Consider the following 121,896-nt stretch of genomic DNA (forward strand, 5'->3'; position numbering starts at 1 on the left):
GGCTACTCTTCATTAACTATAGATCAGCTTTCATCACCATCATACCCTCAGTGCCCAAGCTCCAAAACCCTTGGGCCTCTGTACCACCCTCTGCAACTGGACCCTTGACTTTCTCATCAGAAAACCACAGTCAGAATGAATTGGAAACAGCGTCTCCTCTTCATTGACGACCAACACAGGTGTACCTCAAGGATGCCTGCTTCGCCCACTGTTCTACTTGTGATTCACCCATGACTGTGTGGCCGGGCATAATTCCAGTGCTATCTACAAATTGGCTGATGACACCACAGTTGTCATCAGAATCACAGGCAGCAATGAGGAAGCATACAGGAGGAAGATAGATCAGCTCGTTGAGTGGTTGAATTAATGCTAATTCAACATTAGCAATATCAAGGAGCTGACTGTGGTCTTTAGAAAGGGGAAATCAAGAGAAAACAAACCAGTCTTAATCGACGGGTCAGCAGTGGAAAGGGTTAAGAACTACAAATTTCTGTGTGTCAACAGGGGAAGGACCTTCTCCAAGGTGGACCTTGTGCAGGGATATCATCAGGGTCTGATGATATCCCCAAGACCACCATCATCACCCCGTTAAGCCTCTTCAAATTCCTCTAAATGGCATTCAGGCTAAAGAACGCTGCACAGACCTTCCAGCGACTCATGGATGCAGTGGGCCGAGAGCTGCATGGCACCTTCATGTACCTGGATGACATCCTGGTGGGGAGCAGAACCAACTGGAGCATATGGGGCACCCCCGCAACCTCTATACCCAACTGAACGAGTTTGGCCTGACGATCAACTCAGCCAAATTCCAGATCGGATTGGAGGCCATCGATTTCCTGGGCCACAGGATAACCAGGGAAGGAGCCACACTGCTACCCAGTAAAGTGGAGGCCATCTGGAAGTTTCCCAGACCCATCATGACCAAGGGACTACAGGAGTTTGTGGGGATGATCAATTTCTATTGCAGGTTCATCCCCTCAGCTGCCCAGATCAGACGGCCCTTGTTCACCTGAATGGCAGGCAAGGCGAAGGACATGGGACGAGGAGTCAGCGGAAGCCTTCGTGAAGCCCAAGGAAGCTCTGGTGGAAGCCGCTCTCCTGCACACCCCAGGGCAGATGCTCTAATAGGTCTGATGGTAGATGTCTCGGGAACAGTGATCAGTGGAGTTCTGGAGCAGCAGGTCAAAGGAAGTTGACGGCCGCTGGCTTTCTTCAGCAAACATCTGTGGCCTCCAGAACTGAAGTACAACACTTTCAACAGAGATCTACTGGCGCTGTACTTAGCCAACTGCCACTTCAGGTACTTCTTAGAGGGCAGGTCCCTCACAGCTTTCACAGATCACAAGCCCCTGACCTTTGCCTTGGCTAAGATCTCGGACCCCTCTAACGTCAAGAGGGGCAAAAAATCAAAAATGACAAAATTGCTAGGTGGAGGATCGAGCTCTCCACCTACAATTATGACATTGTCTATCAGCCAGGAGCTCTTAATGACCCTCCAGATGCCTTATCCAGAGGAAGCTATGCCTCTGCATTTACTGGCCAACTCTGGTCTCTGCATAATGAGCTCTGCCATCCAGGGGTTACCTGCATAGCTCATTTTGTCAAGGCGCGCAATCTGCCCTACTCCACAAAAGATGTCCGGGAAATTACCAGGTCTTGCCAGGTCTTTGTGGAGTGCAAAGGCGCACCTGATCAAGTCATCCAGGCCCTTTGAGCGGCTCAGCGTCGACTTTAAGGGACCTCTCCTCTCCACGAACATGAACACTTTCTTTCTCTCCATCATTGATGAGTACTCCTGCTTCCCGTTTGCCATCCCATGTCCAGACACCTCAACCTCCTGAGTTATCAAGGCTCTAGATTCTATTTTCGACCTGTTCAGGTATCCCAGCTATATCCATAGTGATCTGGGCTCATCCTTTATGAGGGGCATCACATCCAGCAGGACTACTAGCTACAACCCCCAGGGAGTTTGAAAAAGAAAACGCCAGGGTCTGGAAGGCTGTCAAGTTGTCCCTGAAGTCAAGAGGCCTTCCAGATTCACACTGGCGGCAGGATGTCCTTCCCATGGCGCTCCATTCCATTTGGTCGCTACTCTGTACAGCGACCAATGTGACTCCTCACTAGCTTTTATTCAATTTTGAATGGAGATCAGCATTGGGAACTACACTCCCAACCTGGCTCACCACACCAGGTCCGGTCGCCCTAACAAAGCATGCGAGGAGAAGGAAGACCGATGCCCTGGTGGAGAGGATGAGTCTAGTCCATTCCAACCCCACATACGTCTAGGTGGATGGCAGGGGAAAACACTGTCTTTATCAGGGACCTGGCGCCCACCGGAACAGAGGGTCCATTGCCACAGGTGATCCACGAGTTCCAAAACCCTTTCTTATCACCTCCAAACAGGGCCTCAGGAGATTCAGTTCAGGAGGAAGAATCAACCCACTCCATTGTACCTCCCCTACAAGGGCACCAGGATACCCAAGGAGCCAAAGGCCCACTGGTGCTGAGGCGCTCCTCCAGGATTTCCAGACTTCCAGATCATTTAAATTTAATGCTGATAAGTGTGAGGTGCTTCATTTTGGTAAGAAGAATCAAAACAGGACATACGTAGTAAATATAACATAACATATAACATATATAACAATTACAGCACGGAAACAGGCCATTAGGCCCTTCTAGTCCGCACCGAACCAAACACCCCTTTCTAGTCCCACCTCCCTGCACAATGCCCATAACCCTCCATCTTCTTCTCATCCATATACCTGTCCAACCTTTTCTTAAATAATACAATTGACTCCGCCGCCACTATTTCTCCCGGAAGATCATTCCACACGGCTACCACTCTCTGAGTAAAGAAGTTCCCCCTCATGTTACCTCTAAACCTCTGCCCCTTAATTCTTAACTCATGTCCTCTTGTTTTAATCTTTCCTCCTCTTAACGGAAATAGTCTATCCACATCCATTCTGTCTATCCCTTTCATAATCTTAAATACTTCTATCAAATCCCCTCTCAACCTTCTACGCTCCAAAGAATAAAGACCCAATCTGTCCAATCTCTCCCCATACTCCAGATGCTTAAACCCAGGCAACATTCTGGTAAACCTTCTCTGCACTCTCTCCACTCTGTTTATATCCTTCCTATAATTAGGTGACCAGAACTGCACATAGAACTCCAAATTAGGCCGCACCAACTTCTTATACAATCTCAACATTACCTCCCAACTCCTATATTCCATGCAATGATTGATAAAGGCCAGCATACTAAAACCTTCTTCACCACCCTATTCACGTGAGTTTCTACCTTCAGAGAACGATGTACCGTTACTCCTAAATCTTTCTGCTCTTCTGTATTCCTCAATGCTCTCCCATTTACCACGTATGTCCTATTCTGATTCTTCTTACCAAAATAAAGCACCTCACACTTATCAGCATTAAATTCCATCTGCCATTTTTCAGCCCACTTTTCTAAGCAGCCCAAATCCCTCTGCAATCCTTGAAAACCTTCTTCATTATCCACTATTCCACCTATCTTAGTATCGTCTGCATATTTACTAATCCAATTCACCACCCCATCATCTAGATCATTAATGTATATAACGAACAACAATGGGCCCAATACAGATCCTTGAGGCACACCACTGGTCTCCGGCCTCCAACCTGACAGACAATTATCCACTACCACCCTTTGGCCTCTCCCTTCAATCCATTTGACTATCTTAAAAGTTATACCTAAAGACTGCACCTTCCTAACTAACCTTCCATGTGGTACCTTATCGAAGGCCTTACTGAAGTCCATATAGACAACATCCACAGCGCCACCCTCATCCACATTCCTAGTAACCTCTTCAAAAAATTCAATCAGATTGGTCAAACATGACCTTCCTCCCACAAATCCATGTTGAGTGCTCCTGATCAGACCCTGTCTATCCAGATGTTTATAAGTACAATCTCTAAGAATTTTCTCCATTAATTTACCTACCACAGACGTCAAACTTACAGGCCGATAGTTGCCAGGCTTCCTCCTTGAACCCTTTTTAAATAACGGAACCACATGCGCAATGCGCCAATCCTCCGGCACTATCCCCATATCTAATGACATTTGGAAAATTACCGCCAGAGCCTCTGCTATGGGAGAGCATTGATGAATACAGAAGAGCAGAAGGATTTAGGAGTAATGGTACATCGTTCCCTGAAGGTAGAAACTCATGTGAATAGGGTGGTGAAGAAGGCTTTTAGTATGCTGGCCTTTATCAATCATTGCATGGAATATAGGAGTTGGGAAGTGATGTTGAGATTGTATAAGGCGTTGGTGCGGCCTAATTTAGAGTTCTGTGTGCGGTTCTGGTCGCCTAATTATAGGAAGGATATAAACAGAGTGGAGAGAGTGCAGAGAAGGTTTACCAGAATGTTACCTGGGTTTAAGCATCTAGAGTACAGGGAGAGATTGGGCAGATTAGGTCTTTATTCTTTGGAGCGTAGAAGGTTGAGAGGGGATTTGATAGAGGTATTTAAGATTATGAAAGGGATAGACAGAGTGGATGTGGATAGACTATTTCCGTTAAGAGTAGGAGAGATTGAAACAAGAGGACATAAGTTAAGAGTTAAGGGGCAGAGGTTTAGAGGTAACATGAGGGGGAACTTCTTTACTCAGAGAGTGGTAGCGGTGTGGAACGAGCTTCCGGGAGAAATAGTGGCGGCAGAGTCAATTTTATTATTTAAGAAAAAGCTGCACAGGTATATGGATGAGAAGAAGGTGGAGGGTTATGGTCATTGTGCAGGTAGGTGGGACTAGAGAGGAGTGTTTGGTTCGGTGCGGACTAGAAGGGCCTAATGGCCTGTTTCCGTGCTGTAATTGTTATGTTATTATTATGTTATGTAAATAATTGTATATATTCTGATTTTATTTTTTTGCTGAGTCTATATTCTCTGTCCTCATCCACAGGCCCTAATTCTTCAGGAAGGGGTGAATGCAGTGAACTGGAATTTACTGGTGATGGGTGGTGCTATGGCTGGCTGCTCCCCCAGGCTCTGCCCCCATCTACCCATATATAACTCAGGATTTCTGCCTAATCCAGAGCCCCACTGAAGACCCTTGTATGACTCTACCCCTTGTTGCAAGCTAATAAAAGTGGGTGTTCTCCCTCCAGTCGTGCAAGCTTTTATTCGTGCTACACCACCCACAATCCAATGGGTTGGTGGAGTGCTTCCACAGGCACCTCAAAACCGCACTCATGACCAGACTCCAAGGACCCAATTGGGTAGACGAGCTACCACGGGTGCTGTTAGGCATCCACACAGCACCCAAGGAGGACCTCAACACCTCTTCGGCCAAGCTCGTCTACTGAGCTCCACTGGTGGTCCCAGGAGAATTTGTACCATCCCCAGGTGGACAGCAGGATGACTCTGCAGCATTCATCTGCAGCCTAAGGGATGACCTTGCCCTGATTCCACCTTCCAGGCATGCGAGGACCAACATACCCAAAGACCTGCAGGACTGTGAGTACATTTTCATTCGCAGGGGTCCAGGTCATCCATTGCTTCAGAGGCCATACGAGGGTCTGTTCTGGGTCATCCACAACAACGGGGCTATGTTCGAGCTGGAGGTTGGAGACAAGATGGAGGTCTTCACCACAGACAAGCTGAAGCTGACACACCTGGACCCGAGGTGCCTGATCGAAACACCAGCACCATGACGAAAAGGCAGGCTACCAAAGGCTGTAGAGACATTGCCTTCGGGCACCAAAAACATTAACAAGGACAATACCACCAGTTCTGGGAGGGGGTTGGTCATGTGACGGCCCACCACGGCAGCAATTGAGATGGCACTCCAGGCGGCGAGCGCAACCAAAGGCCAGCAACCTGCACAGCGGCTTTGGCCCCAACAAGCGAAATGGTGGGTGAACAGCAAGGGCACTGGCCTTGCTGCATGACAGGGACAGTGTGTAGGGAAGAAGGGCATTGTTATGCAGGAAAGCACCCTCACACAGAAAACCCACTTTTGTTATGCAGGTTGTGATGTCAGCCTAGTGGGGGCCACAGCAGGAACAGTGCAAGTATAAAAGTTGTGTGCAAGCCGCTAATAAAGCTCAGAGCTTAACCTGACTACACTACGTGTGTGTCTTCTTTCGAGTAGTGCACAACTACAGTGTCTCTATAAGAACTGTCTGAAAGGATAGTATCTCCATATCACATAACAGCACCTGTGAAAACATGCAATACATTGATTGGGAACCCTGAACAAAATGTAACTATATAATTTCAGCATGGCTTAATTTTTCTGTTTGTCTGCCTTTTGAAGTTCTCATATTTTATGAAATTTTGACAACTAGGATAAATAAAACCATTAATATAATGACAAAAATAGCATGGAGATAATCACTGAGTTGATTTCTCATCTATGAATATTGATAGTTGTTCTGCTATTACAAACCAACAAGTCGGGACTCGCAGTCAGGCATTGGGAGCTCCTGGCTCCGGTGACCAGACCTCCTGATGCCCGACTCCAAACCCTCCTCTCGGCAGTCAGCCTACAAGTACACACTGGAGCTCCTGGTGCTGACTCTAAACACTCCCCTCAGCCTACTACCACACACTGGACTTTGGTGTGCATGTGCAGTAGGCCGAGGGAACAGGGGAGGGTTCGTAGTTGGGATTCAGGTATCATGAGCTTCAGTGTGGGCCGAGAGGAGGATTTGAAGTCAGGCGTCAGGAGCTTCCAGCTCCGGTGACCAGAGCTCCTGACACCTAACTCTGAACCCTCCCCTTGGCAGTCAGCCTACAGACGTACATCGGAGCTCCCGACGCCGAATCTGAACCCTGAGGCCCTTGGTCTACCTAAACTATGGGGCACAATTTGAGGTCTTCACCCTAGGTGGCTGCCTAGTTTGCCTAATGGTAGTGGTGGCCCTGTTTATACCCACTCTCTGTTTCCTGCCGATCAGCCACTGCTCCACCCCCCATTCTAGCATCTGTAATTCCATGGGCTCACATTTTGTTAAACAGTCTCGTGCGGCAGTTTGTCAAAAGCCTTTTCAAAATTCAAATATGCAATAGCCACTGCATGTCCTTTGTCCAGCCTGCTTGTGGCTTGCTCAAAAAATGGCATTAAGTTTGTCAGGCAAGATTTTCCCTTAAGGAAACCATGCTGACTTCATGTACCTCCAAGTACTCTGTAACTTTACAGACTCAGTATCTTTGTTTGTGGTCCTGGCATCCTGCTCGCTCTGCACAATTGGCTCCAACAACTAACCCCCCCACCGATAGGCTAACAGGGCTATAATTCCTCCCTTTTTAAATAGAGAAGTGACATTTGCAATCTTCCAGCCTTCCAGAACCATGCCAAAATCTATTGATTTCTTGGAGGATCATCACTATCTCCATAGATGCTTCTTTTAGAACCTGAGGGTGGATTCCATCTGGTCCAGGAGACTTATTTACTCTCAGATCTTTCAGCTTTACAAGCTCCTTCTCTCTAATGATTGGAACTGCACTCTCCTCTCTTCCCTGACACCCTTGAAAGTCCAGTATTCTGCTGATGTTACATGGATCGTTACATGGATAGGAGGGGACTAGAGGGGTATGGACCGGGTGCTGGTCATGTGGGACTAGGAGGGTGGGGATTTGCTACGGCATGGACTAGTAGGGCCGAACTGGCCTGTTCTGTGCTGTAAATGGTTATATGGTTATATGATGTGTTTCACAGTGAAGACTGATGCAAAATACTCATTCAGTTCCTCTGCCATCTCCTCACTTCCCGTTACAATCCCTTCAGCATCTCTTTTTTTTTACCCTTAATATACTTTAAAAACGTTTAGTATCTTTTCTGCTATTTTTTGGTATCTTCCTTTCAAAGTTCATCTTTTCCTTCTTTATGACCTTTCCACTAATTTTGGCTTCCTTGGAAGCCCTTTTACTTGTACTTTGCCTTTGACTTCTCTTGTCAGCCATAATTATGTTATTTTACTAGTCACATATTTCTTCTTTGGAATATACCTGTCCAGCATCTTCCTTATTTCTCGCAGAAACTGTCATCCTCCCTGCTAGCATGTCTTACCAATCAACCTTTTGTTTTAGACATATAGCACGGTAACAGGCTCTTCTGGCCCATGAATCCGTGCCTCTCAAATACCCCAATTGACCTATATCCCCTGTACATTTTGAAATGTGGGAGGAAACTGGAAAACCCACACAGACATGGGGAGAATGTACAAACTCCTTACAGAGAGTGCGGGATTAGAACCTGGGTCGCTGGCACTGTAACAGCATTGCACTAACTGCTACGTTTGGCCAGTTCCTCTCTTATATTTCTGTCATCCCCTTTGTTTCACTGGTGTACCAACACATTTGATTTTAGTTTCTCTCTCTCAAACTCCAGGGCGAGTTCTATTATATTCTGATCACTGCCTCCTAGGGGGTTTTTCTTTAATCAACTCTGGTTCATTACACAATCCACAATCCAGAGTTGTTATTTCCCTGGTTGGTTCAGCAATGTTCTAAGAAGTATTCGATAAATTCCTTCTCTTGCGATCTAGTTTTCCCACTCAACCTGCATATTGAAATCCCCCATGACTATTGCAACATTGCTCTTTTTGCACGCCTTCTCTATCGCTCTCTGTAGTTTGCATACCACATCCCAGCTGTTGTTTAGAGGCCTGTATCCAACTCCCATCTGGTCTTTTCACCCTTACAATTTCTTAATTCTATCCACAGAGATTCCTTTTCTTCACCTCTTTCCAAAGATTTAATACAATTTTTAACCAGCAGAACCATGCCCTCTGCCAACCTTCCTGTCCTTCTGATGCACTGTATATCCATGGGTATTTAGTCCTCCTGACTGTTCAACTTCTGCACCAATTGAATGGAGAGAGCATCTGAAAGTAGGGGATCTGATAATGTTTGTAACTCATTTGTTCTTGAATTAGGATCGCTCTTTACGATATCTGCTGACTCGGCAGCATGTGAAATGTTGGGGATCCTGGTGGGGGGAAGTCACCATTTGCAGTCAGACCTTTGGCAAACATTGCAGATTATAAAGGTTCTACATCCCGGCAGAAAGACTGATGCTGTCGAGGCTTCTTCCTGATCGTCCTGTTGTATCTTCAGCCCCTCTCAAGTTGGAAGGAACATTGGAAAAATGTCCCTGCTCATTCCTGCTGTGGCTTTGGGAAGGGAAATAGGATCCGTGTTTAAAACTTCATTAGGACTGTGTCCATTGACTCCAACTAAATTACCCAATGTGCGATAAAAGCAGGAAACATCCTGAATCACTCATCCCAACAAGTCAGTCTCTTCTCCCTTCTTTAATCAGGAAGGAGATTCAAAAGTGTACAAGTGCACACCACCAGCATCGAGAACAGTTTCTTTCCTTCTATTGTCAGTCTCCTTAATGAAGCACACAAGCAAAATAAATTTGCCTTTTCTCTGATCTAATCGATCTTTCTCTGTAACTCTTGCACTTTGCACAATTATATGTGCCTCACTGAACTGCTCACAAATGAACTTTCTCACAGTATTTCAGAGCGCAATGATAAACTTAAGCTTTTGTTAAACTGTCTAGGGAAGCTTAAAAGACCTGGTTCTATGTTTGATGAATCTGTGAACTGGAGAATGATCATTCATCAGAGTTGACCAGGACAATATTAAAAACCTACCTGAAAATAAGTGCATGATAGAAAACATTGGAGTTCCTGCAAATAGTCCCTGTGTGGAACTTCAGAATGGAAAGCTGAACCAGAGTGCAGGTTCTACTTTCCTGCATAGCCCACAAGGAGACAACACCAAAACGGGGAAAGTACATATGGTCACAGCAAAACAATTAGAGTGAGCGCAGCTGGGAGCCATCAGTCAGTCAACAAATCACAGCTTGAAATACTGTCTACCCTTAGATTAGTGCTGGGATAAAATTACCACCTTCTGGAGGCTTTCCTTCATCAAAGGAAAAGTGGATAAATCGTGGTGACTTGTTTCTCTCCCATCAGATTTTCTTCTCCCTTCAAAACAGGACCATATGCAACCAAAGTCATTTGAGTGATTGAGAAACAGTATAATTTGTCCAACAGAACATCCTTCTGCTATCTGCAAATAAGATCATTTTTGAGGGAAAAATTGGGACCAGCAATGACATGCCTGAATGTAGTGACGTGGAGATTCTAATTCAAAATTTATGTCTAAGATGTATTACATATTCCAAAGCGAGGGCCCGAAACTGGGCCTACAGAGGTCGAGGGGGAGATGGGAGTCGGACTTGGATACAACAATTAACGAAGAGTGGTGGCAGGACCTGTGTCTGGTCAATGTGACGGGTCTGTCAACGCCAGGTACAGGATGGTGCCGTATAACTTCCTGCACCAGTTGTACCCTACACCTCAGAAACTACCCAGATCAAAGTCGGAGATTTCAGAAATGTGTTTTAGATGTGGTGTGGAGGTGAGAACTTTCATCCCCTCTACTTGGCTGTGCTCAAAGGTGAGACCTTTTTGGGAAGACCCAAGGGATATTCTTAAAAATAATGAGTGGATTTTCCACAGGACTGCTCCCCTTGGGGATATTGGAGAAGTGCAGTTTAGACTGACAAAATTCCAAATTTTGTTTGTGAAGGTTGCTTTGGTGATAGCCAGGTGTGTAGCAGTTTTGTGGAAGTCCAACTGCCAGCTGAATACCACATGATGGAATATGAAAATGCAGAGTTGTATTCCCCTGGGGAAAATCACATATAACCTCCGGAGGAAACATGACACATTCTGTAGAGTGTGGTAACTTTACTTGTAGTACGTTGATTCTCAGATAGATTGATACTCCCCTTTTAAATAGGGATGAGGTTAAACTATTCCAGTACGGCCAGAGGTCTGAATACTGAAAAAGGACTTGGTGCGGACAACGCACCTGCCCTTTTCTTTTCATGTCCTTAGTTTTCTTTTTCTTTTGAGTTTATTTCTTTTCTTTTTAATGTTTTCTTTGAATGACATTGCCATGGTGATTTCTTTTCATTACAGTTTTTGATAGGGGTTGTGCGCCCCATGTTGAGTGGGATCGAGATAAGTTTTTGGAATGTATTCGCTGTGGCAGGTGGGGAGTTGGGACAAATATAGACTTTGCATCTGCATTTTTACACGGATGGCTTTGTTTATTGGATTTTGTAAGTCTGTGAAAACTATTAAAAAACACCTTTCATTTCACAATCGGGAGTTGAGATTGCTTAGTAGTCATTCACTTTCACCCGATTCGTAATTATTTGCATATTATTGCTGTATATGTGAGTATATGCCCTTTTGTAAATTCCCCTACAATATTCTAGTTGAATACTAACAAGTGTCCAGCCTTGATATTGTTTGAACCCATCAAACCTATTCTGAACACATTTGGTGCTGCAAACCAGACCCATGTGGTTGTGATGTTTTTGCACAATACAAACCATTAAGTGTGTGTGGGTGTGTCCTGTGGCCATCCTTGCTGAGAGGTTTGTAGCATGCAGACCAAACCAGGAGATGGAAAGCAGGAATGCCTTGGCCCCCCCACCCCCCACCCCCACACACTCTCTAACCCAGAAAAAGTGAGTTTCCTTCATTCATAGGATGACCCATCTGCGGGCAGATGTTAGCGGCACTGAGATGTGGTCGGAAGAGACAACACGTGGCTGAGAACGATCAACTTGAATGCTGCCAAAGGACTGCCGCGAACACTGATCCCTACTAACATTGGAAACAGAGAGTCGAGGGGAATTGTTCAGCTCCGCGGGTTTTGATATTCCTGTGTTGGGGGAGGCCTGGAGGTAATGGTCGCCAACCAACTTCACCCCACACCAGTGACAACCACACGTCCAGTGACACTTGGGGTAAAAGCACGATGATGGAGAAACTCTGCAGGTCAAACAGTGTACTTTATATAGCAAAGATAAAGATACAGAACGCACATTTCAGGCGTGAGTCTTTCACCAAAGTATGGAAAAACGTGGGCAGGCATCCAAACAAAGAAGGAGGTAAGGGGACGCAAAGGCAGGAAGTAGTAGGTGGAGGTGAGGGAGGGCACACCAGCAAGCAAGGGGAGCAGGGATGGCTAGGTGAATAGAGAGGGAAGGGGTGGAGAGCTGAGGGAAAGAAGACAAGGGGAAGGGAAGGGAGGAGAAAAGGAGAGCAGGGCTGGAAACCATGAGAGACAAGATAGTGGAGGCAAGTAGCAAGGAAGGCAATATGGCTGTGGAAATGAATCTGGTGAGTACATGGTTGTAAAGGTCTGCTCTTCGGGAAACCAGGTTCCTGAGTATGTACTTCATTATGTGGTATACTGTGGCTGTGGGTGGTGGGCACTATAAGTTTAACCCTTGTTTATTTGCGTACTCAGTACCGGTTTGGCCTGCGGGTGAACACTGTAGGTTTAATCCTTGTGTAGTTGTTTGTGTTATTGCTGTGTATGTGTGTGCACCCTTTGTGAATTCCCCTGTGTAAATAGACTGTAATTGAACACGTGTCCAGCCTTCATTCTTTTGAACTCATTAAACCTATACTGAACACAGCAGTGGCTGGAGGAAATCCAAGCAGACGCGGGAAGAACATAAACTCCTTACAGAGTTCAGACACTCAGGATATGTGACCACTTAGCTAACTGGATAAAAGTACAGTTTCAGTGATAGGAGTCAGAGCGTGTTTGTGGAGGGCAGTTTTTCAAATTGGCTGACTGTAACCTTGAGGATGCTTTAGGTTCAGTACTTGCACCGTTGCTTTTTGTAACACACATTAATGATATGGACAAGGGTATTTGTGGCAAGTAAGTTTGCTCCTGACACTAAAAGTTGTGCAATGGTGGACCATGAAGAAGGTGACTTGGGTTTCAATGGGATCACAATGAGATGGGGAATTGAGCTAAGGAACGGCAAATTGCAGTTCAACTTAGAGAAGAGTGAGGTGCATCATTTGCATATATCGAGCCAGAGCAGGTCTTGCTTGGTTAATGGCCTGAAGAATATTCTAGAACCGAGGAACTGAGTGTTGCAGGTCACATCACATACTATTTATTGTCATGTAATAAAACAGAAATGTAACATTACACAAAATTGTCTTTAGTCTACCTTATAGCAGATAAAGATTCACCATTAGGCCTTGCATTGTCTGGCACTCCTTTCAGTTGGAGAAAGAGAAGCAAGAGAGATCCCTTGGAGTCACTGAGTGTCTGTGGTTTTGCCACCAGTGCTCTCACAGCCACACAGGACACCAGTTCAATTCATTGGCATCCTGATCCCAGATCGAAACCTCTATCAAGATGAGGAAGCTTTCAGCACCAAGAGCCTTTGGGAGCCCTCCTTTCCTTCAGCATCCTCTCTAATCCCAATTTCGATACCTGGCACTCCTCCCTACCCTCTTCCCCAGCACTCCCCTTCTCCTCCATTTCCACTCCTTCCCCACTCTTTGTTCTCCTCCCATTCCCCTTCTTCCTGCCCAGGTGACTTGAGGCACAATAAGGAGCTGAAGCCCTGGACCCTTTCTGATGTGCTGGGGAGAACAGCCTGTTCAATTCTCCCATTTGCTGCTTTCCATGATGAACTATGTGCCTGAGAGACGGGTCAGCCCCCTGACTCACCTTATAACCTCAGGAAAGAGGGAGCGAGAGGAAAAACTGCCCATCCAGGATCTCACTTCAGCCTTTGGTGCTCCCCCTTTAACCATACAGTTTCACAGGAAGAATGCCATCTACTTCTTTTTCCTGGAAGTTGATGATGAAATTCACTATCATCTTTCAATACAGTCTTTGATCATATAAATTTAGACACATAGCACAGATGCAGGCCCTTCTGGCCTATGAACCCAAACACCCAAATTAACCGTATGTTTCGAGTAAATTGGTATTTGAAAATCAAAATCAATGCTGCAAGGAGCCTGAACATAAGACAAACAAAATAAGCAAGCTTACAAAATACAGGTCGAGGACCCCTTATCCGAAATGCTTGGGACCAGATGTTCAGGTTTTTTTTTCTGGTTTTCAGAACAATGGAACGAAGCAGCACAGTAGCATCAGAATAAAACCTCTCATCAGTGGTAAAACAGCAACAACAAACAACGGCAGGCTTTTTGAGTGACGACATGATGCCGCAAGTGGAAATTCCTATGAAATAATGTTTAGTATTTACCAAAAAAAGTTGATTTCTGTTTATGGAAGAAGACCACCTCCCCAAACACCTCTGGTCCCCGACACCTCCCCGCTGCTGCCAGTCCCTGACCACCTCCACTGTCGCCCTGGTCCCTGCCACCTCTCCACCACTGCTGCTGGTCCCGACACCTCCCCACTGTTGGCGCCAGTCCCTAACTATGATCCCTGCTCCTGCCCAAGGTCTCTGCCCCTGCTTGGGAGCCCAAGGTGATTTCTTTGATGCGGATGGCGCCGCACCCGACGTTGAGAATGGAGTCGCCGTAGCCAACTCCGCTGCAGCCGATACTGAAGACTTGGACCCAGCTCCGTTTGGTATCTTGCCGGCCAGAAGAAAAGATTTTGGTTGATTTTTTACTGTTATGGTAAATGAAACCGGTACAGCCCCAAATGGTCAAGAGTCCCACATGGTCAAGTCAAGTGTTCAATTATTTTCCCGCTTGTGACGTCATGTTGGCGCAAAAAAAAGTTTGGTTTTTAGATCGTTTCACTTTTCGGATAAGGGGTACTAAAGCAACCAAGCTCTTGGTGGAGGGAATCTTTGATCCACTCAGTGCAAGCTCAGCACATTTCTGCATATCAGTACAACAGATCATCAAGTCACAAAGGCATAATCTTAAGGGGTCATTCTCTTGCCTGAAGTCTCAGCAAGATCAATTATACTAAAGAGTCCAAGAAATTATTACTTTATGTGGAGTTGTATAGAGAATTAAGGATATTACTTTTCATGTTTAAACAAAATGTTAAATATCCCAAAACAGGTTTGTTTTTGGAAATAAATGAGATATTAATGAACAAGTCAAAACTACATACCCAATGAAAACTTCTATGGTTCTCCAAAAAAGACAGAAGTTTTGAAATGGTCTTATGGAATTTATTTAATTTAAAGAATCACAGTCAAAGGGGCAGACATTGTTCTGAGAATGTTGTACGGCTCCATTGGACCCATGACAAGCTTCTATCTATCTGTGCACTGCAAGCAAAACTTCTGCAGTTATTACCATAACGATTCAGATGAACCACTGACATTTAAAAAAGATTCTTTTTGAAGAGGAGAGAACATTAAAATCCTCTCTGATGATTGGTTTTATTACTGCCACATGAATATAGGAAACCTGTAACTTTTTCATAAAGAACAAATAATATTTGAACATTAATGAACATTCTAGAGCTGAGTTTTTATGTGTCCATTCATAAAATTGGATTTGCCATATTTCATTCTGAAAATCACCATCATCCTTATTTTTATGCTACTTATCAAAGCAGAACACAGATTTCTTGTTTTTGGACACACCATTTTGACTTTACATTAAATATTTATAAGATGGCATACCAATTTATAAGCAGAATTACTAAATAATTTTTATCATATACAATCAACAGGAAATCATTTTAAAACAATATCACTACAACAAATATGAGAAAATATTTTGGATTTCAGGAGATCAAGGTATGAAATATAAAAACAAAAGTCAGTTCTGGTTGCTGGGCAGTGATCACAAAGAACGTAATAATATGCAGTATACCAACATAATGGTTCCAATGAGCAGAACTTGCTCCTGTAAAAACAACAAAATTGTTTTGAATCCACCAAGAATGATCCCAACTAAATAAAAGCTTTTCTCCTAGGAATACAAGAAACAGAGGTCCATTTGGCCCACTGTTTCCTGCTCTGGCATTCAATAAGATCATAACTGATCTTTTACCTCAGTGCCACATTCTTCGACTAACCCCATATCCCTTTAACACCAAAAAAAATTGATTTTTTAAAAATTGAATTATATATTGAATTATTCTGTGACTGAGCATTAATGATTTACTAGGAAAATAAATTTCTTCTCATTTCGTATTTTGAGAATGTAACCCCATCAATTTATTTTAACTTCTCAAGTCCCTATGTCACATAATAGTTTGCTGCATGTCTTAAAACAGATAAGCCTGTTATTGCTAATCTACTTAGCTTGGTTTGGAGCAAGAGAGGTCATATAACCTGAGGAGAGGCGATAGATGGGAGTTACAGGGACACTATCACACTGAGGAGACAGTAGGAGGGTAGATGGGTGACAGTCAGGAGAAGGAAAGGAACAGGTAGGAAGTGCAGGGCACCACTGTGGCCATTCCCCTCAATAACAAGTATATAATTTTGGATACTGTTGGGGGGGGGGGGTGGGGAATATCTACTAAGGACAAGCTGCGGCGATCAAATCTCTAGCGTGGACCCTGGTCCTGTGGCCAAGAAAGGAAGGGAGAAGAAAAAGCGAGCTGAAGTGATAGGGGATCCCATAGTTAGGAGGACAGATAAGAGGTTCTATGCAAGATATCGAATATCCCGGGTGGTATGTTGTCTCCCTGGTGCCGGGGTCTGACATATCTCAAATCGAATTCACGGCATTCTCAGGAGGATGAGCAGCTAGATGTCATGGTCCTTGTAGGGACCAATGATGTGGCTAGGAAAGGTGAGGATGTTCTGCAGAGTAAGTTCATAGAGTTAGGCACCAGGTTGGTCAGGACCTCCAGGGTTGAGATCTCAGGATTGCTACCCATGCCATGAGCTAGTGAAGTTAGAAATAGGAGGATATTGCAGCTTAACATGTGGCTAAAGACATGGAGGGTTTCAGGTTTCTGGATCCTTGGGCTCTCTTCCAAGGAAGGTGGGACCTGTTCCAATGGGATGGTTTGCATCTGAACTGGAGGGTTTCTAATACTCTTGTGGGAAGGATTTCTTGTGCTGCTCCAGTGGGTTTAAACTAGGTTTGCAAGAGGATGGGACTCAGGGTGCCAGAGCAGATAGAGGAGTGGAGGAGGGAAAAGATGATGTGAAAATTACATGCAATGTTGGAAGTCAATGGGTTGTACATGGTGAAACTTTTCTAAACTGTAAGAAAGGCAGATGATCTTAGATGATCATGGATTTGCACATGAAATTATGACATTGTGGCCATTCATGAAACTTGGCTGCAGGAGGAGCAGGAGTGGCAGCTCAATGCTCCAGGCTTCTGTTGCTTTAGATGTGCTAGAACAGAGGGTGGGTGGGGAATGAAAGTGGGAGGAATGGCATTGGTCATCATGGAAAATATCACAGCTGTCCTCAAGCATGACAGTCGAGAGGGCTTATCTACTGAGAGGACATGGGTTTAGGGTGAAAGGTTTAGGGGAACATCTTCATTCAGAAAGTGGTGGGAGTTTGGAATGAGTTGCCATCTGACGTGGTAAATGCAGGTTCTCTCTTAAGTTTTAAGAATAAATTGGACAGATACATGGATGGGAGTGATCTGGAATGGGTGCAGGTCAGTGGGACTAGAGGAATGATGTTTCAGCACAGACTAGAAGGGCCAAATGGCCTGTTTTTTGTGCTGTAGTTTTCTATGGTTCTATATGGGTTGAGTTGAGGAACAGGAAAGGTATGACCACACTCATGGGGTTGTATTATAGACCGCCTAATATTCAATGAGAATTGGAGGAGCAAATCTGTTGAGTTATACCAGACAGTTGCAGGAAACATGAGGTTGTGATAGTAGGGGATTTAAATTTTCCACATACTGACTGGGACTCCCATACTGTAAAATGGCTAGATGTAACCCCATCAATTTATTTCGTCAAATATGTTCAGGAAAGTTTTCTAAATCAATATGCTGTATAGAGGTACCAACTAGTGTGAATGCAATACTGGATCTCCTTTTAGGGAAGGAGACAAGACAGGTGATAGAAGTATGTGAAGGGGAACATTTTGGGTCCAGTGATCATAATGCCATTAGTTTCACGTTAATTATGGAGAAGGCTAAGACTAGGCCTTGGGTTGAGATTCTTAAGTTGGAGAAAGGTTCATTTTATTGAAATTGAGAAAGGATCTAGAATATGTGGATTGGGATGTTGTTTTTTGGCAAGAATGTGCGAGGTTAGTGGAGGACCTTCAAAAGTAATATTTTAAGAGTATAGAGTTTGTATACTCCTGTCAGGATTAAAGGCAAGGTTAGCAGGCATAGGGATATTAAGGGTCTGGTTCAGAAGAAGAGAGGTGTACAGCAGGTACAGGTAATACAGAACAAATGAGGAACTTGAGGAGTATAAAAATACAAGAAAAACCTCAAGAAAGAAATCAGGAGGGCAAAAAAAGACACGGGGTTGCTTTGGCAGACAATGTGAAGGAAAATCCTGAGGTTTCTACAGGTATATATGGAGCAAAAGGATATTAAGGGACAAGATCAGAGTGGTCAGCTTTGTATGAAGCCAAAAGAGATGGGGAAGATCTCAAATAGATTTTTTTTTCATCAGTATTCACTCAGGAAGCAGGCACAGAGTCTAGGGAAGTAAGGAAAACAAGCAGTGAGATCATAGAACCTATGCAGATTAAAGAGGAAGTTCTTGCTGTTTTAAACCATATAAGGGTAGCTAAATCCCCAGAGCCTGACAAGATATTCCCTAGGACCGAAGGGAGACTAATGTAGAAATTGCAGGGACTCTGTCAGAAGTATTTAAAATATCCTTAGCCAAGGGTGTTGAGGGTAGCTCATGTCGTTCCATTGTTTAAAAAAGGGTCCAAAAGTAACCCTGAAAATTATAGACTGGTGAGCCTGATGTTAGTAATAGGTAAGTTAATGGAAGGTGTTCTAAGAGGTTGGATATACAATTATTTGGATAGCCAGAAACTGATTAGGGATAGTGAACATGGCTTTGTGCATGGTAGGCCGTGTTTAACCGATCTTTTAGAGTTTTTCGAGGAGGTTACCAGGAAAATTGATGAAAGAAATGGATGTTGTCTATATGGACTTCAGTAATGCCTTTGACAAGGTCCCACATGGAGGTTAGTAAGGAAGGTTCAGATGTTAGTTATTCATGAAGTAGTGAACTGGATTAGATAATGAGTGGACAGGAAAAGCCAAAGAGCAGTGGTGGAAGATTACTTCTCAGACTGGAGGCCTGTAACTAGTGGTAGGTCTCAGGGGTTATTGCTGGAATCATTGTTGTTTGTCATCTCTCTAAATGATCTGGATGATAATGTGAAAAATTGCAGATGACACTAAACTTGGAGGCATTGTGGAGAACGAATAAAGGGTTTCAAAACTTGCAGAGGGATATGGATTAACTGGAAAAATGGCAGATGGAATTTAATGCAGACAAGTGTGAGGTGTTGCATTTTGGAAGGACAAACCAATAAAGGATGTACAAGATGAATGGCAGGGCACTGAGGAGTGTGGAAGAACAAAGAGATGTGGGAATGCAAATATATATTTCCCTGAAAGTGGCATCGTAGGTGGATAGGGTTGTAAAGAGAGCTTTTGGCATATTGACCTTCATAAATCAAAGTGTGCAGTACAGGAGCTGGGATGTTATGGTAAAGTTGTATAAGACATTGGTGAGGCCAAATTTGGAGGATTGTGTGCAGTTTTGGTCATGTAACTACAGGAATGATATCAATAAGATAGAAAAAGTGCAGAGAAGCTTTACTAGATTGTTGCCCAGACTTCAGGAACTGAGTTACAGAGAAAGGTTAAACAGATTAGGACTTTATTCCCTGGAACGTAGAAGAATGAAGGTGGATTTGATATTTAAAATTATAAGGGGATAAACAGAGTAAATGTAGACTTTTTCCACTGAGGTTGGGTAAGATAAAAACCAGAGAACGGGTTAAGAGTGAAAGGGCAAAAGTTTAGGGGGAACGTGAGGGGGAACTTCTTCACACAGAGAGTGGTGAGAGCGTGGAACGAGCTACCAGCTGAGGTGGTGAATGCAGGCTCAATTTTAATATTTAAGAAGAATTTATACAGGCACACAGATGTGAAAGGTATGGAGGGTTATGATCTGGGTGCATGTCAGTGGGACTAGGCAAATAAAAAATGGTTCAGCAGACTAGAAGGGCTGAAGGGGCCTGTTTCTGTGCTGTAATGTTCTATGGTTTGCTCACTTAAGTCTTTCAGATCTTATTTAATTACAGCATGTGAAATATCCACTGAAGCTCTGTAGTACCAATTTATAACATGACGCTTATAACATGAATTATCATCCATCAGGTTTCCAGTCTCGAAAGCAGAACGTTCTCAAGGGGGTTGTAAATAGTTAGAGGCCCATCATGACACAAGTTGGAAGAGAGATAAGGTCCTGTGGAGTGAATTTTGGAAGTTATCAGGACACTGAGGGTAATAATCTATGGATTAGTTCTCGAGCCACTACTAGTGAGATTAGAAATAGAAAGATAGGCCAGATAAGTGCGTGGCTGAAGAGGTGGTGTGACAGCGATTCAGAACTTGGACCATTGGCATCCCTTTTGGGAAAGAGGACCTGTACAAGAAATATAGGTTACATCTGACCTGGAGGGGGTCCAAAATTCTTGCAGGGTGATTTACTAGTGGTTTTAAGGAAGGTTTAACTGGATTGGCAGGGGACTGGGATTCAGAGCAGAACCGAGGAAGATGAGCAGTTGGGAGCTTTTATGTATTGTACTGTAATCACAGCATCTACAGACTTTCTTATAATCTACAGAAATTATAAGTCTGTTTACTTTAAGTTGAATAGAATAAACAAAATTATAAGGAGAATGGAATTTTGTTGGTGAGTTTTAGGGTCAAAGGTGGAGAATAATTTCTTTTGCTGTATTTTCTTACTTCGTCTTATAAATGGTGGAATGACACATTTATAATCGACTCTCAGTCCAGGCTGCATTTGTGCTCCAGGATGATAGAATTCTAGCAAGAGGGCAGTGCCCTCAATTATCGACACTGGTGCTGGTCCACAAAATTTTCCTTGACTAACTGGAGGTGCTTGAGAAACATCATAAATTTTCAGGTAGGCATTTGTACAATTGTCAGATATTAGGAAGTTATATGTTAAATAAGTCAAATCTATCATAGGTAATCCAAAAATTGCAGTAATGGGATGTGGTTGTAAATCAATATTCAAAACAGTAGATATAATGGAAAAAATTTCCTTCCAATAATTCTGTAAAGAGGGACAGGACCAAAACATATGTGTAAGGGAAGCTATTTCCAATTGACATTTATCACATATAGGATCGATATGAGAATAAAAGCGATGGAGTTTATCTTTAGACATATGAGCTCTATGAACAACTTTAAACTGTATTAGTGAATGTTTTGCACATAGAGAAGAAGAGTTTACCAGTCGCAGAATTTTATTCCAATTTTCATTAGAAATATGAAGGTTGAGTTCTCTTTCCCAATCATTTTTAAACTTTTCAAAAGTCCCAGAATTTATTTTTGTAATTATATTATATAATTTAGATATAACACCTTTTGGAGGGAATTTTGAATATAATATATCCTCTAAAACAGTCGTAGTCTCCCGATTGGGAAAAGAGGGTAAAGTCGAAACTAAGAAACTTCTAATCTGCAAATATCGAAAGAAATGAGATCGAGGTAAATCATATTTCATGGATAATTGTTCAAATGACATGAAAGAGTTATCCAAGAATAAATCCGAAAAGCATGTTATACCTTTAACTTCCCAGATCCTGCGGATCGTATGATTGCTTTTCTTACACTAATGGCTAGAAGATCTATACTATTAAATTGGAAAGAGGTAAATCCTCCCACTGTTTTCCAATGGTTTATCCAAACCATACTATGTTTAAATTTAGAGAAAATTAGAAACTCTGTCTATGATTCCCCTTCTAAGTTTGAGTTAACCTGGCGACCATTTATTCAATATTTTCATTTGTGGTGAGTTGATCTGGCTCTGTTTTCTTTCTATGATTATGTATGATAATTGGGCTGTAAGATGAGATTGGAGTGATCGGCGTGGTTTAGCTATATCTGTAGGTTTTTTTTAAAGTTTTTTTTAAATTCAGATTTGTTTTTTCTTATTTTTTGGGGTTTTTTTTTTCTCTTTTTTTCATATATTGTTATTAATTATATCTTTTTTTTAAGAGATAGTTCACACCCTAAACTGATCAAAATTTTTTTTTTATGATATATTTTTATTCTGTAATATTATTGGTAAATATCTCTGTATTAATTCATTACTTACTATGTATTTTTTTATATCTCTTTGAACTGTATGTGTTTATAAATTATAATAATAATAAAAAGATTGAAAAAGAAAAGAAGTTATATGTTGTAATTTCAAAAATTATCTGTTGAGGAACAGGAATAGAAGTACTTATTTCAATGAATTTCAAAACATACTGTATATGTAAAATTCTTTGGCAACAATTTAAAGGTATAGTTAGCTAAGTGCCATATATTTTTGCATATAAGTCAACCATCTTTTTCAGCTTCATTTAAAAGGTTTTATTAAATATTGGGCATATAAGTCAACCCCCAATTTTTGGGCTTCCCAGGCCTCCCAGCAACAACTCGGACAGGAGCAGGGACCTCAGACTACCATGCAGGAGCATCAATCTCATTCTCCTGGCAGGAGCAGGAACCTTGGCTGACCAGGCAGGAGGAATGGCAACCTCATTCTTCTGAGGAGCGGCGACATTGTTCTCCCAGTGGAAGCAGGAACCTTGGCCTACTGAGCAGGAGTGGCGACAGCCTACCGAGCAGGAGCGATGCCTAAGGCTCCCGGGTAGGAGTGGTAACTTTGGGCTCTACAATTGTAGAATGTCTGGGTGGGTTATGGCAGCTCCTGTGGTGGGGAGATGTTGGGAAGCAGTGGCGCTGGTGGTGGGGAGGTGCTTCCAGGGTCAACATATATGCTGAATCGGCATCCAGCAGTTTTCTGAGCTGAATTTAAGGTCTCAAAAGTATATTTGGTGTATGTCAACCCCCATTTTTTGAGATATTTTTGAGGGTTTCAAGACTCAACTTGTATGCTGAAATATACGGTAGGTGTCCTTTAGCATTTCCACAATGTTTTCCCTCTTTTGTAAGTCTTTTCCATTCGATATTTCAATAAGGAGAAAAAATACTAGATCATCACTATTCTTATCTGCTGGTATGCTGAGGCACAAAGCAAAGTCCAAGATGGTCAGCTTGTCCAATTTTAACCATATAGAAGACCCTTTACCACATAAAGTTAGATAATTACCATTAAATATGATAAAATGATTTTTCATTGAATGGAATATGAAAATTAATACCTTGGGATGCATTGGAATTTGAATTTAGATACATCATGGTAGCAGGCCCTTCTGGCCCATGCTCCTATGCCGCTCAAATACCCCAATTAACCTACGACCCCAGTTGATTTTGAAGGCTGGGAGGAAATGGGAGCATCCGGAGGAAACCAATGCAGACATGGGAAGAATGTACAAATTCCTTATGGACAACACTAGATTCGAACCAGGGTCACTGGCACTGTAATAGCATTGTGCTAACCGCAACAAAAATTGTGCCACCCATCTCAATGTCTCAAAGACATTGTTGAGACATCATGTTAAGGATATAAAGATGGAACAATAAAAGGAGTTGATGTTAAAAGTTCAGCCACAATTTTATCGAGAGTTGGCTTCATTCTTGTTATTTTCCTTTATGGTCTAGGATTTCAAATCTTGTTTTCATGGAAGGTGCTTTTTTTCTTAAAAAAAGGGAACATGCTTTGAAAATTAAGTATGAATAAGTGTAAAAAGGTCTGATGTGTTGCAAGATACCTTCATACCACTTAAGGAGCTGGCAATAATTATTACCACAAGTGAAAACCAAACCTTCTACCCCAAAATTACTATTGTCAAATCTTCCACCATGAATATCTTGACCTGCAGTTCACCACTGTCAAACTCATCTGGACCAGCCACATAAATAACATGGCTACAACTGCAAATTTGAGCTGAATATCCTGTGCTGAGTAATCCACTTCCTAATATCCCAATTTAATACTGTAAATCCTCCATTTACTTAGCAACTCAGAAGTGCGATTGAATACTGACCGTCTGAGTGAAGCTCCAATCAAAAAGCTTGAAACCCTTCAGGACAAAGCAGTCAACTTGACTGGCACCCATCTACCACCCTAAACGGTCACTGCCTCCATTGTTAGTGCACTATGGCTACAGTAAACGCCAGATAGAAATTGTATTCCACTTCAAACTCCAACAATCCTGCTAGCCTAAGAATCAATCTTGAAATTTCAATGCAGTCATTTTATCATTCGACATCTGTCCCTGAGGCAGATGACCAGATCTGCACAGGATATTCCAGATGCTGTATCACTAGGGCTCTTCCATGTGTGTTATATTGCTTTGTTTACTAAAATTCTTTACCACTATACTTCTCATTTGGTGACTACCACAAGAATTTGTCATCATTTTTCAGGAAATGGCACACCAGCAATCACATGGTGGCAGATTAAAGTGATTTATAGAAAGCTTTATCCTGCTTTTGACTCTAGCTACACACTATGTCACATAATTATCAATCCAGAAACGCAGTAATTCAAATGAAGTTCGGCATGCAAAATGGTGACATATTCAATTGATAGTATTATTTATCAGTGAGCATTCTAATAATGACCATTCTAATGTTGCTATTTGAAACAGTGGAACTTCCAGTTCCATAGAGCAATTCTTTTTTCAGTTTTCTACTCCTAAAATATAAAAGTTATCAGCACAAAATAAATCTCAATGATTTTCTGTACATAGCAATATCAGTAATACATATATACTCTAAACTGCAACTTAACACACTTACGTTCTGATATTATTACACTCATACCTTGTGACCTTTACGTGCTTGGACTAACCAAAAACAGTTTGACCTTTCATTTGGATTTATGGAACCTTTGTGCTCAAGTCGCCCAATGATTTTGAATGGTGAAACAAACAACATTTTCCCACAGTCAACTGCAAAATAAATAAAGAAAATAAAGCATCATGCTAAAAGCATGCAATTTTCAACTTTGTGGAAACAAATCAAGCGTAGCAGACAGATTATTATAACAAGTCGTTACCGAATCGATACTTAGCACTGAATCCCTCAGAGTGTTTGTAATGGCCTGAGAAAAATGCAATTAATAACTGATGATGGGAAGAAATCACTGCTGGAGCTGTTTTGCCACAAACTGGTCCTTTAAGGATGGGTGAACGAATAGTAGAACCATCATAAATTTTTAGATTATCTCGATAGCAGCCTAAAAATGGCTGGATATGAAAGAAATCAAATTCCAAGACAATCTGCAAAAGACAAAATTTAATATTTAAACCCTGAACTCTGTATAGGAAATCACAACAGGAAATAATGATCAGTACATCATTGCAATAAAAGTCTATCTCTTGCATAGCCTCCCTTACAGGCACATTGGTATTTAAAATGCACTTCAAGCAATGCTGTGGCTATCTGGAAAATGTCCTTTAAAGGTTGGAAGCTGTCAATTAGTGCAGCTATACAGTACTGAGCTGGTCATGATTGGGGCCTCCATACTCATAATATATTCACCAAGGTCAAGACTAATGAAAAATCTGGGCTGCCCTGGTGAGTGGGCTCTGAATGATATGTTCCAAAACATTCAGAAATATTCAATATTGCAAAATAATCACAAGTTAATTTTCAAAACTTTAAAAGCAAAAGCAATCAGAGATCAAAAATAGAAAGGAGTACTTTTTACATTTGTCTTTTTATTCTATTAAACATTTACCCAAGACTTGTGGAGTTATTCCCATCTATTCGAAAAAGATCAGACATGCCTCCTACTGCCCAACTCTTGATATTTCAGCAAATTCAGTTGATAGGTTTAGTGTGTTGCTCAAGTTCTGGCTTCCACATCAATTTTCATCAGATCAGCTTTAGAATGCAGTAATTAGCCAAAAATGAACTGCTCACAGCAACTTCAGGATTTCCTTATTCACGTGCATGTGCAGAAAACCCATTAATGTTCACAGTAAAGTGAGGTAATACCAGCACTTCCCTGCAAAATCTTGGCCATTATATCTGTGTTCTTTGGTTGCTTCATTAATGATCCAAATTTAGAAACTGTTGGTTGAAGTAACAAAATTTGCTGATCACACTAAAATAATACAGGGAATTGAAGACTAATAGTCTGTACAAGGACAAGTAGGCTGGAAAGATCGGTAGCTGAATTACCATCAGTTTAATTTGTAAAAATAATTTGATTTTTCTGTGATCAAGTAATACTTCAGGGATTAAAAGAAAACCCATTCATTGAAAATATTTGATTTTTTTTGTTTATGTATCCAATGCAGTTACTACACCTTATGTTGCCTGGGTGCCCTGATTTGCAGTTGGTGTAATCAGGATACAAGCCTGGATAGTTTGGAGAGGTGAAACTTCCATAATTTTCACTGAGTAGATATCCATATACATCTGAAAAATCAAGTCAATCCACATAATGTTACAAACAGAAAAATGTTTATATGTGTACAAAATAAGAAGGTACTATAGCATGGATGCTACAGCGAAGTGAGGAAAGGAGACACACGTGCAAGGAGTCGAAGTGGAACACTGATTTATTGCACTGGCAGCTCTGCTTATATTCTCTTTTTGGTGGCTGTTGGGAATGATGTCACTGCAGCACTCTGGTGGTGCACCACTGACCTATTGCAGAGGGCTACCTCTGTACCTGCAGAAGAGCATGGGGACAAGACAACATCTGGCCGGCTGTCAATCAGCTGACCGGAATAGACCAAGCCCCACCCGGTAGGGTGTCGATCACCCTCTGGGATATAAGCCTGAGTTTACAGCAACTCTCCTCACAGCTGGCTCTGTGAAAGTTTACTTCGAATTAAGCCTGACCACAATTTATTCGACATAAATTCTTAAAGTTGCTTTGGAAAAGCTCCTGAGCGCCAGGAGCCTCAAAATCGACCCACACCACCCGGAAGCACAAACACGCTTCAAGATCTGGAAGCACACGGTCAAAGAGATCATCAAGGCACACGCCGATGATATCCTGGACTCCGATTGAAAGAGGCTCATCTTACTCCGATCAAAGCTGGGTCCCCGAGCCTTCCAGGCACTCAAAGACTGCACTGGGTACTCGGAAGCGATGAACACCCTCAAGACCATGCACAAACCTCCCATGAATGTGGTCTTTGCAAGGTACCTCCTGAGTATCTGACCCAACTACCCAAGGAGGCGGCTGAGTCTTACCAGGAAGCCCTGCGTGAGTTGGCCCGATCTTGTCTGGCTGAACCTGGGGTAAATGAAAGGGAGGTTGGGAGGCTGATCAGAGATGCCTACGTCTAAGGGTTATGTGCGAGGGCCATCAGGCAGAAGCTGCTGGAGGACAATATCTACTACCTGGCCAAAACAGTGGAGGTCATCCAAACCCTGGAGGCAGCAGCCCTGCATACCAAAGCCTTTGACTCCAGGCTTTCTCAGGCCTCCATGTGGTCAGCACATTTGGGTGCTGTGGCCCTAGATCAGGCTGGGGAAGAAAACACCACTGCTGCGGGCACTCAGCACCCATTAAGTACTGTTGGTTCTGGTGTGGATCTGATCGTCGATTGCATCAAATCTGCCTGGCCCAAAAACCAGTACTGTTCGAGATGTGGCAAGAAAGGCCACTTCACCAAAGTATGCCTCTGAAAGCCAGCCGGCAGCTCAGTGGCCCTCTACGACCTACTCCCCCACCTCACAGTCCCCGCCACGCGCGATTGCTGGGTGACGCCATTGCTTCCACAGCCATTTCCAGCCTCCCAATCCCGGAGGCCCAACTTTCAGCATCACCGGCAATGATCGCGTTGTGTGTGCCATGCGCCCGTCCACTTCTCGCAGCTTCTTGAAGACGACAACATCACTTTCGGTCTACAGAATGATGTCACTTCTGCCAGCCGTGATGACCTTGCTCTCCCTGACAGCCAGCGGTGTGATGTCACTTCACCCAGCACAACGAGTGTAGCCGGGAAGAAGGCCAGCCATGCCTCACCCTCCCAAGCAGTGTCACCATCTTGGGCTGGACAGGCACGGGAGCACCCATCACCAAGGTCATCCCAGGCCTCCAACGATGACATGGTCAACACGGGCGCTGACCAGGCCACCCTACTGACACATCCCACGCCTCCGTACGCTGCTAACCACCGCACCCCACGACTACGGAGAGCACCACCGGTCGACACTCACCTCTCCCGATGCCGGCAGAGGACACCGACGACCACAACTTTCCTCCACCATTGGAGAACGACGACTCAGACCCCAAGATGGTCCTAACAGACACCACGCTGACCAGGAATGTTCTTCATGACCTCGGGCATTCCATGATGGACTTAAAAATCAATGGGCAGGTAACAAAGTGCCCTTGTTTTTGGGGGGCCCCTACCTCCACTCACGCTCCACAGTGTTCCTTCCAACCAGCCAACCTGTGGCCTCTCCACACTCTGCATCACCCTGCCCGCATTATTTTCACACCTCATGCCAGACTGCAAGCCTATAGCTGATAGACGTACGTGCTATTGCGTCGCAGACAGAGACTTCATCAGGGTGGAGGTGTGGTGGCTTCTGGCGGAAGGTGTCATAGAGCCCAGCAACAGCCCTTGGAGAGCCCAACTCCTAGTGGTCCAAGATGGAGGCAAGCCAAGGATGGTCATGGACTACAGCCAGACCATCAACCGGTACACCCAGCTCGATGCCTACCCCTGACCGAGGATAGCCGACATGGTCAACGAGATAGCCTGCTACCGGGTCTTCTCCGCAATTAACCTGAAGTCAGTTTATCACCAACTCCCCATCCACCTGCGGGACAAGCTCTATACTGCCTTTGAGGCAGACGGGTGTCTGCACCAGTTCCGCCGAGTTCCATTTGGGGGTCACAAATGGGTAATACTGGGGTCCCGTCTTTCAGCGGGAGAGGGATCGTTATGGTAGACTGGCACAAAGAGAACTGCGTGTTCAGCACCACCCGCCTTGTCATTCTGGGGTACATCATGGCACATGGTGTCATCAGCCCAGATCCAGAAAGGATGAGCCCGTTAATGGAGCTGCCCCTCCCCTCCATGTTCAAAGCCCTCCGCAGGTGCCTTGGCTTATTCTCTTACTACTCACAGCAGACAAGGTCCGCTCATTGGCCCAGGCCACAACTTTCCTGCTCCCACCTGAGGCGCAGGCAGCCTTCATGCACATCAGGCTGGACGTCGCAGATGCCACGATGCATGTCATGGATGAGGACTCCCCTTTCCAGGTGGAGAGTGATGCCTCCGATGTATCTCTCGGCGCTATCCTCAACCAAGGGAGGGGGGGGCCCAGTTGTCTTCTTCTCCAGGACCCTCCATGGCTCCGAGCTAGGGCACTCCGCCATTGAAAAGGAGGCCCAGGTGATCATGGAAGCGGTCTGCCACTGGCGCCACTACCTTGCTGGAAGGAGGTTCACCCTCCTCACCAACCAGCGGGCAGTGGCATTCATGTTCCACACCACCCACAGGGTCAAGATCAAGAAAGACAAGATCTTGCGCTGGAGAGTTGAGCTGGCAGCATACAGCTACGACATCCAGTATTGTCTGGGGTAGTTTAATGACTCCCCTGACTCCCTCTCCCAGACCTATGCATCGCTCCATGAAGACCAGCTGCAGGCACTGCACAAGTCCCTCTGCCACCTGGGCATCTCCTGCTTATACCATTTTATCAAGTCCCGGAAACTCCCGTACACCGTCAGGGACGTCAGGACCATGACCATGGTGTGCCGGGTCTGTGCGGAATCCAAACCTCGCTTTTTCCGCCCACCCCAGACTCATGTCATGAAGGTCACTTGGCCCTTCGAGCGCCTCAGCATGGACTTCAAGGGGCCCCTGCCTTCCACAAATTGGAATGTCTATTTCCTCGCGGTCATAGACGAGTACTCCCACTTCCCTTTTGCTATCCCTTGCCCAGACACCTCCACGGCCACCATTATCAGGGCCCTGACACAGATCTTCACCATGTTTGGCTACCCCGCATTTATCCACAGCGACCGGGGGTGTCTAGCTTCATGAATGAGGAACTACGCCAGTACCTGACATCCACAGCGACCGGGGGTCTAGCTTCATGAATGAGGAACTACACCAATACTTGACAGGTACTGTCGCACGGCTAGTTACAACCCAGGAGGTAATGGGCAAGTGGAACGTGAAAACGGGGTGATCTGGAAGGCAGTTCTCCTGGCCCTAGGGGTGATCTGTAGAATACTGGCAGGACGCTCTTCCGGAGGCGCTCCATGCCATTCGGTCACTCCTGGGCATGGCTACCAAGACCGCTCACGAACACCTATTTTCGTTCCCCAGGAGATTGGCGATGGAATTGTCCCTCCCAGCATGGCTCTCGTTCCCGGGACCGGTGCTCCTGCATAGATACGTGCAGGCATACGTGAACCACAACTACACCTACATTAGGTTCAGCAGCATCAGGGAGGACACTATCTCAACCAGGAACCTGGCACCAGCAGGAGAACCCACCACAGCGCAGCATCATCCACCCCAGGACCACGCCGGCCTGACATACACCCTAGACCCTGGACCGCTATGGGGCACTCAAGACCTCCTTGGGCACCAAGGACTTACTACAACCATGGGGGATGAACCCGCCCCCCCCGCCCATCCGATGTGACACACATGCCTTAACCGTGGCCCCTCCGGCCACTCCTCTGTGCTGCACCACGCCAGCCACTCTGGGCCCCACCCCCAGTCCCTGCAAACCCTCACTGACCAGTGACAAGGAGCCAGTCCTGCAATGGACCATATTGGTCTCAATCTGTAAATACTGTATATATGTTTTGGGGCTCTTTACTGCAACCTCCCCCACCCCCTCCCCCAGGACAATTTTAAAGAAGGGGGTGAATGTGGTGGTACACCACTGGCCTACTGCAGGGGGCAACCTCTGTACCTGCAGAAGAGCATGGGGACAAGACAACCTGGTCGGCTGTCAATCAGCCAACCTGAATAGACTGAGCCCCATCCGGGATATAAGCCCCATCTGGGATATAAGCCTGCGCCGGCCCCTTCGAAGACATTCTCAGAGTTTACAGCAGCTCTCCTCGCAGCTGGCTCTGTGGAAGTTTATGTTGAATAAAGCCTGTTGTACAGTCTTTTGGTTTTATGTGTTTGCTTCTGATCAACAGAGCACCACAAGCGCAAATCTCTGATTGGGAGGATTTCCCGCCATTGGTTGCTGTTTCCCCCCCATGCGGGTGGTTACCTGGGACTAAGGACATTGGCCCCCATGGGGTTTGCATTGTCGCTGTGTTCATCAGCCATTTTGTGTAGCGGGTCACATCCTGGTTAGCAGGGCATTACATGACCCCCATCCCCCCCACCCCAGAACCGGTGATCGGAGGGTAGTTCGTCCCTTTCAGTGGCCTTCCTCTGCAACGTGGGGACTGCAAGGAGACTGGTTGGCTAATGTCCAGGTGTGCTGGTTTGAGGCAGTCGATAATGAAAGTTTCTACCTTACTGCCAATATCCATCACACATGCCGACCCAGTGTGTCTGATTACTTGATACAGTGTGCGCCCCTCTGAATGAAAACATGCTCACAGGTTGTTTAGTCTTTGGGGACGTAGGTTTTTGCCTGGCTGTGCAGTGTAGGTTGCGGAGGTGCTAGAGTTCCCTCAGCTTATTCAATGAGGCCTTGGGTGTCCTCCAGTTCCTTGGCGGCAGCCAAGAACTCCCCCAATTGTGCGCCGTAAAAAAAAAATACCACCTCGGCTGCGTATGCGTTGAAGTTCTCTTTCGGCATGCTACAAATCCCCAGGAGGAAGCAGAGTAACTTGCTTGCCCAGTTCAGTCCTATCAAGGCCGCCTTTAGGTGCCTCATGAACTGCTCCACCAACCTGATGCCTGAGAGAGTTAAGCTGTGGTATGATGGAGCTGGGTTTTCAGCAACTTGGCCAGCACCGCCCAGAATCCCAAAATGAACTGTGTACCTCTATCAGAGGTCATATGCTCTGGGACTCCGAACCTCAACATCCAGGTGTTAATCAGTGCCCTGGCACAGGTCTTGGTGGTTGTATGGGCCAGCGGGATCACCTCCGACCATCTCATGGACAGATCATAGTGAGGAGATATTTTTCCCCACAGGAGATCAACAGCGACCCTACAATGTCAATATGGACGTGACTGAACTGAATGTTGGGGGAGAGGGGCACCTTGACGTGCATCTGCACTTTGGATGTCTGGCAGAACGTGCTGGTCGGCCTACTGACTGACCTGTTTCCAGAGGCCATGCCAGCTGAACCTACTGGCCATCATTTTAACAGAAGTCCTGATGGCTGGGTGTGCCTTCTGTGCCTTGGCTAGAGTGGAATAGTCTATTCCCTGGGTCATGGCCTGGACGGACTCGATTGCGGGATGGGACAGTGTGTTGGCCACCATATTGGTCTTACCCAGGATGTGTTGGATGTCTGTTGTGAATTCAGACAGGAATGAGGTGTCACTGCAGCCTGGTCGTCCATGGGTCAGACACTTTGTGGAAGGCAAAGATCAATGGTTTATGATCCGTGATGACCTTGAATTGTCTGCATTCCAGAAAATACCAGGAAGTGCCTGGCTGCCAGGTACAAAGTCAATAGCTCCCAGTCAAAGGCTGTATTTGAGTTCGGGTGGCCAGAGGTGCCTGCTAAAGAAGGCCAGGGGCTGCCATTCCCTTGAATGAATTATTCCAGTACGCCCCCTATTGCTGTGCTGGAGGTATCTACTGTGAGGAGGGTTGGTGCCTCTGGCCTGGGATGTACCAGGAGGGTGGCGTTGGCCAGACATCTTTGATCTTCTGGAATGCCTCTGAGGCCACATTGTCCCAGGTAATGTCCTTATCCTTTCCTGCCATGAGTGCGAAAAATGGGTGCATTTTGAGAGCTGCTGCTGGTATGATTTGGTGATAAAAGTTAATGATACTGGCAAATTCTTGCAATCCCTTCACTGTGCGTGGCTTGGCGACCTGCTCTACTGAGGCGCTGTTTTTATTCTTTGCCTCTAGAGCATGTTCGCCCGGGCAGCGACTCTTCTGGGGTCTCTGAAGTCCTAGTCAGCAAGCAAGAGCCAGATATCTTCGGTCAGCTGCTCTAGGAAAATTTGCTCGAATTGCAGGCAAGGCCTGTGTCCCTCAGAAAGGGTGAGTATTTTGCTCATGAGAGTAGATGGGGCCCTGTCTACCAAACCATTCATATACAACAATTGGGTGGTGCGTGAGAGCCTGAAGGTGCAGGTTAATAGCTCCTTGAGGGCATTGTATTTTCCTTGCTCTGGAGGTTGCCATAGGAAAGTTGTCTTCTGGTCTATTGAGCTCACGATGCAGCAGTAATGTGCATCATCAGCGTTGAGCTGTCGAAGGTGGAACTGGGCCTTGGCCTGTGTGAACCACGTGCGGCTGCGACACCCAGAAAGTTGACATGATAACTTCATGAAACTGCATGAAGAGCTGCTTGTTCCATCATATTCCGGTCCAATTGCCAGTTGGACCTGTCGAGGTCACTAATATAGCATGTGCGCTACTGCAAAGTGTGGAGACACACACACACACACACACACACACACACACACACACACACACACACACACACACACACACACACGAGGAGTTGAAGTTGAAGACTGATTCATTGGATATTCTTTCCTAGATGCCGACGTCGGGAACGATGTCATTGCAGCGCTGATCTCTGATTGGGTGGCGTTCCCACTGTTGCTCACTGTTTCCCGCTGTGTAGGTGGTCACCTGGGATGAAAGTCATTGGCCCCCACGGGGTCTGCACTGTTGCCGCGTTCGTCTCGTCCTGGTTAGCGGCTGTTACAGTTTGTTATTTTGTTAAGAAAACATTCTATCTATTCCATTTATATGAATCACCATGTTTGGATGAGAATACTTAGTTACTTGTTTATATTTTGTTTCTAAAATGGCAAGTAATGAGCCAATAATTCAATTTCTGGACAAAATTTGGAAATGTATTTTTTTTCCAGGAACTTGAAGCTAATTTACTGTCTTCATTGATGTGGGCATGGGTGTGAGCCATACTACCTATGGAGTATGAAGTATATGATAAGCTCCTTTGCTCACGTTGATTGAAGTTATCTTGGCACCATGCCACTAGACTCAATCTCCTTTCTGTATTCTATCTTATTGATTGATATTCAGTCAACAACTGTGGTGTGAAGATGGATATGAACCGATATAAAATAAAGTTCAAAGGTACAACATACAATCACAGTGGAATAATCTGGGCACAGTGACCTAGTTTGTTGCTTTTCTTCCAATTAAAGGGAAAACTGACAATCTAATTGGGCAGTTTCAGTACAGCCTGCAATTTCTTTAACTTTCTGCCAGATGTCTGAGCACGTTTTAACGAATAATAACTGCTTTCTCAAGCATTCAGCTGCTGCAAGTCATATATGGAAGCCTCAGCATTGGGACTGCTAGTGTCATTATGGGTATGACAGGCTCTCAGAGTCTTCACAAAAAGCCTCTTCTTAGAGGCATGACATCCTACTTGGACTTTCCTTATGGTCTATGAATTTACGAACTCAGGTTTTCCAAGGTTTCCTAACTGATCCCTGAATTGCTCTCAATTTCTTTGTCATGGGATCTTTTTCAAGCTGCCATTACAAATCTATGCTGTATCTCCTAATTTATCACCACTGCATCAGAGAAGGAAATCAGGGGGCACAGTACTCATGAAAAAAAAAAATTCATTACATTGATTTAATAAAAAGCATGTAGCATCCTGGGCACTGGAATTTGCTAAGGCAGCCGTTAACCTCATTCATGTGCTCAAAAGTGCTTACATTAATATCCAAAACCATCCAGTAACTGGAAGGGCTTCCATGCCTTGAATATTTAAATGATTATGGATCACCAGAAGAATTTCTCCATGGTCAATGCCATGAAAATATGTGTCATGATAATGAATATGTATGAGATGTGCCGGAAGTCACGTGGTATGAGAGAGAGATAAGAACACAAGCAAGAGAACAAAGGAAACGGGAGAATAAAAAGACCCAGAGAAGTTTACCTGATAAAACTTGTGTTTAATGTTTTATTAACTTCACACTTCGGGCCACAAATGTGACATTGGCGATGAGGATGAAAGAAGCTTGAAGAAAATTAAAGACTAAACAAGATTACAGAGGATTGCAGACAACTTCAAGGTGATAAGAATTTTCTCTGTGACTCAGTACTTTTGGGGCTGGAATATTTCCTCATGGCTGGTGCAGACAGTGACTTTCTAACACATAGTGGAATTGCTCATTTTGACCCAACTGGTGATGCAAGCACTGTAAGTGTGAAGTGGAAGGCATGGCTGGAAGAATTCGAATCCTACGCCGACAGTCGTGGCCTATTTCTAGATACCGGTACAGTTGAACAAAAAGCGCAGAGAAGGGCGTTACTTCTTTTCACTGCGGGACCCTCAGTTCGGGAAACATTTAAGACACTTTTGAATACTGGAAGAAAGGATGAGTACCGGAAAGCGGTAGATGCATTAAATGCACACTATGTAGTGACACTGAATGCTACATTTCAATGCCATTTGTTTCGGAGAACGAGACAAGAAGATGGCCAGACAATTGCTCAGTACGTGACGAGACTACGCCAGCTAGCTGTTGGATGCCAGCTGATTTGGACAACCAATTATTGGATCAAGTCGTACAGCACTGCAGATCAGATAAACTCAGAAGACGTCTACTGGAAAGAGGGAGTGAGTTGGAACTCACCGATGCTTTAACCATTGCTGCTGCATTAGAGGCTGTTGAAGGGCAATTTCATACCATGACTCTGAAAGACAACTCAAGCCAGCAAATTAGGAGGCTCTCACATCGCCATAACCAGCCAAGATATACGCCGACACAGGACGTGGAGTGTTATCGATGTGGAAACCGAGGTCACTTTGGAAAAGACCCATATTGCCCGGCCAAAGGCAAAGTTTGCAGAAAGTGTGGAGGTAAGGACCACTTTGCAAAGAAGTGCAAAAGCAAGTCCAATGCAGACCAGAAGAGGAAGAGTACAACTTCCAAAGGCAAAGCCTGGGGGAAAGGAAAGTATCCTGGAAAGAAAGATACCATTCGCCAGATAGACGGTGACGATGATGATACCCAGGAGGAACAGAGTTGTTACCAATTTACGTTGAATGAAGTACGTCATGAGAAAGTCCCAGTGATCATTGGTGGAGTGACAGTTCAGGTCATTGTAGACTCAGGCAGTGACAGTAATGTGATTGATCGACATTTATGGGAGAAATTGAAAAGGAAAAAGATCATCTGTACCTCAAAGAAGTGTTCCAAGAAACTGTATCCATACACAGCAACCAAGCCATTACAGACCATTGGATGTTTTACTGCAACTGTTGAAGCTGGAGATAAGTACACCGAAGCAGAGTTTATGGTCATAGAAGAGAGGGGAGAACCATTGCTGAGTAGAAGCACAGCACAAGACCTGGCAATACTTCATATTGGAGCTTGTGTCAGTTCAATTCAGTCACACGAGGATATGAAGCAAGAATTCCCCGCAGTCTTCCAAGGAGTAGGAAAGCTGAAAGGTCGACAATTGAAGCTAGCGGTAGATGAAACGGTCAAACCCAAGGCACAACCAATGCGCCGAACTCCGTTTGGACTTCGTGGGAAAGTCGAAGCCAAAATTAAAGAATTGATCGAACAAGACATTATTGAACCGGTGGAACATTCGACACAATGGGTCAGTCCCGTAGTAATTGTGCCCAAACCAAAGGGTGACATAAGACTATGTGTTGACATGAGAATGGTCCACAATTCATTTCAGAGACATTTGCAGAGTACATGAGGACCACAGGTATCCACCATCATAAAGTAACTCCGAAATGGCCGCAAGCCAATGGAGAAGTAGAGAGACAAAATCAATCCATTGAAAAACGATTGAGGATTGCACACGCAGAAGGACAAAATTGGCGAGAAGCATTGTTATCTTATGTGGCTGTCTATCGAGCAACGCCTCATGCAACCACTGGAAAAAGTCCTGCAGAAGCATTTTTTGGGAGAAAAATCCGCACAAAAATGCCAGAAATAAAGGAAATCCGAGACGACCAGGAGATGAGGGACCACAATGCTGAAAAGAAAGGTGCAGCAAAGCTGTACACAGATTCGAAACGTGGAGCCAAGTACTCAGACATCATGCCAGGAGATAATGTTCTAGTGAGGCATGAAACTGGTGGTAAGCTAGACACACCTTATTACCATCAACCCTATACTGTCGTATCCAGAAGTGGCAGTATGGTGACGGTCAAGTCTCCGACTGGAGTCCTGTATAAGAGAAATGTATCAGGTGATAAAACTTGTGTTTAATGTTTTATTAACTTCACATTTCGGGCCACAAATGTGACAATATGATTTTTTTTCATCCTCAGAGAAGCTACATTGCTAGTCTACGGCTCTTTTCAGAAAGATCCCTTGAAAACAAAGACCACATTCTCATCTCTGCCACAAGGATCAGGGCGGGGGCTCAACATTTTATTTTTACAAATTATTCAAATGAAGATACTAACAATGTGGCTGTAAAATTTGCTGCTGGTACACAAAGTTTGGTGGGAAACTAAGTTATAACATGGAGACAGGAGGCTACACAGGAATACAAGTAGATTGAATGGGGGAAGATCTGGAAAACAAAGAATAATATGGGAAAATATGACACTTCATTTTGACAGGAAAACTGAAAAACTATGAAGAATTAAATACAAAGGGAAGTAAGTTATATTTCAGCTACATTAGACACTAGTGAGACCACATGTGGAGTATGATGTTCAATATTAGTCTAATATTGTGTACTAGATTTTTGCAAAAATGTTTTCTTCTCCACTGTAATGTGAGTTGTTTTGAAAGTGAGGCTGTTTCTGGAGTAAGGGAAGGGTTTTACTGATGCACGATCAATTACACAAAGACTAAAGTTATTGGAACTGAAGGCTTTTATTAGCAAGAGATGGATGGTATCCCTTGTGTTGCTGGCTCACACTGACCTGGGCTTGAACTGGGGGCAGGCTTGTAGCATGACAGCCTTTATGGGGGAGAAAGGGGAGGAGTCACAAGCTGGCCAGTGAAAGCAGGTTCAAACATAAAAGGTTATGTCGTTTACATATACAACGGTGGTTTCATCACATTTATTTCCTGTTTTCTTTACTTCCGGTGTGCCTTGTATATAGCTTTGAGCCCATACCTCATTTAGGGGTGATATATGTAGATATTTTAGCTGAGGGTCAGAAGGTGGAAGCCAGGCTGGTGATAGCTAAAGGTAGCAGGCTCAGTCTTTTGGGGCACGATTGGCTTCACAAAATCTGGCTCAACTAGCATGACATTAAGTCTGCACACACAGAGGAGATTCTGCAGCAGTACAGTGATGTTTTCAGGGATGAGCTGGGCACATTGAAGGGCGTGACAGTGAAACTTAATATTGACCCTGCGGCCACACCATGTTTTTTTTAAACCCAGGGTGGTATGCTACACCATAAAGGACAAGGTCGAGGAGGAGCTGAAACGTTTACAGCAGATTGGGCATCATTGACTCTGTCCAGTTTTCAAGGTAGGTGGCTCTCATTGTTCCAGTTTTGAAGGCAACAAATTAGTGAGGATATGAGCGAACTATAAACTCACGGTGAATCAGGTCTCTAAGCCACAAGTGGATATCCTGTTTGCTACCCTGTCAGGGGATAAGCTATTCACAAAGCTGGATATGAGCCACACTTAACAACAGCAGCTGCTCGAGGAGGGTTCACAGGAGTACGTCACAATTAACACACCATTTTCCAAAGGACAATGGGCAACTTTACAGCCCACTCAACCATAGACAAACTTAGGCAAGTGTTTGCAGTCCAGGGGTTGCCTGACCCTCTGGTCACTGATAATGGCTCGATGTTTACCAATGAGCTGTTCAGTGAGTTCATGCAGCAGAATTGCATTCAGACGACCCCTTTCCACTCAGCCTCAAATAATTTGGCTGAGCGGGCTGTTCAGGCAGTAAAGAAAGGCCTGAAGAGGATGACGGGGGATTCTCTTTGCATCAAGCTTTCATGTTTCTTCTTTAAATACCACCTTATGCCACACACTATAACTGCGTGCAGTCCAGCAGAGATGCTGATGGACTGTAGGCCCAAGCCAAGTGTGGACCTGCTGCACCCGGCCATAAAGGCAAGAGTGGAGAGAAAGCAGGAAAAGCAAAAGGAGGGACATGATCAACATGCGAGAGAAAGAGAGTCTATGTGTGAAACAATCAACAATGGCTACCCGGGGTTATTCTTAAGCAGAGTGGGCCCGTCTCCTATATCGTTAAGCTGACTGACAGTAGTTGTGTTTTCCGCAGACATCAGGACCACGTGCGCTGTTCCAGGTAAAGTTGTTCTTTTGAACTTGAAGTTGTCGAGTGGTCAGATTTCAAAGTAGACAGAAGTTATCACATCCTCAGACAGTTTTATATGGATTCTATTCATGATAAAGAGGTGAGTAAGACATGTGCTGCTCTTATAGAGGAGAAACTAGTTTCTGTTTGCTGCATTTCTCCTCCTGAGGGATGCTGTTTTGCTCAAGTGTTGCACTTTCCTGTTGATGCAGGACTTAATTTGTCAACAGGCAACTAGCTGCTCACATCTTGTATCCCTGTGCACTGTAGTTGATGTTCATTAGTCCTATGCCTGCGTCCACTAAGAGCAGCAATCTGCCCAAGAACAAGAAGACTCAATCACCTCAAGAACAGCAATGGGAAGTGATCTGCCCTTGAGCTGATTGAGGAGATGTTGCATTTCTGCATTCAATAAGAATGTTAGGCTACTCCCTATTGGTATATTTCCATCTCTGAAGAGCTTCAAGCTGCTCCTGAGTGACAGAGAGCAAGTTGGATCAGATTAAGACTACATGTGATCATCATCCATATCTGATAGAAGGTGTTGCTGGCCAACAGGGATTCTCTTCAGGAAAGAACTGTGAATAACCTTCAGAGTTCCAGTTATGTTCTCCTGGCTCTGCACAATCTGACAAAACCTTGGAGGGGGATTCCATTCAGTGATAACTCGTGCACTCAGTTTGGTAGACCTGACAGCTCACAAAGCATGTCCAATTGTCTTGACCTGAAAACATTCCGATTATGGTTTTCCTCTAAATCTTCTGGGCAGTCTGATCACACTCGCAAATTATGGTAGCAAGTTCTCCCATAACATGAGTGCCTTCAAAGTAAAAGTGACTGGAGCTAAAGTATTTTATAGACTGGAAAACACTTTGGACATTCTGAAAATGATGTGCAAGGTGCTACATGCAAAAGTTCTGTAAATTTTCTTTTACAGAATACAACTGGTTAACAAAATTGATTAAAAAATCAATCTTTTAACAAAGTAGTCAAAGGAAGGATAGATTTCCAAAACTAAACAATAACTGATAATGCTATGCAAAAAGAGACATGATCACAACTTGTAGGAGTTAATGTCAGCACTAGTTACTGCAACAACAACAATGTATTTTAATCTCAGTATTTATAACAATCACAGATTAATAAACATTAATTAAAACAGAATTAAAATAAACACAAAATGTAATTTTCTTGTCAAGGAGATGATTTTCAGCAAGTAAATTCCTTACAGCAGCATTATACCAAGTTTTCATTGCACTTCCACAAATTAATACTGATGCAGAGGGAGCGCTTTTAAGAATTTCCTGTTTTGTCATCTCATACATCATTCTGCTGGTAGTTAATGTAAAATATGCAAGCTTTTCTCAGAACTCCTCTATTCCAAAAGAAATAGCTTTCCACACCTGTTCTGAGATTAGAAGTTTTCCATGTTTGGTCATGGGCTAATTGAGTTTGTGTCTCACAGTTAAGCAAAATATTATACTCAGTTCCAATTCCTATATTCAAAGAGTCAGAGAATTGTTACAGCATAGGAGAGGAGGCCATTCAACACAGAAATTCTACTCCACCTTCTAATACAGGAATCCTATCAGTATTATTCTCTTTTTCCCACAGACAGTAAATACTCTATTGATAACAGCGACTCAAATGCAATCCTAACTTTGCATGTTAACTGTGTAATTTGCATATTCTCTCTATGATCACATGGGGTTCCCTCTGGTGCTCTGGTTTCTTCCCATATCCCAATTGTACATAGGCTGGTGGCCAAAATGGCCATTGTAAACATGATTAAGGTAGAATTAATGTTAAAAGGTTAATGTTTGTCATTGACTTGATAGGCCAAAAGGCCCCCTTTTGTGTTGTATGACTCTAAAAGACAGTGTGCCTCAGCTAGTTTCTTTAGTTTAGGTTCCAGTTCATGTCTGCAGTCAATATGGGTTAAAGGAACAAAATTTCAAGAAGTCCATACATTATACTTACTGCACTGATAGAGCTTGTTTATCTTTAAAATATCTGTTTTGGAGAATCCCATCAATTGTCCAAGATATACATTTGGATCTGGTTTTGGCACAATGGTAGGTAGACTAGGACTTTTGGAAAATACATACCTAAAATAAACAAAAAGTTTAATTCTGATTTTTGAATGGAAATTACTGAGTCCCCATATTAGAAATTATATGGCAAGCTCTCCACTGGCCACCGAGACAGAGGTGCCCCAAAGAAGAGGTATAAGGACTGCTTAAAGAAATCTCTTGGTGCCTGCCCCATTGACCACCGCCAGTGGGCTGATCTCACCTCCAACCGTGCATCTTGGCGCCTCACAGTTCGGCGGGCAGCCACCTCCTTTGAAGAAGACCGCAGAGCCCACCTCACTGACAAAAGACAAAGGAGGAAAAACCCAACACCCAACCCCAACCCACCAATTTTCCCCTGCAACCGCTGCAACCGTGCCTGCCTGTCCCGCATCGGACTTGTCAGTCACCAACGAGCCTGCAGTAGACGTGGACATTACCCCTCCATAAATCTTCGACCGCGAAGCCAAGCCAAAGAAAGAAATATTAGAAATAGCTAACATTGTAGGGAAACATATCTCAGTCTTTCTATTTAATGGGGTTGATAATTCAAGAAGGATGTACATTTTTTCAACATTATTAACTTGTATTATAATGGAAGATCAATTTATTTGTAAGATATTTCAGCTTGGAAATAGAGCAATAACCATTCACAGCTGGTTACATTTAAAGCTGTTTTGCTAATGAATAATTAGTGCCACGGAAGATAAGTAAACAGAATGCTATCAGTTCAGATACAAATGTGCTGACATGCCAGAGGTTATTATTTCAGTAAATATAATAGTCAACTATAACACAGCTTCACCTCAATGCTTTTGCGTCAAAATGTTGAAGATTTCTTCCACCCAGATTAGTCAAAGTAGATGTTTAAAAAAGAAATTGCGTATGACAAATTTGTTGCAGTTATTTTGAGTTGTAATTAATCAGATAAATGACTTGTGGATACAGTAATATTTGAATGTTCAAATATTATTTAATAAGATTCCATACAGAAGGGTAATCCACAACAAAAGGGGTTATAGGTATGGAAACAACATACAAAGATTGATTAAGTGAAATGGGAAAACATGGATCAGTCCCTCACTAATATATTGTAATTAATGAGTTAATGAATTAATAAGGATCAGAATGTATCCTCAGCTAATTACAACCAAAAACTAATAAGAAAAGCCAGAACATATTTTAAAAGATGAGAGGATGTGAAATGTTTGTGGGCATTTTTCCTTGGATAGGAAACATAGCATGCTGGTACAAGTACACAATCCTTTATCCGGACTTCTAAAATCCGGAAAGCTCCAAAATCTGGCAAGTTAGGAGAGAGACTGGTAGCATGAGTCGGGCAGGCGAGAGACCGGTAGCATGAGTTGGGCAGGCGGGGGGGGTGGGGACGGGGGGACGGGACCGGTAGCACGAGTCAAGCAGGCAAGAGACTGGTAGCGTGAGTCGGGCAGGCAAGAGTCCGGTTGTGTGATGAGTCGGGTGGGGGGGGGTAGGAGACCGGCAACGTGAGTCAGGCGGGCAGGGTGGGGGGAGGGGGGAAGACGGCAGCGAGACTGGAAAGAGGTGGGAGTGGTTACGGCTGCACAATTCGTGTGGTCTTAGATCTGGCTTTCCAAAATCCAGAAAAATCTGAAATTCGGAACACACTGTCCCCCAAGGGTTCTGGATAAAGGATTATGTACCTGTACAGCAAAAATTTCATTATTGTGATATAGGCATTGTAGACAAGCATTCATTTATTACTCATCTTTACAGTGCTGGATTTAGGCATAAGCTAAACAAGCTACAGATTAGGGCCTCACAATCCGCAAAGGCCTCAAAAATGTATGTTAAAACTATTTAAAAAATTACATTCAAGTATTGTTTCCAGGCTATACTACATATCTCTATATATGATAGAGATCAAGCCAACCAAATAATAAATATGTAATCAGTAAATGCGTTCATTCGAAAATAATTTGTATTGTAATTTTTTAATAAGGGGCCTCCAAGCTTTATATAGCTTAGGTTCTCACCAAGTCTAAATCTGCACTGCATCTTTAAGTGCCCTCTAGAAGGGGTAGTGAGTTGCCACTTTGAATGACTGTGTTAATACTGTTTGGTTGATAGTTTGCTAAACAAACAATGATCAATTCCAAGTCAAAGAGATTAGTGAATCAGAAGCATGTTGTATTTTGTGCAACTAATGATACTATTTCAAACATATTTTATTGCTTATGAAGTATGGCCAAGCTCTGTATAGTCAGGCTACTGATGGGAATCATGGGTCATAGGATGTATCTGTTGTCAGATTTAGATGAATTATATCAGTGGTTCATGGATACTTGGAATGAAAGAGTTATCTCTTTCATGAATGAAAGATAGATGCTGATATGAATTAGGGTATGGGAGTTTAGAACTTGGATTTCCATTGTATGGGAGTTTAGTTTCAGTATTAGATGTGTTATCAAAGACTTGCAAAGAGGAGTTTATTTTTTCATAAATTTATGAATCTTTGGAATTCTCTGTCAGATATACAGTACCTAACAATTAGGTTATTAAGAATTTTCAAAACTGAAATGGATTGATTTTGGATTTAGGAAAATCAAGTGTGGACATCTGTACAAAGTAAAGGGAGGAAAGTTTGAGGGAGACATCAGGGGTAAGCATTTACACAGAGTTTTGAGTGCCTAAAATTAATTGCCAAGAGTGGTGGTGGAGGTTGAAACATTCGGGGCATTTAAGAGACTCTTAGACAGGCACATGGAGAAAATAAAATTAGGTTATGAAGGAGGGATTATACTTGTATTATTTTACCCATTATGATTTGTGTTTGGTTATCAGGCCTGTGGAAACTGTGATGTGTTTGAATCATAAATTACACCAAATTTTCAATAACACATAGAAAACAAAAAGGTTAGAAAAATGAATGCCTATTGAAGTTGACTACTTATGTTAACAACTGCAGGAAATCATGTTGCAGATTCAGTAATAATAACACTGACTCAAACAACACAACCATATTCAGAGAAGACTTGCTTTGTCATCTATCACATTCTGCCTCATCATCAAGTTCTCATGCACTTTTTACTGAAGGTCAGGGAAATAGAGCCTGACTGATTTGAAGATGATGATGGCAACAGAGAACAACAATGAAGTATCCAAATAGTCTCGGAGAGTACCTCAAGAGCAATGCACACCCCATTAGCATTCTCTAAGCTCTTCTTTACTGAGCAAACCACAATAATGATTTAGAAGCTATGCAATGATATTTCTTAACCCCAAGATTCAACCCTCCACATGTAGCCATAGTGAAATATCACAGACTTACAGAAAGATTACAAGAAGGATGGAAGCCATTTGGCCCATTGAAACACCAACTCTGTGCTCGAGCAATTGAACTAGTCCCATTTTCTCACCCTTACTCCTGTCCTGGTATTCTTTTCCTGTCAAGTACTTAATTCCATTCTCTTTCAGAAGACCCCACTGAATCTGTTTCAAGACGCCTGCTGTCAATGCATTCCAGATCCAAACCACTCATTGTATAAAAATATTTAAGACATAGTTAGATAGATTTTTGCATGGTAAAAGATATTAAGGGTTATGGGGAAAAAGCAAGTCAGTGGAGCCAAGTCCACTGCCAGATTATCATGATCTTATTAAATGGCAGAGAAAGCTTGGCGGGCTAGATGGCTGACTTCTGCTCCTATTTCTTATATTCTCATGATCGTATCTGTATAGAATTTTTATACTCTCTCTTACGCCATGGGTTTCTTCCAGATGCTCCAATTCCAATTCACATTCCAAAGTTAAACAGTTTGGAAGGATAATTGGCAACTGTATTTCTCCTCGCATGTAGGTGGGTGATAAAATCTGGGTTAAAGTTGATTAAATTATGGGGAAAATAAAACAGGTTCAGTGTAAGGATATATTGATTGTTGAAAAAGGGGCTGTTTCATGCTACATAACTCTATGACATTGAGGTAAACTATCTGACGTCATTGCTGGGTTTGTCCTTAGACTTTTTTTAAAGAGGGTTTCCCATCCCTCTGTATCTACAAATTTCTGGAAGATTATGATTAATACTGTTGCAATTTACATACATACTTTCCTCATCAAACCAGAATGCACCTGCATCTGATTTATTCACATAAAGCTCAACTAACCTCTATCAATTTTTAGGATATCCAATATATAACCATTTAACAATTACAGCACGGAAATAGGCCATTTTGGCCCTTCTAGTCCACACCGAACAAAATCCTCTCCTCTCGTCCCACCTACTTGCACCTTGCCTATAACCTTCCATTCCCCTCCCATCCATACAATTTTTCCTTAAATGACAAAAAGGACCCTGCTGACACTACTTCTCCCAGAAGCTCATTCCACACAGCTACCACTCTGAGTAAAGAAGTTCCCCCTCATGTTACTTCTAAACTTTTACCCCTTAACTCTTAACCTCTTGTTTCAACATCTCCTTCCCTCAAAGGAAAAAAGCCTATCCACATCAATTCTATCTTTCCCTGTCATAATCTTAAATACCTCTATCAAATCCACTCTCAACCTTCTATGCTCAAAGGAATAAAGACCTAATCTGCTCAATCTTTCTTTGTAATCTAGATTCTGAAACCCAGGTAACATTTTCCTACATCTTCTCTGTACTCTACCTTGTTGATATCCTTCCTATAATTTGGTGACTAGAACTGCACATATTATTCCAAATTTGGCCTCACCAATACCTTGAACAGTCTCAACATCAATTCCCAACTCTTGTATTCTATGCTTTGATTTATAAACGCCAGCATACTAAAAGCCTTCTTCACCACCCTAGACACATGAGATTCTACCTTCAGGGAATGATGCACCGTTATTCTTAGATCTTTCTGCTCCACTGCATTCCTCAATGCCCTCCCATTTACTACACATGTCCTATTTTGATTATTCCTTCCAAAATGAAGCACTTCACACTTATCCGTATTAAACTCCATCTGCCACCTTTCAGCCCACTCTTCTAATCAGTCCAAATCCTCTTGCAATCTTTGAAAACCATTTTCATTATCCACAATTCCACCTATTTTAGTATCATCTGCATATTTACTAATCCAATTTACCACCCCATTATCCAGATCACTAGTGTAAATGACAAACAGCAAGGGACCCAACACTGATCCCTGAGGCACATCGCTTGATACCAGCCTCCAGCCTATCAAACAGTTATCCACTACGTCTCTCTGGCATCTTCCTTTCAGCCACTGTTGAATCCATTCGACTATCTCAAAATTAATACTAAGCGACTGAACCTTCCTAACTAACCTTCCATGTGGAACCTTATCGAAGGCCTTACTGAAGTCCATATAGACAAAATCCACTGCTCTACTTTCATCAACTTTCCTAGTTGCCTCTTCAAAAAATTCAACAAGATTGGTCAAACATGACCTTCCACGTACAAATCCACATTGAGTGTTCCTGATCGGACCCTGTCTCTCCAGATACTTATATATATTATCTCTAAGAACGCTTTCAATTAACACCTATCACCGATGTCAAAACTTACAGGCCGATAATTGCTAGGCTTGCTCCTCAAACCCTTTTTAAACAAAGGAACCACATCTGCAACATGCCAATCCTCTGGCACGATACCCTTCTCTAGTGACATTTGAAAAATCACTGTCAAAGCCTCTGCTATTTCCTCACTAACCTCTCAAGATCCTTGGGAAAATTCTGTCGGGACCTGGAGACTTGTCCACCTTAAAATGCTTCAAAATCTCCATCCTTCCTCTTAATCACTACAGTTTCCATAATTACCCTCCTTGTTTCCTTTACCCTGCACAATTCAATATCCTTTTCCTTAGTGAATATCAAAGAACTTGTTCAAAATCTCCCCCATCTCATTTGGCTGCACACACAGTTGTCCACTCTGATTCTCTAAGGGACCAATTTTATCCCTCATTCTCCTTTTGCTATTAACATAATGAGTGGTGGACTAGCCTCGCCAAGCGAACCCAGCTCAGCGCGGACATTAGCGACTTCAGTGGTTTTTACGAGGCTCTAAAGGCTGTGTACGGCCCCTCACCCCAAGTCCAAAGCCCGCTGCGCAGCTCAGACGGCAAAGTCTTCCTCAGCGACAAGATCTCCATCCTCAACCAATGGTCAGAACACTTCCAATCTCTTGCCAACCGCTCAGTCCAAGATTCCGCCCTCCTCCAGCGCCCTCAACAGCCCCTAAGGCTAGAGCTGGATGAGGTCCTCACCCGGGAAGAGACATATAAGGCAATTGAACAACTGAAAAGTGGCAAAGCAGCAGGTATGGATGGAATCCCCCCAGAGGTCTGGAAGGCTGGCGGCAAAATTCTGGATGTCAAACTGCATGAATTTTTCAAGCTTTGTTGGGACCAAGGAAAACTGCCTCAGGACCTTCGTGATGCCATCATCATCACCCTGTTCAAAAACAAAGGCGAGAAATCAGACTGCTCAAACTACAGGGGAATCACGCTGCTCTCCATTGCAGGAAAAATCTTTGCTAGGATTCTCCTAAATAGAATAATACCTAGTGTCGCCGAGAATGTCCTCCCAAAATCACAGTGTGGCTTTCGCGCAAACAGAGGAACTACTGACATGGTCTTTGCCCTCAGACAGTTCCAAGAAAACTGCAGAGAACAAAACAAAGGACTCTACATCACCTTTGTTGACCTCACCAAAGCCTTTGACACCGTGAGCAGGAAAGGGCTTTGGCAAATACTAGAGCGCCTCGGATGCCCCCCAAAGTTCCTCAACATGCTTATCCAACTGCACAAAAACCAACAAGGTCGGGTCAGATACAGCAATGAGCTCTCTGAACCCTTCTCCATTAACAATGGCGTGAAGCAAGGCTGCGTTCTCGCACCAACCCTCTTTTCAATCTTCTTCAGCATGATGCTGAACCAAGCCATGAAAGACCTCAACAATGAAGACGCTGTTTACATCCGGTATGCACGGATGGCAGTCTCTTCAATCTGAGGCGCCTGCAAGCTCACACCAAGACACAAGAGCAACTTGTCCGTGAACTACTCTTTGCAGACAATGCCGCTTTAGTTGCCCATTCAGAGCCAGCTCTTCAGCGCTTGACGTCCTGTTTTGCGGAAACTGCCAAAATGTTTGGCCTGGAAGTCAGCCTGAAGAAAACTGAGGTCCTCCATCAGCCAGCTCCCCACCATGACTACCAGCCCCCCCACAACTCCATCGGGCACACAAAACTCAAAACGGACAACCAGTTTACCTATCTCGGCTGCACCAATTCATCAGATGCAAGGATCGACAACGAGATAGACAACAGACTCGCCAAGGCAAATAGCGCCTTTGGAAGACTACACAAAAGAGTCTGGAAAAACAACCAACTGAAAAACCTCACAAAGATAAGCGTATACAGAGCCATTGTGATACCCACACTCTTGTTCGGCTCCGAATCATGGGTCCTCTACCGGCATCACCTACAGCTCCTAGAACGCTTCCACCAGCGTTGTCTCCGCTCCATCCTCAACATTCATTGGAGCGACTTCATCCCTAGCATCGAAGTACTCGAGATGGCAGAGGCCGACAGCATCGAATCCATGCTGCTGAAGATCCAACTGCTCTGGGTAGGTCACGTCTCCAGAATGGAGGACCATCGCCTTCCCAAGATCGTGTTATATGGTGAGCTCTCCACTGGCCACCGTGACAGAGGTGCACCAAAGAAGAGGTACAAGGACTGCCTAAAGAAATCTCTTGATGCCTGCCACATTGACTACCGCCAGTGGGCTGATTTCGCCTCAAACCGTGCATCTTGGCGCCTCACAGTTCGGCAGGCAGCAACCTCCTTTGAAGAAGACCGCAGAGCCCATCTCACTGACAAAAGACAAAGGAGGAAAAACCCAACACCCAACCCTAACCAACCAATTTTCCCCTGCAACCGCTGCAACCGTGTCTGCCTGTCCTGCATCGGACTTGTCAGCCACAAACGAGCCTGCAGCTGACGTTGATATTTACCCCCTCCATAAATCTTCGTCCGCGAAGCCAAGCCAAAGAAGATTTGTAGAAACCTTTTTTTATTTATTTTCACCCTGCTTGCTATAGCCATCTCATACCTTCTTTTAGCTTTTCTAATTTTTTAAGATTCTTTTTACATTCAATGTATTCTCTAAACATCTCCTTCATTCCTTGTATCTTATATTTATTGTAGGACTCCCTCTTTTTTCGAACCAAATTTCCAATATCTCTTGAAAACCGTGGCTCTCTCAAAGTTTTGACTCTGCCGTTTAACCTAACAGGAACATAAAGATTTTGTATCCTCAAAATCTCACCTTTAAAAGACTTCAATTTCTCTATTACATCCTTCCCATAAAACAAATTGTCCCAATCCACTCCTCAAATCTAGCTTTTCCCCACTTGAAAACCTCAATCTTAGGTCCTGACCTATCCCTTTCCATAATTACATTGAAGCTAATGGCACTATGGTCACTGGACCTAAAGTGCTCCCCAACACATACCTCTGTCATCTGACCCATCTCATTCCCCAACAGTAGATCTAATACTGTCCCTTCTCTAGTCAGTACCTTTGCGTATTGCTGTAAAAAACTATCCTGCACACATTTTACAAACTAATCCATCCAGCCCTTTCACAGAATGGGTTTCCCAATCTAAATTTGGAAAATTAAAATCTCCCACTATCACAATTCTGTGCTTATTACAAATATTTGCTATCTCCCTACAAATTTGCTCCTCTAGTTCTCGTTCCCCATTAGATGGTCTATAATAGACCTCCCATAAGTGTAACTACCCCTTTCCTATTCCTCAATTCCACCCATACAGCCTTCCTGGATGAGCCCTCTAATCTATCCTGCCTAAGCACAGCTGTAATATTTTCTCTGTCAAGCAATGCTACACCACCTCCTCTTGCCTCTCCAATTCTATCACACCTAAAGCAACTAAATCCAGGAATATTTAACTGCCAATCACATCCCTCCTGCAACCATGTCTCACTAATCGCCACCACTGCCAAGTGTCTATCTACACCCTCAGCTCATCCACCTTCCTTACAATGCTCCTAGGATTAAAGTATATGCATTTAAGATATGTAAATATCTCAAATACTTAATGAGGTCATGGCTTCAGGCCTGTGGATGCATCTCCTTTTTGACTTCTAGTTTGTTACATCTCTCTTCTTATTGTCTGTTCATTGCGATTTGTTTCTATGTTTGCCACCAGTCTTTTCTCTTATGTCCTAACTGACTTCTGATGACTGAATTTATAATCAATCCAATTCAAGTTGACAATGTCACTTTATTCTGTTTTTAGTCTCTATCATCTTGGTCATTTAGGCACTGCCCAATTTTGACTGAGGCACCTTTAGTGTCAGATGGGGCAGAAATTGTTCAGTGGATTCAGGAGGGTTTCCTGAAGCAGCATGTAGATGCTCCAACCAGGGAAGGGGCCATACTAGACCTAGGGTAGGAAAATAAGCCTGGCCAGGTGATCAAAGTTTTAGTAGGCGAGCAGTTCGGGAATACTGATCATAATTCTTTAAATTTCAAGATAGTTATGAATAAGGACAAGCCTGAGCAATTAGTAAATTGAGAGAGGGCAAATAATAAAATTAACGGGCAAGAGGTAATTGGGAAAAGCTGGTATCAGGTAAGCCTACAACGCACATATGGGAGTTTTTTTAAGAACCAGCTAATTAGAGTCCAGGATAGGCATACTTTAGCAAGGGGGAAAGGACACAGATGACAAGGTAAGAGAGAGGTCTTGAATTGGTCAAAAAGAGAAAGGAAGCATATGTATGATTTAGAAAGGTAAAATCAGATAGAGCCCTGGAGGTATATTAAGATTGTAGGAAAGAGCTCAAGCAAGGCTTTAGGAAGACCAAAGGGTGCTATGGAATGTTCTTGGCAAGCAGGTTTTATAGCGGCCCGCTAATTGGGACGCAACCAGGTACAAAAAAATGACCGACGAATGCGATAACCATGCAGACCCTGTGGAGGTCAATGACCTTTGTCCCAGATGACCACCTGCACAGCGGGAAACAACAAGCAATGGCGGGAACATTTTGTGGTAGTGCAAAATTGGTGAGCCCGGCAGGTCCAATCAGCAGTTGGACCCAAAAATGACAGATCAAGCAGCTCTTCACACAGTTTTGTTGAAACTGCCAACTTTCTGGGCATCACATACACATGTTTGGTTCAAACAGGCCAAGGCCCAATTCCACCTATGACAGATCAACGCCGACAACGTTACTATAATGTGGTGAGCTCGCTTGACTAGGATATGCCAGCAAGTGTCATTGACTTCCTTGCAGCAGCCTCTGGAGCAAGGCAAATATGATGCCTCAAGGAGTTATTAACCTACACATTCGGGCTCTCATGGTGTGAGTGTGCCACCCAATTATTGCATATGGATTGTTTGGGGACAGGGCCCATTCGCTCTCATTCGCAAGATGCTCGCCCTTGCTGAGGGACACAGGCCTTGAGCAGATTTTCCTGGAGCAGCTGCCTGAGGATATCAGAGTCTTGCTTGCCATTGAGGACTTCAGTGACCCCAGGAAAGTTGCAGCCTGGGCAGATGTGCTCTGGAGAGCAAAGAAAGAAAACTGAGCCTCAGTGGATGGAGCAGATCGCTAGGCCCCGCACACAGCCGCCAACAAGGCCACAGAAAACAAAGAGGCAAGTGGACCCCCCGATCCAATAGTATTGCTACTATCACCAACAATGAGGTACGGGGACCCGTCGATGCTGCCCACCACGTTTCAGGACATAATCCACAAACAGCAACAGGATCATCCGAACGGTGCACACATAATTGCAGGCGACTTCAATCAAGCAAACCTGAAGTCTGTCCTGCCAAAGTTTTATCAACATGTTAAGTGCCCGACCAGGAAAGGAAACACATTAGACCATGTGTATACCAACATCAAGCATGCATACAGAGCCAAACAACTCCCTCACATAGGCCAGTCAGACCACCTCTCCCTGTTCCTTATCCCTGCTTACACCCCTCTGAGAAGAAGCTCAGCTCCTGTGAGAAAGACCATTACCACCTGGCCCACTGATGCTCTCTCCCAGCTCCAAGATTGCTTCGAACTCACTGACTGGAGTATATTTGAACACCATGACTTGTCAGCGTATACAGAGTCTGTGTTGGAGTACATCAAGTTCTGCATGGAGACTGTCACTGTCATCAAACACATCCGGGTGTTTCCAAACCAGAAACCCTGGATGACCAGGGAGGTTAAATCACTCCTCAGGAGCCGCAACACTGCCTTTAGATCCAGTGATAATAAATTGTATAGTGCTGCCAGAGCTGAACTAAAGAAGGGCATCAGGAAAGCCAAGCTAGATTATAAGGAAGTACTGGAATGCCATCTCACCGACAACAATCCCAGGCGAGTGTGGCAAGGGTTACAACAGCTGACCAACTTCAGGGGTCAGCCCAGCAAAATTGTGGACTCAAGCACTGCATTGGCGGAGGAGTTAAATACCTTCTTCGCACGCTCTGAGTCCACCGCCCGGCAGCCTACAGCTGCACCCCCTCTAACCCAGTCTGTCCTTAGCTACGAGCCACTGACTGTGCAGCCATTCGAGGTGGAACGAACCCTCGCCAGGGTAAACCCAAGAAAAGCGGCTGGTCCAGACGGCGTACCGGGGAAGGTACTTAGGGCCTGTGCAAATCAGCTGTCCCAGGTCTTCACCACAATCTTCAACCTTTCCTTGTCAAAAGCCATTATACCAGCTTGTTTGAAGACCTCCACCATCATACCCATACCAAAGAAACCACAAATAACCGGCCTAAATGACTACCGTCCAGTAGCACTCACACCTGTCATCACCAAGTGCCTGGAATGACTGGTCCTAGGCCACATCCTTCGACCCACACCAGTTTGCTTATAAAGCGAACAGATTGACGGAAGACACCATATCCATCATCCTCCACACTGTGCTGAGCCATCTGGAACACAGGAACACCTATGCAAGGGTACTTTTCGTGGACTTCAGCTCAGTCTTTAACACCATCATCCCCGATATCCTAGTCAGCAAACTGTCTGCTCTGGGCCTTCATCCTCTCACCTGTTCATGGATCAAAGATTTCCTTACAGATAGACCACAGACAGTCAAACTTGGAACCCACCTGTCTTCCACCCGTACATTGGGCACGGGCTCCCCACAAGGCTGTGTGCTGAGTCCTTTGCTCTTCACTCTTTACACCGCCGAATGCAGACCTGTCCACGCCAGTAACACCGTGGCGAAGTTTGCAGATGACACCACGGTGGTGGGGTTGATCACAGGGGGAGATGAGTCTGCCTACAGGAATGAAATCCTGAATCTGACTGAGTGGTGCCGGGCTCATAACCTGATCCTAAACACCACAAAAACAAAAGAAATCATTCTGGACTTCAGGAAGCACAGGTCTGACCCGCTCCCCCTCTACATAGATGGTGACTGTGTGACGAGGGTCCACAGCTTCACCCTCCTGGGCATCAATATCTGACGACCTCTCCTGGACTGTAAACACTTCAGCAGTCATCAAAAAGGCCCAGAGGCGCCTGTACTTCCTGAGAATGCTCAAAAAGAGCAAGGAGGGTCAGAAGCTGCTGATGACCTTCTACAGTTCCACCGTACAGAGCATCCTGCTGTACTGCAGCACAGTATGGTTCTCCCATTGCACTGAAGAAGAGCGGCAAAGACTTCAACGGGTGGTGAGGGCAGCAGAAAAGATAATTGGATGTCCCCTACCCTCCCTGAAGGATCTCAACACCTCTCGTTGCCTCAGTAGAGCACAAGCAATAATAAAGGATCCCACCCACCCTGCCCTGCATCTGTTTGACCTACTACCCTCTGGCAGACGCTACAGGTCAATCAAGACAAGAACAAACAAACTCAGAAACAGCTTTTTCCCCCAGGCTGTCACTACACTGAACACACATATCCACAAATTCCCCTCTCTGTCCTCCACATCTATTAAACATACAGCCGACACCCCCCCTCCATTCACATAAAGGACATATACGGCACTGTAAATTAAACTTTTTATTTAACTTCTGTGGCGCGTCGCTGCATTGGTAACCTTGTACTGCTGTCATAAATCTCGTTGTATAACTTGTACAATGACAATAAAAAGCTATTTGATCTATTTGATTTGATTTGATTTGTAATGGCTGTGTTGGTTGGCCAATCTAACAGCTTCCTCCACATGTGGGACTTTCTGTCCAGAAAGCGCCTCCTTGTTGATATCGGTGCAGAAATAAGTGTCCTCCCATCAGCTACGACACCTGGAACAGCAAACCAGGCCTAGCACTGAGGGCAGCAAGCAGCACTACCATATGAACGCTCAGCACCCACACTATCCCTCTCGCTTCACCATCAACCAGTTCATGAATGCAGCTGTGGTGCAACCACTCTTCGGAGCAAAATTCCTGCAATCCCATTGCCTGTTGGTGGATCTTAAAGGGCGACGATTGGTGCATGCCATAACTTTTCAAACCTGCCCCTGGGGGAAGCCAAGTTACCTGAACTCCCCACCCCCCACCATTACACTATCCAACAATACATTCACATGAATCCTAGCAGAGTTCCCTTAGATCATGGCGCAACAGTTTTCCACTGCCGAGCCGAAGCACGGGGTAAGGGACCCCACTCCACACCAGAGTGCGATGCCTTCCCCCCGAGAAACTCATTTTCGCCATGGGAGAGTAATAAAATGGAAGAGCTGAGGATAGTGTGATGTTCCGACAGCCCCTGGGCCTCTTCCCTGCACATAGTACTGAAGGCAGCAAGAGGATGGAGGCCATGTAGTGACTCCTGCCACCCCAACAAGGCCACCACACCAAACAGGTACCCCGTACCCCACATCCAAGACTTTACCGCTAACTTACAATGGGCACGGGTGTTTTCAAAAGTTAACCTCATCAGGGGCTATCATCAGATCCTGCTTCATCTCCATGACATCCATAAAACCGCCATCATAACCCCTTTTGGACTCTTGGAATTCCTAAGAATGCCCTTTGGACTTAAGAACGCAGCCCAGACCTTCCAGAAACTGATGGATGCAGTGGGCTGGGATCTCGCATTCTCGTTCATCCATTTGGGCGATATTCTCATTGCCAGCTGCAGCAACATGGAGCACACAGCCCACCTAAGGAAATTGTGTTACCAGATGCAGGAATTTGGACTAACTATAAACCCTTGTAATTGCCAGTTCAGGTTGGAAACAATCAACTTCCTGGGGCATCAAATCAACAGTCACAGAGCAAAACCTTTGTCCAAAAAGGTAGAGACCATTTGGCATTTTGCCAAGCCCCACACGATGAAGGGGTTGCAAGAGTTTGTTGGTATGATTAACTTTTATCACCAATTCATACCAGCAGCGGCTCACATAATGCGCCTCCTTTTCGCGCTCATGGCGGGTAAGGGTAAAGACATTACCTGGGATAATGAGGCCTCGGAGGCATTCCAGAAGGCCAAAGACACACTGGCCAATGCCACCCTTCTGATACACCCCAGAGCAGAGGCACCAACTGCTCTCACAGTAGTAGGGAGTCTACTGGAGAAATTAATCAAAGGGCAATGGCAGCCCATGACCTTCTTTGGCAGGCTCCTCCGGCCACCCGAACTGAAATACAGCGTCTTTGATCGAGAGCTATTGGCGTTGTACCTGGCAGTCAGGCATTTCAGGTATTTTTTTGGAAGGTAGGCAATTCAGGGTCTTCACAGACCATAAACCGTTAACCTTTGCCTTCCACAAAGTGTCTGACCCGTGGTCAGCCAGGCAGCAACGACACCTCTCATATGTGTCTGAGTTCACCATGGACATCAAATACATTGCAGGTACGACTAATGTGGTGGCTGATACACTGTCCCGCCCCGTGATTGAGTCTGCCCAGGCCCTGTTCCAGGGAATAGACTATTCCACCCTAGCCAGGCACAGCAGGAGGACCCTGAAATCCCGAGATACAGAACAGCAGTTTCCGGCTTCAGGCTGGAGGATGTCGCCATTGGTCCTGTCAACCAGATGCTTCTCTGTGGCAAACCCTGCCCCCGTGTGCTGGCAGTGTCTTCAACGTGGTGCACAACCTGGCGCACCCAGTCATCAGGACTTCTGTTAAAATGGTGGCCAGTAGGTTCATCTGGCGCAGCCTCCGGAAACAGGTCAGTCAGTGGGCCAAGACCTACATGCTCTTCCAGATGTCCAAAGTGCAAACGCACATCAAGGCATCACCCCACCCCCCGACTTTTGAGCCAGCGTGACGTTGGTTCAGCACGTCCATATTGACACTGTAGGGCCACTGCCGATCTCCTGTGGGGTGAAGTATCTCCTCACCACGATTGACCAGAGGTGGTCCCGCTGGCCGACACTGAGACATCCGGCAGGGCACTAATTAACACCTGGGTGTAGAAGTTCAGAGTCTCGGAGGATATGTCCTCCGATGGAGGTACACAATTCACTTCAGGGAACCCAGCTCCAGCACTTCATGGCTTATCACCCTCAAGCCAATGGGTTGGGTGAGCAGTTCCATAGGCACCTAAAGGAAGCCTTGATGGCTTGGTTCAAGGTGCCAAACTGGGCAAACAACTTACCCTGGGTCCTCCTGGGGATCCACACTATGCTGAAAGAGAACTTCAATGCCTCAGCAGCTGATTGACCCACGGCTCATTGACCAAGCTGAGGGAAAAACTGGGCACTCAAGCACCTCTGCAGCCTTCGCCGCACAACCAGGTCAAAGCCTACATCCCCAAAAACGGAGACCTGTGAGTATGTTCAGAGGGGGGCACACCGAACACCTCTGCAATGACTGTATGAAGGGCCGTATAAAGAAATCAGACACACCTGATCGACGTGTGCTGGATATTGGCAGTAAGGAAGACTTTCACTATCGACTGCCTCAAACCAGCACACCTGGACATTGGCCAAATGGTTTTCTTGCAGCCCCTCAACTCAGTGTAGGCCACTGAAAGCAGCAAACAGTGTTCCGATTGCCGGTTCTTTTTTTTTGTGGGGGGGGGGGGTCGTGTACCAGCCCAATAACTGGAATGCAACCCAGTAAACATAATGGCTGACAAATGTGGCACCCACACAGAGGCCAACCACCTTCAGCCCAGGTGACCACCTGCATGATGGGAAACAATGAGCAATGGCGGGAACACTACCTAATCAGAGATCAGTGGTGCCGTGACGTCACTCCTATTGTCAGCAGCAGGAAGATAATATAAGCAGAGCTGCCAGTGCAATAAATCAGTCTTCGACTCCTTGTGTGTGTATCTTCTTTCCACATTTCACGGTACTGTGCATGGTACAGTTTAAAGAAAATCCCAAGCCACTTTTGACATTAAAAACAAGATGATGACTAGAGAGAGGCTGAGACTACTTCTATGCTTAGAACAATGGAAGTGAGTGAGTTACTGAGTATTTTGCATTAGTGTTCACATGAGGAAATGGAGGAGAGTGACAGAGGTCATAGTGCGGTGGAGAATGCTAAAGCGTTTGGGTATTCAGAAATCAAGAGGTGTTGGATAAATCCCCATGTCCTGATAGGATATATCCCAGATTATTGAAAGAGCAAATGAAGAGATCACCAAGATCTCGATAGGGCATAGAATATTACAGAACGGTACAGGCCATTCAGCCAACAATGTTTTGATGAAGATCTTTGGATCCTGGTCTGAAGAACTAGAGAGCTGTCAATGTTATGCCTTTGTTCAAGAAGGGAAATAGCCATAATCCAGGAATTTTTTGGCTAGTAAGCCTCACATCAGTTGTAAGGAAAGTAATAGCAGAAGATACTTGAAGGTAGGATTTGCACACATTGTCAGATAAAAGGTGGTCAGCATAGCCTTGTGCATGACAGGATGTCTTAGAAATTTGACTTAAATGTCACATACTAGAGGACATGCATTTAAAATGGTTGAGAGAATTTTGTTTGGTTAGGGAGATAGGTGCCCATAAGAAGCAATGGCGAATACAGATACAATAGTAGCATTTAAGAGGCTACTAGATGGACATTTGAAAATGCCTTGTGGTGCAGCAAGCAGACACGAAACATAGAAAAGACTGTACTACAGGCTTTAATCTACTTAAACTGTTGTACACCAGTAGTAGTCTCGATGGCTCCACATGGGGCTGGCTCAAATCTATATACAGGTCGATGATTGACAGCCGCCCAGATGGAGTCAGCCTTCCAGGTGGTCTTCTTGAAGGTACAGAGGTTACCCCAGGCAGTAGGCTGGTGAGAATGCGGCCCAGTGCTGTGGTTGTATCACCACATCACCCCCTTCTTAAAATGAACCCTGGTTGGGGTGTCTCGGTGCCAGGTAGTATTTACAAGTTCAGGCGGTTCTGGCGGCCATCTGTGCCTCTGCGACCATTGCAGACTCGGCTCCTGGTCAATGGTCGGCAAGGGCAGGGTTGCCTGAGGGTCGACTGGGTCCAGGGTGGCTGGAGAAACTGGCGGTATGAGCAGGGTAGTGCCTGGCAGTGAGGGGTGTATGTGTGGGTCTAGACTGCAATGAGCGGGGACCTCTGGAGAGGCAGGGAAAAGGAAATCAGCTCCCGGTGAATCCTGGGTGGACCAAGGGTACCTGTGGTGGGGAGGTTGGGTAGTGTACTCATGGTAGGTGCAGGGCCCCTGCTGGTGCCAGATCCCTGGTCAAGACAGTGTCCTCATGTCCATTGGGGTACCTGACGTAGACGTAGTTTGGGTTTAAATGGAGAAGGAGCACCTGCTCATCCAGGGGGTCGGACTTGTGGGTCCGCACATGCTTATGGAGGACCACTGGTCCCGGAGAAGTTAGCCACGTTGGGAGCGAGATCCCAGTCGCTGATTTCCTAGGGAACAAAAAAAGGTGCTCGTGAGGGGTCTGATTGGTAGCTGTGCACAAGAGCGATCTAATGGCATGGAGTGCCTTGGGGAGGGCCTCTTGCCAGTCGTCGACAGACCAGCCTTTGGACCTCAGGGCCAGGAGGACTGCCTTCTAGATCACCCCATTTTTGTGCTCCGTCTGTCTGTTGCCCCTGGAGTTGTAGCTAGTCATGTGACTTGCTGCCATGCCTCGCGCTATCACATATTGGCGCAGCTCCTCACTCATGAAGCTGGAGTCCCAGTCACCTTGGATGAAGGCTGGATATTCAAACATGGTAAAAATCTGCGTCAGTGCCCTGATAACAGTGGTGGTGGAGATGTCAGGGCAAGGGATGGTGAAGGGAAAATGGGAGTATTTGTCTACGACCGAGAGGAAGTAGACATTCTTGTTCGTGGAAGGCAGGGGGCCCTTGAAGTTGGCCTTGACGACGTGGGCCTGTGGTGGGTGGAAGAAACGCAGTTTGCACTCTGCACAGACCCTGCAGGACTCGGTCATGGACTGGACGTCTTGGACTGTGAAAGTTCCGGGACCTAAGGAAATGATACAGGTGCATGACACCCGGGTGGCAAAGGGTGTTGTGCAACACCTGCAGTTGGTCGGGCTGCATGCTGGCGCAGGTCCAGGACAGGGCGTCAGGGAGTCGTTGAACTTCCCATCTGTACTGGATGTCATAGCTGAATGTGGCTAGCTCGACTTTACAGTGCAAGATCTAGTCGTTCTCGATCTTGCCCCTGTGGGTGGTGCTGAACGTGAATGCCACTGTGTGCTGATCAGCGAGAAGGGTAAACCTCCTGCCTATGGTGCACTTTTAGCCAGAATCAGACACAAACAAGGTAAAGACTGAACAACAGGCTTTAATCCACAAAGACTTCCACAGAGCCAGGCTGGCTGTAACTCTGAGGGACTTCGGAGGCTGGCATAGGCTTATATCCCAGAGGGTGATTGACACCCGACCGGTAGTGGTGCCAGTGGCAGACCACTTCCACAATCGCCTGGGCCTCCTTTTCAATGGCCGAGTGCCCGACCTTTGAACTGTAGAGGGTCCTGGAAAAGAAGGCCACGCATCTACCCCTTGGTTGAGGATGGCCGTGAGGGCAACATCAGAGGCATTGCACACCACCTGGAATGGGGTGTCCTCGTCCACGGTATGCATCGTGGCATCGGTGATGTCCTGTCTGATGTGGGCAAATGCCACTTGCACTTTGGGAGAGAGGAAAAGGTAGTGGCTTGGGCCAGTGGGTGGACCTTGTCCGAGAATTGGGGTCCCACTGGGGGTAGTAAGAGAAGAGCCCTAGGCACCGGCAGAGGACCTTGAGTGTGTGAGGGAGGTTCAGTTCCATTAGGGAGCGCATGCATTTGGGGTAGGGATCAATGACACCATGCTCTACGATGTTCCCCTGGATGGTGAGGCAGGAGTGCTGATCACGCACTTTTCCTTGTTTTAAGTGGGGTTCAGCTCCTTGGCCATCTGGAGAAATTGTTCCAGGTTGGTATCTTGGTCCTGCTGGTCATGGCCGCAGAACTAGAAGGTCGCTCTTAGACTGCGCCAGCCTACCATGTGGTCCATCTCCTACTGGAACATGGAGACCCCATTTGTGACCCCACAAGGAACTAGCAGAAGTGCCCATCTGCCTCAAAGGCAGTATAAGGTTTATCCCAGGTGTGATTGGGGAGCTGGTGATAGGCCAACTTCAGGTCAATCGTGGAGAAGACCTTATAGTGGGTTATCTCGTTGACTATGTCAGCTATTTGGGAGAGAGGGTAGGCATCTAGTTGGGTACTGCTTGATGGTCTGGCTATAGTTGATGACCATCTTCGGTTTGCTGTCCCTTTTAACAAACAAAAATTTAATGATTACATGAGTATGTATGGTAGATATGACTGACATTATGAGTGTAAAAAGACTTTAATGTTTTTTTTGTTTATAAATTAATTTTTCTAGACAAGATGTGTTGAATGACAATGTGTAGAAACGGCAAGGTGCCACATAGAAACATAGAAGATAGGAGCAGGAGTAGGTCATTCAGCGCTTCAAGCCTGCTCCGCTATTCAATGAGATCATGGCTGATTTTAAAGTTCAGTACCCCGTCCCCGCCTTCTCTTCGTAACTCCTAATTCCCTTATACTGAAGAAATATATCTAATTCCCTCTTAAATATATTCAATGAACCTGCCTCTACTGCTCTTTGTGGCAATGAATTCCACAAATTCACCACCCTCTGGGTAAAGAAATTCCTCCTCATCTCGGTTCTAAATGGTTTGCCTATTATCTTCGAACCATGGCCCCGGGTTCTGGTCTCCCCCACCATTGGAAACATCCCTTCCGCATCCATTCTGTCCAGTCCTGCCAGAATTTTATATGTCTCTATGAGATCCCCTCTCAATCTTCTAAACTCCAGTGAGTACAATCCCAAATTGCGCAATCTTTCCTCATAAGTTATTCCTGCCATTCCAGGTATCAGTCTGATGAATCGCCTTTTCACTACCTCCATTGCAAGAACATCCTTCCTTAGATAAGGTGACCAAAACTGCACACAATACTCCAGGTGTGGTCTCACCAAGGCTCTGTACAACTGCAGTAAGGTATCCTTATTCCTATACTCAAACCCTCTTGATAAGAAGGCCAACATACCATTTGCCTTTTTAACCACCTGCTGCACCTGCATGCTTGCCTCAGTGACTGGTGCACAAGAACCCCTAGGTCTCTCTGCACTTCCCCATCTCCCAATCTATTGCCATTCAAATAGTAATCTGCCCTCCGGTTTGTATTACCAAAGTGGATAACCTCACATTTATCCACATTGTAGTGCATTTGCTATGTATCTGCCCTGACCCCCAATTTATCCAAATCACACTGGAGCTTCCTGACCCCCTCTTCAGTGCACACAACCCCTCCTAGCTTAGTGTCATCTGCAAATTTGGAGATATTACATCCAATCCCCTCATCTAGATCATTAATGTAAATTGTGAACAGCTGGGGTCCCAGTACAGATCCCTGTGGCATCCCACTGATCATTGCCTGCCACTCAGAAAATGAGCCATTTATCCCAACTCTCTGTCTTCTATCTGCCAGCCAGTTCTCAATCCACATCAATACCTTGCCCCCAATCCCATGAGCCTTGATTTTGCATGCCATTTGTTTATGTGGGACCTTATCGAAGGCCTTTTAGAAATCCAGATACACCACATCCACTGGCTCTCCCCCATCTATTTTACCTGTCACCATCTCAAAGAATTCCAATAGATTTGTCAAGCACGATTTACCTTTTGTAAATCCATGTTGACTCTGTCCGATCCCTTCTCTGCTAGTCATATGCTTCGTTATTACATCCTTCATAATGGATTCCATCATTTTGCCCACTTCTGATGTAAGGCTCATCGGCCTATAATTCCCCGCTTTTTCCCTACCCCCCTTTTTAAATAGTGGGGTAACATTAGCTATCCTCCATTCCATGGGTACTGATCCTGAGTCTATCGAGTTCTGGAAAATAATTCTTAAAGCATCTGCTATCTGAATGTACACTTCTTTAAGTACCCTAGGATGTAGATTATCAGGCCCTTGGGATTTATCGGCCTTCAATCCCTTCAATTTCCCCAAGACCATGTCCTTAGAAATACTGATTTCTTTCAGTTCCTCCCTTGCATTAGTCTCTACGTTTCCCAACATCCTTGGAAGGTTATTTGTATCCTCTCTTGTGAAAACAGAACTAAAGTAAGAATTTAATTGGTCTGCCAAAGCGCGAGGATGCAAACTGCCTCACGGTCACGTCTCCTGAAACCCTCTGGGATCAGCTGAAAACAGCCATACTGCAATCCACTGAAGAGGTACTGGGCTTCTCTTCCAGGAAAAACAAGGACTGGTTTGACGAAAACAACCAGGAAATCCAGGAGCTGCTGGCAAAGAAGCGATCTGCCCACCAGGCTCACCTTGCAAAGCCTTCCTGGCCAGAGAAAAAATGAGCCTTCCGTCTCGCATGCAGCCACCTTCAGCGCAAACCCCGAGAGATCCAAAATGAGTGGTGGATTAGCCTCGCCAAACGAACCCAGCTTAGCGCCGACATTGGCGACTTCAGGGGTTTTTATGAGACACTAAAGGCTGTGTACGGCCCCTCACCCCAAGTCCAAAGCCCTCTGCGCACCTCAGACGGCGAAGTCCTCCTCAGCGACAAGATCTCCATCCTCAATCGATGGTCAGAACACTTCCAATCCCTTTTCAGGGCCAACCGCTCAGTTCAAGAATCTGCCCTGTTCCAGCTCCCACAACAACCATTGAGGCTAGAGCTGGATGAGGTCCTTACCCAGGAAGAGACATATAAGGCAATTGAACAACTGAAAAGTGGCAAATCAGCAGGTATGGATGGAATCCCCCCCCAGAGGTCTGGAAGGCTGGTGGCAAAACTCTGCATACCAAACTGCATGAATTGTTCATGCTCTGCTGGGACCAAGGAAAGCTGCCTCAGGACCTTCGTGATGCCATCATCATCACCCTGTACAAAAACAAAGGCGAGAAATCAGACTGCTCAAACTACAGGGGAATCACGCTGCTCTCCATTGCAGGAAAAATCTTCGCTAGGATTCTCCTGAATAGACTAATACCTAGTGTCGTCGAAAATGTCCTCCCAGAATCACAGTGTGGCTTTCGTGCAAACAGAGGAACTAGTGACATGGTCTTTGCCCTCAGACAGCTCCAAGAAAAGTGCAGAGAACAAAACAGAGGACTCTACATCACCTTTGTTGACTTCATCAAAGCCTTTGACACCGTGAGCAGGAAAGGGCTTTGGCAAATACTAGAGCACCTCGGATGCCCCCCCAAGTTCCTCAACGTGGTTATCCAACTGCACGAAAACCAAAAAGGTCGGGTCAGATACAGCAATGAGCTCTCCGAACCCTTCTCCATTGACAACGGATTGAAGCAAGGCTGCGTCCTCGCACCAACCCTCTTTACTATCTTCTTCAGCATGATGCTGAAACAAGCCAATAAAGACCTCAACAATGAAGACGGTGTTTACATCCGGTACCGCACGGATGGCAGTCTCTTCAATCTGAGGCGCCTGCAAGCTCACACCAAGACACAAGAGCAACTTGTCCATGAACTACTCTTTGCAGACGATGCCGCTTTAGTTGCCCATTCAGAGCCAGCTCTCCAGCGCATGACGCCCTGTTTTGCGGAAACTGCCAAAATGTTTGGCTTGGAAGTTAGCCTGAAGAAAACTGAAGTCCTCCATCAGCCAGGTCCCCACCATGACCACCAGCCCCCCCACATCTCCATTGGGCACACAGAACTCAAAACGGTCAACCAGTTTACCTACCTCGGCTGCACCATTTCATCTGATGCAAGGATCGACAAAGAGATAGACAACAGACTCGCCAAGGCAAATAGCACCTTTGGAACACTACACAAAAGAGTCTGGAAAAACAACCACCTGAAGAAACACATAAAGATCAGCGTGTACAGAGCCGTTGTCATACCCACGCTCCTGTTCGGCTCCGAATCATGGGTCCTCTACCAGCATCACCTACGGCTCCTAGAACGCTTCCATCAGCGCTGTCTCCGCTCCATCCTCAACATTCATTGGAATGACTTCATCACCAATATCGAAGTACTCGACCTGGCAGAGTCCGCAAGCATCGAATCCATGCTGCTGAAGACCCAACTGCGCTGGGTGGGTCACATCTCCAGAATGGAGGACCATCGCCTTCCCAAGATCGTGTTCTATGGCGAGCTCTCCATTGGCCACCGAGACAGAGGTGCACCAAATAAGAGGTACAAGGACTGCTTAAAGAAATCTCTTGGTGCCTGCCACATTGACCACCGCCAGTGGGCTGATATCGCCTCAAACCATGCATCTTGGCACCTCACAGTTCGGCGGGCAGCAACCTCCTTTGAAGAAGACCGCAGAGCCCACCTCACTGACAAAAGACAAAGGAGGAAAAACCCAACCCCCAACCCCAACCAACCAATTTTCCATTTCAACCACTGCAACCGTGTCTGCTTGTCCCGCATTGGACTTGTCAGTCACCAACGAGCCTGCAGCAGACGTGGACATAACCCTCCATAAATCTTCGTCTGCGAAGCCAAGCCAAAGAAGAAAGATTATATATTCCCCTGATTCTGACTGCAAGGGACCTACTCTGGATTTCACCAATCTTTTCCTCTTGACATATCTATAAAAGCTTTTGCAGTTGGTTTTTATGTTTGCCGCAAGCTTACTTTTGTAATTTATTTTTGCCCTCTTGATTAATCCCTTTGTCCTCCTTTGCTGCATCTTGAACTGTTCCCAGTCTTTGGATTTGGTAACAGTGTATTGAGAGAATAATTTAACAATGTACATTGATAAAAATGTATAGATATAATTGACATGTGTGTAAAAAGTTTTGAATGGTTTTCTTGTCTATAAATAATTTATTGTAAATAAAGTATATTTTTTGAAAAGAAAATCACTTCCATCAATCAATGACCTTCATGACAAAGCACGGAGTAGCAATCTGGTAAAAAAGGTAGGGATCTTCCAGGGGCCAACCACTTCATTTCTGTACCCTACTCCCATGCTGACATGTTTGTCCATGGCTTTATGTACTATTCCATCAAGACCACTCGTAAATTGAAGGAACAGCTCTTGATTTTCAGTCGGGGCACTCTCCAACCAGATGGCATTAATATTGACTTCTCCGGTTTCTGCTAGCCCACTCTCTATTTTCCCTCTTTCCTCTAGCTCTCCAGCCCCTTCTCTCTCAATTCACTGAGCCATCTCTCTTTCCTCTGCTTGCTGGTGTTCCCTCCCTTCTTTATCCACCTATTACCTCCTGCCTTTGAGACAGTGCTCCTCCCCCTGCCCCACCATTTTGTTTGGGTGCCTTTTGACAATTTTTTCATACCTTGATGAATGGCTCAAACCCTTGGTTATCTTTGCTACATAAAATACTTTGTTTGACCAATTGAGTTTCTCCAGCTGTGTTTTTACTAAAGACCAGCCTGCACCACCTGGAATAATCCAAAATGTAAATGGATTGAGTTTGACTGTGACCTTGAGCTCCACAGCAAAGAAACACATGCATCTATCCACACAATATCACAATGTCACATATTTCTGTTGCAAATTTAGAAAACCTTTGTCATGATTTCTAGGTAAGAGCCTAGTTCCCTGCACTTTCTTGGTGGATATGGCTTTCAGTCAAGAGTCCTTCCTTGGGGTTTTTTAGGCCTGCCTCGAATGCCTGCCATGTGGCTCCAACTTGTGCATTAGATCCAAAGAGACCACGACAGAAACATGCATGCAAAAGTTATTAACTGTAGAAACAGTTGTGCACCTCATCTAAATTTGCACTTTAAAATTTAATAGTCTCCTGACTGGCCAACAATCTCCAGAGATCACTATAGAAGTATGTAGAAAGGACAAATGACAGAGTACTTTTTTCAATAGAGTTTCTACAGTGAACAGAGCCCCATGAAAACTTGTTTTTGTGAATATCCTAAGATATTTTGAAAATAGAAAAACACAATGAAATATTTGCTGATAACATTGCATTATATGGGATGACAACACGGTATTTACACATGCCAAACCTCTGATGTGATGCATGGCAACCAAACTTTTCAAAGTGAAGCTTGCAAGCTCCAGAAAGCAGGGGGGGGGGAGGGGGGGGGTTGAGAAATGATGATGAATGGGTGAAGACATGAATGGTGGAAAGTTTATAATTCCTTATGACAGACAAAATAAAAAAGCAGACTATTCTTAAATAGTATGGAAAACAGGTAATGAATGTTCAGTGGAACCCTAAAGTCTATGTATAGGTACATCAAAAAAGTAAAAAGTTAAATGCTACCAAACACAATCTGCTGGAGGAACTCAGGTTTGGTAGTATCAGTGGAAGAAAAAGAATGGTTGGTGTTTTGAGCTGAAACTTTTCATCAGGACTAAGGAAAATGTGGGGGCGTGGCAAGATGGCGTAGAGTCTAGACGCGTAATCTCGACCTCTCTGGCCAGACTTTTAAGTACCTGTTTTTTAACCCTTTGTTTTCAAGTTTAAACTTTTTAAAGTATTATGGCCATCAATGGTAAAAAGATTAAACTTCAAGTGCAGAATAAGTTACATTTTTGAAGTGCTGAAGATTTGGGGCCGAGACGACTTGATCCAGCCTCAGGCTTAATCTCTTCAGTGTCTAAATCTCAAAGACTGCCTGTGGGAGCTGAAAAAAAAATGTCTACTACTCACCAAGTGAAGGATAGCGCTGGAATTACCCGTTCTCTGGAAGAAGGTGCGTGTTCCCAAGAAGTGGATCCCGATTTGGAAAGCCTTTCGATTTCAATGGAGGGAGCACGCAGGAAGACGACTCCATTGTTGGAAATGCATCAGGAAGCATTTCAACCTGAAGATATCACTTTCCTTCGTGATTTTGTGAAAAAAACAACAAGATGCGGGGGGGGGGGAGGGGGTGGGGGAGACCAGCGGTGACCCCCTGAGGAAGTTGGGGTGCCGTCGCTGGGAGTCCAGACCCGTAGTAAAACTTTTAAAATGCCTTCTGTTGAGTTGCAGCAGGAGCTGCAGTTACCTGGTTCTGCCACTACGTCAGAGAGAGCAGGGCTGAGCTTTTCTGATCTACAGTGTATGCAATTAAATGCAGTTATTCAGCCTCTAATGAATGAGATGGATCCAATGATAAGTTCAGAATTGAATATAGTTAAAGCACTTGTGGATGCATCTTATGAAGAATTTTAAAAAATTCAGACTGCTTTTTCGGACTCTAAACACGTGGCTTCTAACACAGAAAAAGTGTTGAAGGTTGAAAAATCAGTCATAGAATTGGGAGAACGTGGAGAATCAAACCAGAAGGAATAATGTGAAAATCGTTGGTTTGCCAGAAGGTATAGAAGAACAAGATCCTCTTCGTTTCTTTAAAGACTGGATCCCAGAAGTATTAGGGCAAGTATTTTTTTCTGGAGGATTGGTACTGGAAAGAGCTTATAGAGCTCTAAAAAGAACACCCTCAGCTGGTCAACCACCGAGACTGGTAATAATTCAATGTTTGAATTATTTGGACAGAGAAGCAATATTTCAACTAGCAGTGCAAAATGCGAGACAACGACAAACTTCGTTATTGATTCAGAATAGCAGAGTTTTTTAAAAATCCTGATTTGAGTCAAGAGGTCATTCAATGTCGACGTCAATTTAATCCAGTTAAAGAAGTTTTGTGGCGTAAAGGTTATAAGTCTACTTTTTGCTACCCGGCAGTGTTGAAAGTGTTTTATGGAGACTATCAATTTCGTTTTTTTGAGAATGATCATGAAGCAATGATTTTTGCTGATTCATTTCCAGATATAGGAGGACAAAGACGTAGTCCACCATTGTCTCCTAAAGAAAAATCTGGTTGTTCTGGAAATGGAAGAAATGGCAGAAATGGGAAAAATGGGAATGGAAAGAGTTCAACTTCTTCTGAAGTGGGATCTTTGAGATTGGAATCTCTTGGATGAAAAGAGGAATTTTCTTTTTCTTACTCTATTTGTTTTTGTTATTATGATATTTTGATGTTATTCATTGTTTGGTTGGGGAGGGAGAGATTTGCTCTCAGTTCTTTACTAGTCATCAGCCACTGGTGGGTGACCCACACCAAATTTTTGTTTAGGGATTACTACTTTTTGCTAGTTTTTTTTGTGGGGGGGGATTTTCTTTTTTTTTCTTTATTTTTTAAAAAAAATTTTCATTTTAGTTAGCTTTTAATTTGTGATTTTTTTTTCCCGATTGGAAAATAAAAAGGACTAAGGAAAATATACAGGAGCAGTGGAAAGAAAACAAGATGGGAGGATTGAGGTGGGGATATCATATGGGATTGGCCAAACAGGCAGTGGTGAAATACAATGGACAGCGGCAAATGCCAAAGTGAACGAGTGACAAAAACAAATGAGTCAGGTGGAGTCATACAGGGTGGAGATAATTAGAAAGCTGCAGGTGCTGGAATCCTACATGTGCAAAGTTACGAATGCTGGTATAAAAAGAGACCAAATGGAACCAAAGTTTGGAGGTTGGGCAGGGGGTAGAGGAGGGACCATAAAAATCCAGTGGGGATATGGGGTGGGCAGGGAAGAACCAAAGAGGAGAAAAGTTGAAGATGGGCTGGCGGTGGACTATGTAGAGGGTGGGCCAATTCCCGACACTTCCCCACGCAATCGGCAATCCCTGACAACTTCCCACCGCTGTCAACAATCCTGCTTGAGAGCCTGAGGTACCTGCTCCTGCCTGGGAGCCCAAGGACTCACGTCACCTGCAAGTGGTAGGAGATTGCAGGGATTATCCTCAAGCAGAAATTTAGTGACCCTGCTGAAATGGGATTCGAAAGAGAGTGTGGCTCAACCAGGTGAGTGGGGAGAGAGTGGCAGCACAGCTCGGGGATTCGAGTGGGGAGAGGGTGTGGCTCAACCAGACGATTGGGGAGAGAGTGGCAGCACGGTTCAACCTGGCGAGTGGGGAGAGAGTGTGGCTCAACCAGGTGAGTGGGGGTAGAGTGCCAGCGCGGCTCAATCAGGCGAGTGGGGTCAAAGTGGCAGCACAGCTCAACCAGGCGAGTGGGTAGAGAGTGGCAGCATGGCTCAACCTGGCGAGTGGGGTGAAAGTGGCAGCACAGCTCAACATGGCGAGCGGGGAGAGAGTGGCAGCATGGCTCAACTTGGCGAGTGGGGAGAGAGTGTGGCTCAACCAGGTGAGTGGGGAGAGAGTGTAAGCACGGCTCTTCCGGTCGAGTGGGGAGAGAGTGTGGCTCAACCAGGTGAGTGGGAGAGAGTGTGGCTCAGACGGACGAGTGGGGAGAGAGTGCATCCCAGGCGGGTGAGTGTGGAAGGAGCGCAGTATTCAATTCAAATTTTGAGAATGCCGCAATGCAATTTACCACAAAGTTGCAGAAACTCATGTCAAAAAAAATGACAATTTATAAATAAATAGTGCTATCCTTTCCTTCAATGTGTTACCTGTGGACAAATGTCTCCTTCATAAAACTGATTCCCTGCAGCCACACTTGAGTACAGTGGGTAAATATTTTTCAATTTTTTTTCAAAGTTTGACGTCGTATTTCACCCGTAAAACCTTTTGGATATTTGGAATTTTGTTTGATCGGTTTTCAGTTAATCTGAAACCTACTGTATCAGAATATGTATATGGATGGCTTGGGATATCCTGCTTAGACAAGATTTTAGTAGTTGAAAAGAGTACATTTCTATGCTGAAGTCACACATGATGGCAATGTGCATGAACAACCTTAAATTATTCACTGAATTTATCAATCGTCATTTAAAGCTATGTCACAATTGATAATTTTAAAAAAGTGGCAATATAAATTGGCATCTTACCTTCCAAAATGCATAACAGAATTGTAATCATACACTGTCACCAAATTATTGGATTTCTTTACTTTAAAGTTATTCTCTGATCCTGTATAAAAAAAAAGTTCCAAATATTTTCTTTACCACTGTTGCATACATAATGCTTAATATTACCAGATTTTATGATATGATTTCATCAAAATTTCTAATGACATCACTGGGACCATACTACAATCAATATAGACACAACACAAAATTATAATTTATATGAAATTTATTTACTTGTTAGATGGTAGAAGAGAATGTAAGAAATAAAGGTATGCATTCCAAAGAAAAGAAAGCATCTTGTTGTAATCCACAAAATTCACTAGATCTTAGTTACAGTAAAAAATCTCCGGTATCTGGCAATTCTAGGGACTGAAGATACCGGATATGTGAATTTTCAGTTGCCTGAGACATACTCTTACAATACACCTGCATTAAGAATAAACAGTTTAAACGACAAAAGACCACGCAAAATGTAAAGTAATTTGAAAAAAATTAATATTGTAGTCTTTAATTTTATATATATAAAGTTCACTTTAATCAGGTAAATTCCATAAATTTCAAAATTTAAATTTAATTCTCAGTCACCGACACTGTAACAGTGCTGTGCAAACTGCTATGCTAACCATACCATGTAATTATTAACTTCCCCCCAAGTTTACCGATAAAGGTTTTGTAATATACTTAATACTTACTTTGGCTTGGCTTCGCGGACGAAGATTTATGGAGGGGGTAAAAAATATACTTAATAATAGACTAATAAAGATAAAGACTCCTACAAGGCAGGGATGGAGGCACTTTGGGGTGTCACCCCAGCAGCAAACTGCACCTGTCAGCTCTTCATCGTGGGCCGCACCATTTTATTCAAACACAATTGAAACTTTATTCAAACACCTGCTGCAGATGGGGCACAACCACTCTGCTGGCTGAATGTTTGCTCCTATCTTTACCAAGAGGTTGTGTGCTGTTTCGGAAAACATTTTAAACTTTTATTTAAATTTTTATTTATTCTCATTTATTTTAATTTTTAAAATGTATTTATTTCACTATTTTCACTTGTTCCTTGAATTCCAGATACTGGTTATTTACTGTGTTAAGCCAAAAATCCATTTATTTATGAAGCAAGTATTTGTAATGTAGCAGAGTCGGCATTAGAACAAATAAAAAAAGAACCATGCCCTCTCATTGCTTTGTTTGGCTTTTCTCAAGAAGAGGATACTCTTGACTTCAACCCATGAGAAAATTCTAGCTTTTACCTCATTGATAGCTAGATGAGCAATTTTAATAAAATGGAAGGATGATTCCCCACCTACTCATGCTCAGTGATTACATGATATTATGACCTGTTTAAGCTTGGATAAAATTAGATACAACATTAAAGATGGAAAGTTTCAATTTGACAAGATGTGGGGCCCATTCATAGATTACTATCATAATTGGAAGATTTAAGAAGTCTGGATGCTCCGGAGACTCTCTGTCTAGTGTCTGGGGAGGTCACTATTCGATCCATATTTTCTCAGTTTTTACAAGTTAACCTTGGTTAGAGGGAGGGGTGAGATTAGATTTAGTTTTAGTTTTTTTTTTGTTTTCTTTTTTCCTCTATCTTTTTTAAATTAACTTGTTAAATATGGGATTAAATATGTGTCATCGATCATATCATTAAATAAGACAGAATTTACCCTTTGTTTATTTAAAGGGATTGTTTAATTTGTCTTATTTATTTTCTATCTAGAACTAAATTGGCATATATTATGAAAAACAGATAGATGGTTAATTATCATACTGATGATTTAAAGAAATATTGTTAAATAAATAATTATGGATAGGTTTTCAATCTACATATTTAATTTGTTATATATATATATATATGATATGACCTGTTGTTTGTTATATTAGAAGATTTCGTATGTAGGATTTATATTTTACACTCAATAAAGATATAAAAAAAAACAAATCTAATTGAGAGGTATTAGAGTAACTGTAGCCAAGGGCACTGAGTTTTTGGCAGCATCAGACTGGATGGGTGGAGGCACAATGAATACCCCCCCAAATGACACTGACCCTGTAATGTAGTAGTATTAATTGAAACATTAATTTATCACAGATGTTCACAGATTTAAATGAGTGGGGATAAAATGTCAGATTTACATATAATTATAAGGTCTTCCATTAGGATCAATACAGTATATGTAGAAATCAAAACACCTAATACTGGTTCTCTCCGCACAATGGGAATCAAAAGTTTTCAAAGATAAACTAATTTCTGACCATTTCTGCGTTAAACAACACAAATTACAAAATTTGAACATACTTTTCCATTCAATCCATATATGCATTTTAACATTTCCAAATATTATTTGTATACCTACTTTTACCAATCATAGGAACATACAAAATGAATAGAATAGGCCATTATGCCCTTCAAGCCTGACTAGTATTCAAGAGAATATGAGCCAAATATCACATTTCAATACTCCTTTATGGCCAAGAATCTATATTCATTTTAATAACATTTTTAGAAATCTTAGCTTTTTTTTTCTCTTTTGCTCTTTTTACCAGTTTTTTTTTCACTTGGACCTGATTTGTTAGTGCACTTTTATTTGTATGTCTTCTTGACACACTTTGTTTATCTTAACCCAAGTCATTCCCTTGGCTTGTTTACTTTAAAGCTCCTGTTTATTCTATTCTCTAGGCCAAAGTCCTTGCATTTTCTAGCAAGGTGGTGATGGTATTTTAGTTAAATTGCACTAGTAATGCAGAGGCCTAGGCTAAGAATTCAAAGATATTATGTGTTATGAACCTCTGTAACGAGCATCAATAGGCAATGAACCAGTGTTTAACTTTAAAACACTTATTTTGTTTCTTACTCTTAAACTATAGTCTTAACCCTTAAATTCAGCGTTGAAGCATAGGCCTTTGAAATTTGATGCCCAGAATTAATGTTGATGGGAAGTGTGGTGATACACCACTAGCCTACTGCAGGAGGTGACCACTGTACCTGCAGGAAGATCACTGGAGGACAGACAACACATGGCCGCCTGTCAATCAGTTGACCTAAATGGACCAAACCCCACCCAGTCAGCTGCTAATCATCTGCCTGGGATATAAGCCACATCTGGCCCCTCTTGAGGTCAGTTACTTGGGAGCAGAGCACAGCTAGCCCCAGCAGAGACCTTGCAGCTGAATAAAGCCTGTTGTTCAATCTTTGAATCTTGTGTCTGTTTACTGTCACTACAGTGCATCACAGGAAGATTTAAGTTGTGGCTGCTACAGACTCACAAACTCTTCTTGCATTGCCTTTGAAGAAATGTTCATCCACACAAGCTGAAGTCACAACACTCCTAGACCTTTTATAGGAAGACTCTAACTGGGCAGCCTCTATGAAGCTTCAAAGACTCTGGTACCGGTTTCTCCAAGTAACTTCACTGCGAGTCGCACTTAAAAGGAAGCAGTCTCTCCAAGTGACCTCCACAGATAGTCATAATCAAAATGAAGCACTTTGCTTCCCAAAAGGACCCTCCTGGGATAGGTCAAACTACTGAAAAGGCCCAGTCATTCACAGAGCATGCTTTGCTCTGAATTTCACAAAAAAATGGCCCAGATTGGGTAAAAATTACAGATTTACTGTCCTGAAGATCATGAATGAACAAGATGCATCCAGTAGTTTTACATTTAATTTTTAAAATTTAGAAAAGCAGCACAGTTACAGGCCCTTTCGGCCATGAACCCATGCTGCCCAATTACATCCAATTGATCTACACCCCCAGTATGTTTTTTTTGAATGGTGGGATGAAATGAGTACCCAGAGGAAACACACCAGACATTGAGAATGTACAAACTCCTGAAAGGTAGCACTACACTAACCGTGCTTCACTTACTTTAAATGTAATTATGTCATCATTATTAAGACTAGCTTTTTCAGTTCCAGATTGTTATCTAAATAAAAATTCCATGCCTATCATGTATTATGAGCTACCATTTTAGCAAAATTGGATTATCAATGTAAGGGATAGTATGGACAGGAGGGACTGAATGGTCACAGTTAATATTTAACATTTCACACAAGCACCAAGCACAACACAAATCACAGTCCAGTGACAATTTAGAACCACTATGTCACCAGGTGGCTCAACTGGTGACCTTGTATATAGCCCGGTGGGTGGGGGGGGGAAATCCCTTCCCCCTCATTCTGGCCTAGGCTTGTACAGAGGCAAGACCAAGGCCTCAAAGCCTAACTGTATACCAGTCTATTAAAACTAGTGTTTTACCTGCACTCTGCCTCATGTGGTTTGATTCTAGTAGCCTACAATTTAATAGACTGCAAAACATCTCCAGAATGGACACCCCAGTAAACCTCGACTCAGCTGAGACCCGACTCAGGGACCCAGGAACAGAAATGGGCCCTGAGCATGTGCAGCCGAAAACGGACCAGCCAGAAAGCTGCGAGATCGGGATCGAGAGTGATGGGGGAGCCCACCCCACAGTCGTGGTGGATTTCGGAGGGGTCAGAAACACCCTGGGACAGGTAACGAGCGGCAGAGTGCCCTACCTGTTCACAAACTCACCGGGACCAGGATCAGCCGTGCAGCACGCAGGGATCCCAGGGCAAGTAATGAGCAGCAGAGTGCCCTACCTGTTTGCGAACTTACCGGGACCAGGATCAGCTGTGCAGCACGCAGGGATCCCAGGATAAGTAACGAGCAGCAGAGTGCCCTACCTGTTTGCGAACTCACCGGGGCAGCATGCGGGGTACCTGGTGTACGACCAGAAGTCATGCCAGACACGGGTGAAAGGCATACAGCAAGTCGTCTTGCCGATCGCGGTTTACTGGCAGGATCGGGAGGAGAACGGGCTGTTACCCCAGAGCCACCCCCAACTGTCTCCAATTCCCCAGAGGGGATCCGCGTCTCCGCAAGGGTGAGCAACCACGTGTAAGAGGGATCAGGCCCAGCATGCACCTACTCCCCAGCTATCGAACCACAAGCTGAGGCTCAGCTAGGTACTGCAGCCAGAGAAGCTTGAGCTGGATCCCTATCCCCAGGTGGTATAGGTGTTTTTTAAATTACGCAGGGGGAGAGGGTGCATCAGAGGAGGAAATGCTGATGCTACTGCTGGCTCAGCTGGGAGATCGTCCGTACTCATTAATTCAGGATGCCAATCATACCAGGAAGCAACGGACACTCTGCAAAGACATTATAATAGGGGGCACAGTGAGCTGCACTCCAGGCACAGACTCATGACCAGATCGCAGCAAGCTGTGGAGTCTGTTAGAGACTTTATACTCGCACTAAAGGATTTGGCGAGGGCTTGCAATTTTAAGACAGTATCTGCCCAAGAGTACGCAGACGACCTGGTGAGGGACAGAATCGTAGCCGGGGTCAGGTCAACGGAGATAAGACAGAGACTGTTGGAAAAGGGGACAGTGAGGCTAGATGAAGTGGGGACAGTGAGGCTAGATGAGGCTGAAACCATTGCGGAGGCTCTGGAGGACTCTAGGAGGGAGCTAGAGGAGTACATTGAGCCGGACCCGTGGGCCACTTACAGGGGTGAACAAGGGCAACATTCTGCAGCAACTGCCTCATTAGACTCTTCCAAGTGCGTTTTTTGCGGGCAGCTAAAGCACTCCAGCTCAGGAGAAGGACTGCTCGAACTAGGGGCATTATGCAAAAGTATGCAGAAACCTCAAGGCTCCCGCCAAAGCCCTCTCTCACGCAAATGAGAGGCGGGAAAGATCTTATCCTTCCCCCAGAGGCAAGACGAAGCAGAGTGCCATGTGCTGTCAGCCATCTTGGGATGCCGGGCAGAGGACACAGCGACCAGATGACGGCTTTGGTACCGAGTATTACGATCGAGGTTGGGATGAAAGCTCCTATCAGATTGGAGGAAGCGCCAGGCTGGCCTCATTATGACTGAATCAGGTGAGTCCGCATGACCTATTGGATGCGACTGATAGTATTAAGGTTAACGGGGTTACTGTAAATTGTTTGGTAGATAGTGGCAGTACCGAGAGTTTTATAGACCAAGGGTTGGTAGAACACCTCGCATTAAAAACGTACCCCAGTGACCATCAGATCCTAATGGCATCTAACAAACATGTGACTAAGGGCAACCACTTCTGCAGGGTCACTCTGGAGATCCAGGGTATGGCATATGAGGAGTTTAAATTGCTGGTGCTCCCACGCCTCTGTGCACCAGTGCTGCTGGGGTTGGATTTTCAGTGCCAACTGAAAAGCATCGCAATGGTGCATGATGGGCCGCTTCCCCCATTAATCCTTAGAAGGAAGCGTTACTGCAACCTCACGGCCCTGAACATAGAGCCCCCCCCCCTTATTCATACACCTTATGCCTGACTGCACCCCGGTGGCCACCAAGAGCAGGAGTAACAGCCTAAAAAACAGGGAGTTTATCGATGCAGAAGTCCGTAGACTTCTGCAGAACATTATAGAAAAGAGTTCCAGCCTCTGGAGTGCACAAGTAGTGGTAGTGAAGTCCAGGGAGAAGAAGCCTGTGGTTGAGACTACAGTCAAAATTCATGCAGCTGAATGCATACCCGCTTCCGCGTATCGCAGATATGGTCAACAGCATTGCTCAGTACAAAGTGTTCTCCACTATCGATCTCAAGGCAGCGTACCACCAGTTGCCCATTAGAAAAGGCAATAGGATATACACAGCATTTGAAGCGAATGGCAGGTTGTACCAGTTCCTCCGCCTCCCCTTTGGTATCACCAACGGGGTATCCCTGTTCCAGCGGGAGATGGACCGCATAGTGGACGAGTACCACTTAAAGGCGGTGTTCCCATACCTGGACAATGTTACGATCTGCGGCCACTATCAAGCTGACCATGTTACTAACCTTCAACGTTTTCATCAGGCAGCAAAGGACCACAATCTAACGTACAATAAGGATAAATGTGTCTTTAGCACCAGGAAGTTAGCGATCCTGGGCTACATGGTGCAAAACGGGGAAATCAGCCCGGACCCGGCCCGCATGCGCCCGCTGCTAGACCTTCCCATCCCTCATTCTCAAAAGACATTAAAGAGGTGTCTGGGGCTGTTTGCATACTATGCGCAGTGGGTCCCCAATTACGCCGACAGGGCCCGCCCACTCATAAACGCCTCAACTTTTCCCCTGAGCCTTGCTGCTATCAAAGCCTTCAAAGAAATAAGGGATCTGATCGTGAAGGCAACCCTGCGATCCATTGATGAGACGGTCCCTTTTCAGGTAGAGACCGATGCCTCAGACATGGCGTTGGCTGCCATCCTGAATCAAGATGGGCGGCCGGTGGCCTTTTTCTCATGCACCCTTCAGGGGTCTGAGGTAAGACACTCAGCAGTGGAGAAGGAGGTCCAGGCCATTGTGGAAACAATGTGGCTCTGGAGACATTTTCTGACCTGTAAACGCTTCACCCTTGTCACAGACCAACGATCTGTGGCATTCATGTTCGATAACAAGAACAGGGGGAAGATAAAGAATGATGAAATCTTGTGCTGGAGGATAGAATTGTTGAGTACACCTACAACATCCTATACCATCCGGGGAGGCTCAATGAGCCCTCAGACGCATTGTCCAGGAGCACTTGTGCGGCCCTAATCACATGTCCCAGCTGCAGAGCTTGCACAACAAGCTGGGCCACCGGGAGTCGTGAGGCTCTTCCATTTTGTCAGGACCCAAAACCTCCCGATCTCAGTGGAGGACGTACGGACGGTAATCAAGGGTTGCCCCATCTGTGCGGAGTGTAAACCGCAGTTCCACCGGCCAGACAGCGTCCTCTTAATAAAAGCTACCAGGTTTTGTGACCAGCTTAGCCTTAACTTCAACGGCCCGCTCCCGTCCTACAACAGGAACATCTATTTCCTAAACGCTATCGACGAGTACTCACGGTTCCCCTTTGCTATCCCATGTCCCGATGTCACCGCAGCCACAGTAATAAAGTGCCTGCAATCTATATTCAGTTTGTGTGGGTACCCTAGCTATATACATACGGATAGGGGTGCTGCCTTTATGAGCACCGAGGTCCAACAGTACCTCAGGGATAGAGGCATTGCGACCAGTCGCACTGGCAGGTAGAAAGAGAGAATGCCACCATCTGGAAGATGGTTCTGCGAACTCTCAAAGCAAAGGACCTACCAGTAGCAAGATGGCAAGACATGTTACTGGAGGCTCTGCACTCCATACGCCCTTTATTGTGTACTGCCACTAACGTGACACCACATGACCGTATCTTTTCTTTCCTGAGGAAAGCCGCGACAGGCACCGTGCTGTCTAGATGGCTGATGTTGCCGGGACTGGCCCTCCTCTGCAAGCATTGCAGACGCCACAGAACAGACCCGCTACTGGAGCCTGTGGAAGTGAGGCATGTGAACCCTCACTACGCCTACGTTGGGTTCGAGGGTGGACGGGAAGACTCGGTGGCCACCAGGGACCTCACACCAGCAGGAGATGTGGGCGGCGCAGAAGAACTACAGACCCTTACAGATCAGCAGGATGGGACAGCAGACGACACAGGAGCATCACAGGCTCCAGAGGATCAGGAGGAAGGAACCACGGTCAATGCGGGAGGGTTGCAGACCCCCATGGAGCAGTATGAAGAGCGGCAGACAGACAGACCCCCACGGGCAGGAAGCCCTGCACCCACATACCATCCCTCACTCAGGGCCAAGACCCCCAGGCCCTGGCACCCCCCACCTGCCCTGTCCTGGCCTCCCGAAGGTCCAGAAGGAAGAGGAAACTGCATCAAATACTGGACTTATGAACGGGTGCAAAGAGACAGAGGGGGTGGAGGGGGGAGGGTCAGTCACAATTTTTTATGGGGGGGGCGAATGTGGTGGTATGTCATGCATGATGTCATTACACCACTAGGTCACCAGATGGCTCACCTGGTGACTTTGTATATAAGCCCGGGTTGGGGGGGGGGGGGATCCCTCCCCCCCCTCATTCTGGCCAAGGCTTGTACAGAGGCAAGACGAAGGCCTCAAAGCCTAGCTGTCTACCAGTCTATTAAAACTAATTTTTTACCTGCACTCTGCCTCGGGTGGTTTGATGCTAGTAGCCTACATATATATCTTTGGAAAGCACATGCTCAGTGTTCTATACTTCAGTAATGGGACTTAGTGCTTTGTATTTCTAAAAAAAATCTTACCTTTTGCAACATTCTCCATTTTGATTTCCACGTGGTTATCACGATCTGTTCGAGAATTTTCATGATAAAAACCAAGCACATGCATAATTTGATGCTGTATTATACCAACATCCATGCAATAAGGTTTTTGCAGTGATATTTCTTCTGCTGCTTGTTTTCCTGGTCCTACATATGACCAGCATCTCGGAAAAAAAAGTTTAACAGTTATTTTCTGACCAAAATACTTTCACTTAGAAGATAGAATCTATAGTACAGTCCTTTGGCCCATAGTGCCAACCTTATAACTTACTCCAACAGCTGTCTAGAATTTCCCTACTGTAAAACCCTCCATTTTTCTCAGTTCCATGTATCTATCAAATACTCTTAAAATATCACATTGTATCTGCTTCCACCACTGCTGCCACCAGCCCACACTCTCTGTGGAAAAAAACGTATCCCTTACATACAAATACCAGAGGACATCTGTATAAGATTTAGGGGAGCCATCAGAGGTAGGTTTCTTATTACAAAGAGCATAGTGGGTGCCTGCAATGCATTGTCAGGGATTGTGGTGGTGGTGGCTGATTCAATAGGGACATTTAAAAGACTCTTAGACAGGCACATGGTTGCGAAAACAATTGTGGGTTACAGGAATAAGGTAGGGAAGGTTTAAATTGTTGAGTAAGTTTATATAGGTCAGCACAACATCATGGACCAAAGGGCCTGCACTGTGCTGTAATGTTCTATGTCCTACATGCCCCCTGACCTTGCTCCAAAACACCTTAAATCTACTAACTAGCAATTTCAGCCCTTGGAATAAGCTCTGGCCATCCACATTTAATGTCTCTCATCACCTTATGTACCTCTATCTGCTCACCCTTAGACCAGGTGTACTTAACCTATCATGAAGCATGATCTGCAATCCAGGCAACATTTTTGTAAATCTCTATGCACCTCTTTATACTATCTACATAATTCCTGTAGTGAGGTGAGCAGAACTGGACACAATATTCTAAGAAGGGTCTAACCAAGGTCTTATATAGCTGCAATATCATCTCATGGCTCATAATCTCATTCCATAATTAAAGAAGCCAACACACCATTCACCTTCTTAACATTATCAACATGTGCAGCAACTTTAAGTGTCTTGTGGACACTGACTCCAACATCTCTAAGTTCTTCAACACTGCTCAGTCTCCTCTTACCAAAATGAACCACTTCACACTTTTCTGGGTAAACTCCATCTGCCACTTCTAAGCTCAGCTCTGCATTCTATTAATACCCCTCAGTAACCTTTGGCAACCTTGCAGACTACCCTCAACACCACTAAGCTTCGGGTCATCTGGAAATTTAGTAACCCACACTTCAACTTCCTGATCATTTATAAAAATCAAAGAGAACAGATTCCTGTAGAACATCACTAGTCACTGACCTCCATGCAGAGTACAAACCATCTACAATCACCCACTGCCTTCTGTGGGCCAAGCCAATTCTGTATCCACAAAGCAAGAATCTTTTACCTCCTTAATTTCTGAAAAAGATTTACATGGCAAAATTTATCACGTTGCTGACTGAAATTCATATGTACTACATCTACCACTTTATCTTTATCAACGTTCAAAGTTTTATCTTCCACGAATTCAGTCAGGCTTGTGAGATGCGACCTACCCCTGATGAAGCCATGCTGATTATCCCAATTCAGATTGTGCCTCTTTAAATGCATGTAAATCTGGTCTCAGGATCTTCCCCAACAGCTTGAACATTGCTGAAGTAAGGCTCACCAGTCTATAGTTTCCTGGGTTTTCTCTGCACCATTTCTTGAACAGGGGAACAGCATTTGCAACCTTCCACTCTTCCAGTACCTCTCCTATCCTCAGTGAAGATGCGAAGATCATTGCAAATGGCTCAGCAATCTCCTCCCTTGCTTCCCATAGTAGTCTTGGGTAGCTCTCATCTGATCCTAGCAACTATCCAACTTCATGCTTTTCCAAAGCTTCAACACAACTTATTTCTTAATATCAATATGCGTTACAGTTCACTTTAAGTCGTCCTCACAATTGCCACAGTCCTTTCCTGCAGTGAAATCTAAAGCAAAGTATTCATTAAGAACCTTTGCTACCTTCTGTCATTCCATACACACATTTTCATCATCATCCCCGATGGGTCCTACTCTTTCACAACTCATCTTGTTCTTCACTTACAGCATGCCATGCAGTTTTCCTTAATCCTGTTCACCAAGGCCTTCTCATGGCCCCTTTTTGCTTGCCTAAGCTCTTTCCTGACAAACTTGTCATTCCGTAGAGTCAATAGACAAAAGTGTCGGAGAAACAGCAAGTCACACAGCGTTCAGAGGGAGCAAAGATATATAAACAAGGTGTGAGCAAAAAGCATGCAGGCGTCTGAATAAAAAGGTTGGGAGAAGAGAAAAGAAGGGGCTGGGGAAGCACAGGCCAATAAGCAAAAAGTCATAGGCAGCAATAGATGGGAGGGCAAAAGAGAACAAAGCTGGGAAGTGATGGGGAGAAGATAGCTCTCTGATTGGAGAGGGAAAGGGGTGGAGAGCTGGAGGGTCAGGGAAAGAGAGATGGGGAGAAGAAGTCAATGTCATTTGGTTGGAGAGTGCTCAGACAGCATGACTTATTGTGCCAATTTAAGGTGGCCTCAGTTTGGCAGTGCATGAGGCATACGGGGCATCTGTGCCCCATTCCCACACCGACATGTCTATCCAAGGTAGACCTGCTGCTGTAACTTTTCCCTAGTAGGTCCCCAACACCCCCTCACCACCACCCCCCCCAACAGTATCCAAAATGGTTAATGTTACTGAGGAGAATGGCCACAGGGGTACTCTGCAGATTCCCTATACTTTTTGCCTCTCCTGACAGTCACCCATCTACCTGCTTTCTGCCTCCTCAGTGTGACTACTTCCCTATAACCCTTGTCTATCACTTCTCTGTCTCCCAAATTTAATTTAAATTTAAGTTTACCATATTGACACTCTATCAATTCTCCCAACTCCTTATACTTGTAAGATATTGTGCCAAATCGAATGGAGATCCTGTAGTGAGCACAACAAGTTTTTTAAAAATTTTTTTATTTTTCACACCATAAACCACATTGACCATGATACATACATTTTCCTTTTCAAATATATACAATGTCATTTTCTCCCCCCCCTCCCTCCTCCCATCCCACCCTCCCTACCTCCTCCCCATCCATTTAAAGTACACAATCTAAGATACATTAAACCAGTCAAACAATGTTGTCATTCAATAAAAATAAACAAGAAATTCCACTGAGTCAATTCTTTTCATTTCCTTCCCCTTTCGTTAATTTAGGTAGTGAATGTCCCCGGTAGGTTTTCTCTATTGTGTTTCATGTAAGGCTCCCATATTTGTTCAAATATTTCAATATTATTTCTTAAACTATATGTTATTTTTTCTAATGGAATACATTTATTCATTTCTATATACCATTGTTGTATTTTCAAATTATCTTCCAATTTCCAGGTTAACATAATACATTTTTTTGCTACGGCTAGAGCTATCTTAACAAATCTTTTTTGTGCACCATCCAAATCAATTCCAAATTCTTTATTTTTTTATGTTACTTAGGAGGAAGATCTCTGGATTTTTTGGTATATTGTTTTCTGTAATTTTATTTAATATTTGGTTTAGATCTTCCCAAAATTTTTCTACTTTCTCACATGTCCAGATTGCATGAATTGTTGTTCCCATTTCTTTTTTACATCGAAAACATCCATCAGATACTGTTGGGACCCATTTATTTAACTTGTGAGGTGTAATGTATAGCCTGTGTATCCAGTTATATTGTATCATACGTAACCTCGTATTTATTGTATTTCTCATTGTTCCAGAACATAACTTCTCCCATGTTTCCTTTTTTATCTTTATATTTAAATCTTGTTCCCATTTTTGTTTAGTTTTACCATTTGTTTCCTCATTCTCCTTTTCTTGCAGTTTAATGTACATATTTGTTATAAATCTTTTGATTATCATTGTATCTGTAATCACATATTCAAAGTTACTTCCCTCTGGTAACCTCAGACTGCTTCCTAATTTGTCCTTCAAGTAGGATCTCAATTGGTAATATGCCAGCACTGTATCTTGAGTTATATTGTATTTTTCTTTCATTTGTTCAAAGGATAATAATCTATTTCCTGAAAAACAAATTTCTATTCTTTTGATCCCTATTTTCTCCCATTCTCTAAAGGAAAGGTTATCTATTGTAAAAGGGAGTAACTTATTTTGCGTCAATATTAGTTTTGGTAATTGGTAATTTGTTTTATTCTTTTCTACATGAAACTTTTTCCAAATATTGAGTAGACGATGTAATACTGGAGAACTCCTACGTTGTACCAATTTTTCATCCCATTTATATGTGTTCAGGTATCTTTTCCCCTATTTTATCTAATTCTAATCTAGTCCAATCTGGCTTTTCCCTTGTTTGATAAAAATCTGATAGGTATCTTAATTGTGCGGCTCTATAATAATTTTTAAAGTTTGGCAGTTGTAAGCCTCCTTGTTTATACCATTCTGTTAATTTATCTAGTGCTATCCTCGGTTTCCCCCCTTTCCATAAAAATTTCCTTATTATTTTCTTTAACTCCTTGAAGAATTTCTCTGTCAATTGTATTGTCAATGCCTGAAATAGGTATAATATCCTTGGGAAAATGTTCATTTTAATACAGTTTATCCTTCCTATTAGTGTTAATGGTAAATCCTTCCAATGCTCTAAATCGTCCTGTAATTTTTTTCATTAGTGGATAATAATTGAGTTTATATAGATGGCCGAGATTTTTATATATTTGTATACCTAGGTATCTTATTGCTTGCATTTGCCATCTGACTGGTGATTCCTTCTTAAATTTTGAGAAATCTGCATTATTCATTGGCATTGCTTCACTTTTATTTACGTTAATCTTGTAACCCAACACTTCTCCATATTCCTTCAATTTCTTATATAATTCTTTTATTGGGTTCTGTTAAGTATACTATAACATCATCCGCAAATAAACTGATTTTATATTCCTTGTCTTTTATTTTTATCCCTTTTATATTATTTTCTGTTCTTATCAATTCTGCTAGTGGTTCTATAGCTAATGCGAACAATAAGGGTGATAGTGGGCATCCTTGCCGTGTTGACCTGCTTAAGTTAAATTGCTTTGATATATATCCATTTACTGTCACTTTCGCCAATGGCCCCTTATATAATGCTTTAATCCAATTAATATACTTCTCTGGTAAATTGAATTTTTGCAAATTCTACTCTGTCAAAGGCCTTCTCTGCGTCTAAAGCAACTGCTACTGTTGGCGCTTTACTCCCTTCTACTGCATGAATTAAGTTAATAAATTTACAAATATTGTCTGTTGTGCGTCTTTTTTTAATAAATCCAGTTTGGTCTAGATTTACCATTTTAGGTACATACTCTGCTAATCTGTTTGCTAATAGTTTAGCTATTATCTTATAATCTATGTTAAGAAATGATATTGGTCTATATGACGCTGGTGCGAGTGGATCTTTCCCTTGCTTTAGTATTACTGTAATTATTGCTGTTTTACATGAATCTGGTAAGCTTTGTGTTTTATCAATCTGGTTGATTACTTCCAGGAGGGGAGGAATTAATAAATCTTTAAATGTTTTATAGAATTCTATTGGGAATCCATCCTCTCCTGGTGTTTTATTATTTGGTAATTTTTTTATTATCTCTTGTATTTCTACTATTTCAAATGGTTCTGTTAATTTATTTTGTTCCTCTATTTGTAATTTTGGTAGTTCAATTTTAGTTAAAATTTCATCTATTTTCCCTTCTTTCCCTTAGTTTTCAGTTCGGTATAATTGTTCATAGAATTCTCTAAAGTTTTCCTTAATTTCTTTTGGATTATATGTAATTTGTTTGTCTTTTTTCCTTGATGCCAATACCATTTTCTTAGCTTGTTCTGTCTTAAGCTGCCATGCTAGGATTTTGTGCGTTTTTTCCTCTAATTCATAATATTTCTGTTTTGTCTTCATTATGTTCTTCTCCACCTTATAAGTTTGTAGTGTTTCATATTTTATTTTTTTTACCCGCCAATTCTCTTCTTTTAGTTGTATCTTCCTTCATTGCTAATTCTTTTTCTACATTTACTATTTCCCTTTCCAACTGCTCTGTTTCCTGATTATAGTCCTTCTTCATCTTGGTTACATGACTTATTATTTGCTCTCTAATGAACGCTTTCATTGCATCCCATAGTATGAACTTATCTTTCACTGATTCCGTATTTATTTCAAAGTACATTTTAATTTGTCTTTCAATGAATTCTCTAAAATCCTGCCTTTTAAGTAGCATGGAGTTTAATCTCCATCTATACATTCTTGGAGGGATGTCCTCTAACTCTATTGTCAATATCAAGGGTGAATGGTCCGATAATATTCTAGCTTTATATTCTGTCTTTCTTACTCTATCTTGCATACGAGCTGATAACAAAAATAGGTCTATTCTTGAGTATGTTTTTTGTCTACCCGAGTAATATGAATATTCCTTTTCATTTGGGTGTTGCTTCCTCCATATATCTTCCATTGATTTAATTATAAATTTGGTTACTTTGATTTTTCTGTTAATTTTTTTCCCAGTTTTGTCCATATTTGAATCCAAATTCAGGTTGAAATCCCCTCCTATTAATATGTTCCCTTGCGTATCTGCTATCTTCAAAAAAATATCTGGCATCAACTTTTGATCTTCTTCGTTATGTGAATGTACATTGAGTAGATTCCAAAACTCCGAATATATCTGACATTTTATCATTACATATCTCCCTGCTGGATCTATTATTTCCTCTTCTATTTTAATTGGCACATTTTTACTAATTAATATAGCTACTCCTCTTGCTTTTGAATTATACGACGCTGCTGTTACGTGTCCTACCCAATTTCTCTTTAATTTCTTGTGCTCCAATTCAGTTAAATGTGTTTCTTGCACAAATGCTATATCAATTTTTTCTTTTTTCAGTAAATTTAGCAGTTTCTTCCTTTTAATTTGGTTATGTATTCCATTAATATTTAAAGTCATATAGTTCAGCGTAGCCATTTCATACTTTGTTTATCTTCCCTTTCCGTTTCTCCATCATCACCTTTCCTTCTTATCCATTTCTGCTTTTTTGTTTTAAACACTTTATAAGACAACATTTCTAAAACATCAAACATTTTCCTTATTCTCCTATTTGAAACTTCTTTAACCCCATTCTCCCCTCCCCCTCCTGAGTTGCCCTTTATCCCTTGTCGGGCAACCACATCTCCCCTCTCCATTTGGATTTGCGAATTCACTCGCAAACGTCAACTGATTTTGTAGTGACTGTAACTCCTCCTCACCCAGCCCCCCCAGAAAAGATTTCAATTTTCATATGTAACAAAGGTCACTCTTTAATTTCCTTCCTTATTCCCTCTATTCCCTTTCACTCCCTTATTAATTCTTGTCTATACTCTATATATTTTCCTCTAAGTACGGATACATTCATGTATACACACTATATATATATATATATATATATATATACACACACATATACCTCTTTACACACATACATATAGTTCGTGGTCATTTTTACTCTCATTACATGTTTTCATCTCTCTGCTTGTTTTGTAGTTGTTCTGCAAATTTCCTTGCTTCCTCTGGATCCGGAAATAGTCTGTTTTGTTGCCCTGGAATAACTATTTTAAGTACCGCTGGGTACTTTAACATAAATTTATATCCTTTTTTCCATAAGATCATTTTTGCTGTATTGAACTCCTTCCTCTTCTTCAGGAGTTCAAAACTTATGTCTGGATAGAAAAAATTTTTTTGACCTTTGTATTCCAGTGGCTTTTTGTCTTCTCTTACTTTCTTCATTGCTTTCTCCAATATATTTTCTCTTGTTGTATATCTTAAGAATTTTACTAAAATGGATCTTGGTTTTTGCTGTGGTTGTGGTTTCGGGGCTAATGTTCTATGTGCCCTCTCTATTTCCATTTCTTCCTGTAATTCTGGTCTTCCTAGGACCCTGGGGATCCAATCTTTTATAAATTCTCTCATATTCTTGCCTTCTTCATCTTCCTTAAGGCCCACTATCTTTATATTATTTCTTCTATTATAGTTTTCTATTATATCTATCTTCTGAGCTAACAGCTCCTGTGCCTCTTTAACTTTTTTATTAGATTCTTCTAATTTCTCTTTTAAGTCCTCTACTTCCATTTCTACAATTATTTCTCATTCTTCCATATTTTCCACTCTTTTTCCTATATCTGATATGGTCATTTCCATTTTATTGATTTTTTCTTCTGCATTCTTAATTCTTCTTTTTATCTCATTAAATTCTTGTAATTGTCATTCTTTCACTGATTCCATATATTCTTTAAAAAAAGATACATCCATTGTCTTGCCTTTCTCTTCTTCTTTCACTTCTTTCTGTTCTTCTTCTTCTTCTTCCTCTGGGTTGACCATCTGTTGTTTCCTTGTTTTCTTTTTACCCTCTTCTTTCTTGTTGTCGTTATTCTCTGTGTTCTGCACCTGCTGCTGTGCTGCAGGTGTCTCTCTCAGCTGTGGAGATCGACTCCGCAGCTGTTCCCCCCTCCCATCAGTGTGTTTTTTTTTCATGCGCATCGCGCATGCACGAGGAGTTGCGCATGCGCGGTTGCGCACTTTTACTCGGCTATGCGAGCCATTTTTGTAGTCCCGAGCCCGGGACTTCCACTGACCTGCGGGAGCGGGCTTCTCTCTCCGCGGCGGGCCTCTTCGGACAGGTAAGGCCTTCACCTTCTTCTTCCGACGTCTTTCCTTCTTCTTTTCTTCCCATTGTTTTTGGTTTTTCTTTCTTCGCTGCCATTTTCTCCACACTTTTACTTTTACTTTGTTTTGATTTTTATGTTTGTGCCTTTGCTTTTTCTCTATCTTTTTTCTACTTTTCTGGAGAGGGCTGGAGTTCCCCTACCGGCCACTACTCCATCACTTGACTCCTCTCCCAACAAGTTTAAAAAAAAAAATCCAGCATCAAGGCTTTGTAAAATATAAACTTTTACATCTAGATAAATTCCTTTATATGGTCTGTTAGCTTTACATCTTGCACTTAAATTTACTCACTCTGTTTCAGACATTGAGAATATGGAAAATATTTGAAAATTAATGACAGACAGCAAAATTAACCCATCATGCTAAAAAAATAAGCATTGTCAAGAATGTCAAGAAACGCGAAATGTAAAAAGACAAAAATTAACCCCAGTTTGCATTTATTTTGTTTTCATTTCCCCCCCACAAGTGTCAGTTTTATCCTATATCTTGGATTTTGTTTTGTGATTTCCATAAAAATGAATTTTCATAACCTGATCAACAATAAAATGAGGATTGCTGGTATACCTCTTTCTAAATGTGGTGATATGACCACCAGCCTACTTCAGGGGGCAATCTCTGTACCTGCAGGAAGACCACCTAAGGGGCTGACTTCACCTGGCCGGCTGTCAATCAACCAACCCGAATATAAATCTGAGCTGGCCCCTCCTGAGCCAGTCACACGGAGAGCCACCAAGGCATGAACTGGTGTTCAGTCTTTTACTGGAATAAACCCTGTTGTAGTCATTTCCGAATTTGTGCTTGCTTGCTGCTACCTCAGTGCACCACACTAAACTCATTTTTCCTTAATGTGCCAGTTTTTAACCTTGAATCAACTACTCTCATCCCTGTTTAATTAAACATTTTAGATGTCAATCATGTTGACACCTAAGAGACAAAAAAATTCACTTTGTTTTAAAAGCTGAAAATAACTAAATCTCTGAGGAAAAGATAAATAAAATGTGAAATAAAAGATGTTTTAGACAGGAATTTCCACCATAATTTAAATCCAAAAATATATTTTCAATAACTATTTTTGTTTCCTTTTCTGTTATATACAGCTAAGATTGAGCTTATTATCTTTGAACATTTCCTTATAATGTTTGCTAAATAAATAGTCACAAACTGAGGAATCTGAATTCATAATAGACACACTTATACACTTACCCTATCCCATCAATAAATTCAAGATAGGACACCTCCTTTGTTCTGTATTTAAACCTGATGCACGTCAAAGACTCAAACTCAGATATAGCAGCAATTATTAATGCTTTCTCAGCACTCTCTGTAGAAAAATGGCCAAACACATTTTAATAATTAAAACATCTTTATATACAGTATTAGTGAATACATGGCAAATATAAAGCCATATGCTGATTTGGTTTGTGACAGAGTATATAGAGGTATTTGGGAGATAAATTGGGAAAGATTTGTTAGAGCCAGTCACATACAAACACTTTAAAACACAATTTTTGCAGGAGCTTTTGCAAGAGGCTCAGATTCATGATGGACTGTCATTTGCAAAAGACAACAAATGTAACAACAGGCAGTAGCAGCTTTGTCTGGAAAACAGAACTTATTGTATGGAGAGTCATGTGATCTTTGCAGGCAGAGAGCAGAAAAAAGAGGCTTTGCTCTCGAGAGATGAGGGAGTGAGAGTGAGAGAGACACAGACATCAGTTCCAGAAGGACAAGCTGGCAAGCTTTGGAAGATGGCCTGTCAAAAGAGAGGACTGGCTATCTGGTGTTTCCCTTGGAATAGGAGAAACAGAAAGGAACTCTATGCTGACCTGAAAGAAGAAAAACTCTCTCTCTGAAAACCACCAAGAACCCTTCTGAGTGGTAACCATTTACCTGTTAAGCACCAAAGCCTGGTGAACTTTATTAATGTTAACTTCTGTGCACAGTACAAGAATTGCCTGCAACCGGTGAGATTGGACTATGAACCAAAGAACTTTGCTGAACTTACATACACACACACACATGCGTTTAGCATCAGAGGGGGGTTAAGTAGGTTAGGTGAGTCAATAGAGATAAGTTAAAGTTTGATTCTATTTTCATGTTCAAAGATAATTAAAAGCAACTTTTGTTTAAGTAACCCTCTGTCATGGTGCATATCTATTGCTGCTGTGTTTTGGGGTCCTTTGGACTCGTAACAGGTTATTGCTCAATTATTGTCAAGTCAAAAATTTAAAAAAACTCCTGTCACACCAAAACTGTAAGCAACAACTTTATTCAACTTAATGGACTTTACCGTGACAGAGTTTCCAAGCCAAGCAAGTATTTTGTGGAAATGTTCAGATTTCTGCACTAAAATATTGGGTTTCAAAATATTGAGGTATGGCTTCATTTGACTTACTTCGATCCTAAATTCTTTGTAAACAGTAAAAGTGGTCAACAGGAGGGACACTACATGATGATTCTGCATCAGGATTATTTTGCATTTCATTTCAGACTCAAATTCGAGTTAATGTGCCAGAATGTGAACAACATTAATGGAAGCCACTTTCAGGAACATTTCATTTTATCTGGTTATTTAATTTGAAAAAAAAAACTTCACAATTTCAATCTTATTGGTCTAACTCCAAATTTCAGATGCAACATTGCTTTAGATTTTCCCAACAGGCGAAAAAAAAATTTCTGAATCACATTCTATTGTCATTTATCATTCAGATTATTTCAAAACACTTACAGATGCAAACCAAGTTTCTTCAAACCTTACAATTAATTTCCTCCATTTAATCAGCATCGGTCAAGGCTTACATATAGAAAATATGTCACCTATAATTTTACATATTTCTCGGCCTTTGATGCTCCAGAGAAAACAATTTCAGTGAAGTAGCAGATGGCAAAGCTTCACTCCCAGAGGAACCCAAGGCCTTCTATGCCTGATTTGACAACAGTAACAGTGAAGAACCACCTCCCCACATCCCCTGATGATCCCATCCTGTCCGTATCTGCTGCCTTCAGGAGAGTGAATCCAAGGAAAGCATCTAGCTGGATGGAGCACCTGGCCAAGTATTAAAAATTTGTGCTGACCAACTTATCAATGTATTTATGGATATCTTTAATATCGCATTCCAGCATTGCATAATACCCACCTGTTTCAAACAGGATTCTATCATACCGGTGCCCAAGAAGAATGGAGTAACTATCAAAAGTGATGAAGTGTATGGAAAGGGTGTTGTTGAAGCATATCAGCTCCTGTCTTTGGGTGACATGGATATATTCCAGTTTGCCTATCGTAGGTTCTAAGGTGGATGCCATCTCACTGGCTCTACACAAAGACCTGGAATGCCTGGATAGTAAAGATGCATTCATTAGGATGCTCTTTATCAACTACAGTTTTGTATTTAACACCATTGTCCCCTCAAACTGATCGACAAACTCCAAGATCTGAAGACTCAACAGCCCACTGTATAATTGGATCATGGCTTTCCTCACCTCCAGACCATAGTCAATGGGGATTGGTGAGAAATCACCTCCACAATCTCCATCAGTACTGGAGCACCACAGAATTGCGTTCTTAGCCACCTGCTCTACTCATTTTACACTTACGACTGTGTGCCTCAGTACAACAATAACACCATCAACACATCTGCTGAGGATACCACAATAATCAGTTGTATAAATAAAGGTGATGAGTCAGTATACAGGAGAGAGATTGAAAACTTGGTTGAATGGTGCACTAACAACAACCTTGCATTCCAAAACGAAGGAACTGATTGTTGTCTTCAGGAAAGCAAAGCCAGAGGTATATAATCCAGTAATCACTGGGAGAGTTAGAGGTGGAGAGGGCGAGCAAATTTAAATTATTGGAGTGTAACTACCTTGGAGAATCTTTCCTGGAACCAACACACTAAAGGCATCATGAAGAAAGCACATCAGCACCGCTACTTCATAAATTCATGGAGGTTTGGTATCAAACCAGAGATCCTAGCAAATTACTAGATATGAGGTGCAAAGTGTGCTGACCAGCTGCATCATGGTCTGGTATGGGGACACTAATACCCCTGAGCATAAATTCCTCCAAAAGGTAGTGGGCATAGCCCAGGACATTACAGGCAAAACCCTCCTCACTATCGAAAACATTTGCAGGGAAGGCTGCTGTCGGAGAGCAGCAGCAATCATGAAGGATCCACACCACTCAATATACTCTCTGTTCTCGCTGTTACCATCAGGAAAGAGGTATAGGTACCACAAGATTCACACCATCAGATTCAGGAACTGCTATCCCTCCACCATCAGACTCCTCAACAACAAACTCAATCAGGGACTCATTTAAGGACTCTTACTTGTGCACCTTATTGATTTTTAAAAATTCTTTGTGTATTGCAGAATTTGTTAACATCTGTTATTTGTTTACAGTTATTTGTTTACATGTATATCCTGAGTACAGTTTTTTTTGCACTACCAATAAGTGAAAATTCTGCCTCACTGCAGAAAAAGAATCTCAGAGTTGTATGTAATGTCATGTATGTACTTTGACAATAAATCTGAAACCAATTTCTTTTCCAACCTCTCCTTATAACTAACACTTTCTTTTATTCACGTGGCAGCCTGGTGAACATCTTCTGCATCTTCTCAAAAGCCGTGATCTTCCTTGTTCTTATAAGGAAGGTAAGAGCGAAACAATGGTTGCGATAAGAAGGGCTGAATGGCCTGTTTTCTGCCTGTAGCTTTCTATTATGTAACTTCAAGCATTTGTTTTGCAGTCATGGGTGTTGAGGGACTGAGTTGTCTACTGTTGCCATTTCCTTTCCTTGTTGGCTTTCTGATGGAACTATTCCAGAGGATTATGAGCTACTGATTTTCATTGCATTGAGCAGCTGTGTATCTCCCTAACACCCCCCCCCCCCCCACATCCAACATGATCTACCTGGATCACTGTCTGAAAAGGGGATGGGAAAAATCACTGAGGACTTCTACCACCCCAGCCTCTCTCAGCTACTCCCATTAGGAAAGAGATACAGGAGTATCAGAGTCAGCTCCACCAAGTTGAGAAACATCTTCCCATGGGCAGTGAGAATGCTGAATGAGCTGCTCACTCTAACCACCGAGAGACTCCACTATTTAGTAAACCATATTTATTTATATATTTGTCCTGCATATATTTTGCTTGTCTGTACATGTGTTATGCTGTGTGAGGAGCGGAGAATGCTATTTCTTCCAGTTGTACCTGTGAAATTGGATGATAAATTTGAACGATTCAGAACCTAGTCAACATTTTGAGTTTCGTGTGCTTGTTTTGAGAATATTTTACTTGTATTTATTTGTTTGTTTTCTGGGGGGAGGGGTGAATTTGAGCATTGCCGACAAGACCAGCATTTAGTGCCCATCCCTAATTACCCTGAACAAATGGGATATTTCGAGCAAAGATGAACCTTTAGTGTTGTTGCGTAGAGTTCCAGGTTTATATCAGGCGACAATGAAGGTATCGCAATACATTCCAAATCATAATGGGTGGCATTGGAAAATAATATGCAGGTGATAGTTTCCTTTTTCAGCTTGCAAACATCACATACAAATGTGGGAGGTTTTGGAGAAGATTAAATGAGCTATTGCAGCATCTTTTGCAGAAGGTATATCCTGCATTTATTGTGAGCTGTCAGGAGACAGATTGAATGTTTTAGTGATCTGGATGAGGTACAATCAAATAATTCCTTTTGATTACCATGAGAGTCAAATGTTGCTGGAGCTCCCTTCAACATGCCATACGAAATGTACACTATCAGACTCCTGATTAGTCCTTTGTAGATGGCAGAAAGACTTTGCCAAGATGCAAGTTACCACTCATTTATGACCTGCTCTGCTATGCTAACTGCATTGCCAAGTTAAATGGCTTTTGACAAATACACATCCAGTTTACTTTCTGGTCATGTTGACTCTCACCACAGCACCTAGCCTCCTCCTACCAAAAAGGATACAATGAAAGGAGACACAGAATGATAATGCCACTGAACACACCTTTAGGAGGATATTAATGCCTGGTACTTTTGTAATATGAGTAAACATTTGTAATTTATCAACCCAAGAGTTTGCAAGTGACTGGGAGAAAGCCATGCCCAAATATTAAGCCAAGATGCCAGGTAGTTCATCTGGTTCTATTCTTGATGTGTAATTTGATTCTCTGTACCCTCATGGCTATGTAGCCATGTTCATCTTCAACTTAATCTACAAATTCATTGATACCATCATTTTTAGTTGAATAACTGGAGATGATGAGACAGAATGCAGATTGAGAATCTCATTAGGTTGTGCGAGAACAATGGTCTTGTTCTCAACATCACCAACAGCAAGGTTAATTTTGATGGAACAGAGGTGAAGAGTTCCTTAAAGTCCCTATTTCAGAAGATCTCTCCTGGAGTCAGTGAGGCAACCTACTTTCGAAGGATTGTTGAATTCTCTATCAAACTTCTTTAAGTGTACTTTGGAAAGTATACTGACTAGTTGCCTCACAGCCTGGTTTGGGAACTTAAATGCCCAGGAACACAGGCTGGAGAAGATAGCAAACATAGCCAGGTCCTTCATAGTTCTTTATCTTCCACCTATGTGAGGCACTGCCTCAAGAAGGCAGTCAACATCATAAAGTACCTCCATCAACCTTGGCATATCCTCTTCTCATTGCAACCTTTGGACAGAAGGTACAGAAGCCTGAAGACAAGCAAAGGCTCAAGAAATTTCTTTTTAACATCTACCAGACTCTTAACACTAATAATCGACTGCTCCAACACCACCAAAGGACAGTTTGAACTATAACACTAATCATCGACTGCTCCAACACCACCAAAGGACAATTTGAACTATAACACTAATCATCGACTGTTCCAACACCTCAAAAGGACTGTTTGAACTATTGAAGTCACTTTTTTTTGAACAAGGATAATTGAACATTTATACATCTTTTGTATTTATTCTCTTTTGAATTCAAATTATGCATACTATTGTAGTCTTCTTTCACTTACAATTAAGAATTTCAGTGCATATGTACATTGAACAATATCTTTGACAATAAACTGATTTTTGTAGTTTTTGATACAATTGATTTGTCATTTCAGAGAGCATCAATTGTATAATTTCCAACCACACAGTATGTAACTTAACATTCCCCAAGTCTCTCATATTAACAAAGTTCTTAATAGTTTTGGATCATCATCTATACCAGAAAAAAATCTTAAATATTGTAAGTCTGAAATGAAAACTGAAGATGCTGTAAACTCACTGATCTCAATGATGAATATCTCTAGCATTTCTTTGAACTTATCCCCGAGAATCTTTTTAGGAAATAAGTTTTTCTTGTATCTTCAATTTTCCCAACAGCAAAATCATCAAACTCCAAAAAATCTTGTGCAGTGCTGTGCTTTTTATCATTCACATTAATAGAAAAAAAAACCACATTGAATTAAAATTAAACTAAAGTAATTGGTTTTGTGAATAGTAAGATTAGCCAAATTTAAATTACTTACTATAATTTGATTTGAAAGCATAGGGTATATAAATATGCTTATTTTGTAAGGAAGGCCATAAACAACTCTTGTGACCGGCTGAACAATCAGTATTTGGCTGCTCTCGATAATCACCAATTAGCACATCTTGCAAGGCACTGACATTTACTAGAAAATGAGAATGTGAAATTAAATTAGGCATAACTAATATTATTAATTGTTTGCATCATTTTCTTTACATTTTTATTTTATCTGTATAAAAGTAAACAATATTGTTACAATTATCAAGATAGCACACTTTGAAACTCAACAGATTACACCAAAACATATTATAGTAATACCCCCTGTATCTGGCACCTATGCGGATTTGTAGATGCCGGATAAGTGAATTTGCTGGTTGCTTGAGATTGCATCTTATATGATTGGTGAACTAACCATGAGGGGGGTGCCAATTTTAAACTTTTGCATTTTTTAACCTATTTATTTTCACAACTGGTTGCTTGAATTCCAGATAAAGGGGATTTTACTGCAATTGGAAAAATGGCATTATTCAAGCCTGCAATTAGTTAGAGGATAATATTCCTCTTTTGGTATTCCTTGCAGAGGAGCATTCATCTGCATCTAGCATCTATCTGGATATTGTGAACCTTAAAGAGACAAAAATGAGATTACTCTTTTTCCAAGACCATTTTAATTAATTTGACTAAAAAGGAAAACACAAATGGTAATTTTAACAGTGGCTAAACAGAGATGGAATGGTGCAAAATGTATACTTTTTTGTGTTCTCTGAGCTCATAAATAATAAAAACATCTTAAGTGAGAAAATGTTAGATGCTCAACAGATAAGATAGCTATGAAAAGAGAAAGTTAACATTTCAGATGAAAGACTATACATCAACTCTATTTTTGTTGCAGCGAGCACGACGAATAGATGAATAGGACAAAGGGACATTGCTGTGGTTTAATTTCCCATCCCATGTTAATCTATCTGTCTCTAGTCTTCTACATTGTTCCATTTGGGCCCCTTGTAAGCCTAAGAACCAACACCCCATGTTCCATATTGGCACATTGCAACTTGAAGGAGACCATATCAAATTCAACAATTTCAAGCAACTTATTTTCCTTTGTTGCATTAGAACTGACTAGTTCTGCTGCAAGGCTATCATCTTCAAAATTAATTTGGCTTTTCTCTCCCTAAAAGATTGTTTTGTACTTAATGCTGAGTTTCTTCATTGTTTGAAACTTCATTCATGTAGGCAAGTGAATTGTACTGCTTTATGTTCCAGACATGTGCCTTTTATAAAATGAAAAGGCTTTGCGGTGATAATAGCTGAGTCACTAGTTAGTCTTTAACCTTATTCTCGTAACTAGTTTTATATGGCTTGTCCAGTTGAATTTCTGATTAAAGGTGACCCCTGTGAGATTTCTGGTGGAAGATTCAATGTCATTAAATAACAAGGAGAGATAGTTAAACATTTCCGATGGAGATGGTAACTGTCAGTTTTGTAGCACAAGTGTTGTCCCTTACATGCTACATCATCCAGGTCCAGCTGCAAGCAGGCATGGATTATTTCATTTGCTGAGGACATACTAATGGAACTGGAAATGCAGAGTTAAGATACGTCTATTGTCAATTGCATATACACAAGACTTGAAGAGATATTCTACTCAAACCTATTGAAACAGATCAATTCTGAGAAATGGAAGGAAAACCATTGTGAATGAGAAATAGACCACAATTTTTCAAGTTATTAGATGCAAAAGAGTTAACATGGAGAGCAAATGTATTCAAGGTTTTGTAGCACTGCTAAAGACAGAGCTGCTGAAATAAATGGTGTCCACACCAAGCAAGTAACCAGTAACTTTCATTTATTCAAACCATGGTCGCTCCTTTTTGGGGAGGTGACAGGCTCACGGGAGTGATGTCATAATGCTGCTGTGAGGCCTGGCCGTTCCCCTGACAACCTGCTCCTGCAGCCTGGAACTTCTGCACAGAGACCCTGTGCCCTGCCACGCTGGCTGTTCGATATGGCAATTTGGCCCCACCCCCCCAGAATTGCAGTCTTTTGGTGAAGTTTGGGAGATTGACTTTGGGCAGGCACCCCCGGCGCTGTAGTGTAGAGACTGGGAAAAGCTCTGAACAGTCCACGTGGGCTTTCTTGAGGTGGTCAACTCTAAACATGTCATGCCTGCCTCCAATATCGAGAGAATATACAACCTATCTTCTCAGTACCTTGAAAGGCCCTTTGTAAGGTCAATGCTGGGGGTTACCTGGTTTGCCTCATCTTAGAAAGACAAAGTCCATGACTTTGAGTTCTTGTGGGATGTGGCTGGTTGGCGTCCCGTGGGTGGTGGTAGGATGTGGACAAGGGTAGGCGGTGTGGTTTCTCAGCCGCTGTAGGACATCCAGGGCATTCAGTGGCGGTCCTGTAGAGTCGGAATGGATGTTGCCTGGGATAGAGAACAATGCGCCATAGACCATTTCCTCCAATGTGGGGAGGCCCTCTTTAGGTGCTGTGCGGATCCCCAGCAGGATCCATGGGAGTTCATCCATCCAATTGGGCCCATGCAGGTGTGATTTGAGGACTGCTTTTAGATGGCAGTGAAAGCGCTCTTCTAGCCCATTGGATTGGGGACGGTAGGGGGTTGTGTGGTGTAGCTGGCTGCCGCAGAATTTGGCCATGGTTGCCCAGAGGGAAGAGGTAAACTGGGCTCTCCAGTCCAAAGTTATGTGGAGACACCAAAATGGACAACCCACTGTGAGGTTAAGGCTCTCACATAGGCCTTCTGGTTGCAAAGGTAAAGCAGGCCTTTACTGGTACAAACCACCAAGGCCACTAATGATGTCTGGCCTGCACATTTTCCAGCATCGGACTAGGTTGGCTACCTGAAAATGTGCAGGGTGGTACACACTGCTGAGCATTGTGGCTCCACCAATGCTGGTAGTAGCAGTACCCTGCTGTTTTCTCGCTGTGGTTGCCACGTTGTGGCTGGGTTGCTGCGATGGCCGCTATGGTAGCCAAGGTTTGTGCTGTTGCTCCTACTACGCAAATGGGCTGCATGTGGATGGCGTCAGGTTGCTAAGTGTGGAAAAGCTGGTCTGCTCCTCTCACCACGAGGTGTGGTTTGACAAGGTCCATGTTGGAGATAGCAGCGGCAACATGGACAGGCAACTTGGAAGGAACAGGGCCTCAAACAGGAAGCACTTTGTATGTCCATCTGCAAGGGTCACTAACTCCTGCACTAGTTCTGAGGGGTTGCACACCTAGGCCCTGTGTGTTAAGCATGCTTACGGTCCGTTCGTGCCAGGTAAATTCAAATGACTCAAGCAAAAACCCTTTAAATATTGTGTACTTGCTGTCCACGGGTGGGTTGTTGACAAATGGGGTGACTTTCGCTGCTGTGGAGGGATCCAGAGCACTGACCACGTGCCAGAACTGTGTCCTCAGCTGTTATTCCTCACAGGGTGAACTGTGATTCTGTAAGTTGCAGTCAGCTGCGAGGCTGGTTTGCCCAGAATGGTGGGAAGTAGATGCTTACGGCGTAAACTGCCATGGGATTCAACTTGCTGCATATCATGAGTTCTAAAAACTTTAGAACCTGTTTGGGGTTACCACTGTAGCACTTTAAAAGGCAGAGTTACTGAAATAAATGCTGTCCACATCAAGCAAGTAAACTAGTAACTGGCATTTATTCAAACCCCATGTTCCTTTTTAGGGGAGTGACAGGCTCACAGGAGTGATGTCATAAGGCTGCTGTGAGGCCTGGCCATTCCCCTGGCAATGTGCTTCTGCACCTAAAACTTCTGTGTGGTGGGGGTTAAAGCCCCTGTGCCCGCCGCGCTGGCTGTTTGCCTTGGCGACCTGGCCCACTACACCTTCTACTATGTGCTTCAAGCTACAATGATAATATCAATGTGCTATATTCAATTGAAATATATAGCCCTTTCTGGTCACCACATCACAAGAAGAATATGGACTAGGGTGCAGGTTTACCAGGATGTTGCCTGTTTTAGAGGCCATGAATTATGGGGAATGACTAGACAAATTTGGGTTGATTTCTCAGGAGCAAGGGAGACCTAATAGAAATTTATAAATTCATGAGAGGCATTGATAGAATGAATTGTCAGAATCTATTCCAGAAGGTAAAAGTGTTACAGACAAGAGGATGTAGTTAAGGTGAGGAGAATGAAGTTCGTACAAGATGTGATGGCAAATATTTTACAGAGTGGTTGGTGCCTAGATCAGACTGCCTAGAGTAGTGGTGGAAGCAGATACAATAGTAGCATACAAGAAGCTTCTCAATATACGAGTTTGGCACTTGAACCCAGTAATCAACTGCCAATTTACCGCTTCACCTGCCAGTGTGAATGTTCCTGAACTGATGTGGGGTGGGGGGGGTGCAATTTGACCTGCGAATTAACCGCCTTGGGAAGGTAGCCCCTTCACACTAGTCCAAGTAATTAACAGCTAACTTATCGGTTAAGGCTCAAGTGTGAAAGCGTCAAATCACGCTGGGTATGAACTGGCTAGGTAGGTTGTATCATCCCCGGGGTCATCTGATGCCTATGTGCCTATTAGCCCAGAGTGAAAGGGATATGGACTATCCAGGGACAAAGTAGTGATGCATTGATGACATTTTTGCATGAGTGCAGGAACGTGAAGGAAACAAAAGATTAAAAAGGTATAAAAACTTTGACGACCTACAAAAACCTTTATAAATTTCTAAAGGACCATGGGAAAGTTGCAGAGAGAAAGAGGAAGAGCGCGCACGAGTAATGGCATACCTGCCCTCCCAGAATTCATGCAGCAGAGAAACCCCTCCACGAGTGCTCCATGCATACAGCCCTTTCTCTGCCACATGGAATTCTGGGAGGACAGGTCCGCCATCGCTCTTTCCTATGGACTTTATAAATTGTCTGCTATTTCTGCTACCACTTTCCCATGATCCTTTATATATTTATAAAGGCTTATATAGGTCAGCACAACAACAGGGGCTGAAGGGCTCATAGTGTGCTGTACATAATGATTAATTATGTTATGTTATAATTAAGCATGATTAATTTTGTTTAAATACATGATCATAATACATTGATCAGTGCTCAATGTGTCACTCAGACATCACCCGTGGAGGATAGACTCTCTTATCTCTGGGGATGCCTTGTGATGAGTATGAAAGGATGCGGTTCACAAATGGTCCAGTGTGAATAGCAAAAATGGCTTCTTTAACCAATTCGATGAATGGCCAATTTACTGGTTAGTGTGAAAAGAGCTATTGCCAATCTCTTTTGAATCGGCGTACCAGGTTTGTGAAAGGGATACCCGTATGCTGAGTACAATTAGTGAAGTGCTGATGACATTCTTTCATGCATGTAGGAACGTGAAGGAAACAAAAGATGTTCTTCCAAATAACAAAACTGATTTAAAAAAGCATCAACTTTCTATTCAATTTACTAAATTCACAATCCTGATCAATGTATTATAATCTTGTATTTAAATAAAATTATTCATGCTTAATTAAAACATAATTAAAAACAGTATGAGCCCTTCTGCCCATGATTTTGTTTGAATATTTATCAGTTTTCAAACTCAGTGATCAGCATTCATCAAAATACAGTCGTCATTTCTGTACAAGGTTTACCATCGAGTCCAAGCCCTTTTTCCACCCCTCCCTCCCCCCTTATCACACACAATAGATCACATACTACATTCAAGACGCAAACAAAGGTTAAAAACATAAATCAGGGGTATGCGGATCTGTTACGTCCTGGCGGCATGTAACCCACCCTATAACTGTGCACCTATGAAATTTAGATATGGTTTCCAAATTTTAAGGAAGGTACTGTGCTTTTTCCTGAGATCGTAGGTAATCTTCTCCAGGGGAATACAGCTCTGCATTTCTGCACGCAATGCTCAAGCTGGAGTCAGATTTCCAGTGCTATGGACTTCCTGGCTACCGCCAATGCGATCATTACAAATTGGAATTTAAATTTGGACAGATTTATTGTCCATCATATTTCCCGGCAGGAAAACTCTGGATCCTGTGGGAAATTTTTGACTACGATTTTGTCCAGGGCTTCACCCAGGTCCTTACCTTGGTACATATCCAGGTTGCGTGCTCTAAAGTTCCTGTCATAATGCCACATCTGAAGCATTGGACTGAGACATCTGATTTTGATTAGTTCAACTTTTGCGGCATCAGAATTAGCTGGTGAAGAAACTTGCACTGTACTGCGTGTAAATGATTGCCGTTATGTTGATCCGACACAGGTCTGACCAGCACCGCTTATCAATAGTTATTCCTAAGTCCGACTCCCACCTGTGCCTTGACTTGTCCAGGCCTGGTTTTGGCCCCCTTGCCTGAAGTAAGAAATACATTGCCAAAATAAACTTCCATGTGTTCCCTTTTGAATTAGGATCTCTATGTCACTGCATGCTGGTAGAGCCATAGTTGGCCCTAATTTCCCCCTTAGAAAAGATCATATTTGTAGATAGCAGTGGAACATCCTACTTGATAAATCACATTTATTTCTGAGCTGCTTAAACAATATTAGGTGCCACTGCTCATAACAGTCCTCTATGCACCGGATGCCATTACAATGCCAGGTGTCTAAGATCTTGAACTCACCATCCATGGGAGCAGTTTATTCAGAGCTAGGAGTGTTTTTGGAGACAGCCCCAGTTTGAACTCTATATGTTGATTGATTTTCTTCCAAATTAGGATTACTTGTTTTAATACGGGGCTACCTTTCTTTTCAGATAACAATTTAGCATTCCACTTGTAAATAAAGATCAATTTGTGTCAGGATGGTACATCTCCCCCCCCAAAGAGTGAGGTAATGTATCTTGATTGGGCTGCCCAATAATATTTCTTAAAGCCTGCCAATCGTAAACCGTCAAGACTGAAATCCCAAGTCAGTTCCTCTGTAAAGTCCACGGCCACCTTATAAAAATCTTTGCACATGAAAGAGCAATTTCTGAAACAATCCCCAAGGCAACACCACAGGCAATGTCTGAAAAGAGGCACTGAAGCCTCTCAACACATTCATTTTAACACAGTTAACTCTCTTCTGCTGCGAGAAAATCTTTGTGGGCCCTCTTCTCATTAGGGCCTTCTCTATATTATACGCTTGGAGTGTATTGTATTTTATTATTTGTCAGGATCCTGTAGTGTTCTTCTGAGCCTGACCTTTGGAAGGCCCGCTCTAGATTGGTAATTTCCTGCTTCAATTCCTCCACCTCCCTCATGTTCTCCTTTTTAACTGTTTTAGTGAACCCCATTATTTGACATCTCTAATACACTTTGAGGTATCCCACAGGATAAATTTGGCCCCACAGAACATGTCTATCTGTACCCTGACAAAACTACAGCTTCTTTAGTAGCAATGTTTTAGGGCACCACCTGTACAATGTATCCTGCTTATCTGGCATTTCTATAGTTAGTATCAGAGATGAATGATCTGAAAGAAGACTTGCTGCATATTCAATCTCCATGATCCTACCCTCTACGTCGGTCAAGTTTGTTCCCCTGTACTTCAGCAGCTCCACCTAATCTTTTCTTTCCAGCCAGCCAATCCAGCTTACTAGGGGATGACAAAGATAAAGGGATGAATAAAAAGGAAACAACATCCAACATCAGACATTGAAACAACTGACCAACCCTACACATGTCCCCCCTCCACGTCTTCGCAAACCTCCCTCTTCCCCTCATTGGTCACTGAATCCCCTACATCGTCACCACCCCCCCCATATTAAAGATTGTCTTTCACACCCATCTCTCTCTCTCTCTCTTCCCTAGCCACCTTCCCTGACCTTCCAGACCATTTTCCTTATTGTTTCTTCCCCTTTCTATTTTACATAGTTATTTACATTTTTAAATTTTATTATTTCATAAACATTATTTACACTCTTGTTGCAACTTGCCAGTTGCTTAACAAACTTTTGCACCTGAGAAAAAGTTTCTCTTTTCCCACTGTCTCCCCCCCATCATCACCAAGTACAAGATTGCCAAGTACTTAATTAAACACTCATACCCCTTTTGCTTTGTTGCCCTTTACAGTGGCTCTAATTCTTTTCTTTGATGCAGGAGGCTCCCACTTATATTGGGATAAAAGAATACTTTGTTGCCCTCCAGCTCCATCACCCCCCACCACCCCCCCCCCCCCACTTCCTGCTTTCGCCCCAGTGACTGCAGCTTTCAAATTTTTTTTTTGATCTTGGGATGGTGCAATAGCTCCACCAGTACCAAGCATGGTCTTTGTCTGGAACCCGGGCGTGCGAAAAGGACCTGTGCGCTCTCTCAATTTCTACTGATTTTCCTTCCCCAGGGCCTCAGGGAGCCAGCATTGAAGGAATGCTATGGAGTTTCTCCCCTCTATCCCTTCCTTTAGTCCCTTAGTTTTAATTATATTGTGTTGACAATAATTTTCAAGAATGTCAATTTTCTGCCATAAGTGCTCCCTGGTCACTTCCCATGCTGTAAGCTCTTTTAAAAAATGCCCTATCCTGTCCTCATTGTCCCCTATTCTTTCTTCCAATTCTGTCACCCTCCCTTGTAAAGCATTCAATACTAAGTGACATTTGTCCAGTTTGAAATTTAACTGGCCTGTTTTCTTGCTCGTTCAATGAGAGTCTTTTCTCTGTTTTCTCTATTGCTTCTAGAATCGTCCACAGTGAGAGATCCAAGTCCCCTCCTCCTTCCTGTCACCGCCATCTTGGCCACCTCATGCAGCCAGACGCCCTCCTCCTTCTCAATGGTACCGGCCTCCATGTCGCTCCTATTGCTCCTGGCATCCCTAGAAAAGCCTCTCGTGGTCTCGACCAGTTTTGTCATCTCAGGGCCATTGTTTCCTGCAGCCTTCCTCTTCCCCTACTTACTGCCCACTGGAGCTCGTTGTTCGGGTGGGGGGGAGGAGAGGGTTGCTGGATGAGCCGGCTGAGGTGTTTGTCATCTCCTCCCGCGCAGGGTGGAAGTCTCCCATGCCTTCCCGTGTGTTATAAGTGAAAGTTCGTGTGTTACAAGTGAAAGTTTGTGTGGGTCCCAAAGGTCAAGAACCAAACCAAGATTGAGGTACAAAGCACAAGTTTATTTTCAAGAGATGTAGATGGAATAATGGGATCTAAATGCTAAGTTAACTTAAACAAGGAGATGGATACGCACTGCAAGTAATGAGGGAAAACCAACAAATCTTAGGAAATGACACAAATAGACATAAAATAAACAATCAGTCAAGGTAACACTACGTGCCCCACCCCTTGACCTGTATGGACACGGCTCCAACTAACTGGCCTCAGGAATCGCTCCAACCCAATACAAAATGTGATACCACAAGGAGTCAAAAGAGAAAGAGAGCAAAGGAAAGCATAGTCCTTTTTAACCCTGCAGCAAGCATTGGGAGGCCAATCAATCACTCGGGGGCATGCTGGGCCTGTTGGCTGCTGTGACCAATGGTTCGAAGCCAAGTGCAGGGGCTCAGCAGGGGTCACCCCAGGTGCTTCACCTGGGCCAATTAGGTGAAGGTCAGAGCTAAGTCCAGGCAGGCTGCCTGGAGTCCAGTACCTGGTAATTTGAACAGGCCAGTTACAAGGGTCACTTGGGGCGAGTCCTGCCTTGATTGGGATGGTGTCCTTCTAATAGGAGCCTGGGAGCGCCACCACGTGGCAGCCACAATCTTTCCATTACACCTTGCCACCACCATACCCACAGTCAGGCTCTGAGCCTACTCTCTGCTGCCCATCGTTCATCTCAGGGTAACTGGCTTTGTTCCAGCCCTCCACCTGCACAATGTCTCCTGGCAACACCACTGGTTTTTGTCACTCTGCCAGGTGAGTGTTGAAGGCTTCCCTCAAGTCAGACTGGAGCCACTGATATCTAGCCCATCGAGGCTCCGGGCCCACTACCTTCAGTGCTCCCAGCGCAATTTTCCTGTAGTCAAGGTGGGCTGGCTCTGACCTCGCAGCTCGACGCTGCTCTGCTAGCTGTCTTCTGCTGATTGGGGTTCTTCCTTCCCATCCTCTTCTGGTAAGTACCTTGTTATTTACTTTTATGCTTTTGATGCCTTCTGAAGTGAATTTCTGGATGTTTTTACTTCGTCCTGGTCCAGGAACTCTCAGACACATCCTCCTATTTCTTTTGCATCACGTGACCCCTCTTCAGCCCACGATGTTGTGCCAACTATATAAACCTACGTGCATAATTTAATTATGGGGAAGGGGGAGGCTTCCTGTACATTTCTCAGTGGCGTATTGAGGGAAAACAGCACCTATGGCAAGCACTGAAATTGCACTCCCCACCCATTAAAACTTATACAAGCGTTGGAAAATGTTAACAGGGATAAAATGCACATAGTTTATAGCGAGCGTGGGAAAGTCGCAGCGGGTATGAAATACACGCACACACAATGAAGTGGGTATATACACCAATCAAGGATAGATAGATATGTCTGAGTGAGAGAGGAAAGGAAAGATGGGGTGAACAGGTGGAGAGGGAGAGTAGTGAGAGACTGTGAGCAGGCAAGGAACTAGCTGCCTTTTCTTTTAAAGCCTCTGTGTCCCAGTGTGCCTTGACATAATGAAAGGGCTGCATGAATGCAGTACTCATGAAGGGGTTTCTCTGCAGCATGGAATATGGGAGGGCAGGTCCACCATTGCTCGATGAGTCACTCAGGATGTTACCGCTGGAGGACAGGCACTCCTTTGCTCTGTGCAACTGTGAAAGGGCAAACAGAACCAGTTTCCTTTGGTCCAGTGTGAATAGCCCTACCGGTATTTCAAAACCGTTCGTTCACCTGCCAATTTAGTGGTTTGCCAATGTGAAAGGGGCTATGAATATGAAGGGGATAGAGGAATATCCATCAGGTGTTTTAATTTGATTTGGACATCATGTTCTACAGAGACACATTCCATTGTTGTTCATTAATTTTTTTTTAACTTCAATGTCTATTGCTCCATTTCATCATACAATATTTTTAAAACATCTTAATTTATGAATTGCACAAAAATGTTCACTGCAAATTCTTAGATAATTCTTACCTAAAGGTCTATTAATAATCATGATTCTGCTAATTATATCATTGAAGTCCTTATCTTTATCTTTTGGAATATCTAAAAATCAAAACAAAGTGATATGTTTAATTTTACAATGTTTTTTTTTAAATACATAAACATTTCAACTTCCACTAAATCTCTCCAAATGATCAGATATGATTTTGCTCTTATTTTTGGATAAACCACACATCAAATTATACCTTCACATTTCAAAATACTTGAGCTTGAAATTCTACTAGAAACAAACCTTGAAGTGAGGGGTTCGACAAATGTTCTCCCTGCATTAAAATAGTAACATGTTTCAGAGTTCTTAAAAATTAATAGGATAATCTGTAACAAATACTAACATTAAAAATACATGTCCTTCTTACCACAACAGCATTGCTCCACAAAGCAATCAGAGAGACCAACATTACTCCAGAGGCAAAGTTCGTCATCTGCTGTTCGCTACACATCTACCTTACATGAAGAACACCAAGATGTGAAATATTTATCGATGTCCTACATAATACAATTTTTAAAGACAAAGAATTTCAAACATACTCAACTCTTAGTTCCTACACCTTAATTATTGTACAAAATATCAATTCCTTATATTACACAACTTTACATGAGCATAGCAATATTTTTAAAAATGGGTTTAAGAGGTGGCCAAACTACAGCCCATTTTTAAGTGGCCCATTAGAACACAGACTCCAACAATAAATTGCATTATGTATATATATTTGATGTATTTCTTAATTTCAACACTAGATGCTGCTGCCATTTTGAACTATGAGGCTACCATTGCACTTAGTTTCAACACTAGATAGTGTGGCATTAGTTTTAGAGTTTTATTATATTCATTTAAATTAAAAAGCAACAGATACAGAAATGCCCTCTGTAATTTGTGAGCACATCAATAAACTACTGCAATGACAACATCTAAACTATTCAGTTGTGTCACATAGTTATTTTGATTAAAAATGAATTTTTGACGGCACAAGGGATTTCTGGTCTAAAACAGTTTATCTTGCAGTGTAACTGGTTGAAAACTGCCAGGCTTAATACTGTTTGACCTTTGACTCCTTATATTTTTCTGTATGTGGTCCACAACTGAAAAGGTTTGGCAATACAGATGAAAGTTTTGAAATAAATGCAAATGGTTAGCCTTACTATTACTTCCCAAATTGAGTCAGCAAAACAGCTTAAAAACAAGCCCTTCAACCCAATGAGTCCGCACCTACCATCAACCACTTAGCCTTGGGGAGGAGTCACGTGATGGAGTAGTGGCCGGTCGGGGAACTCCAGCCCTCTCCGGAAAAGTGAAAAAAAGACAGTGAAAAAAACAAAGGCACAAACACAAAAACCAAAATAAAGTGAAAGTAAAGGTGTGGAGAAAATGGCAGTGAAGTAAGAAAAGCCAAAAGCAACGGGAAGAAGAGAAGAAGAAAAGACGTCAGAAGAAGATGAAGACCTTACCTGTGCGAGGAGGCCCGCCGTGGAGAGAGAAGCCCGCTCCCTAAGGTCAGTTGAAGCCCCGAACTCAAGACTACAAAAATGGCTCACGGAGCCAAACAAAAGTGCGCAACCGCGCATGCGTGAGGAGTCGCGTATGCACGATGCGCAAGACAAAAATAACACTGACGGGAGGGGGCACCAGCTGAGGAGTCGATCTCCACAGCTGAAATTGACAACCACAACAAAGCAGCAAGAGGAAAACATAGAAAATAACGAGAACAAGAAAGAAGAGAGTAAAAAGAAATCAAAGAAACAACAGATGACCAACTCAGAGGAAGAAGACCAGCATCAAGGCACTTCTAATAAAAATAAGAAGACCAAAAATACCCAACAAAATAAAACAAACAAACCAACAAGAAAACCAGAGGAGACAGAGGTAAAGGACACAGAAGAAGAAGAGGAAGAACACAGAGAAATGGAAGATGAAGGGATGGGCAAGTACATGGATATTTTTTTTTAAATAATATATGGAATCAGTAAAAGAATGGCAATCACAAGAATTCAGTGAAATAAAAAGAAGAATAAAAAGTACAGAAGAAAAAATGAATAGATTAGAGATGGTCATGTCAGATATAGGAAAAAGAGTGGACAAGGTGGAAGAACGAGAAACAGCCGTAGAAATGGAAGTAGATAACTTAAAAAAGAAATTAGAAGAATCTGATAAAAAAGTTAAAGAGACACAAGAGCTGTTAGCTCAGAAGATAGATATAATGGAAAATTATAATAGAAGAAACAATATAAAGATAGTGGGCCTTAAGGAAGATAAAGAAGGCAAGAATATGAGAGAATTTATAAAAGAATGGATCCCCAGGGTCCTAGGAAGACGAGAACTACAGGAAGAAGTGGAATTAGAAAGGGCACACAGAACATTAGCCCCTAAACCACAACCACAACAAAAACCAAGATCCATTCTAGTAAAATTCCTAAATATACAACAAGAGAAAATATATTGGAGAAAGCAATGAGGAAAATAAGAGAAGACAAAAAAACCACTAGAATACAAAGGTCAAAAAATTTTTTTCTATCCAGATATAAGTTTTGAACTCCTGAAAAAGAGGAAGTTTAATACAGCAAAAACGATCCTATGGAAAAAAGGATATAAATTTATGCTAAAGTATCCAGCGGTACTTAAAATAGTTATTCCAGGGCAGCAAAACAGACTATTCTTGGATCCGGAGGAAGCACGAAAATTTGCAGAACAACTACAAAACAGACAGAGAGATGAAGACATGTAACGAGAACAAAAATGACCACAAACTATATGTATGTGTGTATGTAGGTATATATGTGTGTGTGTGTGTATGTCTGTATGTATATATTAAAAAAAATAGAATATAGTTAAGAACTAAGAAGGGAAAGAAAGGGAAGAAAGGAAGTATGGGGGAATTAAGAGAGTGACCTTTGTTATATAGAAAGATTAAAATCTTTTCTGGGGGGGGCTGGGTGGGGAAGAATTACGGTCACTGCGAAATCAGTTGACGCTTGCGAGTGAATTTGCAAATCCAAATGGAGAGGGGAGATGTGGTTGCCCGACAAGGGACAAAGGGCAACTCAGGAAGGGGAGGGGATAGTGGGGTTAAAAGAATTTTAGATAGGAGAATAATGGAAATATTTTAAGTTTTAGAAATGTTGTCTTATAATGTGTTCAAAAAAAGAAAGCAGAAATGGTTAAGAAGGAAAGGTGATGATGAGGAAACGGAAAGGAAAGATAAACAAAGTATGAAATGGCTATGTTGAACTATATGACTTTAAATATTAATGGAATACATAACCAAATCAAAAGGAAGAAACTGTTAAATTTACTGAACAAAGAAAAAATTGATATAGCATTCGTACACAACTTAACTGAAGTGGAACACAAGAAATTAAAGAGAGATTGGATAGGACATGTAACAGCAGCATCATATAATTCAAAAGCTAGAGGAGTAGCTATATTAATCAGTAAAAATGTACCAATCAAAATAGAAGAGGAAATAATAGATACAGCAGGGAGATATGTAATGATAAAATGTCAGATATATTCAGAGTTTTGGAATTTACTCAATGTATATTCACCTAATGAAGAAGATCAAAAATTTATGCAAGATATCTTTTTGAAGATAGCAGACACACAAGGGAACATACTAATAGGAGGGGATTTCATCCTTAATTTGGATTCAAACATGGATAAAACTGGGAAAAAAATTAACAGAAAGAACAAAGTAACCAAATTTATAATTAAATCGATGCAAGAAATGCAACTTTTGGATATATGGAGGAAACAACACCCAAAGGAAAAGGAATATTCATATTATTCGGGTAAACATAAAACATACTCAAGAATAGACCTATTCCTGTTATCAGCTCGCATGCAAGACAGAGTTAGGAAAACAGAATATAAAGCTAGACTATTATCGGACCACTCACCTCTGTTATTGACAATAGAGTTAGAGGACATCCCACCAAGAATGTATAGATGGAGATTAAACTCCATGCTACTTAAAAGGCAGGATTTTAGAGAATTCATTGAATGACAATTTAAAATGTACTTTGAAATAAATACGGAATCAGTGAAAGATAAGTTTATACTATGGGACGCAATGAAAGCATTCATCAGAGGGCAAATAATAAGTTATGTAACCAAGATGAAGGACTACGATCAGGAAACAGAGCAGTTGGAAAGGGAAATAGCAAATATAGAAAAAGAATTAGCAACGAAGGAAGACACAACTAAAAGAAGAGAATTGGCAGATAAAAAAAAATATGAAACACTACGAACATATAAGGTGGAGAAGAACATAATGAAGACAAAACAGAAATATTATGAACTAGGAGAAAAAACACACAAAATTCTAGCGTGGCAGCTTAAGACAGAACAAACTAAGAGAATGGTATTGGCATTAAGAAAAAAAGACAAGCAAATCACATATAATCCAACGGAGATTAATGAAAACTTCAGAGAATTCTACGAACAATTATATCAAACTGAAAATGAAGGGAAAGAAGACAAAGTAGATGAATTTTTAACTAAAATTGAACTACCGAAATTACAAACAGAGGAACAAAATAAATTAACAAAACCATTTGAAATAGAAGAAATACAGGAGATAATAAAAAATACTACCGAACAATAAAACACCAGGAGAGGATGGACTCCCAGTAGAATTCTATAAAATATTTATTAATTCCTCCCCTTCTGGAAGTAATCAACCAGATTGATAAAACACAAAACTTACCAGATTCATGCAAAACAGCAATAATTACAGTAATACCAAAGACAGGGAAAGATCCACTCGCACCAGCGTCATATAGACCAATATCTTTACTTAACACAGATTATAAGATAATAGCTAAACTATTAGCAAACAGATTAGCTGACTATGTACCAAAAATAGTAAATCTAGACCAAACTGGATTTATTAAAAAAGACGAACAACAGACAATATCTGTAAATTTATTAACTTAATTCATGCAGTAGAAGGAACCAACTCCAACAGTAGCGTTTACTTTAGACGCAGAGAAGGCCTTTGACAGAGTAGAATGGAATTATTTATTCAAAGTACTACAAAAATTCAGCTTACCAGAGAAATATATTAATTGGATTAATGCATTATATAAGGGGCCATTGGCGAAAGTGACAGTAAATGGATATATATCAAAACAATTTAACTTAAGCAGATCAACAAGGCAGGGATGCCCACTATCTCCCTTATTGTTCGCGTTAGCCATAGAACCACTAGCAGAACTGATAAGAACAGAAAATAAAATAAAAGGGATAAAAATAAAAGACAAGGAATATAAAATCAGTCTATTTGCAGATGACGTTATAATATACTTAGCAGAACCAGAAATATCAATAAAAGAATTACATAGGAAATTGAAGGAATATGGAGAAGTGTCGGGGTACAAGATTAACGCAAATAAAAGTGAAGCAATGCCAATGAATAATGCGGATTTCTCAAAATTTAAGAATCACCATTCAGATGGCAAATGCAAGCAATGCCATACCTAGGTATGCAAATAAATAAAAACCTCGGCCATCTATATAAACTCAATTATTATGCACTAATGAAAAAATTACAAGACGACTTAGAGCATTGGAATGACTTACCACTAACACTGATAGGAAGGATAAACTGTATTAAAGTTTCCCAAGGATACAATACCTATTTTAGACATTACCAATATGCTTAACAGAGAAATTCTTCAAGGAGTTAAAGAAAATAATAAGGAAATTTTTATGGAAAAGGGGGAAACCGAGGATTTCTTTCTTTGGCTTGGCTTCGCGGTCGAAGATTTATGGAGGGGGTACATGTCCACGTCGGCTGCAGGCTCGTTTGTGGCTGACAAGTCCGATGCGGGACAGGCAGACACGGTTGCAGCGGTTGCAGGGGAAAATTGGTTGGTTGGGGGTTGGTGTTGGGTTTTTCCTCCTTTGTCTTTTGTCAGTGAGGTGGGCTCTGCTGTCTTCTTCAAAGGAGGTTGCTGCCCGCCGAACTGTGAGGCGCCAAGATGTACGGTTTGTGGCGATATCAGCCCACTGGCGGTGGTCAATGTGGCAGGCACCAAGAGATTTCTTTAGGCAGTCCTTGTACCTCTTCTTTGGTGCACCTCTGTCACGGTGGTCAGTGGAGAGCTCACCATATAACACGATCTTGGGAAGGCGATGGTCCTCCATTCTGGAAACGTGACCCACCCAGCGCAGCTGGATCTTCAGCAGCGTGGACTCGATGCTGTCAACCTCTGCCATCTCGAGTACTTCGATGTTAGGGATGAATTCGCTCCAATGAATGTTGAGGATGGAGAGGAGACAACGCTGGTGGAAGCGTTCTAGAACATAAACAAGGAGGCTTACAACTACCAAACTTTAAAAATTATTATAGAGCTGCACAATTAAGATACCTATCAGATTTTTATCAAACAAGGGAAAAGCCAGATTGGACTACATTTCTTCTTTGGCTTGGCTTCGCGGACGAACATTTATGGAGGGGGTAAAAAGTCCACGTCAGCTGCAGGCTCGTTTGTGGCTGACAAGTCCGATGCGGGACAGGCAGACACGATTGCAGCGGTTGCAGGGGAAAATTGGTTGGTTGGGGTTGGGTGTTGGGTTTTTCCTCCTTTGCCTTTTGTCAGTGAGGTGGGCTCTGCAGTCTTCTTTAAAGGAGGTTGCTGCCCGCCAAACTGTGAGGCGCCAAGATGCACGGTTTGAGGCGTTATCAGCCCACTGGCGGTGGTCAATGTGGCAGGCACCAAGAGATTTCTTTAGGCAATCCTTGTACCTTTTCTTTGGTGCACCTCTGTCACGGTGGCCAGTGGAGAGCTCGCCATATAACACGATCTTGGGAAGGCGATGGTCCTCCATTCTGGAGACGTGACTCATCCAGCGCAGCTGGATCTTCAGCAGCGTGGACTCGATGCTGTCGACCTCTGCCATCTCGAGTACTTCGACGTTAGGGATGTAAGCGCTCCAATGGATGTTGAGGATGGAGCGGAGACAACGCTGGTGGAAGCGTTCTAGGAGCCGTAGGTGGTGCCGGTAGAGGACCCATGATTCGGAGCCGAACAGGAGTGTGGGTATGACAACGGCTCTGTATACGTTTATCTTTGTGAGGTTTTTCAGTTGGTTGTTTTTCCAGACTCTTTTGTGTAGTCTTCCAAAGGCGCTATTTGCCTTGGCGAGTCTGTTGTCTATCTCATTGTCGATCCTTGCATCTGATGAAATGGTGCAGCCGAGATAGGTAAACTGGTTGACCGTTTTGAGTTTTGTGTGCCCGATGGAGATGTGGGGGGGCTGGTAATCATGGTGGGGAGCTGGCTGATGGAGGACCTCAGTTTTCTTCAGGCTGACTTCCAGGCCAAACATTTTGGCAGTTTCCGCAAAGCAGGACGTCAAGCGCTGAAGAGCTGGCTCTGAATGGGCAACTAAAGCGGCATCGTCTGCAAAGAGTAGTTCACGGACAAGTTTCTCTTGTGTCTTGGTGTGAGCTTGCAGGCGCCTCAGATTGAAGAGACTGCCATCCGTGCGGTACCGGATGTAAACAGCGTCTTCATTGTTGGACTAGATTAGAACTAGATAAAATAGGGGAGAAGATACCTGAACATATATTATATAAATGGGATGAAAAATTGGTACAATGTAGGAATTCTCTAGTATTGCATCATCTGCTCAACATTTGGAAGAAGATTCATGTAGAAAGGAATAAAACAAATTACCAACTATCAAAACTAATACTGACACAAAATCAGCTAATACCTTTTACAATAGATAACCTTTCCTTAAGAGAATGGGAGAGAAAAGGGATCAAAAGAATAGAAAATTGTTTTTCGGGAAATAAACTATTATCCTTTGAACAAATGAAGGATAAATATAATATAACTCACGATACAATGTTGGCATACTACCAACTGAAATCCTACTTGAAAGACAAATTGAGAAACAGTCTGAGATTACCTGAAGGAAGCAATTTTGAATATGTGATTACAGACACAATGATAATCAAAATATTTGTAACAAACATGTATATTAAACTACAAGAAAAGGAGAACGAGGAAACAAAATGGTAAAACTAAACAAAATTGGGAACAAGATCTAAACATAAAGATAAAGAATGAAACATGGGAGAAGTTATGCTCCGGAACTATGAGAAATACAATAAACATGTGGTTACATATGATACAATATAACTGGATACACAGGCTATACATTACACCTCAAAAGTTAAATAAATGGGACCCAACAGTATCTGACAGATGTTTTGGCTGTAAAAAGGAAATGGGAACAACAATTCATGCAATTTGGACATGTGAGAAAGTGAAAAAATTTTGGGAAGATCTAAACCAGATATTAAATAAAATCACAAAAAGCAATATACCAAAAAACCCAGAAATCTTCCTCCTAAGTAACATAAAAAACAAAGAATTTGGACTCGATTTGGATGGAGCACAAAAAAGATTTGTTATGATAGCCCTAGCTGTAGCAAAAAAATGTATTATGTCAACCTGAAAATTAGAAGATAAGTTGAGAATACAACAATGGTATATAGAAATTAATAAATGTATTCCATTAGAAAAAATAACATATAATTTAAGAAATAACATTACAATATTTGAACAAATATGGGAGCCATACATGAAACATAATAGAGAAAACCTACCATGGACATCTACCCCCTAAAATGACAGAAGAAGATAATGAAAAGAACTGACTCAGTGGAATTTCTTGTTTATTTTTATTGAGTGACAACATTGTTTGACGGGTTTAATGTATCTTATATTCTGAACTTTAAATAAATGGGAGGGGAGGTGAGGGAGGGAGGGAGGGGAGAAGGGAAGGTGGGGGAGAAAACGACACTGTATATATTTAAGAAGGAAAATGTATGTATCTTGATCAATATGGTTTATAGTGTGAAAAAAAAATTAAAAAAAAAACACCATTTAGCCTTATACAAACCTACTCTAACCCATTTTATTTTCTACTCCAATAAAATAATGAAAATGATTTCTTGTACATCAGTATTTTTAAAGTATTAAAAACCCATCTTTCAGACTGCTTATTATTCAAAATGAATAATAGGAAATCTTCCATAGATGTTGTCCCATAAAAATGCTTCAATAGAGACAATCTACAACACTGCAATTTTTAATGTTAAGTTCCCATTATCTTCTGTATAGGTGTAAGCGAGTTCAAGGTTCATTCATTTTGAGCTGAAAAATCTTTCAATCTCCGTGTTCAACATCAAAAACTCTCTTTTCATGATGCTAGATCATCATATTTTCAGCGCAGTGATTCAAAATGAATGACTTTGCAGGTAAATTACACAATCAAGCAACTTGATTTTGGTCCCTTCAGTGTACTAGATACTTGGCACCTGCATGATATCAACCAAAATTCAATGTTGCTTTGCATCATTTGCAAATGTTTTAGGCAAGTTGCTCTACTTTAATATCACTGGTTACTAAAAGGATCATGTTTTCATAGTATTCAATTCAGTATGCTCCTCTGAGCTATTTGCTAGCATCAGAGTTTTGCAATAACTCTGTCAAGAGCAACTTGGGCTTGTGTTGGATATGCTACTTATGGTAGAGGTATAAGACAGGCATCAGAAGTAGGGGTTCATGTCTGGAAAGCCTGAGGAAGATGAGAAGTGTTTATGTCCTTACCATCTTATACTCAAAAGCACTTAGTCAGCTATATTCTAAGCGGGAGTTCTCAATAAACCAAAATATCTGGTATATAGAAATTCTGAGATGGGGGGGGGGGGGGTTTATACCTATCCCAACCTATTTTCAAGAGGACTTAAAATCTGAATCTAATCTGTTGCTTTCCATGATGCAGAGTATCTGAACCTTATCTTCAATGAAAGCATCAACATTCTTGTGAGCTTTAATCAGCAGAGCTTCAGCCACAAGCATGTCCTGACTAAAATTCATTAAAAATCAACACATATATAACAATTAATAAATCATAAATCACAATCATAGTTTTGATTAATATACAAGAAAGAAAAAAACTTTAAAATCCCAACCCTTCCTAACCCTACTAGCTTGAAACCTAAATCTAAAATATACGATAACAGACCTATATATTTATGTGGATTGCTTTGGAGGATGCTCTTGGATCTTAAATAAAACATTTTTCTCATAAGACCCTTACTCATTTTCAGTGAAAACTTTATCGGTTGGAGGATTCAAATTAATTATTTATAATTTTAGTCCCATTATTTGAGCTTCAAACATCTTTCTTTTGACTTAAACAAACCTAATTTAGGTGCTTTTTCTTGTAACATCATATATGCTACTGAAATAAATTTTTTAGCCATTCTGGCAACAATTAACTATTCTAAATCGGTAAGATCTTTTAAAATTATATCAGATCCTAATTTCTCTCTTAAATAAGCTCTTAACTGAAAATAGCAAAAAGTGTATTGCGAGGAATATCACTTATTTTTTAATTGATTAAATGTCACAACAATCACTAACTTAAAAATTCTTTTATTTTTCCAAATATTCGAAAAAGGATAATCTTTTGAAAAAAATTAAGAGGATTAATCAATGGTGTTTTTAATGATAAAAGATTTCCATCAATTTCTAATATAGTTTTATTCCAAGTATTAAGCAAATGTTATTAGTTAAACTAAGTTTGTTTTCTGGTGATTTTTGAATTGTTTTTCAAACACTGTTATTTCTTTTTCTAATTTATCTTTCATATATTCCTTTTTACATTTTTGTATTGTTTATAATTTATCCTTGTAAGCTTTTAACACATCGAAACAATAAATTTATCTGTTGTTGAACGTAAATTTGTATCACAAAACAATTCTATGTTGTCTTATAAAAGAACATCCTCCCTTTTCAATAATTTAATCTCCATCTGAATGTTGTTTTTCAGCAAATTCCACTTTCAATCAAGAATAGAGAATGATCAGATAATATTCTTGTTTTGTACTCAATATTTTTGATTGATTTTGAGCTGAGAGCAAAAAAAAAATCAATTCTAGAGCATTATCAAATTGATTAGAATAAAGAAATGATCTCTATCTTTAGAATGTAACCCCTTCACCATTTATCAATTAAGTTTATATGTGTGGCAGCGCACAACCTAATGGCAAACAGGCCCCGTTTGTATTGCCACGTGGCGGGGCAGCCATTAGGAGATGGTGTCATCAGGGGTTTCTTCTTGACTCCAGCATCCCTTCCATTGTACACCCTGGGCAGCGATTATGATGTCATAATGCTCCAGGGTGACTGAACTCATGCTGCCCTTAAAGGGGCGTGCTGAATTTGAATAAAAACAGTCATTAACGGCCACTGGTGTGGTGGCAGTGATTTACTTCAGCTCCTCAGAGTGCCACATTGGTGACCCGACGGGCCCAGATGACTTTCTGGACCCAACCAACAATGGCAACATTAACGCGGTATCCCTCAAACGTCCCCCTTTCTGGCCATATTGCCCACGGATGTGGTTCGGCCAAGCGGAGGCACAATTCCACCTTCGCAACATCACGGCTGAAACGACCAAGTTTTACCATCTCGTAGGTGCCCTCGATCAGGCTACCAGCAACTGAAAAGTACACAGCCCTCAAGAATCTGCTCCTGGGGAAGTTTGGCCTCTCACCCCAGCAGCACGTGTCCAGGCTCTTACATCTAGATGGGTTGAGGGACTCATGGACGAGATGCTGGCCCTGGCAGAGGATCATGAGCCATGCTTCCTCTTCAGACAGATCTTTCTAGAACAGATGCCAGAGAACATTCGGTTCCATCTGTCTGAAGAGGACTTCTCCGACCCCTGCAAGGCAGCAACCCGGGTGGATGACCTCTGGTGAGCTAAGCAGGAGAATGAGACAGCAGTCAGCCAGGTCTCCAAACCGGCACCCCATTGTCAGCAAGATTCCCCCAACAGCAAGCCCGAAGAAGCCCAGTCATCGTGGTGCTTCTACCATCAGTGCTGGGGGACTAAAGCCCGCAAGTGCCGCCAGCCCTGCGATTACTAGGGAAATGGCCAGGCCAACTGCTGTTGATGGCTGCAACGGTTGGCCACGTGAACAGCCTCCTCTACATCCAAGACAGATTCACAGGCAGTTAGTTCCTAGTCGACACAGGTGCTGAGCTGAGCGTCCTTCCCCCCCACAGCGCTGGAAACATGGACTCGAACCCCCGGTCCAACCCTGTGGGCTGCCAATGGCTTTACCATCAAAACCTTTGGCACTCATAGGGCACAGATACAGATTGGGGAAGAGAAGTTCACTTGGAGGTTCGTCCTGGCCTCGGTGAGCAGCGTACTGTCGGGGGCTGACTTCCTAAGGGCTCACAGCCTGCTGGTGGATGTGAGGGGCAGTGCTCAGCACCCACACCTTCCACTTGGTGCGCCTGGGCGCAGCAGATGATGCCAGATCAGAGATTGCCACAGTCGCTGCCGCCGAACACGAATTCGCCGGGATCCTCAGTGAGTTCCATGCCATCCTGGAGCCTTGCTTCGACATCACCTCCCCTGACACAGAGTATTCCATCATGTCTCCACATAAGGACCCCTGATCCACACCAGGGCTAGATGGCTGCCGCCGGAGAAACTGAAGCAAGCCTTGGAGGAATTCTCCAGACTCCGAGTTGGGCATCGTTTGGTGATTGAACAGCACTTGATTGGTGCCACTACACATGGTCCCAAAGTCATCAGGAGGTTGGAGGCCATTTGGAGACCACAGACAGCTGAACGACGCCACGACTCCAGACAGTTACCCAGTCTCCCATGTCCAAGACTTTGCAGCCAACCTCCACGGCGCGCGGTTCTTTTCAAAGGTCGATCTGGTGTGCGGATACCACCAGATCACGGTACACCCAGATGACGCTGGAAAGACCGCCATTATTACCCTGAGTTTGAGTTTCTCCGCATGCCATTCGGCCTGAAGAATGCCACCCAGACATTCCAGCACCTCATGGAAGCAGAGGGTAGGGATTTGGACTTTGTCTTTATCTACCTAGATGACATTCTGGTAGCTAACCACATTCACAGAGCACAAGGCCCATTTCCATACCCTGTTTGCCCTGCTGGCAGAATTCGACCTCACAGTCAACAATGCCAAATGCCAGTTTGGGAAACAAACTTTGCAGTTCCTGGGGCACACCATCACAGCGTCTGGGACAGCTCCAGCACTGGAGAAGGTGGCAGCCGTCCAACATTTCCCCAAGCCCTCCTCCCTCAAAGGGCTACAGGAATTTGTGGGAATGGTGAACTTTTACCATTGATTCATCCTCAAAGCCACCCGCATCATCCGCCCCCGTTTGCGCTGATAGCGATGAAGGAGAAGACCTTGGCCTGTTCGGGGGAGGCAGACGAGGCTTTTGCAGCGATGAAGCGGGCCCTCACTGAGGTGACTTTATTAGCGCACCCACGCCCGGAAGCACACACGGCGCTATCGGCAGTCAGAGGGGTGCTCGAGCAGTGGCTGGATGGACAGTGGCACCTGCTAGCCATTTTCAGCAGACATTTGCAACCTCCCAAACTCTAATACAATGCGTTCAACCGGAGCTCCTGGCTGTACCTGGCCATCCACCATTTTAGATATTTCCTAGAGGGCAGGACTTTTACCATCTTTACCAACCACAAGTCCCTCACCCAAGCACTATCGACAGCGAAGGACCTGTGGTCAGCCAGGCAACAGCGCCACCTGTCCTACATCTCAGAATTCACAACAGACATCCGGCACAGGGTTGGTAAGGACAACGTAGTCACTGACATGCTCTCCTGCCTGGCCATCAGCACACTAGCTCCCAGTCTTGACTATGCACAGCACAGCCCAACAGTGTGACGCCAAAACCCAGGTTCTCTGCACTGCAGTATCAGGGCTCCAGCTTGAGGATATCCGCCTCCCCGATTCTGCCTAGCCGCTGCTTTGCGATACTTCCACTGGCTCACCATGCTTGGTAGTCCCACAGGATTGTAGGGCTAGGGTCATCAGTTCTATCCACGATCTTGCTCACCCCTCAGTAAAGACTACCATCCGCATGGTGGCTTAGTGATTCATCTGGCACAGCCTCAAGGAGGTCGCAGCACTAGCTCACAACTGCATCTGATGGCAGACCTCCAAAGTCTACAAGTACACGCAGGCCCATCCAACATTTCAACCCGGCACTGCGAAGGTACCAACATATCCACGTAGACGTTGTGGGACCTTTGCCGGTGTCCAGGGAGTTGCGGTACCTATTCACCATAGTGGACAGAGCTACCAGGTGGTCCCCATCCTGGTCTGTGAAGCATCAGCAGAGACATGCACTAGAACCCTGGTCGGCCAATGGATTTTACGAGCGACAGGGGTGCTCAATTTACCTCCACCCTATGGTCGCAGCTGGCAAGGCTTTTAGGGGTAACACTGCACCACACCACAGCCGACCACCTGCAGTCCAACGGGTTGGTAGAGGTTCCATCGCCACTTAAAATCCAGCCTGATGGCCAGGCTTTCTGGCCTCGACTGGGTGGACGAGTTGCCCTGGATCCTCCTCGGAATCAGAACAGCGCCCAAGGAGGACTTGCAAGCCTCGTCAGCTGAAATGGTCTACGGCGTACCATTCTCCCTGCCAGGGGAATTCTTTGGCCCGCAAGCGAAGGCCATATTCAGCGAATGTGAGCACCTCGCCGACCTCTGTAAACACCTGGGCAACCTGACCCCACCGCTCCCATCACATTATGGCTCCCGACTGTCTCATCGGCCCAAAGAACTCAACGTGGCTCAATTCGTCTTTGTCAGAAAGGGACCACTGAGAGCACCGCTGTAGCGGCCTTATGAAGGGCCATACAAGGTTCTCTGGCGGAAGTTTTCTTTGGACGTGGGGGGCAGGGAGGAATTGTTTATCGTGGACCGCTTGAAAGCTGCCCACCTAGACTTATCTCAACTGGTTCAGGCGGCTGTGCCCAAACA

The 121,896-nt window shown here is 43.1% G+C and overlaps 1 protein-coding gene and 1 long non-coding RNA gene across 2 annotated transcripts in view; one reads left to right on the forward strand and one right to left on the reverse strand.

Moving 5' to 3' along the window:
• LOC138751274 (uncharacterized) overlaps positions 1-6,101 on the forward strand; it is a 13,319-nt gene extending 7,218 nt beyond the window's left edge. The window contains exon 2 of the long non-coding RNA XR_011349790.1: positions 4,942-6,101. This is a non-coding gene — a long non-coding RNA (uncharacterized lncRNA). The remainder of the gene's footprint in view (positions 1-4,941) is intronic.
• A 10,425-nt stretch (positions 6,102-16,526) lies between these two features.
• Positions 16,527-107,550, reverse strand: LOC138755409 (astacin-like metalloendopeptidase). The gene is made up of 15 exons (XM_069921384.1): positions 107,380-107,550; positions 107,256-107,286; positions 106,994-107,065; positions 95,985-96,131; positions 89,686-89,803; positions 79,686-79,867; positions 70,528-70,609; positions 41,261-41,388; positions 26,230-26,341; positions 24,972-25,231; positions 24,737-24,864; positions 22,199-22,218; positions 20,629-20,952; positions 18,080-18,186; positions 16,527-16,684 (listed from the first exon to the last, which is right to left on the reverse strand). Exons 1-15 carry the CDS (start codon positions 107,461-107,463, stop codon positions 16,527-16,529), a joined length of 1,953 nt encoding a protein of 650 aa, XP_069777485.1. The 5' UTR covers positions 107,464-107,550.
• Between the last annotated feature and the right edge of the window lie 14,346 nt (positions 107,551-121,896).

This window comes from Narcine bancroftii, chromosome 1 (assembly GCF_036971445.1).
Source record: "Narcine bancroftii isolate sNarBan1 chromosome 1, sNarBan1.hap1, whole genome shotgun sequence".
NCBI classification, from domain to species: domain Eukaryota; kingdom Metazoa; phylum Chordata; class Chondrichthyes; order Torpediniformes; family Narcinidae; genus Narcine; species Narcine bancroftii.

Coding starts and splice junctions, on each gene's coding strand:
- LOC138755409 (XM_069921384.1), bottom strand. CDS start 107,463: ATGTGTAGCGAACAGCAGATGACGAACTTTGCCTCTGGAGTAATGTTG. Junction 107,287..107,379: donor TGTGGAGCAATGCTGTTGTG/GTAAGAAGGACA, acceptor ATTTTAATGCAG/GGAGAACATTTGTCGAACCC. Junction 70,610..79,685: donor AATGGAGAATGTTGCAAAAG/GTAAGATTTTTT, acceptor TTTTTTATACAG/GATCAGAGAATAACTTTAAA.